This window comes from Staurois parvus, unplaced genomic scaffold, assembly GCF_062004578.1.
Source record: "Staurois parvus isolate SC_StPar_1 unplaced genomic scaffold, SC_StPar_1.0 ptg002174l, whole genome shotgun sequence".
Classification (NCBI taxonomy): Eukaryota; Metazoa; Chordata; class Amphibia; order Anura; family Ranidae; genus Staurois; species Staurois parvus.
This window is the reverse complement of record NW_028319970.1, coordinates 477646-621824: the sequence shown is the minus strand read 5'-3', so window position 1 is coordinate 621824 and position 144179 is coordinate 477646. Positions and strand designations below refer to the sequence as shown.

Sequence of the window (144179 nt, the reverse complement as noted above, 5' to 3'; positions counted from 1 at the left end):
GTAACAATTCTGTCTGTCCCTGAGTAACAATTCTCTGGCACTCAGTAACAATTCTGTCTGTCCCTGAGTATGAATTCTGTGGCCCTGAGTAACAATTCTGTCTCTGTGCGAGTAACAATTCTGTGTCTGTGCAAGTAACAATTTTGTGTCTGTGAGAGTAACAATTCTCTGGCACTCAGTAACAATTCTGTCTGTCCCTGAGTAACAATTCTATGGCACTCAGTAACAATTCTGTCTTCCCTGAGTAACAATTCTCTGGCACTCAGTAACAATTCTGTCTGTCCCTGAGTATGAATTCTGTGGCCCTGAGTAACAATTCTGTCTCTGTGCGAGTAACAATTCTGTGTCTGTGCAAGTAACAATTTTGTGTCTGTGAGAGTAACAATTCTCTGGCACTCAGTAACAATTCTGTCTGTCCCTGAGTAACAATTCTCTGGCACTCAGTAACAATTCTGTCTGTCCCTGAGTATGAATTCTGTGGCCCTGAGTAACAATTGTGTGTCTGTGCAAGTAACAATTCTGTGTCTGTGCAAGTAACAATTTTGTGTCTGTGAGAGTAACAATTCTCTGGCACTCAGTAACAATTCTGTCTGTCCCTGAGTAACAATTCTCTGGCACTCAGTAACAATTCTGTCTGTCCCTGAGTATGAATTCTGTGGCCCTGAGTAACAATTCTGTCTCTGTGCGAGTAACAATTCTGTGTCTGTGCAAGTAACAATTTTGTGTCTGTGAGAGTAACAATTCTCTGGCACTCAGTAACAATTCTGTCTGTCCCTGAGTAACAATTCTCTGGCACTCAGTAACAATTCTGTCTGTCCCTGAGTAACAATTCTCTGGCACTCAGTAACAATTCTGTCTGTCCCTGAGTATGAATTCTGTGGCCCTGAGTAACAATTGTGTGTCTGTGCAAGTAACAATTCTGTGTCTGTGCAAGTAACAATTTTGTGTCTGTGAGAGTAACAATTCTCTGGCACTCAGTAACAATTCTGTCTGTCCCTGAGTAACAATTCTCTGGCACTCAGTAACAATTCTGTCTGTCCCTGAGTATGAATTCTGTGGCCCTGAGTAACAATTCTGTCTCTGTGCGAGTAACAATTCTGTGTCTGTGCAAGTAACAATTTTGTGTCTGTGAGAGTAACAATTCTCTGGCACTCAGTAACAATTCTGTCTGTCCCTGAGTAACAATTCTCTGGCACTCAGTAACAATTCTGTCTGTCCCTGAGTAACAATTCTCTGGCACTCAGTAACAATTCTGTCTGTCCCTGAGTAACAATTCTCTGGCACTCAGTAACAATTGTGTGTCTGTGCAAGTAACAATTCTGTGTCTGTGCAAGTAACAATTTTGTGTCTGTGAGAGTAACAATTCTCTGGCACTCAGTAACAATTCTGTCTGTCCCTGAGTAACAATTCTCTGGCACTCAGTAACAATTCTGTCTGTCCCTGAGTATGAATTCTGTGGCCCTGAGTAACAATTCTGTCTCTGTGCGAGTAACAATTCTGTGTCTGTGCAAGTAACAATTTTGTGTCTGTGAGAGTAACAATTCTCTGGCACTCAGTAACAATTCTGTCTGTCCCTGAGTAACAATTCTATGGCACTCAGTAACAATTCTGTCTTCCCTGAGTAACAATTCTCTGGCACTCAGTAACAATTCTGTCTGTCCCTGAGTATGAATTCTGTGGCCCTGAGTAACAATTCTGTCTCTGTGCGAGTAACAATTCTGTGTCTGTGCAAGTAACAATTTTGTGTCTGTGAGAGTAACAATTCTCTGGCACTCAGTAACAATTCTGTCTGTCCCTGAGTAACAATTCTCTGGCACTCAGTAACAATTCTGTCTGTCCCTGAGTATGAATTCTGTGGCCCTGAGTAACAATTGTGTGTCTGTGCAAGTAACAATTCTGTGTCTGTGCAAGTAACAATTTTGTGTCTGTGAGAGTAACAATTCTCTGGCACTCAGTAACAATTCTGTCTGTCCCTGAGTAACAATTCTCTGGCACTCAGTAACAATTCTGTCTGTCCCTGAGTAACAATTCTGTCTGTCCCTGAGTATGAATTCTGTGGCCCTGAGTAACAATTGTGTGTCTGTGCAAGTAACAATTCTGTGTCTGTGCAAGTAACAATTTTGTGTCTGTGAGAGTAACAATTCTCTGGCACTCAGTAACAATTCTGTCTGTCCCTGAGTAACAATTCTCTGGCACTCAGTAACAATTCTGTCTGTCCCTGAGTATGAATTCTGTGGCCCTGAGTAACAATTCTGTCTCTGTGCGAGTAACAATTCTGTGTCTGTGCAAGTAACAATTTTGTGTCTGTGAGAGTAACAATTCTCTGGCACTCAGTAACAATTCTGTCTGTCCCTGAGTAAGAATTCTCTGGCACTCAGTAACAATTCTGTCTGTCCCTGAGTAACAATTCTCTGGCACTCAGTAACAATTCTGTCTGTCCCTGAGTAACAATTCTGTCTGTCCCTGAGTATGAATTCTGTGGCCCTGAGTAAGAATTCTCTGGCACTCAGTAACAATTCTGTCTGTCCCTGAGTATGAATTCTGTGGCCCTGAGTAACAATTGTGTGTCTGTGCAAGTAACAATTCTGTGTCTGTGCAAGTAACAATTTTGTGTCTGTGAGAGTAACAATTCTCTGGCACTCAGTAACAATTCTGTCTGTCCCTGAGTAACAATTCTCTGGCACTCAGTAACAATTCTGTCTGTCCCTGAGTAACAATTCTCTGGCACTCAGTAACAATTCTGTCTGTCCCTGAGTAACAATTCTGTCTGTCCCTGAGAATGAATTCTGTGGCCCTGAGTAAGAATTCTCTGGCACTCAGTAACAATTCTGTCTGTCCCTGAGTAACAATTCTCTGGCACTCAGTAACAATTCTGTCTGTCCCTGAGTAAAAATTCTGTGGCCCTAATAACGTTTCTGTGGCCCTAAGTAACAATTCTCTGGCACTGAGTAACAATTCTGTCTGTCCCTGAGTATGAATTCTGTGGCCCTAACTAGCGTTTCTTTGTCCCTAAATAACGATTCTGTGGCCCTCATTAACAAGTCTGTGTCCCTGAGTAATGGTTCTCTGTCCCTAAGTAACTTCTCTCTGTCCCCAATTCTCGTTTCTGTGGCCCTAACTCTGTCCCTGTCCCTAGTACAGAGCGGTCTGCCTCTGTTCAATGACTGCAGGCAAATGAAGATTTCCAAAATGGCCGCTATATATACCTCGACCATTACACAGTGCTGGCTGGCTGGCTGCTGATTGGCTGATGCGATCACATGTCGTTGAGGAATGCATTATGGGGCAGCGCGCCTTGTCTGCGCGCCTTCCCCGACATCCCCGCTCCGTCGCCGCACATGTCAGCCGCCATTTTCGGAAAAATTTCGATTCGCGCGTCCGAATTAGGCTGTTTTTCGGATTCGGCACGAATCGAAATTTTTCCGAAATTCGACTCGAATTCCACTTCGGATACTTCGATTCGCTCATCTCTACTACCAGCATGTCTTTGGAGTGTGGGAGGAAACCAGAGTATCCAGAGGAAACCCACACAGGGACAGGTAGAACATTTAAACTCCAGGCAGCTGGTGACATGGTTGGGATTTGAAACAATGACCATTTGTTGGGAGTAGGTAGTATATGGTAAGGCAGCCCTAGTAGTAGTAGTTAGTAGAGAGTGAGTGTGTGGTAGAGGATTCGTTGTAGTAGTTGTTAGCTAGCAGTTAGTAGAGAAGGAGTAGCAGTAGTATGCTGCTAGTTAGAAGAGAAAGAGAAATAGCAACAAGTAGGTAGTTGAGGAGGAGGAGAAAGAGTAGTAGTAGCTAGTTAGCAGATAGTTAGTGGATGATAGAGTAGAAGTAGTTAGCGAATAGGTAAGTGGAGAATTAGTTGCAGCCAGGGGCGAACTGACCATTTGGAAACTCGGGCACTGCCCGAGGGCCCGGGGTCAGTAGGGGGCTCCATGAGATGCCCCTGGAACCTTTTTCATAGGTTTATTGAGTTTGTGCAAGGACACAGGGGCCCCATGATCCCCTATTGCCCGGTGGCCCCATGAGTTGTCAATCCACCCCTGGTTGCAGCTCTATCCCACGTGGGACAAAAATATATCTTAAATATATATTAAAAATATTTTTCCCAAATATACTGACGTAGATATGAAATGCTACAATTTTGGCCGTATTCAATATATTAAAAAAAAAAAAAAAATATATATATATATATATATATATATACATATATAAAAATTATATATATATATATATATATATATATATATATATACTGTATGTTGAAATGTGCCTTTATATATATTAACATATATATGAAAAATATTTTTAACAATACCTTTTCAAATGTATGTCTTTGAAAATACATTTAATTTACATTTTTGGAATGCATTTCCAAATATATGTAAAAATATAGATTAAAATGACTTTTTTTATATGTTAAAAAAAATCTGAAGAATATATTTAGAAAAGATTTCACCATACTGTAATATTTCTGCAATTGTACAACTGACTGATCACATTAATACTGCATGGCTCTAGGGTAAGAACTACAAAAACTATTTAAAGTGATATTAAAGGCAGATTGTTTTTGTTTATAAACAACAAACATGTCTATACTTACCTGCTGTGCGCAGTGGTTTTGCACAGAGCAGCCCAGATCCTCCTCTTCTCGGGTCCCCCACTGGTGCTCTTGGCCCCTTGGCAAGCTTGCTATGTGGGCACTAGGCAGGAGGGAGGGGCAAGGAGCACCAGTGGTGAACCTGAGAATAATAGGTTTGGCCCTTCCCCCTCTCTCTCCTCATTGGCTCACTGGCTGTGATTGGCAGCAGTGGGAGTCAATGGCTACCACTGCCGTCTCAGCAAGGGCTGCTGTTAGAATCCATGAAGCCCCAAACAGCCATCCTGAGCACCCCCCCCCCCCCGAAAAAAAATACAGTTTACAATGCTTCAGTTTTGAATGAACACAGCGAGTGATATTCAGCTTTGAATGAACACAATGAGTGATGAGTACCAATCACTCATTGTGTTCATTCAGGAAAGAAAGGGGTCTGGTAAATGTGACATATTTACTGGACCCTTGCCCCACTCTCCATCCAGTAGGATCCTATTGTGTGCTTGCAGCTGCCAGTGGGAAGGACAGCCGGTAGCACTGTGGGGGTCACACAGGGGGACCTGAGCAGCAGGGGGAAATGTATGGAACACAGGGATGGTTATGGGTGTAGCAGGGGAGCAATTACTGGAACAGATCCCCTGTATGACTCTCTCTGCAGCAGCTGAAAGCCAGCCAGAGAGAGAGAAGAATAATCCAGCTTTTAGCTGCTCAGAGAGAGCCAAACAGGGGATCTGTTCCAGTAATTTTCCCCCTGCCGATCACCCTCCCTGCCCACACCTGATTCACCCAGCTGATACCCCCTTAACCATGGCCCTGGTCTCAGCCAATGAGGAGGGAGAGACCCAGGAGAGCTGAGGCTCTCGTGCACAATGTTGTATTGAGATGGGGGTTTAGGTAAGTATTGGGGGGGGGGGTACTGCACACAGAATGCATGAAGGTGAAAACTTTGAGCCTTTACAACCACTTCAAGAAAGAGCCAGTAAGGATAGATATGTCAGCATGTAGCCAGGGAAGTATGGAAGTTCTGAACTTTCTCGTGTCATGTGAGCAGAAAAAAAATCAGAATGATAGGATGTCTTGGAGCTTTTATGTATAAAAAAAAACTAAATCAGTAATGGTGTCTTTCATCTTTTTTATTTTTTAGGTGAACACATTTCAAGCTGTCCTGAGCACAGATGAGAACGCGACATTCATCATGTTTAATTATGTTGACATTCAGTGGCCGACAGGCAAAGATGATCCTCCTGCTTTGGTACACATTTTTTTCCATCATTCATTTTTTTTTTACTTAAATACTGTTGCCTGTATTAGCTGCAACCCCAATATCCCATGGGTACACCTATAGATAAAAAGGAACAAACAAAAAAAGAAATAAATGCCTAGTGCACATCACACAGAGAAAAATAAAAACTGTTGACAAATTGAAATAATGTGAAATAAAATAACCAGAGCAGAAAAACTGCTCCTGGAAACAAAGTATCTCTTCTTAGATACTGTACATAACAAATACAAATAAAGAAACAACACACAAATGACAGCTTGTAAAAGTATTCATCTGGAGGCTGGGAGCAACTTCTAATTAGTTCATACAAAATTGCAGTTCTAAATGGACATAACTTTTCAAATCGATAGAATTGGTAATAAATATACATATGAAGAGGAAATTTCTCAAAAAAGTCACAGGGAAGAGGATAATCAATCAGCCATCCTCAAGCACAAAGAATATTACCATACGATATATTGTGTATCCCCCAATTACCCTCCTATTTAGAAAAAAATGTCCTTGGTTTGTCGCTCAATACAATGCGAAACTTTGTGCGATCAAAAGATCTATTACAAGACGCTGGGGCATTTTGCTTAATGACCCCAAGTTACAGAATCATATCTTGATAACCCCCAACTTGGTCTTCAGGAAAGTTAGAAATGTGAAGAACTACATTGCTCCCAGCAGAGGATAATATGAAAGCTGCTCCACCTTAGCAATTATTTCCAGAGTGTAATCCCTGAAGGGTATGAATCACGGGCGGCACAGTGGCTTAGTGGTTAGCACTGCCATCTGGCAGTAGTGGGGTCATTGGTTCAAATCCCATCCACAACACCACCTGCCTGGAGTTTGCATGTTCTCCCTGTGCTTGCGTGGGTTTCCTCCAGGTACTCCGGTTTCCTATCAAAGACATGCTGGTAGGTTAATTGGCTCCTGTCTAAATTGTCCCTAGTATGAGTATGTATGAATGTGAGTTAGGGACCTTAGATTGTACACCCCTTGTGGGTTAGGGACTGATGTGAATGTACAATATATATGTAAAGTGCTGCGTAAATTGATGGCGAAATACCTGAAATAAATAAATTGCTACAAAAAGAATTGTCTTGTGCACATTTCCTGCATGGCCAGAAGACCTGTTCAGACTCTGGTGGGGCCTCCTTTCCCATTAATGAATCCCTGACTTGTTCCACTAATTCTGTGGTCTGATCAGGGACAGACTGACAGCTCATGGGGCCCCTGTGTCCTTGCCCAAACTCAAAAAAGCCTATGAAAAAGGTATCAGGGGCATCTCATGGGGTCCCCCACTGACCCTGGGCCCTTGGGCAGTGCCCAAGTTTCCAAATGGTCAGTCCTCCCCTGGGTCTAATCACTTGTCTCCGCTATGTAGAATGAACAATTGGGACACTTTGAACAAGATTTGGAGAGCACAGACACTTCTCCTCCTATCATAACAATGACCGCATTCTCATGCGAGTTACAGCTGTTCAGTCCATACCAGGCGTGGACTGACCATTTGGAAACTCGGGCACTGCCCGAGGGCCCGGGGTCAGTAGGGGGCCCCATGAGTTGCCCCTGGTACCTTTTTCATAGGCTTTTTTTTGAGTTTGGGCAAGGACACAGGGGCCCCATGATCCCCTATTACCCGGGGGCCATGAGTTGTCAGTCCGCCCCTGGTCCATACCTATCACTATCATCATTATTATCAATATTTTTTATCTATATTGTCATTACCACTATCATTGTTATATTTCACATTGGCCTACATAGTTACATTTGGGAGTTTTTTTGTGAAGGGTAAATGATACACCATACAAAGACATTGTAGACAATTGTGCTCTTCCATCCTTGTGGTCCCAGATTGGTGAAGGCCATTTTTTATTATTAAGCATGACTGTGCCCCTGTATACAAAGTCAGCTCCATAGAGACATGGTTTGATGAGTTTCTTGTTGAGAAATTTGGGTCGCTTGCACAAAGCCCTGAGCCCTACCCTATTGCATAGTTTTGGGATGAATTGGCACTCCGGCCAAGCCCAATCTTTTCCTCCAACTTCAGCACTTGAGGCCACAAATGCTCTTTTGGTTGAATGGGCACAAAATTCCCAGAGACACACTCCAAAATCTTATGTAGATGAAGGTAGACATAACAGAGGGCCCTGCTCATTAGAGCTTACAATTTCAAAATCGTATGTAAAGCCTTCCTAGAAAATGGTAGTGGGTTGGAAGTGTGTATGGGAACACATTTTTTGTTGTGGATTATAATAGATTTTGAGGTCCAAAAAGATTAGACTGATGGGATCCTTCACAGGGGTAAATTTACCTTCACACTGGTTGCCATTGCAATAATGAAAGAACTTTGAGATAGTATCAGTATTTCCATGCCAGATGATTATCCCATCATCTAGGTATCACCTGTAAAAAACAAGATGGGGCAAGAAAAGATCCTGTCAAGGTCCCACCTTTTCCCTGAGGTTATGTTACTCCATGTGCTGGCGTCCATCTTGGATTCTGCTGTGCATGGTGGGAATCCTTTTATGCCTTCAGGTCTCTGTGGTCCATCCCCCAGAGGGGTGTGGCTGATGACATATAAGCCTGTGGCCCGCACATGCTCTTTGCACTTGTGTCTTGTGTCTTTGTGTTGCTATTACTCTGTTCTGACTCTCGTGACTCTCCTGGTATCTGATTTGGCTTGTGACTCAACTATTCTTTGTATTCTCCTTTGATCTGACCCTCTGTTGCTGAACCCGGCTCGTGACCTGTGATTCTCGTCTGCTGTCCTGTACTGTTTTGTCCTGTTGTTGTTGACCCGGCTTGTCTGACTACTCTTTTGTCTCTTCCACCAACTACACACCATTGGCGGCGGCCATTACCGCAGCTGAGGTGTCTCGGGGGCCGCGACCTGGTTCCTGGCTGCGTCAAGTCCATCCCCACCATCAGGGGCCCTGGTGAAGGGCAGCCTGGGACTTAGACTCCGCGCCCTGAGGGACTTCGGTCTGTGGGTGGTGGTTGTCGTCAGCCAGTGCGTTACATTGTTAGGCCTGCCTGTCCGTTCCTCGGCCCCTGCCCTGACAGATCCTGGGTACAGATGTGGAACTCTTCCCAGTTCTACCTTCAAATCTTACGTAAAGCCTTCCTAGAAGAGTGGAGGCTGTTATAGCCACAAAGCAGGACCAACTCCATCATACCACCCATGGTTTAGGAATAGGATGTCCTACAAACTCATGTGAGCCATACAATGTATATGAACAGAAATTAATTAACAGAACTTAATTTTTCTCTAGGTCGGAGTTAACAGTGGATTTGGGTACGGATACTATGAAATCCCAGGATCTTTAACTGATGACATAATCAATATAAAGCACACATGTAATATCAACATTCCAGGATGCTGGCTGTTCAGAGTTGACCAGGTAGAGGTTGGATCACCAACTATGGACGTAGGTAGGCAACATCTTTCCTGTTGTTAAATATAAACCGTAGGTTTGTTTTGCTAAATAAAGATGTTTTTAAAGTATAACCAACTTCTTCTAAACTTTGTGCAACAACAGGAGAATTCCATCACGATTTAATGCCATCATTTTGCTGCTACAGAACACAGAGGAGCCTGCGTATAGTGTGTTGTATGTAAAGATAGCAAGAGATACTGGTGTACTTGTCCAACTTTTTAAATTCTTATTTAACAGGTATGAATAAAGCTTCAAATATCATTCAAAAATTTCAAAAAAGTTTTTGCTTTTGTTTCAGATTCAGCTACAAAGACATGTTTTGCTTCCGAGGAGGTGACTGATCTCCCCTCGACTAATTACACCACACACAATACAAACATGACAAGTCCCCGTGCAACAGCAATAACTGTGCAAAATACAATAGTTACGACCACCACAGCACATGGTAACTATCCATAATAGTTTGAAGATATTTTTGAATGTGTGGAAAAGAATGTATGTTTTCCAAATGCAATTTATATATTTATACTCTTAGTGATGTTTGGTCATTGACGTCACCAGGGATCCCCTGCACTGTATTTACATAACTGCAGTTCTGGAGATCCGTCATTTGCAATAGGAATGTGGCAGGGGAACATCGTTGGGTGGTGGCTTTATATTGAGGTGGGGAACATTGTCATCGTGCCGGGAGATGGCAGGTCATGATAACTGATGATGGATTTACATAACTGGCTGATGTGATTGGCAATGGATTTACACTGGGGGGGAGGGATTTTGTATCCTTCGTCCAAATATTATCTAATGGGTACGAACAAGGCTTCAAAATAATTAAAAAATAGCAAAAAGTTTTCCTTTTGTTCCAGATTCAACTGCAGTATTGGAGTCCTCTCATTTGCAATGGGAGTGTGGCAGGGAAACATTGTTGGGTGGTGGGTTGACATCAAGGCGGGCAACATTGTCACTGTGCCAGGGAACGTCAGGTCAGGATAATTGATGATGAATTTACATAATTTGATAACGTGATTGGCAATTACGGTAACAGGGATCCCCTGCACTGTGTTTACATAGTTGCAGTTCTGGAGATCCATCATTTGCAATGGGAATGTGGCAGGAAAACATCGTTGGGTGGTGGCTTTATATTGAGGTGGGGAACATTGTCATCATGCCGAGAGATGGCAGGTCATGATAACTGCTGATGGATTTACATAACTGGCTGATGTGATTGGCAATGGATTTACGCTGGGGGGAACTTTCTATCCTTTGTATCCTTCGTCCATATATTATCTAATGGGTACGAACAAGGCTTCAAAATAATAAAAAAAATTGTAAAAAGTTTTCCTTTTGTTCCAGATTCAACGACATCACCTACACCTACAAAGGCACATTTCATGTCTCAGAAGGTGACTGATCTCTCCTTGACTAATTACACCTCACACAATACAAAAGTGACCAGTCTGGGTTCAAGTTCTGGGGCAACAGCAATAACTGGACAAAATACAACAGTTAATACCACCAAAGTACATGGTAACTATCAATAATACAGTTTGAAGATATAAAACATTTTTGAATGTGTGGAGAAGAATGTATGTTTTCCAAATGCTAATTTATGTATTTATACTCTTAGTGATGTTTGGTCAATGATGTCACCAGGGATCCCCCGCACTGTATTTACATAACTGCAGTTCTGGAGATCTGTCATTTGCAATGGGAGTGTGGCAGGGAAACATCGTTGGGTGGTGGCTTTATATTGAGGTGGGGAACATTGTCATCGTGCCGGGAGATGGCAGGTCATGATAACTGATGATGGATTTACATAACTGGCTGACGTGACTGGCAATGGATTTACATGGGAGGGGCATTTTTTATCCTTTGTATAATGTTATCTAATGGGTACGAACAAAGCTTCCAAATCATTAAAAAATACCAAAAAGTTTTCCTTTTGTTCCAGATTCAAAGACATCACCTACACCTACAAAGGAACATTTCATGTCTCAGAAGGTGACTGATCTCCCCTTAACTATTGACCTCACATCTGAAACTAAAATGACAAGTCCCAGTCAGGGGTCAAGTAGCAGTGGAACAGCAACAACTGTGCAAAGTACAACAATTAATACCACCAAAGTACATGGTAAGTATCGATAATACAGTTTGAAGATATAAAACATTTTTAAATATGTATTAAAAAATGTAAGTTTTCCAAATGCTAATTTTATGTTTATACTCTTAACCATGTTTGGTCAATGACATCACCAGGGATCCCCTGCACTGTATTTACATAACTGGTGATCTGTCATTTGCAATGGGAGTGCGGCAGGGAAACATCGTTAAGTGGGAGGTTGACATCAAGGCGGGCAACATTGTCACTGTGCCAGGGTACAGCAGGTCATGGTAACTGATGATGGATTTACACAACTGGATGATGCGATTGGCAATGATGTCACCAGGGATCCCCAGCATTGTGTTTACATAACCGCAGTTCTGGGGATCTGTCATTTGTGATGGGAAGGCAGCAGGGAAACATCATTGGGTGGTGGGTTGACATCAAGGCGGGCAACATTTCACTGTGTCAGGGAACACAGCTCATGGTAATTGATGATGGATTTACATAACTGAATGACATGATATTCACTGATGTCACCAGGGATACCCTGCACTGTCTTTACATAACTGGTGAGCTGTCATTTGCAATAGGAGTGCAGCAGGGAAACATTGTTAAGTGGGAGGTTGACATCAAGGCAGGCAACATTGTCACTGTGTCAGGGAACACAGCTCATGGTAATTGATGATGGATTTACACAACTGGATGATGCAATTGGCAATGATGTCACCAGGGATCCCCAGCATTGTATTTACATAACCGCAGTTCTGGGGATCTGTCATTTGTGATGGTAAGGCAGCAGGGAAACATTGTTGGGTGGTGGGTTGACATCAAGGCGGGCAACATTTCACTGTGTCAGGAAACACAGCTCATGGTAATTGATGATGGATTTACATAACTGAATGACACGATTTTCACTGATGTCACCAGTGATCCTCTGCACTGTCTTTACATAACTGGAGATCTGTCATTTGCAATGGCAGGGAAACATCGTTGGGTGGTGGCTTTATATTCAGGTGGGGAACACTGTCATCCTGCCAGGAGATGGCAGGTCATGATAACTGATAATGGATTTACATAACTGGCTGATGTGATTGGCAATGGATTTACACTGGGGGGGAATTTTGTATCCAAATATTATCTAATGGGTACAAACAAGGCTTCAAGATAATTAAAAAAATACCAAAAAGTTTTCCTTTTGTTCCAGATTCAAAGACATCACCTATACCTACAAAGGAACATTTCATGTCTCAGAAGGTGACTGATCTCTCCTTGACTAATTACACCGCACACAATACAAAAGTGACCAGTCTGGGTTCAAGTTCTGGGGCAACAGAGATAACCGGACAAAATACAACAGTTAATACCACCAAAGTACATGGTAACTATAAATAATACAGTTTGAAGATTTAAAACATTTTTGAATGTGTGGATAAGAATGTATGTTTTCCAAATGCTAATTTAATATATTTATACTCTAAACAATGTTTGGTCAATGACATCACCAGGGATTCCCTGCACTGTATTTACATAGCTGCAGTTCTGGAGATCTGTCATTTGCAATAGGAGTGTGGCAGGGAAACATCGTTGGGTGGTGGCTTTATATTGAGGTGGGGAACATTGTCATCGTGCCGGGAGATGGCAGGTCATGATAACTGATGATGAATTTACATAACTGGCTTACGTCATTGGCAATGGATTTATGCTGGGGGGGCATTTTTCTGTCCTTTGTCCAAATATTATCTAATGGGTGAGAACAAGGCTTCAAAATAATTAAGAAACAGCAAAAAGTTTTCCTTTTGTTCCAGATTCAATGACATCACCTATACCTACAAAGGCACATTTCATGTCTCAGAAGGTGACTGATCTCTCCTTGACGAATTACACCGCACACAATACAAAAGTGACCAGTCTGGGTTCAAATTCTGGAGCAACAGAGATAACCAGACAAAATACAACAGTTAATACCACCAAAGTACATGGTAACTATAAATAATACAGTTTGAAGATTTAAAACATTTTTGAATGTGTGGAAAAGAATGTATGTTTTCCAAATGCTAATTTAATATATTTATACTCTAAACAATGTTTGGTCAATGACGTCACCAGGGATCCCCTGCACTGTATTTACATAGCTGCAGTACTGGAGCCCTGTCATTTGCAATGGGAGTGTGGCAGGGAAACATCGTTGGGTGGTGGCTTTATTTTGAGGTGGGGAACATTGTCATCGTGCCAGGAGATGGCAGGTCATGATAACTGATGATGGATTTACATAACTGGCTGACGTGACTGGCAATGGATTTGCATGGGAGGGGCATTTTTTATCCTTTGTATAATCTTATCTAATGGGTACGAACAAAGCTTCCAAATCATTAAAAAATACCAAAAAGTTTTCTTTTTGTTCCAGATTCAAAGACATCACCTACACCTACAAAGGAACATTTCATGTCTCAGAAGGTGACTGATCTCCCCTTAACTATTGACCTCACATCTGAAACTAAAATGACAAGTCCCAGTCAGGGGTCAAGTAGCAGTGGAACAGCAACAACTGTGCAAAGTACAACAATTAATACCACCAAAGTACATGGTAAGTATCGATAATACAGTTTGAAGATATAAAACATTTTTAAATATGTATAAAAGAATGTAAGTTTTCCAAATGCTAATTTTATGTTTATACTCTTAACCATGTTTGGTCAATGACATCACCAGGGATCCCCTGCACTGTAGTTACATAACTGGTGATCTGTCATTTGCAATGGGAGTGCAGCAGGGAAACATCGTTAAGTGGGAGGTTGACATCAAGGCGGGCAACATTGTCACTGTGCCAGGGTACAGCAGGTCATGGTAATTGATGATGGATTTACACAACTGGATGATGTGATTGGCAATGATGTCACCAGGGATCCCCAACGTTGTCTTTACATAACCGCAGTTCTGGGGATCTGTCATTTATGATGGGAGAGCAGCAGGGTAACATCGTTGGATGGTGGCTTGACATCAAGGATGGGCAACATTCCACTGTGTCAGGGAACACATCTCATGGTAATTGATGATGGATTTACACAACTGGATGATGCGATTGGCAATGATGTCACCAGGGATCCCCAGCATTGTGTTTACATAACCGCAGTTGTGGGGATCTGTTATTTGTGATGGGAAGGCAGCAGGGAAACATCATTGGGTGGTGGGTTGACATCAAGGCGGGCAACATTTCACTGTGTCAGGGAACACAGCTCATGGTAATTGATGATGGATTTACATAACTGAATGACATGATATTCACTGATGTCACCAGGGATCCCCTGCACTGTCTTTACATAACTGGAGATCTGTCATTTGCAATGGCAGGGAAACATCGTTGGGTGGTGGCTTTATATTGAGGTGGGGAACATTGTCATCCTGCCGGGAGATGGCAGGTCATGATAACTGATGATGGATTTACATAACTGGCTGACGTGATTGGCAATGGATTTACACTGGGGGGGGGGGGATTTTGTATCCTTCATCCAAATATTATCTAATGGGTACAAACAAGGCTTCAAGATAATTAAAAAATAGCAATACGTTTTCATTTTGTTCCAGATTCAATGACATCACCTATACCTACAAAGGCACATTTCATGTCTCAGAAGGTGACTGATCTCCCCTTGACTAATTACACCGCACACAATACAAAAGTGACCAGTCTGGGTTCAAGTTCTGGGGCAACAGTGATAACCGGACAAAATACAACAATTAATACCACCAAAGTACATGGTAACTATCAATTATACAGTTAGCAGATTTAAAATATTTTTTAATGTGTGGATAAGAATGTATGTTTTCCAAATGCTAATTTGTATATTTACTCTCTAAACCATGTGTGGTCAATGATGTCACCAGGGATTCCCTGCACTGTATTTACATAGCTACAGTTCTGGAGATCTGTCATTTGCAATGGGAGTGTGGCAGGGAAACACCGTTGGGTGGTGGGTTGACATCAAGGTGGGCAACATTGTCACTGTGCCAGGGAACACAGGCCATGGTAACTGATGATGGATTTACGCAACTGGATGATGTGATTGGCAATGATGTCACCAGGGATCCCCAGCATTGTGTTTACATAACTGCAGTTCTGGGGATCTGTCATTTGTGATGGGAGTGCAGCAGGGGAACATTGTTGGGTGGTGGATTGATATTGACGTGGGGAACATTGTCATCGTGCCAGGGGATGGCAGGTCATGGTAATTGATGATGGATTTACATTTCTGGATGGCGTGATGGGCAATGAATTTACATTGGAGGGTATTTTGTATCCTTTGCCTAAATATTATCTAATGGGTAAGAACAAAGCTTCAGAATAATTAAAAAGTAACAGAAAGGTTTTCCTCTTGCTCCATCACCTACATCTACAAAAAAAATTCTGCTTCTCAGCAGGGGTGGACTGACAACTTATGGGGCCCCCGGGCAGTTGGGGATCATAGGGCCCCTGTGTCCTTGCCCACACTCAAAGCACACCCAAAAAAGCCTATAAAAGGTACCAGGGGCATTTCATGGGGCCCCCTACTGACCCAGGGCCCTCGGGCAGTGCCCTAGTGCTCAAATGGTCAGTCCGCCCCTGCTTCTCAGAAGGCGACCGTCTTCCCCTCAACTAACTACACCGCACACAATACAAAAGTGACAAATCCCAGTGCAATAGCAATAACTGTGCAATCTCATCCACCTAGCTGTGCTCTCTGGCAGAGCTGTATAATTCTCAGGACTATATGGACAGAAATAAAAATCTTTTGCAGGTAGAGTGTCCATGTACAATATGCATTTGATCTATATAAGTAGCTGTTCGCCTGGATGCAGCTTTATGAATTCAGAGGTCAAATCTGTATTATTGTTATTTTTTATCTTTTTCCTAATAGGTCAACTGAAATTTTATCCTGTGGTTGTCTACGCCCCAATTGTAGGTTGCTCTTTGCTGGTAATGGCAGTCGTTCTTACACGGTTTAAGAGACATCGAGTGGTTGCTCCTTTCACAAATGTTTCAAGCACCACAACCAGGGGTGGATCCCGACAAATGTTTTAGTTGGTGCTGTGTGGGTGCTGAGAGTACAAGTTGGGGTGCTAATGTGGCATGACATGCCATGCATTTGTGGGTGTGATCAAAAGTGGGTGCGGTCTAGAGTGACTAAAACACGAGTTTCTTCATGGTCTATGCTTGCAGTGTGCAACCTTTCCCTCTTTCAATAGACAAAATAGGCCTTGAGGCACACTGAAGAGATTGTTAATAGGCCCAGTTGGAACCAGCAATGATAACCCTTAGCAAGTGTCAGGGCCAACAATAACCCCCAGCAAGTTTAACGGCTAGCAGTGCTAACCCCCAGCACGTCAGGGTTAGCAGTAACACCCAGGGGCGGACTGACCATTTGTAAACTTGGGCACTACCCGAGGGTCAGTAGGGGGCCCCATGAGATGCCCCTGGTACCTTTTTCATTGGTTTTTTGAGTTTGGGCAAGGACACAGGGGCCCCATGATCCCCTATTGCCCGGGGACCCCATGAGTTGTCAGTCCGCCCCTGATAACACCAAACAAATTAGACATTATTTAATCCCCAGCATTCCACAGTAATTAAGCCACAGTTTATACAATAATTAACCCCCAGCTCGGCACAATAATTAATCCTAGCTCAGCAAAATAACACCAAACATGGCACAATTAACCCCCAGAAACAGCACAGTAATTAACTCCCAGTAAGGTGCATTCATAAACCTCATTCACTGCAAAAATGTCACATTATTTAATCCCCAGCATGGCACAGTAATTAACCCACAGTTTAACACAATAATTAACCCCCAGCTCAGCACAATTATTAATCCTAGCTCCACAAAATAACACCAAACACGGCACAATTAACCCCCAGAACAGCACAGTAACTAACTCCCAGCAAGGTGTATTCATAAACCCCACTCACTGCACAATGATTAACCCCCATTAATGTACAATCATTAACCCCCATTAATGCACAATCATTAACCCCCATTAATGCACAATCATTAACCCCCATTAATGCACAATCATTAACCCCCATTATTGCACAATCATTAACCCCCAACACTGAGCAAATATTAACTTCTGTCACTGCGCAATAATTAACCTCCATCACTGTACAGTAATTAACCTCCATCACTGTACAGTAATTAACCTCCATCACTGCGCAATAATTATCACCATCATTGCACAATAATTAACCTCCATCACTGCTGTACTATCATTTCCTTCAATAAAAGGAGCTATATGAATAAAGGAGGAGGACCTCTCATTCATCAGCGTTTACAAATGGCGGTATATACTGGGATTTTTTTTAAATGTTTTGTTTTTACAACTAATGGCATTGATCAGCGACTTATAGCGGGACTGAGGCAGGCATTCTGACACTGGGAGGTACTGACTTGGTGTCCCGAGTGACACCAATACAGTGATCAGTGCTAAAAAAAAAGCACTGACACTGTACTAATGGCACTGGGAAGGAATGGGTTAACATGTGAGGTGTGTGTGTTTTACTAGGGGGCAGTGTCTGTGTGCTTCACTGCAAGCACACTGCTTTGGATGGCTCTGCTGTGCACATCCATCCAAAGCAGTGTGCACGAGCTGACAGGGAGTAAAACAAAACAGTTCTCCTCCCCGTCGGAGATGCTCGGCAATCACCGGACGCCAGCGACTAATCACAGGCTGGGACCCAGTGATTGACAGCTGCAGCCACGAATGGCAGCACAGGAAATGCAATATCACATATATATAAATACGTGACTTTGTACAGCCGTGACGCCCTGTAGCAGTATTTCTGCTATAGGGCAGTCAGGAAGTGGTTAATATTCCAGGTACTTATATAGCTCTTTACATATATATTGTACATTCACATCAGTCCCTGACCCTCAAGGGGCGTACAATCTAAGGTCCCTAACCCTCAAGGGGTGTACAGTCTAAGGTCCCTAACCCTCAAGGGGCGTACAATCTAAGGTCCCTAACCCTCAAGGGGCGTACAATCTAAGGTCCCTAACCCTCAAGGGGTGTACAGTCTAAGGTCCCTAACCCTCAAGGGGCATACAATCTAAGGTCCCTAACCCTCAAGGGGTGTACAGTCTAAGGTCCCTAACCCTCAAGGGGTGTACAATCTAAGGTCCCTAACCCTCAAGGGGTGTACAATCTAAGGTCCCCAACCCTCAAGGAGTGTACAATCTAAGGTCCCTAACCCTCAAGGGGCATACAATCCAAGGTCCCCAACTCTCAAGGGGGGTACAATCTAAGGTCCCTAACCCTCAAGGGGCGTACAATCTAAGGTCTCTAACCCTCAAGGGGTGTACAATCTAAGGTCCCTAACCCTCAAGGGGCGTACAATCTAAGGTCCCTAACTTACATTCATACATACACATACTAGGGACAATTTGGAAAGGAGCCAATTAGTTTACCAGCATGTCTTTGGCGCATTGGGAGGAAACTGGAGTTACAATGTACAGTCTGAGCAATTACTGGAGGAGAGGAGATTGAGGAAATGCTTCCATCTGCTTGCAGCAGACTGATGACCTAATCTCAGCCTAGGCAAAGTCACTGGAACACAAGTACAGCTTTTTAATGAAAACATTACTTTTGTTGGTTTGTATTGTTGCCGAGTGGAAGCAGCCTCAGCCAAGCTCTCTCCTGTGTTACGAAACGCGTCAGGGACCCTTTCTTCATTTCCTTCACAATATCTGAAATCATCTCTCGTACTTAAGTCCCGGGGGGGGGGGGGGAACCTCAACTTTGCCTTCATGCTCCTCCTTCTTCCTCCCCAACCTCCCCTTCTCCTTCCCCCTTTTTATCTCCCCCCCACATATGCAAATAGTTAGTCTAGCTGAAAAAAAGACAAAAGTCCATCCAGTTCAACCATTAAAAGAAAAAAAAAAGTTATAATCCTGTACCCACAGTTGATCCAGAGGAAGGCAAAAAACCGGGCAAACACCCCCCCCCCCTTTTTTTTTTCTCTCCTCTTATTTCTCTCCTGTATTCCCCCTTTCTTTTCTCAGACACGTTCAATCCGAGAACCCATTCCTATGAGTCATTCACTCCCTTTACTAGTCTACAACATCAGGAGTCATTTTCTCTAGCTTTTGTTCCATTATGTTCACCCTGTTTATCTTCGCATGTTATGTTACTGTAGCCCTATAAATAGCAGTCTCCAGTTTCCCCGCCATAGGCTCTCTTTTGTGTAGCTACATAACGAAACCCCAAACTAATTGCTTATTTTCCGCTTTGTTGCTGAGAGGCCTTGTTGTCACAACCTTCCACTTTTGTATCAGTCCTTTCACGAGTGTCTTCAACTTGCAAATGTTGTATTACTATGCATCCAGGGGCGGACTGACCATTTGGAAACTCGGGTACTGCCCGAGGGCCCGGGGTCAGTAGGGGGCCCCATGAGATGCCCCTGGTACCTTTTTCATAGGCTTTTTTGAGTTTGGGCAAGGACACAGGGGCCCCATGATCCCTATTGCCCGGGGGCCCCATGAGTTGTCAGTCCGCCCCTGTATGCATCCCACTTACCCAAGTCCCACTTCAAGTAGTTACATAGTTAGTCTGGTTGAAAAAAAGTCCATCTAGTTCAAACAACAAAAAGAAAAAAATATACACACAATGCTATAAACACAATCCAATACTCACAGTTGATCCAGAGGAAGTAAAGAAAAAACCCAATAAAGCATGAAACAATTTGCTCCAGCAAATTCCTTCCTGATCCTTCTCTGTACTTTCTCCAGTTCCCCAATATTTTTTTAATTGGTGCCCAAAACTGAACTGCATATTCCAGATGAGGTGTTACTAATGATTTGAACCGCTGGGGGGGGGGAATGATATCTCTCTCTCTGGAGTCTATACCTCTTTTAATATAAGAGTTTATTTTGCTCGCTTTAGAACCCGCAGCTTGTCATTGCTGCAATTATTAAGCTTGTGATCTACCAGAACCCCCAGATCCTTCTCAACCATTGACCCCCCAGATCCTTCTCAACCATTAATTCCCCCAGATCCTTCTCGACCATTGACCCCCCAGATCCTTCTCCACCATTGATTCCCCCAGATCCTTCTCCACCATTGACCCCCCCAGTTGTACCCCCCTAGTATGTATGATGCATGCACATTCTTAGCCCCCAAGTGCAGAACCTTACATGTATCACCATTAGCCCTCATTGGCCCCATAGTCCCCCAATTACACAGAGCATTGAGGTCGGCTTGTAAGTTGGAGACATCCTGTAAGGACGTTATTCCCCGGCACAGCTTGGTGTCATCTGCAAAGACTGAAATGGGATTTATAATCCCCGACCCCAAATTATTTATAACTATATTAAAAAGTAAGGGTCCCAACACTGAACCTTGGGGTACACCACTAATAACACTGAACCCTGGGGTACATTACTAATAACTCTAGACAATTCAGAGTAAGAGAAGAGAGAGAAAACTTGTTCTGTCCCTCCTCCTCCTACCCTCTCCTCCTGTGTCTGCCCCCACGAACCACACTCCCCAGCAGTCCTGTGTCTTTTTTCCCCCATTTCTTTTCCTTTCCTCTCTTTCTTTCCTTTCTTTCTTTCTTTCTTTCTTTCTTTCTTTCTTTCTTCCTTTCTTCCAGCCTACTCGACCCCGCCACATGACTACTGCTACAGCCTTTAAACCCTTCCCAGTTCTACAAGAAACCTAAAACCTACCAAACTCTGAAAGTATCTACTATCCCCAACAAAAACATTTTTTTGCCCCCCTCTGTAGCACAGGTCAGGTCCTAGGCACGATGACCCGGTATGGGCATTTCTGCAAACAGGACCCCCACTCAGGTTGATATCCAAACTTTATTTACAGTTTTAGAAAACCTTTTTGTCACAATTTTCACATAAATGGGAAGCGGACCTTTGAGTCCCTTTGCCACCCGAAGATTGGAATACGGTTTGAACCAATACAAAATCCTCAATGATAAATGCGATTATTCTGGAGCAGGGGCGGACTGACAACTCATGGGGCCCCCGGGCAATAGAGGATCATGGAGCCCCTGTGTCCTTGCCCAAACTCAAAAAAGCCTATGAAAAAGGTACCAGGGGCATCTCATGGGGCCCCCTACTGATCCCAGGCCCTCGGGCAGTGCCTGAGTTTCCAAATGGTCAGTCCGCCCCTGCTCTGCAGGCAAACTTTAAGGTCTTCACCAGGGGCGGACTGACAACTGATGGGGCCCCCCGGGCAATAGGGGATCATGGGGCCCCTGTGTCCTTGCCCAAACTCAAAAAAGCCTATGAAAAAGGTACCAGGGGCATCTCATGGGGCCCCCTACTGACCCCGGGCCCTTGGGCAGTGCCCAAGTTTGGTATCTCATTCCAGCCAGAGTGTTTAAATATGTTCCCTTCTACTCACCATTTTGTTTCTGCTGCTTCGTTGAAATAGGCACCCACTTTCAAGTTGTGGTCTTACCCAACAATAAGCCAATTTTGGACATTTTTCAGGTCTTTTCAACCTTGTTCCCGAAAACACTCACATCTGATCCACTTGTAGAATTGCTCAATCACCTGCCACCAGACATTAGGAAGTCTCAATTCAAACTACGACAGCAAATAACTACAACGACCAAACAAACCGTAGCAAAAGCACGGAACCTCCCCCCCCCCCGGCTTATTTTGGTCGAGACTAAGAACGGTCACTTATGCAATGATCCATGGTGAGCTTGAAGCTAGGATCACTAAATATACTAAGATCTGGAAGCCCTGGGTGGACCACTATCTTCCTCCACACTTTGACACCACATTGATGCTACTGAGCTGACTCCATTGTGCTTACTGGCACCATTTTCGACAGACCCTTGGGATCCCTAACTCCATCCCCAAGCACCTTCTCCCCTCAGCCCTTCTTACCCCTCCCCTCTTCTATTTCTCCTTTGATCTGAAGGCGGTACAGGTTACCACCCTATTCACTCATTGATTATTTACTTATGGCTAACGGCTCAGTACTCATACCACCTCACTCTTGGGCAGGTTTTGTTTGATCTGGTGTTACCATTAATATCTGATCCCTGTCTATGTCAGGCAAGAATGATCGTTTTTCTATTAGGCTGTGATCACGTAGGTTATTATTTGTTAGAAATCTAACTTTTCAGGTTAAACGGCTGTTTTATACCTTTGAAACGTATGTCTCCCAGCCTTTGTATTGTATCTAAATAACTCAATAAACACTTTGAACAAAAAAAAGGTATTAATCTTTATTATATGAAATGAATGCTCTTTGGACTCCACAGTGTTGTGTCTGTTTCTTATCAGTAAGGAATGTTTATTGTAAAAAGCACCACCATATACTGTATGTTTTTATTACATTACTTTACATATAATTCATCCCTTTACAACTATTTACATGAACCAGACATATTTATTTATTATATCGTATTTCCTTGAAGTTCAAAATTTTAGAGATGTCACAAGAGAGGAAGGTGAGCCTTTCAATGGGGGAAACTTTTCTGGTGACAATTGCCTAAGGCAGGTATTCCCGTCACTTTCCTCTCATTTCTTGTTGCACCTCCAGGATGGAAAATGTCAGCAATGGGACACAGATAGCAAACAATTATCTGAGATTGTAAGGATAGCCTACTGTATTTTTGTATTTCGAATATAAAAATGGCTATATATACACACTTTAAAACCCACATCAGATATTTTTGCATCTGTATCCCATAGTTTAGATTTGTTTTGACATCCTGGTCTGTAGACACAGGAAGTGAGAGGAAATCCCTCAAAGTGTGGGGAAATTACCCCTTGGAGCAAACTTTGTGAAATGACAGTCTCTCGTGTTTTGTAGGGTACTTCGGCTCCCTAGAAATAAAGAAGTCACGAGCATTGGTGAACATTGTGAAATTGGTGTAATAGTTCCTGGTCTAAAAACATATTTTATGGTCGGTTTAACAATTGACCCTTCCTTTCCATGTACTGTAGATGTTTGCTTAGTCATTTCTTGCGAGGAGTGTTATGTTTATTGCCATTTGAACAGCTAAAGGCTGTGATTGCAGGAGGAGTTAGGGGATGCTATGGACTATATAGCCTGAGGTCCCGGTCTTGCTGCAGCAGCACGGACTCTGAGACATCGCTGTATTCCAGAAAGCAAGATAAGATTTTTTTTTTCCATGCGACAATAAGGTACCAATTTACATTTTGCTTTTTTCCAAAGAGGGGAATAGGTAGGACTTAGATGGCGATGACTATAAAAAAATGAATCCATCTTGTACATTAGTGGCCAAAATTGTGGATACACCTTACATTTTTACAAACTTTTGCAGTTTAAAGTACTTTTTATTATTATTATTATTATTTCAGGTACTTCGATAGGGCCGTCAATTTACGCAGCACTTTACATATATATTGTGCATTCACATCAGTCCCTAACCCTCAAGGGGGTACAATCTGAGGTACCTAACCCTCAAGGGGGGTACAATCTAAGGTCCCTAATCCTCAAGGGGGGTACAATCTAAGGTCCCTAACAGGGGCGGACTGACAACTCATGGGGCCCCCGGGCAATAGGAAATCATGGGGCCCCTGTGTCCTTGCCTAAAATCAAAAAAGCCTATGAAAAAGGTACCAGGGGCATCTCATGGGGCCCCCTACTGACCCCAGGCCCTCGGGCAGTGCCCGAGTTTCCAAATGGTCAGTCCGCCCCTGGTCCCTAATCCTCCAGGGGTGTACAATCTAAGGTCCCTAATCCTCAAGGGGGGTACAATCTAAGGTCCCTAATCCTCAAGGGGCATACAATCTAAGGTCCCTAACCCTCAAGGGGCATACAATCTAAGGTCCCTAATCCTCAAGGGGGGTACAATCTAAGGTCCCTAATCCTCAAGGGGGGTACAATCTAAGGCCCCTAATCTCAAGGGGGTACAATCTAAGGTCCCTAACCCTCAAGGGGCGTACAATCTAAGGTCCCTAACCCTCAAGGGGCATCCAATCTAAGGTCCCTAACCCTCAAGGGGCGTACAATCTAAGGTATTTTTATATAAAAAGCTGTAAAAATGTCATAGCACAAGTAAAATTAAATATATTAAATTAATGCCTTCACAAAAAAAATCTTTAAATAAGTTCAATTTTGGCTGGAAATGTACCATGTGATGCCAGGAATTGATTATTACATGGTCTCGAGCAAGAATCCAAGCAACAAGTGAGGATTCATTGAGGCTAGCCTTGGATTCTTGCTCGAGACCATGCGTTTCAATCTTGACCACAGATTTTTGATGGGATTCAAGTCAGGGCTATTTCCAGGCCAGGGAAGCAGAGGAATTTTCTTGTCATGGAACCATTTAAGGCATTCATGAGCTGTATGGCATGGAGCTCCATACTGTAAATTCTGTGCCTTTGTCCGATAAGTCGCTTATTGATGGGTTCAACTTTGGGTTCCAGGACCTCTTTGATGTATCGCTTTGTATTAATAATGCCATCAATAACCTGCATTCATCCAACACCATACCGAGACATGCAGCTCCATATCATGACGCTTTGAGGGTGTTTCATTGTTGCTGTCATGCACTCGGGAAGGCATTCTTCACCTGACCTTCGTCGCACGTATCGAACACCATCGCTTCCGAAAATAGAAATTTGTGTTTCATCACTCCAGATAATTTTTTTCCAATCTTCTGTTGTCCAATTTTGATGCTTCTTGGCCCATTCGACTCTTTTCTTTGTTTGTTGGCAGTTCAAAAACAAGGGAGTAAGTAAAGATATCAACCAAAACTGACAAAATCAGAAGGTGTATCCGCAATTTTGGCCACTACTGTATATTAAATTGTAAAATAAAGTATATGTATAGCCAAAGTGTTTCTTCTAAATTTTGGATAGAGAAAGGTTTTTAACCCCTGTCAGTTTTTTGGTGTCTATGTCCTCTTTGGGGAGTTTTTCCTTCACTACGTGTCCTGGAGATGCAACAGAAAATCAGAAGAAAACTCTCCAACTCTCCAATTGCTCTCTTAGGCTAGGTTCACACCAGGGACGGATTGACAACTCATGGGGCCCCTGGGCAATAGAGGATCATGCGGCCCCTGTGTCCTTGCCCAAACTCAAAAAAGCCTATGAAAAAGGTACCAGGGGCATCTCATGGGGCCCCCTACTGACCCCGGGCCCTCGGGCAGTGCCCGAGTTTCCAAATGGTCAGTCCGCCCTTGGTTCTCACCCGTTCCTGCATCCACAACCCCCCGCACCGAAAACATCCTGCGGCTCAGAAGATGCATGGGGTACCATTAATCCCAATGCACTGGAAACCTCAGCATGCCGTCCTACATTGCTCTTGAGGTTTCCGTGCAGGTTGCGTTTTCAAAAAAAGGTGCAGGGGCCCTTATCCTGCTTCTTAAGGAGGTGCACAAACCAGTGTGAGCCTAGCCTTAGACCAGGGGTCCGCAGGCCAGATGTGGACCTTTGCTTGCCTTTATCTGGCCCTTGGGGCGCTGCACCGATACAAGGCACTATCCCCTTCACTGACACTATTCCTCCCACTGACACCATTGATGGGGCATTATTCCTCCCACTGACACCAACGATGGAGCACTATGCCTCCCACTGACACCAAAGATAGGGCACTATTCCCCCCACTGACAGCAATGATTGGGGCACTATACCTCCAACTGTCACCAATGATGGGACACTATTCCTCCCACTGACACCAATTATGGGGCACTATTCCTCCCACTGACACCAATTATGTGGCACTATTCCTCCCACTGACACCAATTATGGGGCATTATTCATTCCACTGACCCCAATTATGAGGCGCTATTTCTCCTACTGACACCAATGATCAGGCACTATTCCTTCCACTGACACCAATGATTGGGGCACTATTCCTCCCACATACACCAATGATGGGGCACTATTCCTCCCACTGACACCAATGATCGGGCACTATTCCACCCGCTGACACCAATTATGGGGTATTAATACTTCCCCTGACCCCAATTATGAGGTGCTATTTCTCCTACTGACACCAATGATTGGGGCACTATTCCTCCCACTGGCACCAATGATTGGGGCACTATTCCTCCCACTGGCACCAATGATGGGGCACTATTCCTCCCACTAACACCAATTATGAGGCACTAATCCTCCCGCTGACACAAATTGTGGGGTATTATTCCTCCCACTGACACCAGTTATGGGGCACTATAAGAAGTCAACTTTCAACTGCTGCAGAGAGAGTCATACAGGGGATCGGTTCCAGTGATTACTCCTCTCCCACCATACCGATCACCGTCCCTGCCCACATCGGTATGGTGGGAGGGGGTAATCACTGGAATTGATCCCCTGTATGACTCTCTCTGCAGCAGCTGAAAGCCATCTGGTGGGAGAGGAGAAGAAGTCAACTTTCAACTGCTGCAGAGAGAGTCATACAGGGGATCGGTTCCAGTGATCAGGGGCGGACTGACCATTTGGAAACTAGGGCACTGCCTGAGGGTCCGGGGTCAGAAGGGGGACCCATGAGATGCCACTGGTACCTTTTTCACAGAATTTTTTGAGTTTGGGCAAGGACACAGGGGCCCTTTGATCCCCTATTGCCTGGGGGCCCCATGAGTTGTCAGTCCGCCCCTGCCAGTGATTACCCCCTCCCACCATACCGATCACACTCCCTGCCCACATCCAATTCACTCAGCTGCCTGGGCCCCCCTACTGGCCTGGGCCCTGTACATGAGGACTGGTGGTACCCCCTTATCCACAGCCCTGCATCCAACCACCCCTTGCCATTACATACATTCAGAGCTGGAGGTGCCAGAAAAGCGTTCACCCAATTTGCTGCTGAAAAAAAAGCCCTGAATATAAATATGTAATCCCTTTAAAACACGAAAAGGTATTTGAAGAAAATCTCCAACCACCCATTCATTTTACCTCGTTTTCTACCCCCACGCTTTTTTTTTCTTTCTTTGATAAGTAGCTGATTTATAATATTTGAAAACAGTTTATTTGAAATGTGTCATTGGCAGGTGATAGATAATCTTTACAGGTCAGGAGAAAAAAGTCCTGAAATGAAACGGTTTATTGCTTTTATGACGCAGTTTGAGTCTAGTAATGTTTGTCCTCTAGGCATAAGGTGAAGATCTGTTGTAAACTAAAGTTGAAAGGTAAAATCACGCTCGCTGTCCTTCGTGGAATTTCCTGGTATTTGAATGTAATTCCGGCCTCATATGATTAATTATTATGTCCTCTAGCCTAGCATTGCAATGTAAAGCTGAACTCCCGGCATACAGCTACATACATGCATGACAAACACAAATTGGAGCTGATTCACATGCCAGAGGATTTGCATTTTTGTTCATTTAGTTCCAAGAATTACACAGACCTGCCAAATCACAGCAAGCCTGGTGACCTGTTTTTTTGCCGTACTGAAGTAGAAGAATGAGATTTGGTGTCTAGACCCAGATCTTAACCTGAAAGCCCTGCTGGGTCATCTGGCAACTTTTTTTTTGCTGAGCCACGAGATGCTGGACAGCTCCCTCTCCGATTCCTTAGACAACCTTGACTTGTGTCTTGTTTCTCCTGAACCCTTCAATGAATTGCTTATATAAGCCATGCCTTAGCACTTCCTATTTGCCAGATTATTTTGCTCTCTCCAACCAATATCTCACTCTTGTCTTGTCCTGCTGCCATCCATATCTTCACTACTGATCATTACTGACCTTTGGCTAGTTCCTCTACCACGCTTCTGCTTGATCCCAACCTGCAACCACTTGTTACCTACCTTTGGCTTGTTTACCAGCTTGCTTCTGCTTTATCCCTACCTGCTATATCTCCTACTAGACCTTGGCATGCTCACCTCCTGGTGGGGTGATCCTGAGGACCATGACCTGCTACTAAAGCACAAAAAAAAACCATCTCCACCATCAGGAGCTCTGGTGAATACTGATTAGCGCTTAGACCCTGCACTTCAGGTGACCCTACGTCATGCGCCAGGGGCTACCTGATTGTATATGTATTCTGCTGGTTGGTGGGAGCCTCTCCAGTGCTATAGCTACTAGTTTCCAAGCTTGAGCTCTGACTGTGACCTTGGAGTGCTCACCTCCTGGTGGGGCGATCCTGAGGACCATGACCTGGTACTAACGTGCAACAAAACCCATCTCCATCCCATCTGACTGTGACCTTGCCGTTCTCACCTCCTGGTGGGGCGATCCTGAGGACCGTGATCTGGTACTAACGTGCAACAAAACCCATCTCCACCATCAAGAGCTCTGGTGAATACTGATTAGTGCTTAGACCCTGCACTTCAGGTGGCCCTACGTCATGCACCAGGGACTACCTGATTATATACCTATCCTGCTGGTTGGTGGGAGCCTCCCCAACTAATATCTCATTCTTGTCTTGTCCTGCTGCCATCAATATCTTCGCTACTGATCATTATCGACCTTTGGCTAGTTCCTCGACCAAGCTTCTGCTTGATCCCAACCTGCAACCACTTGTTACCTACCTTTAGCTTGTTTACTAGCTATGCTTTTGCTTTATCCCTACCTGCTATATCTCCTACTAGACCTTGGCATGCTCACCTCCTGGTGGGGCGATTCTGAGGACCGTAACCTGGTACTAAAGCACAACAAAACCCATCACACCATCAGGAGCTCTGGTAAATACTGATTAGTGCTTAGATCCTGCACTTCAGGTGGCCCTACGTCATGCACCAGGGGTTACCTGATTGTGTACCTATCCTGCTGGTTGGTGGGAGCTTCTCCAGTGCTATAGCTACTGGTTTCCAAGCTTGATCTCTGACTGTGACCTTGGCATGCTCACCTCCTGGTGGGGCGATCCTGAGGACTGTTACCTGATACTAACATGCAACAAAACCCATCGCCACCATCAGGAGTTCTGGTGAATACTGAATAGTGCTTAGACCCTGTGCTTCAGGTGGCCCTACGTCATATACCAGGGGTTACCTGATTGTATACCTATCCTGCTGGTTGGTAGGAGCCTCTCCAGTGCTAAACCTACTGGTTTCCAAGCTTGACCTCTGACTGTGACCTTGGCGTGCTCACCTCCTGGTGGGGCGATCCTGAGGACCATGACCTGGTACTAACATGCAACAAAACCCATCACCATCATCAGGAGCTCTGGTGAATACTGATTAGTGCTTAGACCCTGTGCTTCAGGTGGCCCTACGTCATGCACCAGGGACTACCTGATTATGTACCTATCCTGCTGGTTGGTGGGAGCCTCTCCAGTGCTATAGCTACTGGTTTCCAAGCTTGACCTCTAACTATGACACTCTGTCCCCCAGCCTCTGAAGGAGTCACAACAGACCTATGAGATCATCTCCCTGTTTTATCTACTTGGGGTGTTGAGTAGGACTGGGTTCAAGTAACATTTTGAGTTTTTAATGCTTTCCAGGACCCATCATGCCCTTACCACACACATCAAGTCTTAGTTCATGTGTCGGTATTGCAGTGAGCTACACACCCTAGTAGGCTTATCTGGAGTAATCATTACATTGAAGGATCGCTTGAGTCAACGGTAGTGCAAGTGACTAATTTGATGTTACGTGTCTGTGGCAAAGGGTGCAGAAGATGGGAACTTTCCCCCAGAAGGGTCACTGACAGCAATAAGGACTAACCTTTAATTAAAATCCCATTCGCGCCACACAAAAATCCTGAGGGATATATTCTGGATGGAATTACCATTAATTTAAATTGTAAAGAAGCGTTTCTATTTTATCTAGCATTATAGTTGACGACAAAGTCATATTAAATATTTGATGAGGAATGAGTGTAATTTATTTTGTTCTTTCTTTTATAACTGAAACATTGCAGTGATTTGGTGGAATTCTAAGATTAACGATGGATCTGCATTTTTTACCTGCACTTCTTGTCATCCTCTTAGGTATGTAAATCTTTTTTTAAAAAAAAAGCCTTATTTGTTCAAAAAGCCTATTTACTAAGCTACATATAACTTTCTAGATATAAGTGTGAAATATAAAATACTTTTTAAAAAACAAAAACAAAAAAAGAACTAAAAAAAGAAACAGCTTTTTGTTCTGAACACAATCAAGAATATAATATATAATATATGTATTCCCTTAAAAAAAATAAAAATTGGAAGAAAATCTCTTCATACCTTGCTTTCTTCCCTGGAACCTGTTTCGGGGGTCAGAACCAGTCTTGGAGGAGGATTACTTTGATTGGACCATGTCACAGTGTCCCTTAACTCCATTAAAGGAGGACTTAGAGAAACCCTCCTTACCACCTGCTAGATATAAGTGTAAAATATAAAATACTTTCTGAAAAACAAAAATAAACAAAACAAAAAAATACAGCTTTTTGTTCTGAACACAATAAAGAATATAATATATATTTGTTCTCTTAACAAAATAATAAACACAAAAAAAAAAAAAATATATATATATATATATAAATTGTATTTAAAGAATATCTCATCATACCTTGCTTTCTACCCTGGAACCTGTTTTGGGGGTCAGAACCAATCTCGGAGGAGGATTACTTTAATTGGACCGTGTCCTTTAACTCCATTAAAGGATGACTCAGAGAAACCCTCCTTACCACCTGCTAGATATAAGTGTGAAATATAAAATACTTTCTAAAAAAAAAAAAACAGCTTTTTGTTCCCTTAAGAAAAAAAAAAAAGGTGAAAGCCAGGGTGGCTTCCACCTTTTTTTTTTTTTCTTAAGGGAATAAATATATTTTATATTCTTTATTGTGTTCAGAACAAAAAGCTGTTTTTTTTTTTTTAGGATAAAAGAGTCTTAGTCTGTTTTTTTGTAATTCTGTTTTAATTGCAGTATTTTAAAGCTGTGAAAGAAAATGAAATGAGTCAGCCAAAAAACAAATATTTTGTTTCATTTGCTACAAATAATAAAATGACTTCAACATTTCAGGGGCCAAACTTAAGAATACTCCATTTTACATTTTCTTTTTATTTCATGAAAATAATAGAAAATAAAACATAAATCCTGGTATGTGCAAATATTAAAAACCCTATCATGAATGTTGCATTATCTTTGCTTGAGGTCAGCCTATAGATTTACAATACCTTTCGGGACTGCTGAGCTTGATTTAAAAAAAAAAAAAAAAATATTTCAAGTCTACAGGATTCTCCTGCTGGCCTTTTTTTTTCTAAAAATGTAAAATGAATAAGTAAAAACAGAGAACCTAAAGTAATTAATTTATTCCAGTTGAAATGTAGAAAATGCTTGACACCAAACTGTTGCAAAATCAAAACTATAAACATAAATTTCAGTATCGAAAACTCTTTCATAAATTGCAAATTTGCCAAAAACTAGCATGTTAATATCCTTAGATTTTGGGTCTTTAAAAACAGCAGTTAAAGTAAAATAAAATTTTCCTTTTTTAAAAAAATTATTAAATGTTATTAAAGTAAATGTTTTCCGAATTGTTTTCACCTATTTTTTTTTGGCTCAAAAATATTTTAAAAAGGAAAAATTTACAACATGTTTGGAAAAATGTGACCGCAAATAATTTCTTCTCATTTTAAGTTCTAGGTGTCTCTTCTGGTCAAACAACATCCGCAGGTAAGATTTGATGAGAAACAAAAAACCAAATATTATTAAACAAAAAAAAAAAAAACGATGTTATAAAACTGCAAACACAACTCTAAAAATGCAGGCAAAAAAAATGTATGAATCTAAAATGTTTATTTAATAATGAATTTTAGTTTAAATAATTTTAAACAATGAAATAATCAATAATCAATAATAAAATGTTGTTTAAATTTATTTTATTTTTTTAATTAACTTTTACTTGATTTTTATGTCTTATTGTGAAAGATGAAATGTGCTGCTACAGTAAAAAAGTAAAAAAAATATTTTTTTTCCAATAAGATGACTATTTTAATGAGATTCTGGATATGGAAATAATTGATATTTTTCTTTGACATCAGATCTCCTCTACCCTTATGGATCCACAATTGATGCAATTAATCCAAAGTCAGATGATGGAAGATCACCCTTAATCTATACTTTCAGAAACATCCCACTTTTTGGGAGAAATTACTCCTCTCTATATGTAAGAGTGCTATTACAATTTTTTAAGTAAATATTAATGACTAAAATTAGGTTCTGCAGCCTTGTACACACGTGCATTTAATCTGGAAATAAATACTTATCCTTATTAGCACAGTTCACTTGAAAATCTACATGTAGACCCGATCAATAAAAAGTCATTTAAGCCTTAGGTCTACATGTAGACCCGATCAATAAAATGTCATATAAGCCCTAGCATGGTCTACATGTAATCTACATGTAGACTTGAAGGTCTACATGTAGACCCGATCAATAAAAAGTCATTTAAGCCTTAGGTCTACATGTAGACCCGATCAATAAAAAGTCATATAAGCCTTAGCATGGTCTACATGTAGTCTACATGTAGACCTGAAGGTCTACATGTAGACCCGATCAATAAAATGTCATATAAGCCTTAGCTCTACATGTAGAACCGATCAATAAAAATGTCATATAAGCCTTACCTTGGTCCCGTAATTTCCAAATATATTTTGCAACCTGTATAAAGGTGCAGCATTCATTAAAATCTGGTGATCCTGCCATGAAGGTCCTTGCTCTGCCATGTCCTGTTATTATGTGACAACACTGTCTCGCATTGTGCTTCTTCATTGACAACCTGTCACATGGGCTTTTGATGGAGTCTGCAAATGGTTGTGTTCACACACGCTGCAAAAGCATGGTCCATTGTTGCCCCATTAGTAAAGCCACTCTGAGGAATTACTGCAGCCATCAATGGAGTGCATGTATGATGGAAGTGGTTTCAAAGAGGAGGAACACAACACAACATGCACAGTTCTCCAGAGAACTAAATGAACTACGTAAGTGTTATGGTCATGGGTCAGGCTTGTAGACCAGTAGCTATAGCTGTAGACAGACCAGCAGGAAAAGTCCACTGGTAGGACACCCTGGTGGATGACACGGGCTCACGCAACGTGTGGGGTCTAAGCACTAAGCGGTATTCACCAGAGCTCTTGATGGTGGAGATGGGTTTTGCTGGGTGTTAGTACCAGGTCATGGTCCTCAAGAGCTATGTAAGCCTGGCTCCAGTATACGGTTGCCACCTTATACCTTTAAACCCGAACACATATAAATTACATGGGTTCTGAGGCTAAGTTAATGCAGTTAAGGCACTAAATGAGTTTCATTACCACCACCTTAATCAGCCACAGAACCTGTGTAATTAATATGTGTTCGGATTTAAAAGGATGAGGCGGCAACCCTAATCCAGTATCAGATATAGCAGGTATGGATCAAGCAGAAGCATAGTCAGTAAACAAGTCAGGGTTGGTAACAAATGGTTGCAGGTTGAGATCAAGATAAAGCAGGGGTGTCCAAACTTAACCCTCCAGGTGTTGAGGAACTGCAAGTCCCATGAGGCCTTGCAAGACTCTGACATCCACAGGCAAGACACCCAGAGTCATGATGGAAGTTGTAGTACTTCAACAGCTGGAGGGCCATAGTTTGGACACCCCTGCTGTATCTTGATCTCAACCTGCAACCATTTGTTACCAACCCTGACTTGTTTACTGACTATGCTTCTGCTTGATCCATACCTGCTATATCTGATACTGGACTAGGGTTGCCACCTCATCCCTTTAAACCAGTCGCTATAGCAGTAGACAGACCAGCAGGAAAAGTCCACCAGCAGGACACCCTGGTGGATGACAAGGGCTCACCCAACGTGTGGTTTCTAAGCACTAAGCGGTATTCACCAGAGCTCTTGATCTGATACTGGACTAGGGTAGCCACCTAGGTAAAGCGTAGTTGAGGAACAAGCCAAAGGTCAGTAACGAGTGGTAACAAAGTTATGAACAGCAGCAGGAGTCGCAAGAAGGAGATATCAGCAGGAGAGAGCACACTGATCTGGCAAATCAGGAAATGCAAAAGGCTTAAATAGGAAGTTCATGGGAACAGCAAGGAGTTCAAGGTTCAACCAGAAACAAGGCAGAAAGTAAGTTTGTCCAAGTAATCAAGCAAGGCCCTGTCCAGCATCTCAGGTGGCTCAGCAAGAAGGTCTACTACCAGATGCAAGGTTCTGGTCTTGATACTAAGTGAGATTTAGTTATGGATTACATTTACTTTAAGCATGTCACAACGTTTTTTTTCCAAAATTGTATTTTATATTTGCAGTCATGTCCCTATGTTAGACACTCAGCTACCAAAATAATTACTAACACCCCTAATGTTCTTCTTCACAGGTCAATAATAATGGCTTGTTATCATTCCACTCACCAATCGATGAATATTCACCGCAAGCTCTTCCTGTTGCTTCTGGAAACCCATTCCTGGCGGTCTTCTGGTCAGACGTAGATAACAGATTGGAAGGGGATATTTATTACCGTGAGAGCGCCGATCCCGCTCTTCTGTCCCGGGCCACCTCCGATATCAGGACTTACTTCCATGTCGTGGATTTCACAGCTCAGTGGGTATTTGTAGCCACGTGGCACCGAGTTCCATATGTAGGATCGAAGACAAACAGGGTAAGCAGAATCTCTGTTTTATTACATTTAAATACTGTGTACTTGTTTCCTTAAAAACTGAATTTTTTTTAAAAAGTCCTGGATTCTTTCTTAGATACACAGAATATAACTGGATACTAACATTTATAAGTTGATCCAGGGAAGATCCGATTGCCTCTCGGGGGGATCAGGAAGGAACACCGATCGCTGTATGGGACCTCTGTGTGAGGTCCTGATCATATGGGCAACACAGTGCCTAAATGGTTAGCACTTCTGCTTAGCAGTACTCGGGTCACAGGCTCAAATCCCAACCATGGCACCACCTGCTTGGAGTTTGCATGTTGTGTCTGTGTGGGTTTCCTCCAGGTACTCTGGTTTCCTCCCACACTCCAAAAGACATGCTGGTAGGTGAATTGGCTCCTGTCTAAATTGGCCCTAGTATGCGTATGCATGACTGTGAGTTAGGGACCTTAGATTGTACGCCCCTTGAGGGTTAGGGACTGATGTGAATGTACAATATATATGTAAAAGTGCTGTGTAAATTGACGGCGCTATATAAGTACCTGAAATAAATAATGTGATCACTGATTGTACAATAGTAGTAAGCAAGATGTCACTTCTGACTTCATTGCTTACTACATGTGAAATCTGTGAATGATCACATGGTACAGGGCCATTCACAACTGCCTTGTACCATGTGACAAGCTGTGACCAATCACAGCTCTCACAGTATTTCTCAATGTCTGCAAGAATGCAGAGAGAGGGAGAAATTATTGCTTTTACAGCCTTTATGGGTGTAAAAGCAATCAGTGTAAAATAAAAAAATCTTCATCACCCCCCACAAGTAGTACAGTGTCACTATGCTGACACTTTACTGCTAGGGTGACAGTATGTTAAAACAAACATAAATAAAAGTATAAAAAAAAAAATAAAATGTAAAAACTTTTTTTAAAAATTGTAATTTTTGGTTATAAACTAAATTGGGTTAATTTTTTTTTTTTTTTACTTAAAAGATAACTGAATAAATGTTGGCCAAGATTTATGAAGAAAGATTATTTATTGCAAAATTTTATAAGAAAAACACTTTTTTTCAAAATTTTTGTACTTTTTCATTTATATAGCAAAAAAAAAAATCCCAGTGGTGAATAAATACCACCAAAATAAAGTTTTATCTGTCTCAAAAAAAAATGCTGAAAAATTCATATGGGTACAGTGTTGCATGACCGGGCAATTGTCGTTCAAAGCGCTGAAAGATGAAAATTGGCCTGGACAGGGAGGGGGTGAAAGTGTCCGGACTTGACGGGGTTAAATATATGGTCCTAATTTTGATTTCTGTATTTACAGGTGAACACATTTCAGGTTGTCCTAAGCACTGATGGCCATCAGACTTTCCTTCTGTACATTTATGAAGATATTCAGTGGCCAACTTTACAGATCAGCTGCAACTGCAATCAATATGGACCTTTGGCCTTAGTAAGAACATTTTCAAGATTACAGTTTTCCCCAGGGGCGGACTGACCATTTGGGAACTAGGGGGTCGGTAGGGGGCCCCATTAGATGCCCCTGGTACCTTTCATAGGCTTTTTTGAATGTGGTTTGAGTGTGGGCAAGGGCACAGGGGCCCCATGATCCCCTATTGCCCAGGGGGCCCTTATGAGTTGTCAGTCCACCCCTAGTTTTAACAAGAATTATTTATCTTTGAAAAAGTGAAAGCGAAAGAAAATCCCAAATTTTGGGTTGACATCAGAACACTAATAGAAGGGAAATCTTCCAACAGGGACACTAGTTTTGATGACCCTTCCTCCTCACTTTGGAGGAAATTTTCTCTCGTTTCCTATTTTGGATATGGGACAGGAAGTGAAAGGGGAATTATGGCCAACTTTTTTTGACCCTACTTCTTCTATGGATCACAGGAGTACAGTTTGTTCGGCACTGAGAGTTGCTGGTTCTCTGCCCACTGAAGACTGAGAACAGCTAAACAGCGGTCTTTGATCTCTCTGTTCTCAGTCTTAGAAGGTGACAGATGCAGCACCCACCTAGGAAATCTCCCCAGTGGGGGTTCTAACTCTCCCTTACTCTATCCAAAATGAAAAAAAAGTTACTCTTTAACTGAGCGTGCTTAATATGTACCCATTTAGGGTCTATTACACCAGTAAGTGTATTTGCCACTCCCCCCTTCTGAGTCACTTCTTGCCTCCACCCCCCATACCCATCTCCGAGCACCTTCACTTGGTTCCACCCCCTACCAACCTCCAAGCACCTTCACTTGGTTCCACCCCCTACCAACGTCCGAGCACCTTCACTTGGTTCCACCCCCTACCCATCTCCGAGCATCTTCACTTGGTTCCACCCCCTACCAACCTCCAAGCACCTTCACTTGGTTCACCCCCTACCAACGTCCGAGCACCTTCACTTGGTTCCACCCCCTACCAACCTCCGAGCACCTTCACTTGGTTCCACCCCCTACCCACCTCCGAGCACCTTCACTTGGTTCCACCCCCTACCAACCTCCTAGTACCATTCCTTTTAGAAAATAAAGAGCCAAGTATCATTTTGTGGTACTAAAAAATTTGTAATAATAACAAGAAAAGCAGAAAAATAGATCCCCTGCAGCCAGCAGCATTAGACCCCCCCCCGAAACAATAGATTCCTCCAGAAACAATGGACCCTCAAAACAAAATACCACCCCAGCAACAATAGACCCCTGAAGCTACAACAGATCTCCCAGCAGCCAGCATCCATAGACTCTCCAGAAGCCAGTATCAATAGACAACAGACCCCTCTCTGAACTGTATATTCCTTCCAGCAACAATTGACCCCCATCAACAATAGATCCCCCACGAGCAACAATAGACTCCCCAGCAATGATAGACCACCACGCAAAAATAGAGCCCCCCCTCAGTGACAATAGATTCCCTAGCAACCAGCAACAATAGATTGTCCAGCACAACCCAGCACCCTTTACATACTTTCAGTGCTGGAGGTGCCAGAACCACCCATATGGAAGAAAAATTGATTTTAAATATATTTTAAAACTATTCTTGCCAAATATATTGCCATACATTTGAAATGCTACAATTTTGGCCGTATTCAATATATTTCAAAATATATTTCAATAAATAAATATATATATATACATATACATATACACACACACATACACACACACTGCATGTTGAAATGCATTTTTATTACAAAATATATGAAAATTATTTTTAAAAATGCATGTCAAATATACTGTATATCTTTAAAAATACAAATCTACATTTTTAGAATATAAAATATAAAGTGCAGCGCTATAAATGTGACATAAATTATAAAAAAGGGGAAATGAATAAAATAAAAAATGAATAATGAATCAAAATATATATAAAAGAAAAATAAGTCCCAATGTAAAAAGTCCCAGTAAAGGTGACTTCAGGCGGCCGTGCACACTGACCAGAGGTGCATGCAATGTGGCAGAGATGGAGTTCAGGATGTAGTCATCATATAAAAAAGGGGGGTAGATGCAATCCCTGGGTCAGTGAAGATCCCCAGACCAAAGCAGCACAGGTTCCACTAGACAGCAAGGAAGAAATCACAGCTCCACCAGAGAAAACCACCACTCCTCCACTCCACATCAACGGTATCTAGGAGGAGATACTCCCCACAAGGAATCAAGAGAAATGCCTTTTCCCTAATCAATATATAGCTGTCACAGCTCTTTCCAAGCCTGTCTGCAGGGAAACAATCAGTAGGAGCTTCTATTCCTCTGCTGCTGGTCACATGTTCAAAATAAAAAAACAGCCTGGGTGAGTCTGGGAGCTCATGTCAGGCCAAGAGGATTCTTCAAGAAACTACCAGATCCAAGAGCCAGAAAATTTGCTAAGCACAAGGACATGAAAGAACCACTTTGTGGCAAAGGAAATCCAATATCGCCAACATGAAGCCACCGAGATGGACTTCCAAATGTACAGACCTCAGCCACGCACTTATCAGCTGTACGGCTCCCCCCGGCCTTCCCGACGTATCTACCCCCCTTTTTTCCATGATGACTACATCCTGAACTCCATCTCTGCCACATTGCATGCACCTCTGGTCAGTGTGCACGGCCGCCTGAAGTCACCTTTACTGGGACTTTTTACATTGGGACTTATTTTTCTTTTATATATATTTTGATTCATTATTCATTTTTTATTTTATTCATTTCCCCTTTTTTATAATTTATGTCACATTTATAGCGCTGCACTTTATATTTTATATTCATGTGAGGAATTTTTTGGTTGTCCTATGTGTTTCAGCTGCTTGTCCTTTTTTAAAAGCGCTCACTTCTTTCTCTGATTCATACATTTTTAGAATGTATTTACAAGTATATGTAAAAATATGTTAAAATTGCTTTTTTTATATCTTAAAAAAAATCTGAAGAATATGTTTAAAAAAATACATATTTATATATGTATATATATATATATATATATATATTTATATATAAAATATAGCTAGATCAAGAACCATAATGTTTCAAGGACATATATACCATTTGTTGTTGTTTTCCCAAAGTCCAGGCTAAACAAATATTGTCTACATCCAAGACCTATATGAATTTTACTTTAGTCTTGGTTTTGTTTTTTGTATTTTTTCCAAATCTTTGCAAGAGCTTCCTATAATAAAGACCAGTCACTGCTGCTTTCCCTCCTTGTACAAGGTGCCTGGTCTTGTCTCCGCCCCCTCCCGTAGTTTTATGCAATAGGATGCAATGCTTGCACTTTACACGTTACACGTGTTAGTACATGTTCTATCTATGATCTTGAATTGCCTAGGCTGGACTGAACAGTGGCCACAGTACAGGATACTACACGCTCCCAGGATCCTTCTCTTCCGATATCATTGATCTGTTATTCAGAGGCAATGTCAATATGCACGGACTTTGGGCTTTCCGAGTGGACAAACCCCATCCAGAAGACATCCATGGTGATATAGGTGAAGTTCGAACATTTTTAATTCTTTGTGATTTTTATTTTTTTTAATATAATTTATAATTTTCATAAAAAGATTGTAATGTATTGATCCTTTAGGACCCCATATGGCAGAGAAATATATTTCCAATATATTTAGTAAAAAAAATTATACATGCGACATATATTTACAATATATTGACCTAAATGAATATATTTTAACATGTATTGCAGAAATGCAAATTAAAATATATTTTCCAAAGGCATATATTTAAAAATATATTTTTTAAAATATATTTTCCAAATATTTTTGAACATCTCAAAAAATGCATTTAAACATAGATTTTTAAATATACTTGTAAATGCATTCCAAATTACACTTTGAAATATATTTCAGCATGTGTTCTGAATATATTTTTAATAATATATTCACAAATATATTGAAATATATTTTTGAAATATATTGAATACGGCCAAACTTTTAGTATTTGAAATATATGTCAATATAATTGGGAAGAATATGTTAAGAATGTATTTTTAAAATATATTTTTCTTCCATGTGGGTCTATAGGACATATGGAAAGGTAAATTACAATATCAAAATTATTATAGTTATGTTAACAATTAGGGACATTTTCAATACCACAAAGAAGTGTAAATTACAAACATCACATATTGTAGGGTCATCACACATCCTAGAGTCATCACACATCTTAGGGTCATCACACATCCTAGGGTCATCACACATTGTAGGGTCATCACACATCCTAGAGTCATCACACATCGTAGGGTCATTACAGGTTGTAGTGTCATTACAGGTTCTAGGGTCATCACACATCGTAGGGTCATCACACATCGTAGGGTCATCACACATCGTAGGGTCATTACAGGTTGTAGTGTCATTACAGGTTGTAGGGTCATCACACATCGTAGGGTCATCACACATCGTAGGGTCATCACACATTGTAGGGTCATCACACACTGTAGGGTCAACACACCTTGTAGGGTCAGCACACCCTGTAGGGTCATCACATCTTGTAGGGTCATCACACATTGTAGGGTCATCACACCTTGTAGGGTCATCACACATCCTAGGGTCATCACACATCATAGGGTCATCACACATTGTAGGGTCATCACACATCCTAGGGTCATCACACATCCTAGGGTCATCACACAATATAGGATCATTACACATTGTAGGGTCATCACACATTGTAGGGTCATCACACACTGTAGGGTCATCACACATTGTAGGGTCATCACACATTGTAGGGTCATCACACCTTGTAGGGTCAGCACACCTTGTAGGGTCATTACACATCATAGGGTCATCACACATTGTAGGGTCATCACACATTGTAGGGTCATCACATGTTGTAGGGTCATCACACATCATAGGGTCATCACACATCGTAGGGTCATCACACATTGTAGGGTCATCACACCTTGTAGGGTCATCACATCTTGTAGGGTCATCACACGTTGTAGGGTCATCATACCTTGTAGGGTCATTACACATCATAGGGTCATCACACATTGTAGGGTCATCACACATTGTAGGGTCATCACATGTTGTAGGGTCATCACACATCATAGGGTCATCACACATCGTAGGGTCATCACACATTGTAGGGTCATCACACCTTGTAGGGTCATCACACATTGTAGGATCATCACACATCGTAGGGTCATCACACATCATAGGGTCATCACATATCGTAGAGTCATCACACATTGTAGGATCATCACACATCATAGGGTCATCACATATCTTAGAGTCATCACACCTTGTAGGGTCATCACACATCGTAGGGTCATCACACATCATAGGGTCATCACATATCGTAGAGTCATCACACCTTTTAGGGTCATCACAAATCATATGGTCATCACACATTGTAGGGTCATCACACATTGTAGGGTCATCGCACCTTGTAGGGTCCTCACAAATTTTGGGGTCATCACACCTTGTAGGGTCATCACACATTGTAGAGTCTCATTTTCCACATTCCTAAAGCGAAGATGATGGAAGAAGGAATTTAAAAATATTGTCAGCACATAGTCTTTATCATATGTTTTCTTCCTAGATGAGTCCACTTTGGAAACAACTACGGGGCCACACTATCCCCAAACCATGATTGCTACTTCTCCTGTCATATTTTCTTCAGGTAAATACAAATCACAAGCAGATATTTCATTGAATAACTCTTTATTCGTGTATTTCAGGAAAAAATTGCAGGTGTATGGTAAATAATGCCAGCAAATACAATGTGGTCGATAGGCAATACATAGATTGTAAAACTGTTAAGGGAAATTCCGACACTTTAAGAGTGCAAGTAGTACATCTATTAGAGGGCCTCCTCAGAACCTGGGGAAGAAATAATATCAAGAAAGAAACAAATGCTACAAAATAGGTAAGATAAGAGGGAAAAGGGAAATATGAGGATAATCCAGGCATGGTCCTATCAGGATAACGGGAACCTCAAAAGTTACAAGGTACATGAATTCCACAGGTGCTGAATACTCATTAGAGGTCAGATGAGTTTAACAGATGATTGTGCAATAAGGGATTGAAAAGCCGTGGTATCACCTGAAGGCCTGCCAATGTGGTGTAGACTTTTTCAAGGTCTACCCTATCCTCCAGCATCTCCTCCTACCTCCTATCACCAGCTAAATACACTAAAATCACATAGTATAACATTCCTGTATCAAACCATTTCACATACATTTTGTCCCGAGTGCTTTGTCCGGCGCCCTGCCTGCATTTTTACCGTTCCTTCTGCCTGGAAACTGAGAAACGTCCATGGCGTCCAAAAAGCGTCCCTTTAGGTCAAAAGCGGTTTTAGACCGGCTAGAGAACAGCGATAGTAAATCAGAACCACTTGCAGAATTGAGTGATAATGATTCGTGGGGGAAATTCCTCATCAGACACTGAAAACGATTTTGCGACTTTACTCAGCGATGTGCGAACTTGGCGCTCTATTTCAAATTTCAGTGTTTTTGGTTCGATTATATTATTTAATTACATTTATTATTATTATATTATTATTATTTTTTATGATTATTTATTAAATTATATTTTATGATTTCGTGTTTCAAATTTTTTCCTTGTGATTTGTATTGCAAGCAGGTTATGTATCCATTGGAGGGTAGGAGACTTATATATTTTATACTGCAATTAAAGTGATTGTAATGGATCATTTTTTTTTTTTTAATAACAAACATGGCATACTTACATGCTCTAAAAGTAGGGATCATACTCACGATGGACATATAAAACACAGGCACATCACAGTGAACAAAGGTGTTCAATCCATACAGAGTCCACAACAATGGAACCCTGGATGACCAACCGGCTGACGCGCTTCAAGGACTCAGCCTCTTCCTCAGAGCCACAAAGGAGCCTTTACAGTAAAGCGGAGTTCCATTCACCACTTAAAAAATAAAAGTCAGCAGCTACAAAAACTGTAGCTGCTCACTTTTAAAAAACAGCCACTTACCTGTCCCTCGGTCCCGTGGTGTCCCCCCCGCAGGCCGTTTCACCATCCATCCTGTATTACAGGAGGCCGGCATCTTCAGTGTAGGCACCGGCTCTGATAGCTTGCGGCTTCACTGCCGGGTACCCAATGCGCATGCGCAAGTAGAACTGCTCTTCATGAATGGTCCTGTAGTCTTCTGGGACCTGTCACGTGTCCCAAAAGAATACAGGAAGGTATACCAAGTGTCCCAAAAGAATACAGGAAGGTATACCAAGTGTCCCAAAAGAATACAGGAATACAGGAAGGAATACACCTTCTGTTTCCGATTGCCTAGGTGATCAGACCAGAAATGGGAGCGGGTACCTGTCAAATTCGGGTACCCGCTCCCCCCCACCCCCCAAAGGTGCCAATCCTTAATGGGGAGCAGGGGAGCAGTCCCCTTTTGGGTGGAGCTCCGCTTTAATGCGCGGTGGTTTTCCATTTTAATATGGTTTTGATGGTGGATGGATGTAAGGGATTTTATTTTCTTTACCTCAGCTCTTCTCTACCCATATGGACCCGTTATTGACATTATCAACCCAAAAACAGACGATGGAGGATCTCCAATAATATATCTTACCAGGAACATCCCACTTTTTGGAAGACATTACTCTTATCTCTATGTGAGTATATTGCTGGAACAAAACCTCTATCTTCATCATTTTTCTAACTCCTAACCTTTTTGTTTTTTAAATACGTATTTTAAATTTTTGAAACATTCTTAATAAATTTACAAAGAACAATACTCTTACTATAATAAAAGGAGGCTTGATTCTTATCAGTATATTACACAGTCATGCCTATGGATTAGGTAACTAGCTACCATTCCTATACCGTATATTGCTGTGGGTGCAAAAAAAAAAAAATCTCCAGTAATACATCTTTTCAGAAACATTCCACTTTTTGGAAGATATTACTCTTATCTCTGAAGGAAGACCGAGGGCTGGGCCCACAGATTCAGAGGGTACACGATTCCACTGTGAGTTGTAAATCCTCTTCCAGGCCCCACACAGATTCTCCAGATGTCCTCAGCATCCAACAGCCAGACCCAGACTCCACTTCCTCCTCAGCACAGGAACTCCTCCCCTTACCATAGAGTTTGTGATGCAGTAAGTCATTTCTTAATTGCAGCCTCAAACCTGCATTTACAGTTCACTATGACCCTTCTGAGGGTCCTACTCGGCCCCTAAATTAGTATTCATTAAACTTTATAGGGTAAAGAAGCATTTATCTTGTCTTAGCAAAAGTCAGTACAAAATCAATTCTTGTACTTTGCTGCCATCTACTGACCAAAGAGCATATTGCAGTTTAACATTACACACCAGTATTAATCCATGCGTCACACCCTTACAATCTCTATGTGAGTATATTGCTGGACCAAAATCTCTTTTGTTTTCTAATTCTATTTTTTTTTTTAAATACGTATTTTCAAAATGAGGCTTCACCAATAGAATTTATGTTTATGGGTCATACACTCACCTCTCTCTGTTAACAAATTAGGTTCCATTCCCAACAAACACTACATTGCAAAAATATTATTTCTTTTTTCTCCATTTTCTCCTCCACAGGTGAATAATAACGGTCTGCTATCATTTGACTCGCCAATCGGTCAATTTACACCACAAGGTCTTCCTGTTGCTTTTGGAAACCCGTTCCTGGCCGTCTTCTGGGCTGATGTTGATAATAGAATAATGGGTGATGTATATTACCGTGAGATCTTCGATGTCAGTGTTCTGTCCCGGGCCACCTCCGATGTCAGGACTTATTTCCACGCCGTGAATTTCACAGCTCAGTGGGCGTTTGTAGCCACGTGGCACCGGGTCGCGTATTATAGATCCTCAACATATAAGGTAGATCTTGGATTCTTGATTCTTGGATTTATGATAATTTGATATATTTTATTGACACTATAAAGGTTTATTTTTTAAAAATTTTGGACTTTCAAGGGTGAAAGTGGGACTTTGAAGTGTCTATATAGAGGGTGATTATTTATTGGTATTATTATTATTATTATTTTTATTTGATTATAAAATATATTATATTTTATTTTATTTTATATCAAAATTTATTATAAAAAAAAATTTCTTTGGACACCGATTTTTATCTCACAGATCTATAACCATGATGCTTTTTTTCAGCTGCAACAATGAATATTTTCTAACCTTTAAAATGTCTTTCCAAAGTTTAATTTCTAATACTGATTTTTTTTGTATTTACAGGTGAACACATTTCAGGCCGTCCTGAGCACCGATGGCGATCAGACCTTCCTTCTGTACAATTATGAAGATCTTCAGTGGCCAACTATGAGTTGGGATGGTTACTCCCAGGATGGACCTTTGGCATTGGTGAGCAGATCTCTTTATTCCTGAACTACAAACTTTTTAATCCACTCAGAAATTTGAAACAAGTGTCATTTCATGAGCTAAGAGCTAGAAAGAAACACAGTTGCAAACTTTGATCACATGGGTTTGTTTATCTACTGAAATATTGTCCACTGTACAATACTGTTCTGTACAATTCTGAAGATATTCAGTGGCTGCATATTAATGGACCTTTGGCATTGGTGAGCAGATCTCTTTATTCTGGGATTAAAAGTTTTTTAATTCACTCAGGAATTTGAAAGAAGTGTCATTTCATGAGCTAAGAGCTATAAAGAAACACAGTTGCAAACTTTGATCACATGGGTTTGTTTATTTTGTTTTCCCTAAACTACAAGTTTTTTTTAATTCACTGGAAAATTTCAAAGAAGTATAATCTCAGGAGCTAAGCACTGTAAAGAAACACAGTTATAAACTGTGATCACATGGCTTTGTTTATCTACTGAACTATTATTCACTGTACAATCCTGTTTGTAAAATTTTTAAGACAGTTAATAGCCGCATATTAATGCAGATGGTTCTACCAATATGGATATTTGCATTGGCGATTTTTTTTTCCTAAACTATACATTTTTTTTTAATTCACTGGAAAATGTCAAAGAAGTATAATCTCATGAGCTAAGCACTGTAAAGAAACACAGTTGCAAGCTGTGATCACATGGCTTTGTTTATCTACTGGATTATTGTTCACTGTACAATACTGTTCTGTACAATTTTGAAGACAGTAGCCGCCAATTAATGCAGATGGTTCCTACCAATATGGACCTTTGCATTGATGATCTTTTTTTCCTAAACTACAAGTTTTTTTTTAATTCACTGGAAAATGTCAAAGAAGTATAATCTCATGAGCTAAGCACTGTAAAGAAACACAGTTATAAACTGTGATCACATGGCTTTGTTTATCTCTGGACCAACTCTTAACCATGTTAACAACTACTTGGTTTTCAATTGCTTAAAGCCATGTAAACAGTCAATTGCTTTGTTTATCAACAGTAGTACACATGAGAATATCGGATGAATGATCTTCTGGTTTTTGTTTTCTTTTTTCACACTAGTCTCCATATTGAAAATTAACCCCTTGCCCTCCAAAGGATTCCCCCCCCTTCCTGACCAGGCCATTTTTAATGATACGGTGCTGCATTACTTTAACTGACAATTGCGCGGTCATGCAACGCCGCACCCAAATGAAATTTACATCCTTAGTTTCCCACGAATAGAGCTTTCTTTTGGTGGTATTTGATCGCCTCTACGTTTTTATTTTTTGCGCTATAAAAAATAATGCCGACAATTTTGAGAAAAAACAATAAAGTCACCACCCCACACTCACTGACGAGCATTTAACGCTCTTCCCTGAGACGCTCATGGTCTTTTCTTGGAACCCCTTGGTGGAGAGATATAAGCATGTCCCCTTTCTATCTTCCCCTATAAACTCTCCATTGACCTCTTCCCTGCCAAAACTGCTCTACCCATCTCCATCGCACACCCCCTCTCCCCCCCCCCTCTTTTTTTTCTCTTTCTTCTCTCCTTCTTTCTCTTCTCCACTGTCTTCTCTATTACATTCCATTACATTCTCCTCAGCTATTATTATTATTATTATACAGGATTTATGGCGCCAACAGTTTGCTCAGCGCTTTACAATATAACGGGAGACAATACAGCAACAATACAGTTCAATACAAGAGGGTTAGGAGGGCCCTGATCCTGGGAGCTTACAATCTAAGAGGGAGGGGCTAGTGGTACAGAAGGTAATAACTGTGGGGGATGAACATATAGAAGGAGTACAAGATTCCATTACAGGGGCGGACTGACCATTTGGAAACTCGGGCACTGCCCGAGGGCCTAGGAGTCAGTAGGGGGCCCCATGAGATGCCCCTGGTACCTTTTTCATAGGCTTTTTTGGGTGTGGGCAAGGACACAGGGGCCCCATGATCCCCTATTGCCCGGGGGCCCCATGAGTTGTCAGTCCTCCCCTAGACAGGAGTAGTACAGGGGCCAGTGGCCGTTTATAATGTCCTCCGCGATCCCTGCTTGTGCGCACTACCTGGGAGAGCGCAGCACTCCGGACACAGTGGAACACCTACCGTTGTACGGGACCTCTGTGCGAGGTCCCGATCATGTGATCACTGATTGGCCAATCAGTGATTCACATGCAGAGTAGTACGCAAGATGTCACTTGCTGACATCATTGCTTACTACGTATGAAATCTGTGACTGATCACAGAGATCACATGGTACAAGGCTATTCACAACAGCCTTGTACCATGTGACAAGCTGTGACCAATCACAGCTCACACAGTATTTCTCAATGGCTGCAGGAATGCAGCCAGAGAGAAGAGGAAATGATTGCTTTTACAGACTTTATGGGTGTAAAAGCAATCAGTGTAAAAAAAAAAAATCTTCATCACCCCCCACAAGTAGTACAGTGTCACCATGGTGACACTGTACTGCTAGGGTGACGTTATGTAAAAAAAACAAAACAAAAAAAAAACCCATAAATAATAATATAAAAAATAAAAATGTAAAATAAAAGTTTTGAAAAATTATAATTTTTAGTTATAAACTAATTCAGGTTATTTTTTTTTACTAAAAAGATAACTGAATACATTTTGGCCAAGATTTATGAAGAAAGATTATTTATTTGCAAACTTTTATAAGAAAAACACTTTTTTTCAAACTTTTTTGGACTTTTTCATTTATATAGCAAAAAAAATTAAAATCCCAGTGGTGAAGAAATACCACCAAAATAAAGTTTTTTCTGTCTCGAAAAAAATAAAAAATTCATACACGTACAGTGTTGCATGACAGCGCAATTGTCATTCAAAGTGTGATAGCGCTGAAAGCTGAAAATTGGCCTGGGCAGGAAGGGGCTGAAAGTGTCCGGACTGGAAGGGGGGGAAAGTGTCCGGACTGGAAGGGGGGGAAAGTGTCCGGACTGGAAGGGGGGGAAAGTGTCCGGACTGGAAGGGGGTGAAAGTGTCCGGACTGGAAGGGGGGGAAAGTGTCCGGACTGGAAGGGGGGGAAAGTGTCCGGACTGGAAGGGGGGAAAGTGTCCGGACTGGAAGGGGGAAAAGTGTCCGGACTGGAAGGGGGGGAAAGTGTCTGGATTGGAAGGGGGGGGAAAGTGTCCGGACTGGAAGGGGGGGAAAGTGTCCGGACTGGAAGGGGGGTGAAAGTGTCCGGACAGGAAGGGGGTGAAAGTGTCCGGACTGGAAGGGGGGTGAAAGTGTCCGGACTGGAAGGGGGAGAAAGTGTCCAGACTGGAAGGGGGGGAAAGTGTTCGGACTGGAAGGGGGTGAAAGTGTCCGGATTGGAAGGGGGGGAAAGTGTCCGGACTGGAAGGGGGTGAAAGTGTCCGGACAGGAAGGGGGTGAAAGTGTCCGGACTGGAAGGGGGAGAAAGTGTCCGGACTGGAAGGGGGTGAAAGTGTCCGGACTGGAAGGGGGGGAAAGTGTCCAGACTGGAAGGGAAGGAAAGTGTCCGGACTGGAAGGGGGGGAAAGTGTCCGGACTGGAAGGGGGGAAAGTGTCCGGACTGGAAGGGGGGGAAAGTGTCCAGACTGGAAGGGAAGGAAAGTGTCCGGACTGGAAGGGGGGGAAAGTGTCCGGACTGGAAGGGGGGAAAGTGTCCGGACTGGAAGGGGGGGAAAGTGTTCGGACTGGAAGGGGGTGAAAGTGTCCGGACTTGAAGTGGTCAAAACATGGACTTTTCATCCTTCTTAGAGTTCAGTGATGATTTCAGAGTAATTTGCATAAACAATTCTTTAAAAAAAATTTTGAACCCCATAGGCTGGGCTGAACAGTGGCTATGAGACAGGATACTACACACTCCCAGGATCCCTCACAATCTCAGTTGCCTTTTTATCATCTACAAGCAACGTCAATGTAACCGGACGTTGGGCGTTCAAAGTGAACCAACTACATCCAGAAGACGTCAATGGAGATATAGGTGAGGTTCCATTGCGTTCAGCGCTGTGGTATTAATATATATATATTTTATCTGACCAATTCTGAAATAATTTGAAGGGAAAGTTTTGTGAACATATATTTAATTAATATTTTTTTTTTACTAATATTTTATTAATTTTCAAATTTCAACATATTTCGTACATTAATGATCCACTATCATGTCATTACATCAAAGTATAAAAATACAAATACTAAATCCCAAATTTTTACCTTCTCTCACTCAAAACCACCCCCCCCCACACACCTTTTTTTTTTAAATTAATATTTTAATAATTTTCAAATTTCAACATATTTCGTACATTAATGATCCACTATCATATCATTACATCAAAGAATAAAAATACAAATCCCAGATTTTTACCTTCTCCCACTCAAAACCACCCCCCACCTTTTTTTTTTAATTAATATTTTAATAATTTTCAAATTTCAACATATTTCATACATTAATGATCCACTATCATGTCATTACATCAAAGTATAAAAATACAAACTCCAGATTTTTACCTTCCCCCACTCAAAACCACCCCCCCAACTTTTTTTTTAATTAATATTTTAATAATTTTCAAATTTCAACATATTTCATACATTAATGATCCACTATCATGTCATTACATAAAAGTATAAAAATACAAATACTAAATCCCAGATTTTTACCTTCCCCCACTCAAAACCACCCCCACCTTTTTTTTTTAATTAATATTTTAATAATTTTCAAATTTCAACATATTTCCTACAATAATGATCCACTATCATATCATTACATCAAAGTATAAAAATACAAATCCCAGATTTTTACCTTCCCCCACTCAAAACCACCCCCACCTTTTTTTTTAAATTAATATTTTAATAATTTTTTAAATTTCAACATATTTCGTACATTAATGATCCACTATCATATCATTACATCAAAGTATAAAAATACAAATCCCAGATTTTTACCTTCCCTCATTCAAAACCACCCCCCACCTTTTTTTTTTAATTAATATTTTAATAATTTTCGAATTTCAACATATTTCATACATTAATGATCCACTATCATGTGATTACATAAAAGTATAAAAATACAAATACTAAATCCCAGATTTTTACCTTCCCCCACTCAAAACCACCCCCACCTTTTTTTTTTTAATTAATATTTTAATAATTTTCAAATTTCAACATATTTCCTACAATAATGATCCACTATCATATCATTACATCAAAGTATAAAAATACAAATCCCAGATTTTTACCTTCCCCCACTCAAAACCACCCCCACCTTTTTTTTTTAATTAATATTTTATTAATTTTCAAATTTCAACATATTTTGTACATTAATGATCCACTATCATGTCATTACATCAAAGTATAAAAATACAAATACTAAATCCCAAATTTTTACCTTCTCTCACTCAAAACCACCCCCCCACACACCTTTTTTTTAAATTAATATTTTAATAATTTTCAAATTTCAACATGTTTCGTACATTAATGATCCACTATCATATCATTACATCAAAGTATAAAAATACAAATACAAATCCCAAATGTTTACCTTCCCCCACTCAAACCCCCCCCCCCCCCCCACACCTTTTTCTCTTAGCTCCACGTTCTTCTCCGCTCATAGGATTTAGCGTTCTTAACACGCATTAATAGGATTTTTATCAACAAGTGGATTTACTTTACAAAAGAATAAAACTTATGATTTCTTGTTCAAACATTTTATTAAAAACTTATATTTTCATCAAGAATAGAAAATAAGAAGCAAAGCCAACATTAGCCGAGCAATCAAAGTGATTGTAGTCACGTTAATAACACGTTCAAAGAAAATTCAGCCAATCAATAAAAAGACTCTCTTTACAATATGCTCAGAGGACATGTTGTGTGTCTTTCTTGGTCTTTCCAGTTTTACCAAAACCAGAATGGGGTAGGTGGGTTCGGAGGCCACAATGTGTGTACAAATGTTGAGGTATGTTTTTTCTTCCTAGATAATTCTACAGAAATTGAAACTTCTACAGTCCCTTCATTGACGACGGCACCTGGACCCTTCACCACACGCTCCACCACTATCACCTCTCCTTTCATACTGTCTTCAGGTAACAGAAAGTCACGAGCAACTATTCAAAGTAGGCATGAGGGATCCTGAGATCTTCTTACTAAAGAACCAGCAAACCCAAAGCTCCTGCGCTTGGGGATGGACTTGATGCAGGCTACAACCACATTAGGAATGTCCTGGAACATGCACACCTTGCTGCCCTCAATAGACCGGGGCAGTGGCGGACTGACAACTCATGGGGCCCCCGGACAATAGGGGATCATGGGGCCCCTGTGTCCTTGCCCAAACTCAAAAAAGCCTATGAAAAAGGTACCAGGGGCATCTCATGGGGCTCTCTACTGACCCCAGGCCCTCGGGCGGTGCCCGAGTTTCCAAATGGTCAGTCCGCCCCTGGACCGGGGAAATCCAAATATACTGAATGAGGAAAGAACAAACAGAGGGCTCATGGGACTAGTGCATTACCATAAAAAATGTTTAATAAGAAATAAAGTGGGTGTTGTACTCACAAACGACAATACAGTCAAAGGCACATCTTAAAAGAACAGATTGGTCAAAACCGTGCTGAGTAACAGTCCGCAATAGGGAGTGTAGACATCCAATAGGCTGACAAGTTTCGAGGACTTGCCTCTTCCTCAGAGCCACTCTGGCAGCCCTGATCCTCCTCTTCCCAAGTCCCCTACCAGCACTCTTGGCTCCTCCTTACCGAGTGCCCCCATAACAAGCCACTTGCTCTGGGGCACTTGTGTGGGCTTACTCCTGAGCCATGCTCTGTGTATCCATTGACACACAAAGCGCGGCTGGGCTCCTCCCCTTCTCCCTCCTCAGTGACTGTGATTGAGAGAGGGAGAGAGCCTCTGTTCTTGTGCACAGCGCTGGATCGTGATCATGCTCAGGAAAGATTTAGGGGGAGCTGGTTGCAATGGTTTTTCACAGAGCAGCCCTGATCCTCCTCTTCCCAAGTCCCCTACCAGCACTCTTGGCTCCTGCCCCTTGCCGAGTGCCCCCATAGCAAGCTATTTGCTGTGGGGGTATTCATGTAGGCTCACTCCTGAGCCATGTTCTACGTGTCCATTGACACACAAAGCACGGCTCGGCCCTGTCCCCTCTCCCTCCTCACTGACTCTGATTGAGAGAGGGAGAGAGGAGAGCGCCCTTGCTCTTGTGTACAGCGCTGGATACTGATCATGCTCAGGAAAGATTTATGGGAAGCTGGGGGGAGAGAGCTGCTTGCAATGGTTTTTCACAAAGCAGCCCTGATCCTCCTCTTCCAAAGTCCCCTACCAGCACTCTTGGCTCCTCCCCCTTGCTGAGTGTCCCCATAGCAATCCACTTGCTCTGGGGCACTCGTGTGGGCTCACTCCTGAGCCATTCTCTGTGTTTCCATTCACACACAAAGTGCGGATCGGCCCCTACCCCTCTCCCTCCTACACTGACTGTGATTGAGAGAGGGAGAGAGCCTCTGCTCTTGTGCACAGCACTGGATCGTGATCATGCTCAGGAAAGATTTAGGGAGAGCTACTTGCAATCGTTTTTCACAGAGCAGCCCTGATCCTCCTCTTCCTAAGTCCCCTACCAGCATTCTTAGCTCCTTCCCCTTACCGAGTGCCCCCATAGTAAGCCACTTGTTGATGGGGCAATCATGTGGGCTCACTCCTGAGCCATGTTCTATGTGACCATTGACACACAAAGCACGGCTCGGCCCTGTCCCCTCTCCCTCCTCACTGACTCTGATTGAGAGAGGGAGAGAGGAGAGCGCCCTTGCTCTTGTGTACAGCGCTGGATACTGATCATGCTCAGGAAAGATTTAGGGGGAGCTGAGGGGTGAGAGCTACTTGCAATCGTTTTTCACAGAGCAGCCCTGATTCTCCTCTTCCTAAGTCCCCTACCAGCATTCTTAGCTCCTTCCCCTTACCGAGTGCCCCCATAGTAAGCCACTTGTTGATGGGGCACTCATGTGGGCTCACTCCTGAGCCATGTTCTATGTGACCATTGACACACAAAGCACGGCTCGGCCCTGTCCCCTCTCCCTCCTCACTGACTCTGATTGAGAGAGGAGAGCGCCCTTGCTCTTGTGTACAGCGCTGGATACTGATCATGCTCAGGAAAGATTTATGGGAAGCTGGGGGGAGGGAGCTACTTGCAATGGTTTTTCACAGAGCAGCCCTGATCCTCCTCTTCCCAAGTCCCCTACCAGCACTCTTGGCTCCTCCCCCTTGCTGAGTGTCCCCATAGCAATCCACTTGCTCTGGGGCACTCGTGTGGGCTCACTCCTGAGCCATTCTCTGTGTTTCCATTCACACACAAAGTGCGGATTGGCCCCTTCCCCTCTCCCTCCTACACTGACTGTGATTGAGAGAAGGAGAGAGCCTCTGCTCTTGTGCTGTCCCCTCTCCCTCCTCACTGACTCTGATTGAGAGAGGGAGAGAGGAGAGCACCCTTGCTCTTGTGTACAGCGCTGGATACTGATCATGCTCAGGAAAGATTTATGGGGGAGCTGAGGGGTGAGAGCTACTTGCAATCGTTTTTCACAGAGCAGCCCTGATCCTCCTCTTCCTAAGTCCCCTACCAGCACTCTTAGCTCCTTCCCCTTACTGAGTGCCCCCATAGTAAGCCACTTGTTGTGGGGGCACTCATGTGGGCTCACTCCTGAGCCATGCTCTGTGTGTCTATTGACATACAAAGTGCAGTTTGACCCCCCCCTCCTCACTGATTGTGATTGACAGAGGGAGAGAGAGGAGAACTTCTTCTCCTGTGCACAGCGCTGGATCTTGATCATGCTCAGGAAAGATTTAGGGGGAGCTGGGAGGAAGGGAGCTGCTTGCAATGGTTTTACACAGAGCATCCTGATCCTCCTCTTCCCAAGTCCCCTACCAGCACTCTTGGCTCCTCCCCCTTGCCGATTGCCCCATAGCAAACCACTTGCTCTGGGGCAATTGTGTGGGCTCACTCCTGAGCCATGCTCTGTGTGTCCATTGACACACAAAGTGCGGTTTGACCCCCCCTTTCCCTCCTCACTGACTGTGAATGACAGAGGGAGAGAGGAGAGCGCCTCTGCTCTTGTGCACAGAGCTGGATACTGATCATGCTCAGGAAAGATTTAGGGGGAGCTGAGGGGTGAGAGCTGCTTGCAATCATTTTCCACAGACCAGCCCTGATCCCCTTCTTCCCAAGTCCCCTACCAGCACTCTTGGCTCCTCCCTTTTGCCAAGTGCCTCATAGCAAGCCACTTGCTCTGGGGCACTCGTGTGGGCTCACTCCTGAGCCATGCAGAAGGTTTTTTTTCTTGCAGAGAATGCATTAAGGTAAAAAACCTTCAGCCTTTAGAACCACTGAAAGTAATACAACCAGAGCATGTCCCTCCTGCATTGAAGCACAGCTGCTTAGACCATTGGGCTGCTTCTCTCTCCACCTTCCTGAGCTCTGTTGTACCGAGATTGCAATAGGCTGATACCAATTCAAAACCAGGTTGCTCTCCCCGCCGGCATTACAAAAATAAATAAATGTTACGATTTGCGGCCAGTTTACTAAATCTATCTATCCATTCAGTTGTATCCGACCCTTGGTGATTGCATGGACCGTCACTCGTAAGCACCTTTTTCCCTGAATTCTCTTAGCAATTACTTTACAGGGTAGGTTGCCAGGTCTTTCCCCAACCCCCACCATGCAGGAGATCCCACATGGCCAGGGATGAAACTAGGACAATTTAGACAGGAGCCAATTAACCTACCAGCATGTCTTTGGAGTGTGGGAGGAAACCCATGCAAGCACAGGGAGAACATGCAAACTCCATGCAGGAGGTCATGGTTGGGAATCAAACCCATGACCCATTTACTAGAAGGCAGACGTGCTAACCACTAAGCCACTGCGCCACCCTACTAACATCTCAACTTACTGTCGTGCACCGACTAGCAGGATCTCTAGTGACCCACAGAACGAGATTCCCCAGGACGCGGAGTCTAAGTCCCAGCCTGCCTTTTCACCAGAGCCCCTGATGGTGGGGATGGGCTTGGTGCAAGACTGAAACCAGGTCGCGGTCCCCGAGTGCACCCAACTGTGGTAGAGGGGTCCCGCTGAGGGTATGTGCCAGGAGTGAGCCTGATGTGAAGGGGCTGACAGGTCCAGGTCCCGAGCGGGATGGATGGATGACAGTCAGGAGTAAGTGTGGTCAGACTAGCCAGGTTGGTAACGGTGGAGGCAGATTGGTACAGGAGCAGTAGGCTAAGAGTAACCGGTTACGAGCCAAGGTTCAACAACAGGAGGTCCAATAACAAGGAGCAGGCAGAGGAATAGTCAGGGACGAGCCAGGGATCAGAGCAGGAGAAGGTCAACAGGAATCAGGAAAGGCAGGGTCGGCAACTAGGAACGCACTTCAGAAACAGGTAACAGGAACTAGACCTTGTGGCAATCTGATCACCGCCTGACTAGTTTAAATAGTGCGCCCTGCACCGTCATTGGTGCAGGGCGCATGCGTGGCCACAGTTGCCGCCGCGGGCGCCCAGGTCCTAATGCCCGCACATTGGTGCGCCTGGGCAATCTGCGCATGCGCAGACCCGTGCGCCGTGGCGAGACCCACGGTCCCTGACACTTACCATAAAGTATTCGCTCGCGTCCTTTACATGAATGCGCAGTGGTTTTCCATCTCTAATATGGCTTTGATTGTGGATGGATGTAAGGGATTTTATTTTCTTTACTTCAGCTCTTCTCTACCCATATGGACCCGTAATTGACATTATCAACCCAAAAATAGACGATGGAGGATCTCCAATAATATATCTTACCAGGAACATCCCACTGTTTGGAAGACGTTACTCTTATCTCTATGTGAGTATATTGCTGGAACAAAATCTCCATCTTCATCATTTTTTTTAATTCTAGCATTTCTTTTTAAAAATGTAATTTCAAAATGAGGCTTTACCAATACAATGTATGTTTACGGGTCATACACTCACCTCCCTCTATTAACAAATTAAGTACCATTCCTGACAAACACTGTGTGAGTCACTTTGGGTGGGGGGCCCGTGGAGCTCAGCTCACTTCGGAGAGGTGGGGGGACCCCTGTCTCAGCTCCCCATTTCCCTATTATGTGTAAGTCACCCTGTGCCTGTTGGGGGTACAGGGTGATCTGTCCTAATATTGAGGTGAAGGGTTGTTGATTGTTTGATGCCATGTGGCTGCATCCCATTGTTCTATTGAGTGTCTTGCTTGGGAGCAAACTATTATGGGAGTATATTGCTGGAACAAAACCTCTATCTTCATCATTTTTTTTAATTCTACCATTCCTGACAAACGCTGTGTGAGTCACTTTGGGTGGGGGGCCCATGGAACTCAGCTCACTTTGAAGAGGTGGGGAGACCTCTGTCTCAGCTCCCCATTTCCCTATTATGTGTAAATCACCCTGTGCCTGTTAGGGGTACAGGGTGATCTGTCCTAATATTGGGGTGGGGGGTTGTTGATTGTTTGATGCCATGTGGCTGCATCCCATTGTTCTATTGTGTGTCTTGCTTGTGAGCAAACTATTATGGGAGTATATAGCTGGAACAAAATCTCTATCTTCATCATTTTTCTAACTCGTACCATTTTTTTTTTAAATACGTATTTTAAATTTCTGAAACATTCTTATAACATTTTCAAACAATACTCTTACTATAATAAAAGAAGGCTTGATTCTTATCAATATATTACACAGTCATGCCTATGTATTAGGTAATTAGCTACCATTCCTGTACTGTATATTGCTGTGGGTGCAGAAAAAAAAAAAAATCTCCAATAATACATCTTTTTAGAAACATTCCACTTATTGGAAGACATTACTCTTATCTCTATGTGAGTATATTGCTGGAACAAAATCTCTTTTTGTTCTAACTCTAACATTTTTTTAAAAATACCTATTTTTGAAACATTCTTGTACAAAGAACAATACTCTTACCATTACGAAAGGAGGCTTGATTCTTATCAATACTGGACAGTGGATGAACAGTCATGCCTATGTATTAGGCAATTAGCTACCATTCCTGTACCTGTGATATTTTTTTTTCCCTCATTTGTTTTGAATTTAATTTCTGAAACATTCTTATAAAATTTACAAAGAACAATTCTCTTACTATAATAAAAGAAGGCTTGATTCTTATCAATATATTACACAGTCATGCCTATGGATTAGGTAATTAGCTACCTGTACTGTATATTGCTGTGGGTGCAAAAAAAAAAAATCTCCAATAATACATATTTTCAGAAATAACACACTTTTTGGAAGACATTACTCTTATCTCTATGTGAGTATATTACTGGAACAAAATCTCTTTTGTTTTCTAATTCTATTTTTTTTTTTAAATACGTATTTTCAAAATGAGGCTTCACCAATAGAATTTATGTTTATGGGTCATACACTCACCTCCCTCTGTTAACAAATTAGGTTCCATTCCCGACAAACACTACATTGCAAAAATATTATTTCTTTTTTCTCCATTTTCTCCTCCACAGGTGAATAATAACGGTCTGCTATCATTTGACTCGCCAATCAGTCAATATTCACCACAATCTCTTCCTGTTGCTTTTGGAAACCCGTTCCTGGCCGTCTTCTGGGCTGATGTTGATAATAGAATAACGGGTGATGTATATTACCGTGAGATCTTCGATGTCGCTGTTCTGTCCCGGGCCACCTCCGATGTCAGGACTTACTTCCACGCCGTGAATTTCACAGCTCAGTGGGCGTTTGTAGCCACGTGGCACCGGGTTGCGTATTATGGATCCTCAACACATAAGGTAGATCTTGGATTTTTGATTCTTGGATTTATAATTTAATATATTTTATTGACATTATAAAGGTTTATTTTTTAAAATTTTTGGACTTTCAAGGGTGAAAGTGGGACTTTGAAGTGTCTATATAGAGGGCGATTATTTATTAGTATTAATATTATTTTTTTAATTTTTTTTTTATTTGATTATAAAATATATTTTATTTTATTTTATATCACAATTTATTATAAAAACATTTTTTGGGGATACCGATTTTTATCTCACAGATCTATAACCACGATGCTTTTTTTCAGCTGCAACAATGGATGTTTTCTAACTTTTAAAATGTCTTTCAAAAGTTTGGTCTCTAATACTTATTTTTTGTATTTACAGGTGAACACATTTCAGGCCGTCCTGAGCACCGATGGCGATCAGACCTTCCTTCTGTACAATTATGAAGATCTTCAGTGGCCACGTATGAGCTGGGATGGTTCCTCCCAGGATGGACCTTTGGCATTGGTGAGCAGATCTCTTTATTCCTGAACTACAAGTATTTTGAATCCACTCAAAAATTTGAAATGTTTCATTTCATGAGCTAAGAGCTATAAAGAAACACCGTTGCAAACTTTGATCACATGGCTTTGTTTATCTACTGAACTATTGTCCACTGTACAATACTGTTCTGTACAATTCTGAAGATATTCAGTGGCTGCATATTAATGGACCTTTGGCATTGGTGAGCAGATCTCTTTATTCTGGGATTAAAAGTTTTTCAATTCACTCAGAAATTTGAAATAAGTGTCATTTCATGAGCTAAGAGCTATAAAGAAACAGAGTTGCAAACTTTGATCACATGGCTTTGTTTATCTACTGAACTATTGTCCACTGTACAATACTGTTCTGTAAAATTATGAAGATAGTTAGTGGCCGCGTATTAATGCAGATGGTTCCTCCCAATATGGACCTTTGCATTGGTGAGCCTATCTCTTTATTCCTAAAAGACAAGTATTTTTAATTCACTGGAAAATTTCATGAGCTAAGCACTGTAAGGAAACACATTTAGAAGCTGTGGTCACATAGCTTTGTTTATTACTAAAGCAACTGTTAACCATGTTAGCAATGACATTATTTTCAACTGCTTTGTCGCTAAACAAAGCCATGCCAACAGTTAATTGCTTTGTTTATCAACAAAGAGTTAAAGGATAAGTTCACCTTTTAGACAAAAATGATAACTGCTAATTTTTTTGCTGGTAAAAAAAAATGTGAATTTATTATTTTTGTCTACAGGAGCCTGGAAAGCATTGCACCAGCGATCATTAGATGTCTGATGCCATGCAGGTCTCCTGCAGACCTGTCAGAATGTCTGCTTGCTGTACGGGATGTATGGTGTGTATGGGATGTATGAGAATGTACAAGATGTATGGGGTGTACAAGATATATGGGGTGTACATGATGTAGGAGGATGTACAGGGTGTACAGAATGTAGGAGGATGTACGGGATGTACAGGTTGTACCGAGTGTACGGGATGTATGGGGTGTTCTGGATGTATGGGATGTACGGAGTGTATGGGATGTACGGGGTGTAAGGGATGTATGGGGTGTATGAGGTATACGGGGTGTACGGAATGTACAGGGTGTAAGGGATGTATGGGGTGTATGAGGTATACGGGGTGTACGGAATGTACAGGGTGTAAGGGATGTATGGGGTGTATGAGGTATACGGGGTGTACGGAATGTACAGGGTGTAAGGGATGTATGGGGTGTATGAGGTATACGGGGTGTACGGAATGTACAGGGTGTAAGGGATGTATGGGATGTACGAGGTGTATGGGATGTACGGGGTGTACAGAATGTACAGGGTGTAAGGGATGTAAGGGATGTACGAGGTGTATGGGATGTACGGGGTGTATGAGGTGTACGGGGTGTACGGGATGTATAGGATGAACAGGGTGTATGGGATGTGTAGGATGTACAGGGTGTATGAGGTGTACGGGGTGTACGGGATGTGTAGGATGTACAGGGTGTACGGGATGTGCAGGGTGTATGGGGTGCATGGGATGTACAGGGTGTATGAGGTATACGGGATGTACAGAATGTATGGGGTGTACTGGATATGCGGGGTGTATGAGGTACACGGGATGTATGGGGTGTACGGGGTGTATGAGGTCTACGGGGTGTATGGGGTGTACGGGATGTACAGGGTGTATGAGGTGTACGGGATGTACAGGGTGTATGGGGTGTACGGGGTGTATGAGGTGTACGGGATGTATGGGGATGTACGGGGGTGTATGGGATGTACAGGTTGTACGGGATGTGCAGGGTGTACAGGGTATATGGGATGAACAGGGTGTATGGGGTGTATGGGATGTACAGGGTGTATGGGGTGTATGGGATGTACAGGGTGTATGGGGTGTATGGGATGTACGGGATATACGGGGTGTACAGAACTGTCATGGAGCTCACAGCCACTAAGGCTGTCAGGACTTGCACTTCATACAGTCACAGAAATCCGTGAATAAATGACGTAGTTGTGTGGGGTGGAGACCCGCATGACCATGCTGTTTTCAGATAGTACGGAGAAGCTTCTCCCCTGTAATAGGGGAAGGGGGTGGCGGCTGTGGCTATGGGAACATGTTACATGTTCCACCCTAAAAATGTAACATGTTCCCAAGATGAACTTATCCTTTAAGCCCTAAACACACAATGAGAATATCGGATGAATGATCATCCAGGTTAAAGGTTACTAAAGTTCCGACAATTCTTGTACAAAAGAAAGAAAATTCGGAAGTAATGTATTGTATTACATGTTCTCCCTGTGCCTGCATGGGTTTCCTCTGGGTACTCCGGTTTCCCCTCACACTCCAAAGACATGCTGGTAGGTTAATTGGCTCCTCTCTAAATTGTCCCTACTATGTGTATGTATGAATGTGAGTTAGGGACCGTAGATTGTACGCCCCTTGAGGGTTAGGGACTGATGTGAATGTACTATATACGTAAAGCACTACGTAAATTGAAGGGGGTATGTAAGTACCTGTGATAAAAGGTCACTTTGCTCACTCAAACATGAACGTTTTCCCCTAATTATCAATAAATAAAGTTTATACAGCTATGTTTTCAGTGTAATTTGCAGAAACAATTCTTTAAAAATGTTTTTGAACCCCATAGGCTGGGCTGAACAGCGGCTACTATATAGGATACTACACACTCCCAGGATCCCTCACACCCTTCGTAGCCAATTTATCATCTACAAGCAACGTCAATGTCACCGGCCGTTGGGCATTTAAAGTGGACCAACAACATCCAGAAGATGCCAATGGAAATATAGGTGAGGTTCCACTGTGTTCAGCACTGTGGTAGTAATATATATATATTTTATCTGACCAATTCTGAACTAATTTAAAGGGAAAGTATTGTGAACATATATTTAGAGGTTTTTTTTTTTTATTAATATTTTATTAAATTTCAACATGTTTCGTACATTAATGATCCACTATCATATCATTACAACAAAGTACAAATACTAAATCCCAAATTTTTACCTTCCCCCACTCAAAACCACCCCCCCCCCGTCCAATCCTCCCCCCCACCTTCTTCTCCCAGCTCCACGTTCTTCTCAGCTCAGGAATCCTCAGGCTTTCCACCTCCCCTTTTTATCCAATTTATACTTTTTGATTATCCACCTCCTTCAATTCAACATATATGTTTGATCTCCTAAACTCTTCCCATTTTTCACACCTTTTACAGAACCTCTCCATTTTATCTTCATCCATATGATGAAGTTCCTCCATTCTATACATATAATCCACCCTTCCTATCCAATCTTCTATTTTCGGTACCTCTTGTTCCCTCCAGAACTTGGGTATCAGTCCCTTTGCTGCATTTATAAGATCGAATAACCCCGAGTGGAAAAGTGGAAAAATATTTAGAGTCCTTAACACAAATTAACGGGATCCGTATCAACAAGCCGATTTACTTTACAAAAGAATTTTCTGTATATTTTTATCAAGAGTAAAAATAAGACACATAGTCATCATTAGCTGAACCATCATAGTGATTACAATCACGTCAACAACACATTCTAAGAAAATTGAGCTATCAATGAAAAGACTACCTTCAATATATTCTCAGAGGACGTGTTGTGTCTTTCTTGGTCCTTTCCTATTATACCAAAACCAGAATGGGTTAGTAGAGTTAGGAGGCCTCTGTGTGTACAAATGTTGAGGTATGTGTCTTTCTTGGTCCTTTCCTTTTTTGCCAAAACCAGAATGGGTTAGTAGAATTAGGAGGTTTCTGTGTGTACAAATGTTGAGGTATGTGTCTTTCTTCGTTCTTCCCTGTTATACCAAAACCAGAATGGGTTAGTAGAGATAGGAGGCCTCTGTGTGTACAAATGTTGAGGTATGTGTCTTTCTTGGTCCTTTCCTATTTTACCAAAACCAGAATGGGTTAGTAGAGTTAGGAGGCCTCTGTGTGTACAAATGTTGAGGTATTTGTCTTTCTTGGTCCTTTCCTATTTTACCAAAACCAGAATGGGTTAGTAGAGTTAGGAGGCCTCTCTGTGTACAAATGTTGAGGTATGTGTCTTTCTTGGTCCTTTCCTATCTTACCAAAACCAGAATGGGTTAGTAGAGTTAGGAGGCCTCTGTGTGTACAAATGTTGAGGTATGTGTCTTTCTTGGTCGTTTCCTATTATACCAAAACCAGAATGGGTTAGTAGAGTTAAGAGGCCTCTGTGTGTACAAATGTTGAGGTATGTGTCTTTCTTGGTCCTTTCCTATTTTACCAAAACCAGAATGGGTTAGTAGAGTTAGGAGGCCTCTGTGTGTACAAATGTTGAGGTATGTGTCTTTCTTGGTCCTTTCCTATTTTACCAAAACCAGAATGGGTTAGTAGAGTTAGGAGGCCTCTGTGTGTAGAAATGTTGAGGTATGTGTCTTTCTTGGTCCTTTCCTAGTATACCAAAACCAGAATGGGTTAGTAGAGTTAGGAGGCCTCTGTGTGTACAAATGTTGAGGTATGTGTCTTTCTTGGTCCTTTCCTAGTATACCAAAACCAGAATGGGTTAGTAGAGTTAGGAGGCCTCTGTGTGTACAAATGTTGAGGTATGTGTCTTTCTTGGTCCTTTCCTATTTTACCAAAACCAGAATGGGTTAGTAGAGTTAGGAGGCCTCTGTGTGTACAAATGTTGAGGTATGTGTCTTTCTTGGTCCTTTCCTAGTATACCAAAACCAGAATGGGTTAGTAGAGTTAAGAGGCCTCTGTGTGTACAAATGTTGAGGTATATGTCTTTCTTGGTCCTTTCCCATTTTACCAAAACCAGAATGGGTTAGTAGAGTTAGGAGGCCTCTGTGTGTACAAATGTTGAGGTATGTGTCTTTTTCTTAGATGATTCTCCAGAAAATGAAACTTCTACGGACTCTCCATTGACAACAACACCTGGACCCTTCACCACACGCTCCACAACCAATACCTCTTCTTTCATACTGTCTTCAGGTAATGGAAAGACGAGAAGAAATATTCAAAGTAGTATAAACTAGGCATGAGGGATCCTTAGATCTTCTTTTTAAAACATGATCTATGATCCTGGATTCTTTCTTGGATACACAGAATACAACTGGATACTAACATTTACAGGTAAAGGTGATCCAGGGAATATCCGATTGCCTCTCGGGGGATCAGGAAAGAATTTTTTCCCCTGCAGGAGCAAATTGGATTGTGATTTGCTGGGTTTTTTTGCCTTCCTCTGGATCAACTGTGGATGTAGGATTATAACTTTTTTTTTTAATGTTTGAACTGGATGGACTTTTGTCTTTTTTCAGCCAGACTAACTATGCAACTGTATACAGTATATGATGAATCCTACCGTACCGCTGCTCCAACAGATTCAGTGCAAGAGTCTCCACCTATGATGAAAATTCGGCAATGGTTATTAATGTTTGGTTTGGCAGTAGTATCAGATACTGGGAGGACAATTTGGATAACAATTCTGCAGATTTGGGTTGCAAGGATGATGGAGCAGAGTTTTCCATTTTACTCTCCTCCGGTACAAATTTACATATGGTGTACAGGTTATGAAACGTTTTTGATGATTTTCTGAATTTTTTTTTGTGTATGTAAAATGTTTTCCCATGAAACATCCCAATGAATTCTGCAGTATTTCCATAATTACTATAAAATAAACAACAATTAGAAATCCAACAATAAAACAACAAATTGATACAAAATTGCCACTTTTAGGGGCTTTCAAGGAGTTTGCTTTGGTTTTTATGAGATTATTGTAGGATTTGGGGGGCAGTTCATTTTTATTAATATGAAAAAGAGAGGAAGGCGCCTCTAAGTGCAGTATTGACAATTTTTATTTAGTAAACAATAGATAAATTGCACTTACAAGATACATAGTTAAAAAGACTCATCATGTGGTGTGATTAGATCCAGGTGGGACATCCAGCCGTCCAGCAGCAAACTCTGTCTATAGGATCAGGAAGTAGAGTCCAGGATCATTTTTATTAATACAATTAATATGTAATGGAACATTATGAAAGGGACGTTTGGAATTTCTTTAGTTTGTCGTGGTGGGCAGGCTTGTCATATTTTGGTTAAAAATGTCAAAACTGGAGAAATAATCTATTGTCTCTGGGAAGTTTAATTTTTGACCATGGGATTCAACTAAAAGACTCCTAGATTTGAAATCCCAAGGTTTTCGATATTCACCATATCCAAAATGTATTTTTGGTAGATCATTTAACTGATATTGGATTGGGTGTTTTGTGTTGTTGCACTTTTTTATATCATCGTTGCTCTTTATTTTAATCTTTTAAATAGGTCACATTTGTACACGGTCTAAACATGTACATTAACTGGGTCTTTTTAAGTTGTATTTAACCACTTCCCGTTCGGCCGCTGTATATAAACTACCGGATGGTGCAGTGCAGGGGCAGGTTGCCGTTCATAAATGGCGCCCGCCTTTTTGGATTGTGCGCACTCCCTGGGAGCGCGCAGCACTGCGATCCAGTGCCCACTGTGTCCAGAGGAGCAGTACAGGGGTGGGTGGCTGTTTATAAACGTCCTTCCGCTTCCCTGCTTGTCTGGAGGACACAGTGGAACACCAATCGCTGTATGGGACCACTGTGTGAGGTCCCAATCATGTGATCACTGATTGGCCAATCAGTGATCACATGAAGAGTAGTAAGCAAGATGTCACTTCTTACATCATTGCTTACTACGTGTGAAATCTGTGAATGATCACAGAGGACACATGGTACAGGGCCATTCACAACAGCCTTGTACCATGTGACAAGCTGTGACCAATCTCAGCTCACACAGTATTTCTCACAGGCTGCAGGAATGCAGCCATAGAGAAGGAGAAATGATTGCTTTTACAGCCTTTATGGGTATAAAAGCAATCAATGTAAAAAAAAAAAAATCTTCATCACCCCCCACAAGTAGTGTAGTGTCACTATAGTGACACTGTACTGGTAGGGTGACAGTATGTTAAAAAAAAAAAAATAAATAATAATATTACAAAAAAAAATGTAAAAAAATTTTTTTTTTTAAATTATAATTTTTGGTTATAAACTAATTTGGGTTATTTTTTTTTTTACTAAAAAGATAACTGAATAAACTTTGGCCAAGATTTATGAAGAAAGATTATTTACTTGCAAAATGTTATAAGAAAAACATGTTTTTCCTAAATTTTTGGACTTTTTCATTTTTATAGCAAAAAAAAAAAATCCCAGTGGTGAATAAATACCACCAAAATAAAGTTTTATCTGTTTCAAAAAAATGCTAAAAAAGTTCATATGGATACAGTGTTGCATGACCGCGCAATTATCATTCAAAGTGTGACAGCGCTGAAAGCTGAAAATTGGCCTGGACAGGAAGGGGGTGAAAGTGTCCGGACTGGAAGGGGGTGAAAGTGTCCGGACTGGAAGAGGGGGAAAGTGTCTGGACTGGAAGGGGGGGAAAGTGTCCGGACTGGAAGGAGGGGAAAGTGTCCGGACTGGAAGGGGGTGAAAGTGTCCGGACTGGAAGGGGGTGAAAGTGTCCGGACTGGAAGGGGGTGAAAGTGTCCGGACTGGAAGAGGGGGAAAGTGTCTGGACTGGAAGGGGGGGAAAGTGTCCGGACTGGAAGGAGGGGAAAGTGTCCAGACTGGAAGGGGGTGAAAGTGTCCGGACTGGAAGGGGGGGAAAGTGTCCGGACTGGAAGGGGGGGAAAGTGTCTGGACTGGAAGGGGGGGAAAGTGTCCGGACTGGAAGGGGGTGAAAGTGTCCGGACAGGAAGGGGGTGAAAGTGTCCGGACTGGAAGGGGGGGAAAGTGTCCGGACTGGAAGGGGGGGAAAGTGTCCGGACTGGAAGGGGGTGAAAGTGTCCGGACTGGAAGGGGGGGAAAGTGTCCGGACTAGAAGGGGGGGAAAGTGTCCGGACTGGAAGGGGGTGAAAGTGTCCGGACTGGAAGGGGGTGAAAGTGTCCGGACTGGAAGGGGGGGAAAGTGTCCGGACTGGAAGGGGGTGAAAGTGTCTGGACTGGAAGGGGGTGAAAGTGTCCGGACTGGAAGGGGGGGAAAGTGTCCGGACTGGAAGGGGGGAAAGTGTCCGGACTGGAAGGGGGTGAAAGTGTCCGGACTGGAAGGGGGGGGAAGTGTCCGGACAGGAAGGGGGTGAAAGTGTCCGGACTGGAAGGGGGTGAAAGTGTCCGGACTGGAAGGGGGTGAAAGTGTCCGGACTGGAAGTGGTTAAAGCTGATATAATCTACACCAATTAAGGCAGACCCATGTTTATTAAACATCCTAATTTGTTCTTTTTTCTTTTTTTTTGCATAACATGAACTTTCATCTTTGCTTTAGATCTCCTCTACCCATATGGATCCGCCATTGACAATATCAATCCAAAGGAACTTGATGGAGGATCTCCAATAATATTTTCCTCCAGACAAATCCCACTTTTTGGAAGAAGTTACTATTATCTTTTTGTAAGCATCACGCTTGATATTTCTTTTCCTCATTTATTTTGGATTTAACTTCTGAAACATTCTTATAAAATTCTCTTACTATCATGAAAGGAGGCTTGATTCTTATCAGTATATTACACAGTCATGCCTATGTATTAGGTAATTAGCTACTATTCTTGGACTGTATATTGCTGTGGGTGCAAAAAAAAAAAAATCTCCAATAATACATCTTTTCAGAAACATCCCACTTTTTGGAAGAGATTACTTTTATCTCTATGTGAGTATATTGCTGGAACAATCTCTTCTGTTTATTAATTCTATTTTTTTTTTTTTTCATACGTATTTTCAAAATTAGGCTTCACCAATAGAATTTATGTTTACGGGTCACACACTCACCTCCCTCTATTAACCAATTAGGTACCATTCCCGACAAACACTACATTGCAAAAATATTTTTTTTTCTCTATTTTCTCCTTCACAGGTGAACAATAATGGCCTGTTGTCATTCAACTCACCAATCAGTCAATATACACCACAAGCTCTTCCTGTGTCATTTGGAAACCCGTTCCTGGCCGTCTTCTGGACAGATGTTGATAATAGATTGACGGGTGATATATTTTACCGTGAGAGCACCGATCCCGCTCTTCTGTCCCGAGCCACCTCCGATATCAGAACGTACTTCCATGTCGTGAATTTCACGGCTCAGTGGGTGTTTGTAGCCACGTGGCACCAAGTTACTTATTTTGGATCTTCAACAAACAGGGTAAAAATATTACTACGATGGCATTTTTTTTTTTTTATTGCAACAATGGTTGGTTTTTTTAACCTTTAAAATGTCTTTCACTGTTCCAACCAGGAGGGTATATTATGGTATCTAGACTTTTATATCTGGCTAGGAAGTCGATAGCAAGGTACCGGTTATCATCGGCTTCTCCGACTAGAAAGCAATGGATAGATTATGTTCAGGGGCGGACTGACCATTTGGAAACTTGAGCACTGCCCGAGGGCCGGGGTCAGTAGGGGGCCCCATGAGATGCCCCTGGTACCTTTTTCATAGACTTTTTTGAGTTTGGGCAAGGACACAGGGGCCCCATGATCCCCTATTGCCCGGGGGCCCCATGAGTTGTCAGTCCGCCCCTGATTATGTTACTTCTTTACTCTTGCGGGAGAAACTCACGTACCAACATCGCAATGCTTATCGCACGTTCCGGCAGGTATGGCAGGGTTGGCTGGATACTGTATATAAAGAGACAAAAAGAGGGCGCACGGGCCTAGTGCATTCCTTTAAAGATGAGATTTATTGATAAAAAGTAAAATACTCACAAGAGAAATAAAATCAAATGGAAAGCACGTCACAAGGGATGCAATGTGGTCCAAAATCCCCTGAAGGTAGTCTGGTGGGCGACTGTAGACCTCTGGATAGCTGGTGGCTGACGCTTTTTTCGAGGTTGTACCTCTTCCTCAGAGCCAGTGTCTACACAGCCTGTGTCCTCTCTTAAATGGGCTAGGGACCATGTGGTGTGTGGTGGTAGGTCCCGGAGACATAGGGGGGAAAAAAGGGGGAGGGGGGGTTTATTTGGTACATTAAGCAATATTGGATGCAATCTGGTCCAAAAGCCCTGAAGGTAGTCTGGTGGGGGACTGTAGACCTCTGGATAGCTGGTGGCTGATGCGTTTCCGAGGTTCTAGGTCTTCCTCAGAGCCAGTGTCTACACAGCCTGTGTCCTCTTTTAAATGGGCTAGGGACCATGTGGTGTGTGTTGGCCCATTGGGCAGAGACATAGAGGGGAAAAAAGGGGAGGAGGGGTTTATTTGGTACATCAAGCAATATCGGAGGCCTGTGCGCCCTCTTTTTGTCTTTTTATATACAGTTCTCCTTGGATTTTCCTGTCCGTTGAGGGCAGCAGGGCTTGCCCTCAACGGAGTCCAGTGGAGTCCAGTGGAGTCCAATGGAGTCCATTGTCCAGCGCAGGAGCTCAGGCATTCGGTTGCTTTTTTCTTCACAGTAGATTGGCTGGATACACCTGGGCTTGCCCCTCCTCAATTGATAGTGGACCGACTTTTGCAGGTGTGATATTTTATTTCAGGTGCGTGGCTCCACTCCTCCCCCTGGGGGAGTTCATGTGCATCATCTCCCATTCTTTTTGGTGGGACGTCTTGGGTGAACCAAGGGTTGTTGTTGACGTGTTTTTTTTTTTGTTTGGAGGCATATTTTGGGCTTTGTTCTTTTCCCCCATTTCTGTTTGCATCTGGTCGGGAAGGAAAAAGCAAGATGTTATCAAAAAAGTTTTGGATCCTTGTGGTCTTCGTTTTGTTTGATTACCATTTCTGTTATGCTGTTTATTATGGGATCTGCGTATCCACGGTGTTCTATTTATGTGCTGTTGCAGTGATGTGGTTGTGGATTCTGTAAGTATTGTTCCATTTTCTCTATTATTCTTGACAATAAAAGTTGTTCGGATAAAAAAAAAAAATGTCTTTCACAGGTTTAATAGTGAACATTTATTTGTTGTATTTACAGGTGAACACATTTCAGGCCGTCCTGAGCACCGATGGCGATCAGACCTTCCTTCTGTACAATTATGATGATATCCAGTGGCCAGGTATTTATGGCTCTGGTTTCTACCCTTATGGACCTTTGGCCTTGGTAAGCAGATCACTTTATTCCTACTGCTACAAGTTTTTGAATTGAAGGGATATCAAAAAAGTATCTTTTAATGAGATAAGAACTGTGAAAAAACTCATTTACGAGATGTAATCACATGGCTGTGTTTATCATTGAAGCAACCGGTAACCATGCTAGCCAAGACAAGGTGATCAATGGCTTTGTTGAAAAACAAAGCCATGTAAACAGTTCATTGCTTTTTTAACCACTTCCCGACCGTCCGTTCTATATAAACGGCCGGACGGTGGCAGTGCAGGGGTGTGTGGCCGTTTATAAACGGCCTCCCCGCACCCTGCTTGTGTGCGCTCCCTGGGAGAGCGCAGCACCGCGATCCGGTGCCCGCTGTGTCCTCCGGACACAATGAAACATCAATCGTCGGATGGGACCTCTGTACGAGGTCCCGATCATGTGATCACTGATTGGCCAATCAGTGATCACATGCAAAGTAGTAAGCAAGATGTCACTTGTGACATCATTGCTTACTACATGTGAAATCTGTGAATGATCACAGGGGTCACATGGTACAAGGCTATTCACAAAAGCCTGTACCATATGACAAGCTGTGACCAATCACAGCTTACTCAGTACTTCTCCAATGACTGCAAGAATGCAGACAGAGAAAAAGAGAAATGATTGCTTTTACATCTTATATGGGTGTAAAAGCAATCAGTGTAAAAAAAAAAAAAAAAACCTTCATCACCCCCCACAAGTAGTACAGTGTCACCATGGTGACACTGTAATGCTAGGGTGACAGTATGTAAAAAAATAAATAAAAAAAAATATTAATATAAAAAAATTAAATAAAAATGTAAAAAAAAATGTTTAAAAATTATAATTTTTGGTTATAAACTAATTTGGATTTTTTATTTTACTAAAAAGATAACAGAATAAATTTTGGCCAAGATTTATGATGAAATATTATTTATTTTCAAAATTTTATTAAAAAAACACTTTTTTTCAAAATTTTTGGACTTTTTCATTTACATAGCAAAAAAAATAAAAATCCCAGCGGTGAATAAATACCACCAAAATAAAGCTTTATCTGTCTCAAAAAATGGTAAAAAATTCATTTGGGTACAGTGTTGCATGACCGTGCAATTGTTATTCAAAGTGTGATAGCGCTGAAAGCTGAAAATTGCCCTGGACAGGAAGGGGGGGAAAGTGTCCGGACTGGAAGTGGTTAATATTCAAAAAAATCAGGGTTGCATGGAAATCTGAAGTGTAGGTCCAGGCTGCCTACTGTTCCACCAAATCTTATTAGTGCAAACAGATGTTTATAGTAGAGGGGTACATGGGGCTAACCAGGCAATAGGGGATCATGGGGCCCCTGTGTCCTTGCCCAAACTCAAAAAAGCCTATGAAAAAGTTACCAGGGGCATCTCACGGGGCCCCCTACTGACCCCGGACCCTCAAGCAGTGCCCGTGTTTCCAAATGGTCAGTCCACCTCTGGACAGGTATCCCATGGTATACCCATGTTAGCACCCGCACAGAAGAGAAATATATTTCCAATATATTTAGAAAAAAAATTATATATACGACATATATTTACAATATATTGGCCTACTCAAATGTATTTTCACATGTATTCCAAAAATGTAAATTCAAATATATTTTCAAAAGGCATATATTTAAAAATATATTTTTTTAAATATATTTTCCAGATATTTTTGAACATCTAAAAATGTTTTAGATTTTTAAATATGTGGTGCGGTTGCAAAATCACACACACACACACATATATGTATGTGTGTGTGTGTGTGATTTTGTGCACCCGTGCCGCCCTGTAGCAGATATTTTTGAACATCTAAAAATGTTTTAGATTTTTAAATATATGGTGTGGTTGCAAAATCACACACACACACACACATACACACACACACATATATGTATGTGTGTGTGATTTTGCGCACCCGTGCGGCCCTGTAGCAGTATTTCTGCTATAGGGCAGTGCGGAAGCAGTTAATGGAAGTCGCCTACAAGTCGGACCGTCATCTATATTCATGTGATTTGGATCCGACATTACAGGAAGATTACCCAGCATTCCCTGAAAGTTGCTTCAAAGTCGCTTCAAAGTCGCACTCAGGTCGCCCGGCAAATTCGCACTGTGAGCCGCGCGACTTTCAGGTATCAGTAGTGTGAACCGAGACTAAAGCTGCCCGTACATGGATCAGTTTTTGGGTTTAACTGGATTGGTAACCAAAGGAGTTGGAGGATGGTTAGACAACATTAAATTAATATCTGCACCATAGACACATCTTACAATGTGTTGTATTTATGATGAATTTTTTTTAATTTAAATAGTTAACCATTTAAGGAACACATATCACATAAACCATAAATGTAGCTTACAATGTGTTCTACTTAAGATGTATTTTGTTTACGTACAGTCCCTTTTATGTCTGAAAAAAAAATAACTTTTTGCCTTTCTTGGCTATTAATAAAAAAAAAATTATACAGTGATAATTACATTGTAATTTGCATAGAAAATAAAAAAAAATATTCTTGAATTATGTAGGCTGGGTTGAACAGTACCTGCGATAAAAGGTCACTTTGCTCACTCAAACATGAACGTTTTTACCTAATTATCAATAAATAAAGTTTATACAGCGATGTTTTCAGTGTAATTTGCGGAAACAATTCTTTTAAAATGTTCTTGAACCCCATAGGCTGGGCTGAACAGCGGATATGATACAGGGTACTACACACTCCCAGGATCCCTCACACTCTCAGTCGTCAATTTATCATCTACAAGCAACGTCAATGTCACCGGCCGTTGGGCGTTCAAAGTGGACCAACTACATCCAGAAGATGTCAATGGAGATATAGGTGAGGATCCACTACATTTACCCCTGTGATAATAAAAAAAAATATTATCTGACCAGACCTGATATAACTATTTTCAACAGAAAGTTGTTTATTATTATTATTTTTTTTTTTTCTGTGAACATACAGAGTTTACTTTAAGTTACTTTTGGTATGGGTTTTACATTTGAATGATCTTTCCCACATGGAAGAATATCTGAAATATATTTTAAAAATATTCTTCCCAAATATATTGACATATATTTGAAATACTACAATTTTGGCCATATTCAATATATTTAAAAAATATATAATATATATTTAATATATATATTACTGTATGTTGAAATACGTTTTTTATATATTAAAAAATATGAAAAATATCTCTAAAGATACACTTTCAAATATATATTTCAAAATATATTTCTTTTACAAAGAGCTTTATTGAATAGTAAGCAAAAAATAGACAGACATTCAGAGCATAAATTCAAGGACCAACAATTATGGATCATATTAAATGACGAAGAACTTATTCAAGGCATGCATCAATAGAGACATAAGCTGAAGAATTAACTTAGAAGCCTTGTAGGAATAGGTGAGGGAAGGGGTTATAAGGGAATGATTAACAAACCTTTGTGGGTCCCTGGTAATGTAAACTCCAGAGTGAATTTTAGCTACATCAACATTATATAAAACATGGGAGGCCCAAGAAGAGGCCTCTCCAAAAAATTATTCATATTCATAACCTAGAGAAAGTATTGCGGATGTAGCGCCAAAAACAACAAGCACAATCTGTGAAATGCATTTAAGGACAAATTGAACAGCAGGAAAGGAAAAGACATGCAATAGAGAGACACGGACATCACAAACAACAACGACACCACTAAAAAAAAAAAAAAAAAAGGGGGAGAAGTTGGGGCTCCAAGGGGATCACGGCAAAATCCATCCTCATATCGACAGGAGAGATTGGTCGAATCTCGAGGGTTGAGCCACATCCAACCAGGGACGCCATATTTGCAAAAATTTTGTATGGGTATCTAACAATATGGCTGTCAATTTTTCATTAACCATGATAAAATTCATCCGGTTTTTGACAGCCTCAAAACTAAGGACAGGAGTCTTCCAAGCCCTTACAATTGTCATTTTAGTTGCCATAAATAAGTGTGATGCCAGCTGCCGTTCAGAACGGAGAAGACCCTCCAATGGTTTAAATAAAAGTGCTTCATACGGATTACGCTTGATGTCTGTGTGAAGGATAGTGCGGAGAAGGGCATACACCCTAATCCATAATCTGCTTACTTTAGGGCAAGTCCACCATATGTGGGCCATGGTGCCCATTTGCTGGCAACCCCGAAAACAGACTGGGGAATATGTAGGGATAAAACTAGCTAGGCGAGCAGGCGTATAATACCATCGGTATAAAATTTTGTAGGCATTCTCAAGGATAATGACATTCCTAGAACATTTAGAGATTGCTTGGGTCATGTTCTGCCAGTCCTGTTGATCCAGGGTCCCCCCTAATTCAGACTGCCAACGCTGATGGTAAGAACGAACCGGAGGGGTTCTATAAGATATAATGGAAGAATAAATCAAAGAGATCAAACCCGGGGCATGAGGTCTATGTCTGCACTGGCTTTCAAAGGGGGACAGACGATAAGGTCCCGAATGTGTACGTATCAGTGTTTTTAGGAAATGATAAAGTTGAAGGTAACCAAAATGTTCTCGAAGAGGGATATTATAAGAAGAGCGCAGAGCGTCAAAGGTAATTATTCTAGTGGGAGATAGAAGTGAATGAACGTCATAAAAGCCATGCGCCTGCCACCATGCAAACTGTCTAGGATTATCCCTACCCGGAGGGAATAATGGATTATGTAATAGACGTAACAGCGGCAGGTGAGGAGAGATAAGGCCAGCGGAGTATTTGATAGAATCCCAAAGACGTAGCGATAACGTCAGCGTTGGACTAAGGGTAGACGGACGTTTAGAAGGAGGAAGCCAGGGCAAAGAGGAGAGCGGTATTGGATGAGAGTCCATCATATCTACAACAGCCCACAGAGGGAAGTGATGAGATGCATGAACATGAGCCAAGGGGGCAATATTAGCCGCCAAATAATAGGACTGGAGATTCGGAACCGACAACCCGCCCGCACTCCGTCGCGCGAATAAGATATGTTTGCTGATTCTGGGTCGAGAGGAGCTCCAGATAAAAGACAAAAGTTTTCGCTGATGGATGCGCAATATATGCGAAGGTACTGGAACTGGCAAAACACGAAATAGGTAAAGTAGTTTTGGGAGATAGGTCATACGGATTGCATTAATTCTGCCGAACCATGAAAGCGGAAAATGAGACCAAGAGGACAATAACTCAGTCAGCTCATGAAAAACAGTAGGAAAATTAGCCTGATACAGTCCATCATAAGACGGGGTAAGCTTAATTCCTAAATACGGTAATGCCGAAAGCCATTGAAAGGGGAACGTTTGCTTCAGAGTAACCAAAAGTGATGGTGAGAGGGTAACTGACATAGCTCTTGATTTTGCTGGGTTGGCATGTAAACCTGTAGTATTGCGCTCACAACCTTCCAATCTATATGTCTAGACAAATAAAAAATGTGTATATGATATACATAAATGACTGCATTTGTGAATCTATAAAAATCCACTCACATAAGTAAAATTAAAAAACAGTGAACAGTTAATAAAAAAGAAATGATATAGTAATATAGTATAGTGATAATGTCCCACAGAGAAATAAGTGACTTTGTGCTGAAAAAATCTTCAGTATCTTTAAATAGGTGACTGCTTGTGCCTCCTCCCTCAAGTGAAGATGTGCGCTCACCTCATAGATAGCCTGCAATTAGGCTATTAAAGCTTGCGGTTTACCTCCTTGGAACCTACTTGTTTAGGAACTGCTGTTGATAAGATAACCATGAAATGCGACATGTGCTGTAGAAAAATATCCTCTCACTGGGTGCCACTCCACTGTCTTCTTATTTCCATGCGGTTCTCCATATATAAGAAAAATCCTGACATGGTGCTTTATCGTTTTTAAAAGCTTTAATGTGAAGCTGACAGGTGGCACTCACATAAATCGTATAGTGGTAGTACAGCTGTCTCAGACCTCCGCTGACTGTCGGAGCTATGCGCTCGTGGTCCGATGGCCGGACTGACTCCCTCCGAGTGACGTGAACAGTCCCACCCCTACGCGTTACGCCACCAATCACGTGGCTTCATCAGGGGGATTTGAATCAAATCCCCCTGATGACAGCTGTACTACCACTATACGATTTATGTGAGTGCCACCTGTCAGCTTCACATTAAAGCTTTTAAAAACGATAAAGCACCATGTCAGGATTTTTCTTATATATGGAGAACCGCATGGAAATAAGAAGACAGTGGAGTGGCACCCAGTGAGAGGATATTTTTCTACAGCACATGTCGCATTTCATGGTTATCTTATCAACAGCAGTTCCTAAACAAGTAGGTTCCAAGGAGGTGAACCGCAAGCTTTAATAGCCTAATTGCAGGCTATCTATGAGGTGAGCGCACATCTTCACTTGAGGGAGGAGGCACAAGCAGTCACCTATTTAAAGATACTGAAGATTTTTTCAGCACAAAGTCACTTATTTCTCTGTGGGACATTATCACTATACTATATTACTATATCATTTCTTTTTTATTAACTGTTCACTGTTTTTTAATTTTACTTATGTGAGTGGATTTTTATAGATTCACAAATGCAGTCATTTATGTATATCATATACACATTTTTTATTTGTCTAGACATATAGATTGGAAGGTTGTGAGCGCAATACTACATTTTTATTTCACGCTTTTTTCACATTGGTAGTTATGTGCTAGAAGTTTGCGATCCAACAATAGGAATTTTTTATTACTTGGCTCGCAAGATTTCTTTCAAATAATTGGCATGTAAACCTGAAAGGGCTGCAAAGGAATCGAGGACTGCGAGCAAATTAGGCAGAGTAATCCCCGGGTTCGAGATTGACAATAATATATCATCTGCAAACAAAGACAATTTATGTTGGGAGGCGGCCACTTCAATCCCCTTAATATCAGGATGTAAACGGATGGCTTCGGCCAACGGTTCCAAGGCTAAGATAAAAAGTAAAGGGGAAAGCGGGCAGCCTTGTCTAGTGCCTCTGGCAACCGAGAACGTAGAAGACTCGAATCCGTAGTATCTAAGCTTCGCTTGAGGAGATGTGTATAGTGAAGAGATCCAGCGTAGAAAGGAAGGGCCGAAGCCAAAACGATGAAGGACCGATAAAAGATACGGCCAGGATAAAGTATCGAAGGCCTTATTGATGTCTAAAGATAAGAGCATCATCTCAAGTTTACGAGTATGAGCCAAATGTTGTAATTGTAAAATACGTCTGATAGCATCTCCAGCCTGCCTGTGGGGAACAAATCCCACCTGGTCCTTTTTGATCAAACGAGAAAGAAAGGAATTCAATCGATTAGCCAAAATCTTAGTAAGAATCTTCATGTCGATATTGATAAGAGAAATAGGCCTATAATTCGCCCAAGAGGAGTGATCTCGATCCGGTTTAGGGATCATAACCACATTAGCAGTTAAGGAGTCCGAGGAAAAATACGAACCTCCCTTCACCGCGTTAAACATAGCGGCAAGGTGGGGAGCGAGCACGTCAGCTAATTTCTTATAGTAAAGCGCCGTATAGCCGTCAGGACCTGGACGTTTGCCCGTTTTCAGGTCTGCTATGCATTGCAAAACCTCAGATATTTGGATATTACGGTCCATTAAATCCTTGTGGGCCGGCGTTAAAGTAGGCAAGGGTAGACGTGCTAAAAAGTCAGAAATGGACTGAGGGTCAGCCTGAGTGGGATCAGAGTAGAGTTTAGCTAGTCGGTGCCGGAACTCCTCCAAGACCGCTACAGGATTGCTCGTAAGGGTATTGTGGCGAGTGCGTAGAGATATCGGTTTGGGATGTTGCGCGAAAGAACGTAATCTACGGGCCAACATAGAGTCTGGTTTGTTTGCTTTGCTGTACCATTTCTGGCGAGTCCAACGTAAAGAGCGCTCAGCCTCATCTGTTAAGCACAGATCCAATTCTAAACGAGCCTGATCCAACAGTCTACGATTCGACGGGGAAGGTGACTGTTTAAATTGGGCCGAAGCAGAAGCTAACTTTGATTCCAACTGAAGTTGTTTAAACTGTCTTTCCTTTTTTCGCCTCGAAGCTATGTGGATAATATGACCCCTAAGAACCGCTTTGTATGCTTCCCATAATGTTACCGAAGAAGAGACAGAACCCGAATTTAATTGAAAATATTCCTGAGACTTGCGATGTAGCTCCGCCTGAATCTCCTTCAACGAAAGCAAGGAATCATTCATTATCCACGATGAGGAGGCCGGCCGGCATAGGAGAGATCGGCAGACTACCAAAATAGGCTCATGATCTGACCATGGAACCGTTAAAATTGAAATAGAGCGAACCAAAGGGAGATGTTTACGGGAAACGAATGCATGGTCAATTCTGGAATGAGAATGATGAGGATATGAATAATGAGTGTAATCTTTCCCCCGAGGATGAAATTCACGCCACAAATCTACCAAATCATGGGTATTTAACAGGCGTACAAAGGACTTCGCTGATGCGGAAGGGTCAGAGCTCTCTGCTGGATATTTATCTAATGCAGGGTTTAGTACTAGATTTGAATCCCCTGCCATCAAAAGCGTGCCCCTTTGGTGTGTAGCCAGAAGAGAACATAAGTGTGACAGAAAAGGCCCAGGGTTAACGTTAGGAGCGTAGTAGGATAGTATAGTAACATCTATTCCATGAATCGTGCCCTGGAGCAGAAGGTACCTGCCATTGGGATCAGCAATACGCCTCACACAGACAAATGGAGTTTTGCTATGAAAGGCGACCAATACACCTCTCTGTTTAGTAGGGCCATTAGCTTGAAATATCTGAGGGTAACGTGCATCAAAATATTTTGGGGCAGAATTAGTGGAAAAGTGAGTTTCCTGCAAACAAGCAATGTCAACTTGGCGAGCCCGGAGAAACTTAAATATCTTTACCCGTTTCTGTGGAGAGTTCATCCCCTGGACATTCAGTGATAACCAGTTCAACGACATGGTGATTTAAAAAAAGGAAGAGTAAATCCACCACGATCCCCAGGAGCCCTGGAAAAAAATATACAAAAACACAAAACACACATGACAAAGGACAAAGAGAAAGAGACGGAAAAGAAAAGAAAAGACATGAAGACATCTGATATACACGTAAGATACCTGTGTAACATGGAGATTGATTCAAACAATATAATTATCCAGTGTGGGTAAAACACCCACAGAAAGGCTAGGTAGCGGGCGGGACAAAAGACCATACCGCTAACCAGCTCGGTGGGGGACACAACCTTCCACCGGAACAACTCGGCTTAAATATAAAATACAAAAACATTATATAAACAACTGAGGCTAATACACCCATAACTAAACAACTCGAAACCTGCAAGACTATAGAGATCTCAACCAGTCAGGGCAGTGAAAAGAAACCTCTACCCTAGAATAGAGGAGGTAAAATACACAAAGATACAGAATCCCTGAGCATATCCAAAATCAAGTCCAGAAGGTGGCAGAAAAAAAATCCACATAGGACTAAGCTGTATATTAACAACCAGTCTCTAAACATCAAGTTGCGGAAACTTCCTGAAAACGTTGGGCCCGTAGAGATTGGAGTGCCTGTGGGCCAGTTTGACTGGGAGATTTACACGAAAGCTGGGAATTTTGAAGATTCGTAGGGAGAGGAATCTCCTCACCCTGGGATTGTGGCAGTTCCAGTTTAAGCTCCCTGAAATGACGCCGAAGATCCGCTGGTGAAGAGGCCTGGAATTGGCGACCTTGGAAGGAGAATAAGAGCTTGAAAGGGAAACCCCATCTGTACTTTATAGCAGCCGATTGAAGAATTTTAAGATAGGGTTTTAAGGTATGACGTTTGGCAATCGTGACTGGGGATAAATCCGCAAACAGTTGAACAGAGTGACCCTGAAATTCCAGAACCGAACGATTCCGAGCCGCCTGCAGTAGACATTCTTTAGTGCGGTAATAGTGGAATTTAATAATAATGTCTCTGGGAGGCCCCTCCATGGGCTTGGGTGCTAAAGCTCTATGAATACGGTCGAACTCCAGGCGCTCCATGGGAATCTCAGGAGCCAATTCCTGGAAAAGAGCAGTGGCAGTACCCTGTAAATCGGTGACTGCCTCCAGGATTCCACGGATGCGGACGTTATCCCTGCGTGCTCTATTCTCGGCATCCTCCAGCTTATCTTTTAAAGAATCCAGTTCAGCATGCAGGTCTTCAACTTCCTGTTCATGACCTTCCAAGACTGTAGTCGCCAGATCCATACGTTGCTCCAATTGATGGGCACGGAGGCCCAACTCCTTTAGGCCTTTTGCCAAATCAGAAGACAATTTACGCGAGGCCGTTGTAATCTCCTCTCGCACTATAGCACGGAATTTGTGTAGCAGGGCTTCGGGATTGTGTTCCAAAGAATCTGCCATCCCTGATGGAAATTGCCGCTGACTATCACCATCTGACTCAGGGTCACCTGGAAGCTGGGTATTGTCATCTGGCTCAGGCGGGCTAGGTATCAGCTTAGCGACGTGGCCCCGTGAAGGGGAGTGCTGTTGGGCCCGATGTTTGGGTTTAGTGCGGGGAGTGCGATGCATTGCTGGGAATAGTCCACAGGACTCCAAAACGTTGTCAGATTATTGAAGTGATACGTCAAGGTGCAGAAGCCTAATGACCGAGGAAATTGTCACGGTGGCACGGCACAGGGAGGTGACTCTGGCATTTTCCCCCTAGCACGTGTGCGCGTCCCCCACCGGGGAGGTGTTCACAGAAGATTCACATGATGCTGTAGCCAGTGAAATGTAGATGGTTATAATCACTGGGCCGGGTGTGTAAACTGTATAGAGGCTGCCAAAAGGTACTCCCTATACCCCTGCTTTATCTACTTGTGGTGAGGGTTATGGACAAATCCATCCAGTGCAGCTGCTGCATCAGTTCAGATCCCTGGGGTACACTAGGGTCCTGCAGGGATATGTTACAGTCCACAGGGCCACCAGGAGGCCCAGGGGGGTCCCCCCCACCTATCCCAAGGACTGACCTTAATGCCAGGGATGGATATACAGGCCAGGGATCCGGCTGTGCGGCGGTCCGTCCACGGCGGTGATCCGCTCGGCCACGGATTTAGGAAACACCGCGGCTTCACACGCCGCGGTAGGCCTCAAATCGTCCTGCGCCCCAGATGCTCGGAAAGAGGGCAGAACACCAGCACACCCCTCCTCGGGTGTCAGATGAGGTCCAGGCAAGTAGGGAGCAGCTGTAAATGGCCACTGCACCCTGGATGGCAGCGGATAGAAGGTCAGGGTGCCGGAGCTCAGGGAGAAGCGTCCGCACCCGGCTCCATCTTGGACACGCCCCCTCAAAATATATTTCAATACATATATACAGTATATATATATAGATATATATATCTATATATATATAGATATATATATATATATCTATATATATACTGCATGTTGAAATGCGTTTTTATATATTACAAAATATATGAAAAATATATTCTTCAGATTTTTTTTTAACATATAAAAAAGTAATTTTAACATATATTTGTAAATGCATTCGAAAAATGTAGATTCAGTGTATTTTTAAAGACATACAGTGTATTTAAAAATATTTATTTTCTCAATATACTCTTCAGATTTTTTTTTAACATATAAAAAAAGTAATTTTAACACATATTTGTAAATGCACTCCAAAAATGTAGCTTTGTATTTTTAAAGACATACAGTATATTTTTCATATATTTTGTAATAAAAATGCATTTCAACATTCAGTGTATATATATATATATATATATATATATATATATAAATGTATATATATATCTTTCATATATTTTGTAATATATAAAAACGCATTTCAACATGCAGTGTATGTATATGTATATATATATATATATATATATATTGAATATGATCAAAATTGTAGCATTTAAAATATATGTCAATATATTTGGGAAGAATATTTTTGAAATATATTTCAAATATATTTTTCTTCCATGTGGGTTTTTCAGTTAAAATGAGACAAATGGCCATTGTTTGCTTCACCACCAAAGTGATTATAGTCATGATGATATCTAAAGAAAATTCAATTAGCATCCAAAAGTCTATCTGCAAAATATTCTCAGAGGACATGTTGTGTGTCTTTCTTGATCCTTGCCCATTTTACCAAACGCAGAAAGGAATAGGTGGGTCAGAAGATGCACAAATGTTGAGGCATGTTTTTCTTCCTAGATAATTCTACAGTAAATGAAAATTCCACCGACATTCCAAGGACAACGACAAATGGACCCTTCACTACGCACACCACAACTATCACCTCTCCTTTCGTATTGTCTTCAGGTAACACAAATTTGCAAATTACTTTTAAAGTAGCGTAAACTAGGCACGGCGGGATCCTGAGATCTTCTCAGGGACTCACGATCTGCAATGAATCCCACTCTTCAGCTGTTCCAATAGATTCTGGGCAACGGTCTCCACCTAGGTGGGAGGTTGAGGCTAAACTATTATGTTGGCGCATTTATTCTTCTGGATATAATTTATATACAGTATATTTTTGGATGGAAGTTATGATTCTTCTTTTGGTCAGATCTTCTCCACCCATATGGACCTGTGATTGATATTATCGGTCCAAAGGTAGATGATGGAGGTGTTCCAATAATAGTTTCTTTCAGAGACAGTCACCTCCTTTACAGGAGGCTAGAGTATTATTTTAGCACATTTATGCATCTAAGTTCATGAATATAGTGTAGATATCTTCATGGATGGAGAAGTAAGTTATGATTCTGCTTTCAATCAGATCTTCTCCACCCATACGATCTCTGATTGATATTATCGGTCCAAACATAAATGATGGAGGTGTTCCAATAATATTTCCTTCCAGAGAGTCTGCTCCTTTATGGGAGGCTAGAGTATTATTTTAGCTCATTTATACTTCTAAGTTCATAAATATAGTGTAGATATCTTCTTGGATGGAGAAGTAAGTTATGATCAGGGGCAGACTGAAAACTCATGGGGCCCCCGGGCAATAGGGGATCATGGGGCCCCTGTGTCCTTGCCCAAACTCAAAAAAGCCTATGAAAAAGGTACCAGGGGCATCTCATGGGGCCCCCTACTGACCCTAGGCCCTCGGGCATTGCCCGAGTTTCTAAATGGTCAGTCCGCTCCTGGTTATGATTCTTCTTCCGGTCAGATCTTCTCTACCCATACGGATCTGCGATTGATAATATTGGTCCAAAGATAAATGATGGAGGTGCTCCAATAATATTTCCTTCCAGAAACAGTCTCCTTCTTTACGGGAGGATAGAGTATTATTTTAGCTCATTTATGCTTCTAAATTCATGAATATAGTGTAGATATCTTCTTGGACGGAGAAGTAAGTTATGATTCTTCTTTTGGTCAGATCTTCTCTACCCATACGGATCCGCGATTGATATTATCGGTCCAAAGATAGATGATGGAGGATCTCCAACAATATATTCTTCCAGAGACATCCCACTATTTGGGAGACATTACTCCTACTTCTATGTGAGTATACTTATAGTATCTAAACAAAATCTCTTTCTACAAACTTTTTCAATTTTCAAACAACCGCCATTTCAAAATGAGATTTATCCCTTACAAATTCTCTTCGTAGATCTTACATCCAGTTCCCATTTTTTGATAATTAGGTATTATTCCTCAACAAAATCTGGCTAAAACCATTTTCTTCTCAACTTTCTACTTCACAGGTGAACAATAACGGTCTGTTATCATTTGTCTCACCAATCAATCAATACGTACCTCAAGCTCTTCCTGTTGCACTTGGAAACCCGTTCCTGGCCATCTTCTGGTCTGATATAGATAATACATTGGCGGGGGATATATATTACCGTGAGAGCACCGATCCCGCACTTCTCTCCCGGGCCACCTCCGATATCAGGACTTACTTCCATGCCGTGGATTTCACAGCTCAGTGGGTGTTTGTAGCCACGTGGCACCGGGTTGCCTATTTTAGATCTTCAACACACAAGGTGAAGATACTACAATGATGCATTTTTTTTATAAAATGCAAAGCAACGGCTCATTTCAAATCTTAAATATATTTTATTTGGATGATTAATCTTAAAAAATCAATTTCTGTAAATACAGGTGAACACATTTCAGGCCGTCCTGAGCACTGATGGTAATCAAACCTTCCTTCTGTACAATTATGAAGATCTTCAGTGGCCGAGTATTTCTGTGAATGGTTCCTACAGGAATGTGCCTTTGGCATTGGTGAGTTTGTTGCTTTATTCTTGAACAACAAGTTTAACAATTCACTGAGGGCTTCCAAAGGAGTATCATTTCATGAGCTAAGCACTGTAAAGAAACACATTTAAAAACTGTGATCACATGGCTTTGTTTATCATTGGAGCAGCTGTTGACCATGTTAGCCATGACATGGGGATCAACTGTTTTGTTGATAAACAAAGCCATGTAATTGATCCATTGCTTTGTTTATAAAGCTTTTATGCATAAATTAGATGGGTATCAAGAAAAAAGGCCTTGACATGTTTAACACACAAATTGCTTAGACCTTATGACTGAGCACATTGGGTGTGTGAAACGCATCAAGCCTACCCACATGGAAGAAAAATATATTTAAATATATTTTTAAAATATTCTTCCCAAATATTAATGACATATATTTGAAATACTACAATTTTGGCTGTATTCAATATATTTAAAAAATAAAATAAAAAATAAATATATATGTATAATATATATATATTAATATTACTGTACGTTGAAATATTAATGACATATATTTGAAATACTACAATTTTGTCCGTATTCAATATATTTAAAAAAATAAATAAAAAATAAATATATATGTATATAATATATATACATATATATATATATATATATATATGTATGTATATATATATATATATATATATATATATTAATATTACTGTACGTTGAAATATTAATGACATATATTTGAAATACTACAATTTTGTCCGTATGCAATATATCTAAAAAAATAAATAAATATATATATATATATATATATATATATATGTATGTATGTATATATATATATGTGTATATATATATATATATATTAATATTACTGTACGTTGAATTACATTTTTTGCATATTGAAAAAATATGAAAAATATTTCTAAATATTCAAATGTATGTCTTTGAAAATACATTTAATCTACAATTTTGGAATGTAATGTTAAAATGACTTTTTTTTACTGTTAAAAAAAATATGAACAACATATTGAAAAAAATATATTTTTAAATATATGACTTTAGAAAATATATTGAAATTTACATTTTTTAGAATACAAGTTAAAATATATTAGCGTAGGCCAATATATTGTAAATATATGTCACATACATAAAAAAAAATTTCTAAATATATTGTAAATATATTTCTCTTCCATGTGGGTAATAGCCTTTATACCCATCTACTTTTCACTCGCTTTCATCAATAAACTTTAGACCAGCAGTCTAAAATGCATACAGCAGTCTGTATGCATTTCAACATACAGTGTATATACGTATATATATTTTTTTATATATAAATTTAAAAAAAAAAAAAATAAAAAAAAAAAAAATATATATATATATATATATATATTGAATATGGCCAAAATTATAGCATTTCAAATATAGGTCAATATATTTGGGAAGAAGATTTTTAAAATATATTTCAAATATGGGTTGTTAGGCCATTTTGGGTACGAGAACAGTTGAAATGAATAGTTACATTTTGAAGAGCACAAATTGTTCCTCCTATTGGTGATGCAAACCAAAAGTATGGCTGTGCCTTGACATTATTTGAATATTGGTACCATGAAGGCATCTTGCAACGTGTTCTTTTTAATCTTTATTTTATTTTCATACTTGGGTGACCATAGCCAACTCTTTAAAAATGTTCTTGAACCTCATAGGCTGGGCTGAACAGTGGCTACAATACAGGCTACTACACACTCCCAGGATCCCTCACAATCTCCGTCACCGATTTATCATCTACAAGCAACGTCAATGTAACCGGCCGTTGGGCATTTAAAGTGGACCAACTACATCCAGAAGACGTCAATGGAGATATAGGTGAGGATTCACTGCGTTTAATCCTTTGGCATTAAAATAAATATTAACTAATCAAATTTCTTCATAAATTTAGGCCAAAATGTATTCTGCTACATATTTTTGGTAAAAAAAAAATCCCAATAAGTGTATATTGATTAGTTTGCACAAAAGTTATAGCGTCTGCAAACTATGGGACATAGACTGGAATTTTTTAATTTTTTTGTATACTGGTAAAGGCGGCGATAAGCGACTTATATCAGATTTTTACACTAACTGACACTTTGTGGGAACCAGTGACACTAATTCGGTGATCAGTGCTAAAAATATACACTGATCACTGTACTAATGACACCGGGTTAACATCTAGGGTGATCAAAGGGTTAACTGTGTCCCTAGCTATGCGCTTGGTGTGCACTAGATGGTGCCGTGCAAGAGGAAGTGATGGATCATGTTCCCAGCTCTGCAGGGACACACAATGGATCACTTTCTTCTGTCACAACACAGCTGTGTCTGTGGAAACTTCGGCACAACTGTGTTCTTCCTCCCTGACCAATGATCTCTGTGGGTACCAGCGAAGATCTGTTCACCTGAACTCGCAGATCGGCTTCTGCTGTGACATTTAGGTCAGCCATCAAAGCAATTACAGTGTGCTAGCAAAATATTTCCATATATATATTGATTTGAACTTTGATCATTTTACCAAAACCAGAATATGAAAGGAGGGTTAGGACTCTTAGGAGGCCGCCATATATTTTAGCTTTTCTTTTTTCTTCCTAGACAATTCTACCGAAAATGAAAATTCAACGAACATGCCATCCACCACTACACCTGGACCCTTCACCACACGCTCCACAAATATCACCTCTCCTTTCATACTGTCTTCAGGTAACAAAAATTCACAAATAACTTTTTTATAGTATTGTAAACTAGGCATGAGGAACTCTGAGATGCTCCTAAGTGATCTATGATGAATGTTACTGTCAGGATCCAGGTCTGAACCTACAACCTCTGTCCTGTCTGGGGATGTCTCTACTTGCTGAGCCACCTGAGATGCTAGACATCTGCCTGTCTGATTGTTTAGATTTTCTGCCTTGTCTTTTGTTTTTTGGTGAACCTTGAACTCTTTGCTCCTCCAATGAACTTTCTGACTCAAGTCATGTCTCAACAAGTCTTGTTTGCCCAATTATTGTGCTCTCTCCAGTCATGTCTCGGAACGTCTTGTTTGCCCAATTATTGTGCTCTCTCCAGTCATGTCTTGGCACATTTTGTTTCGCCAATTATTGTGTTCTCTCCAGCCAACATCTGTACTTGTCACTCTTGCTGCCATCCTCTGCTACCACTCGTTACCGACCTTCGGCTTGTTACTTGACTATGCTTCTGCTTGATCCCAACCTGTGACCACGTGTAACTAACCTTTGGCTTGTTTATTGACTACGCTCCTACTTGATCCCTACTTGTTATATCTGCTTGCTCACCTCCTGGTGGGGCTATCTTGAGGACCAAAACCTGATACTAACACACAGCAAAACCCATCTCCACCATCAGGAGCTCTGGTCAACACCGGTTAGTGCTTAGACTCCTCACCTTGGGTGAGCCTACGTCATCCACCAGGGTGGCCTGCTGCTGCACTTATCCAGCTGGTTGGTAGGAACTGACCTACTGCTGTAGCTACTGACCCCTTGATCATCACATGCCTGATGAAGGGGTCCTGTGAGACTCTGAAACGTTGTCTTGCTGTAACTATGTGATCGTTCATTAAAACTTTTGGACCCATATTGGTGATCCTCGGTGTGCTGGTGACATTCTCTCTTGCTGACCTCTGACCATGGCACTTACCCTTCAGCCGCTTCAACAGATTCTATGAATCTTCCCAGTCCTGAGATTCCATAAATTTCAGGACTGGATGGACAAATTTTAAAATCTTTCAAAAAAAAAAAGCTCCTCTTTATGCATTTTATTTGAGTATTTAGCCATTTGTCTGGAGATGACCTTTAAGCCAGAGTATGAAAGTGAGACAATGACGTTTCTGACTCAATAGTTATCACTTTAGCACATTTTTTTGGTATTCCATAAAGTGACGTTTTATCTTTTCTTTAGATCTTCTCTACCCATATGGATCCGCTATCGACACTGTCAATCCAAAGATAGATGATGGGGGATCTTCAATGACATATTCGTTTAGAGAAATCCCACTTTTCGGAAGAAACTACTCCTATTTTTATGTGAGCATCTTGCTTGAATTTTTATGCATACATTCTCAAGCTAATTTCTAGAACGTGCTTCTAAATATAAAAAAAAAATACTCGTACCGTGTTGAAAGGAGGCTTCGTTCTTATTATATCCTGTTTTATTATGTACTGTATATTGCTGTGGGTGCAAAAAAAAAAAATCTCAATTTTCTCCTTCACAGGTGAATAATAATGGCCTGTTATCATTCCGCTCATCAATCAATCAATATATACCACAAGCTCTTCCTGTTGCTTTAGGAAACCCGTTCCTGGCTATCTTCTGGTCTGATATAGATAATAGATTGGCGGGTGATATATATTACCGTGAGAGCACCGATCCCTCTCTTCTGTCCCGGGCCACCTCCGATATCAGGACTTACTTCCGTGGTGTAAATTTCACAGCTCAATGGGTGTTAGTAGCCACATGGCACCGAGTTGCGTATTTTGGATCCTCAACAAACAAGGTGAAGGAGCAAACATAAAAAAAATTTTCTTAAATAGCTCCAACAACTTTTTTTTTTGTGACTACTGATAATGTCTGCTGTCTATGTAGTTAGACCCTAAATGATAATTTTCTGCATTTACAGGTGGACACATTCCAGGCTGTTTTGACCACCGATGGCACTCAGACCTTCCTTCTGTACAACTATGCAGATATTCAATGGCCGAGTATGCAAGGAAATGGTTCCTACCAGGGTGGACCTGTAGCCCTGGTGAGTTTTTAATTTTTAATGATTAAACAAAAAATTCTTCAATGAGAATATTGAGAAAAGATACAATAAAATGCTTGAATGCAGTTGAGTAAATTTCCTTCGGCGGCACAAACAAGTACCACGTTCTTACTAGGATGGACATTTGGCATTGGTGAGAAAATAATTAGTCTGTGAATTATACATTTTTTAATTTTTAATGATTTTCTTACTGAGAGCATTAAGGAAAGACACGATAAAATGTGTATAGGGTATAGGAGGAGCTAAATACCCTCCCAACATCCAGCATCAGTTGGAAACTAATTATTAGGATCTGCTGGCTGCTGGGAGACACTCACTGGTGGACACCGGAACTACAACATCTTCACAGTGAGAGCTGTGAAAATGTGGAATAGACTCCCTCAAGAGTTGTTTCTGGCCAGCTCAGTGGATTGCTGTATTAAAGTCCTGGATTCTTTCTTAGATACTCAGAATATAACTGGATACTAGCATTTATAGGCAAAGTGCTTAAACACAGTTGAGTAAATTTCCTGTGAATTATACATTTTTTAATTTTTAATGATTAAAAAAATATTTCCTTACTGAGCACATTAAGGAAAGACACAATCAAATGTGCATAGGGTATAGAAGGAGCTAAATACCCTCCCAACATCCAGCATCAGGTAAAAGTTAATTACTGGGATCTGCCGGCTGCTGGGAGAAACTCACTGGTGGACACCGGAACTACAACATCTTCACAGTGAGAGCTGTGAAAATGTGGAATAGACTCCCTCAAGAGTTGTTTCTGGCCAGCTCAGTGGATTGCTGTATTAAAGTCCTGGATTCTTTCTTAGATACTCAGAATATAACTGGATACTAGCATTTATAGGCAAAGTGCTTAAACACAGTTGAGTAAATTTCCTGTGAATTATACATTTTTTAATTTTTAATGATTAAAAAAATATTTCCTTACTGAGCACATTAAGGAAAGACACAATCAAATGTGCATAGGGTATAGAAGGAGCTAAATACCCTCCCAACATCCAGCATCAGGTAAAAGTTAATTACTGGGATCTGCCGGCTGCTGGGAGAAACTCACTGGTGGACACCGGAACTACAACATCTTCACAGTGAGAGCTGTGAATATGTGGAATAGACTCCCTCAAGAGTTGGTTCTGGCCAGCTCAGTGGATTGCTTTTAAAAAGTCCTGGATTCTTTCTTAGATACATAGAACATAACTGGATACTAACATTTATAGGTAAAGTGCTTAAACACAGTTGAGTAAACTTCCTGTAAATTAAGGAAAGACACAAAAAAATGTGTATAGGAGGAGCTAAATACCCTCCCAACATCCAGCATCAGGTGGAAACTAATTACTGGGATCTGCTGGCTTAAACACTTAAACACAGTTGAGTAAATTTCCTGTGAATTATACATTTTTTAATTTTTAATGATTAAAAAAAGATTTCCTTACTGAGAACATTAAGAAAAGACACAATAAAATGTGTATAGGGTATACGAGGAGCTAAATACCCTCCCAACATTCAGCATCAGGTGGAAGTTAATTACTGGGATCTGCTGGCTGCTGGGAGACACTCACTGGTGGACCAAAACATCTTCACAGTGAGAGCTGTGAAAATGTGGAATAGACTCCCTCAAGAGCTGGTTCTGGCCAGCTCAGTAGATTGCTTTAAAAAAAAAGTCCTGGATTCTTTCCTAGATACACAGAATATAACTGGATGCTAACATTTATAGGTAAAGTGCTTAAAAACAGTTGAGTAAACTTCCTGTAAATTAAGGAAAGACACAAAAAAATGTGTATAGGAGGAGCTAAATACCCTCCCAACATCCAGCATCAGGTGGAAACTAATTACTGGGATCTGCTGGCTGCTGGGAGACACTCACTGGTAGACTCCGGATCTAATTGAGTAAATTTCCTTCAGCAGCACAAACTGGTACCAAAAAAAAATTTTGGTAAAAAAAATTAAAAAGTTACTTACAGGCTCAGGCTTAAAAAGAAGCTTCAGTTTTTTTTTTTGCTGGTTAGAACATGGATTTTTTTGCCCAAGTAAATAAAGTTAATATAGAGATGAATTCAGTGTAATAGACAATTCTTTAAAACATTTATTTGAACCCCACAGGCTGGACTAAACAGCGGGTACTATACCGGATACTACACACTCCCAGGATCCCTCACAATCTCCGTCGCCAATTTGTCTTCTACAAGCAACGTCAATGTAACCGGCCGTTGGGCATTTAAAGTGGACCAACTACATCCAGAAGACGTCAATGGAAATATAGGTGAGGATTCACTGCATAAAATAATTGTTATCTGACCAGATCTGAACTATTTTCCACAGAAGTATTTTTTTTTTTTTTAGTGAACATATATTTAGATTTAAATATATACAAAGTGCAGCGCTAAAATAAGTGAATGTCAGTAGAGTGAAAATAAAGTGCAAAATCAATCTGATATACTGTAAAGCAAAAAAAAAAAAAATAAATAAAAAATTGATCAGCGGGACAGTCAAGTGTAGCATATAAAAATCAAATATAAAAAATGTTCAATAAATCATTCAATAAATGTGAAACAGTAAAGTGCAGCATAAAAGTGAGAATATATAAAGTCCATAAAATATCAGTGAAGTAAGAGCTGTAAATTGTCCATGTGGGTATAAGTACGGCCAGTGGCATTCCGAGGCAGGTGTGAGGGGTGCCCGCCGCACCGGGTGACACCTACTGCATGGGGTGACACTGGGCCCGCTCCACAAAAAGGTAAGTTGTAAAGCAAGCCGACGATCGGATCCATCCTGCGGGGATCATCTGCTTTCTTTACAACTTACCTTTTCGTGGAGCGGGTCCAGTGTCACCCCCAGGGGCGGACTGACAACTCATGGGGCCCCGGGGCAATAGGGGATCATGGGGCCCCTGTGTCCTTGCCCAAACTCAAAAAAGCCTATGAAAAAGGTACCAGGGGCATCTCATGGGGCCCCCTACTGACCCCGGGCCCTTGGGCAGTGCCTGAGTTTCCAAATGGTCAGTCCGCCCCTGGTCACCCCGTATAGGTTGCATGGCGATGATGTTCTTTAGGTAAAAGTAGAAAAAATAATCTCATAGGACATGTCTTGGATCTTTCTTGATCCTTTATCATTTTACAAAAGCTAGGATGTGGTAGGTGGGTTAGGAGGCTGTGTGTACACATTTTTAGTTTTCTTTTTTCTTCCTAGATAATTCTACAGAAAATGAAAATTCTACGGACACTCCATTGAGAACTACGCCTGGACCCTTCACCACACGCACCACTACTATCACCTCTCCTTTTGTACTGTCTTCAGGTAACAAAAATTCACAAACAACTTGTTAAAAGTAGTATAAACTAGGCATAAGATGTTCCTAATTGATCTATGATGAACATTACTGTCAGGACCCAGATCTGAACCAGCGACCTCTGCCATGTCTGGAGATGTCTCTTCTTGCTGAGCCACCTGAGATGCTGGAGAGCTGCCTGTCTGATTGTTTGGATTTTCTTGCCTTGTCTCTTGTTTTTTGGTGAACCTTGAACTCTTTGCTCCTCCAATGAACTTCCTGACTCAAGTCATGTCTCGGCACGTCTTATTTGCCCAATTATAGTGCTCTCTCAAGCAGGGGTGGACTGACAATTCATGGGCCCCCCCTAGCAATTGGGGATCATGGGGCCCCTGTGTCCTTGCTCAAATCAAAGCACACCCAAAAAAGCCTATAAAAAAGGTACTAGGTGCATTTCATGGGGCCCCCTACTGACCCCGGGCCCTCGGGCAGTGCCAGAGTGCTCGAATGGTCAGTCCGCCCATGCTCTCAAGTCATGTCTTGGCACGTCTTGTTTGCCCAATTATTGTGCTCTCTCCAGCGAACATCTGTTCTTGTCACTCTTGCTGCCGTCCTCATCTCTGCTACCACTTGTTACCGACCTTTGACTTGTTACTTGACTATGCCTCTGCTTGATCCCAACCTGCGACCACTTGTTACTGACCTTTGGCTTGTTACTTGACTATGCTTCTGCTTGATCCCAACCTGCGACCACTTGTTACTGACCTTTGGCTTGTTACTTGACTATGCTTCTGCTTGATCCCAACCTGCGACCACTTGTTACTGACCTTTGACTTGTTACTTGACTATGCTTCTGCTTGATCCCAACCTGCGACCACTTGTTACCAACCTTTGACTTGTTACTTGACTATGCTTCTGCTTGATCCCAACCTGCAACCACTTGTTACCGACCTTTGACTTGTTACTTGACTATGCTTCTGCTTGATCCCAACCTGCGACCACGTGTTACTGACCTTTGGCTTCTTTACTGACTACGTTCCTACTTGATCCCTATCTGTTATATCTGCTTGCTCACTTCCTGGTGGACCTGAGGACCAAAACCCGGTACTTACACACAGCAAAACCCACCTCCACCATCAGGAGCTCTGGTCAACACCGGTTAGTGCTTAGACTCCTCACCTCAGGTGAGCCTGCGTCATCCACCAGGGTGGTCTGCTGCTGCACTTATCCAGCTGGTTGGTGGGAACTGATCTACTGCTATAGCTACTGGTTTCCGAGCTGGACCACTGACCATGACACTTACCCTTCAGCTGCTTCAATAGATTCTATGAATCTTCCCAGTCCTGAGATTCTATAAATCTCTGGACTGGATGAACCAGGGGCGGACTGACAACTCATGGGGCCCCCGGGCAATAGGGGATCATGGGGCCCCTGTGTCCTTGCCCAAACTCAAAATAACCAATGAAAAAGGTACCAGGGGCATCTCCTGGGGCCCCCTACTGACCCCGGGCCCTCGGGCAGTGCCCGAGTTTCCAAATGGTCAGTCCACCCCTGGGATGGACATATTTTAAAACCCTTCAAAATCAGCTCCCCTTTATGCATTTTATCTGTGTATTTAGCCATTTGTCTGGAGATCCTTTGTTAAATGAAAGTATAAAATGAGACAATGATGTTTCTGACTCAATATTTTGATCTTGGCTTTAGATCTTCTTTACCCCTATGGATCCGCTATTGACACTGTCAATCCAAAGACGGATGATGGAGGATCTCCAATGATGATATCTTCTAGAGAAATCCCACTTTTTGGAAGGGCTTTCTCTTATCTTTATGTAAGCATCATGCTTGATTTTTTTTTTATACATACAGAATATTTTGAACTTAATTTCTAAAGCACGCCTATAAAAAAAAAAAAAAGTGCTCTCAACATTTTGAATGGAGGCTGTTATATTATATACTATATATTGCTGTGGTTGAAAAACATTTTTTTTTCTCATTTCTCTCACGTGCAGGTGAACAATAATGGCCTGTTATCATTTGCATCACCGATCAGTCAATTTACACCACAAGCTCTTCCTGTTGAATTTGGGAACCCGTTCCTGGCTGTGTTCTGGTCTGATATAGATAACACATTGGCGGGGGATATATATTACCGTGAGAGCACCGATCCCGCACTTCTGTCCCGGGCCACCTCCAATATCAGGACTTACTTTGATGCCATGAATTTCACAGCTCAGTGGGTGTTTGTAGCCACATGGCACCGAGTTGCATATTTTGGTGAAGAAATACTAAACAAGGTGAAGAAGAAGACCTACAATCACTGGCCACTTTATTAGGTCCACCTTGCTAATGCCAAGAAAATCTCCCACACGCCATTACACCACCACCAGCATGAAGCGTTGATACAAGGCAGGATGGATCCATGCTTTCATGTTGATTATGCCAAATTCCGACCCTACCATCTCAATGTCACAACAACCAGTCTGCCCATTCTCCTCTGACCTCTGACATCAACAAGGCTTTTTCCTCCACACAACTGCCGCTCACTGGATATTTTCTCTTTTTCAGACCAATCTCTGGAAACCCTAGAGATGGTTGTGCGTGAATATCTCAGTAGATCAGCAGTTTTTTAAATACTCAGACCTGTCTGGCACCAACAACCATGCCACCTTAAATCCCTTTTCTTCTCCATTCTGATGCTCAGTTTGAACTTCAGCAAGTTGTCTTTAGCACGTCTAGATGCCTAAATGCATTGAGTTGCTGCCATGTGATTGGCTGATTAGCAATTTGTATTACCAAGCAATTGAAAAGGTGGACCTAATAAAGTTACTTTTTTTTTAAATAGCTACAACAGCTGATTTGTTTCACCCTTGTTGATGTTCATCTGAACCTCGTTGTGCTGTTTAGATTTTCAGAACCTAAATGATCATTTTCTGTATCTGCAGGTGAACACATTTCAGGCTGTCCTAATCACCGATGGCTTTCAGACCTTCCTTCTGTACAATTATGATGACATTCAGTGGCCAAGTACACAAGGAAATGGTTCCTACCAGGAGGGACGTGCAGCACTGGTGAGTTTTTAATTCTTAATAATTAATTAATAAAAAAATTCTTCAACATTTAGAAAAGACACAATAAAATGCTTGAACACAGTTGAGTAATTTTCCTTTGGCAGCAGAAACTAGTACCAGGTTCTCACTATGATGGACATTTGGCATTGGTGAGAACATCATCAGTCTGTGAATTATACATTTTTAAATTTGTAATGATTAAAAAAAAGATTTCCTTACTGAGAGCATTAAGGAAAGACAAAATAAAATGTGTATAGGGTATAGGAGGAGCTAAATACCCTACCAACATCCAGCATCAGGTGGAAACTAATTACTGGGATCTGCTGGCTGCTGGGAGACACCCACTGGTGAACACCGGAACTACAACATCTTCCCAGTGAGAGCTGTGAAAATGTGGAATAGACTCCCTCAAGAGCTGGTTCTGGCCAGCTCAGTGGATTTCTGTAGGAAAGTCTTGGATTCTTTCTTGGATACTCAGAATATAACTGGATATAACATTTATAGGTAAAGTTGATGCAGGGAATATCCAATCGCTTCTCAAGGGATCAGGAAGGAATTTTTCTTCCTTGCAAGAGCAAATTGGATCATGCTTTGCTGGGGGGGGGGGGGTGCCTTCCTCTGGATCAACTGTGGGTATAGGATAACTTTTTTTTAAATGGTTGATCTGAATGGACTTTTGTCTTTTTTAACCCGACTAACTATGTAACAATATACAACCTTCCACCCTGGTGCTACCAGCAGGTGATCCAGGTCCTAACAATTTAAGGTGACACTGAGGGCTGTACTAGATTTCTGGCAGGATCAACTGATTTTTTTTACACTTATCGAACAGATAAAACAAAGCACTTTTAATGAGTAATTTAACGGACCGAAAAGGAGCAAATAACAAATGTCCATTGTTAGAGCATTCAGGCACTTTAAACAGATACGTGAATGACTGAGAGGAGTGACTTCTTCCTTAATGGATAGCATCCTCTGACTCAATCAGACAAATCAAGCCAAAAGGCAGGCAGTGTGCTGTCTCATTAGTTGGCCCACGGTGCTCTGGGATGTGTCTCATATAGTCCTAGTGCCTTGTGTGCCGGTAAAGCAAAGTTAAAATTACTTTTTTTGAAGCTCACTAAATATTTTACCTTTGATAGTGTGAGGAGGGTGGACAATGTGAACTGCTGATGGTTGGATGGTTGTCAGCTGTACAGGTTCTCAGCTATTAAACTGTATGTATAAAAAATCTTTTCTTTTTAGGTTTTTCATATAGTAGGGAGGACTTAGAACATGAAATAGTTTTTGCTGTAAATGTCCTGCTGGGGAGATCCTGGAGATGCAATAGAGATCTCTCCAACACGAGGGATATACTCATCTTAGAAAGTTGCGACCGCACCAGGGGCGGACTGACAACTCATGGGGCCCCCGGGCAGTAGGGGGTCATGGGGCCCCTGTGTCCTTGCCCAAACTCAAAAATGCCTATGAAAAAGGTACCAGGGGCATCTCATGGGGCCCCCTACAGACCCCGGGCCCTTGGGCAGTGCCCGAGTTTCCAAATGGTCAGTCCGCTCCTGGACCGGACCATGTGTCCCCATTGAAAGATTTTCCACACACTGCTTGTTATAATATAATGTGTCCTTTTGTTTCACAGGCTGGACTGAACAGTGGATATGACACAGGATACTACACACTGCCAGGGTCCCTTTCATTAGGCATTGCCAATTTAGCCAACACAAGTAACGTCAACTTTACTGGACGCTGGGCATTTAAGGTGGACCAACTACATCCCGAAGATGCCAGTGGAAATATTGGTAGGGATAAATTCTGTTTGGAATTGTCTGATAGACTATGTTATAATAATTTGTTATCATCAATGATATAGAAGGTTCACCACCACCATTGTTTGAGACTAGAGATGAGCGAATTTCTCAAAAATTCGATTCGGCTGATTCGGCGAATTCCAGTATGAAATTCGATTCGATGCGAATTAATTCGCTACGAAGTTAACTTATTAAAAGGGTTTCTAGGCTTCAGAGAGCCTTTAAATTAGTGCAGAACACTGTACCTTTAATTTAAATGCCCTTGGAGATGAGGAAGGAGAAGGAGAAGGATGAGAAGAAGGAGAAGGAGAAGGATGAGAAGAAGGAGAAGGAGAAGGATGAGAAGAAGGAGAAGGAGAAGGATGAGAAGAAGGAGAAGGAGAAGGATGAGAAGAAGGAGAAGGAGAAGGATGAGAAGATGGAGAAGGAGAAGGATGAGAAGAAGGAGAAGGATGAGAAGAAGGAGAAGGAGAAGGATGAGAAGAAGGAGAAGGAGAAGGATGAGAAGAAGGAGAAGGATGAGAAGAAGGAGAAGGAGAAGGATGAGAAGAAGGAGAAGGATGAGAAGAAGGAGAAGGATGAGAAGAAGGATGAGAAGAAGGAGAAGGATGAGAAGAAGGAGAAGGATGAGAAGAAGAAGGATGAGAAGAAGGAGAAGGAGAAGGAGAAGGATGAGAAGAAGGAGAAGGAGAAGGATGAGAAGAAGGAGAAGGAGAAGGATGAGAAGAAGGAGAAGGATGAGAAGAAGGAGAAGGATGAGAAGAAGGAGAAGGATGAGAAGAAAGAGAAGGAGAAGGAGAAGGATGAGAAGAAGGAGAAGGATGAGAAGATGGAGAAGGATAAGGATGAGAAGAAGGAGAAGGATGAGAAGAAGGAGAAGGATGAGAAGAAGGATGAGAAGAAGGATGAGAAGAAGGAGAAGGATGAGAAGAAGGACAGTTCTGTGACAGTTTCTGTCTATTTCTGACAGTTCTGGGACATTCACTCCATACAGCGGTTTCAACCGCTGTATGGAGGGAATGTCATAGAACTGTCAGAAATAGACTATTTCTGACAGTTCTGGGACATTCACTCCATACAGCGGTTGAAACATTGTATCTATTTGTTTCCATAAATGACATTCTGCAGATACACTTAGAGGAGCGCTGCAGATACACTTTTTGCCGGCTTGGAATTATTCTTATTTTCATCCTACTTCTTCTTCTTCTTCATCCTCATCCTCTTCTTCTTCTTCTGAGGATGAGGATGAGGATGAAGAAGAAGAAGAAGAAGTAGGATGAAAATAAGATTAATTCCAAGCCGGCAAAAAGTGTATGTGCAGAGCTCCTCTACGTGTATCTGCAGAATAGAGGAACTCTGCACATACACTTTTTGCCGGCTTGGAATTATTCTTATTTTCATCCTACTTCTTCTTCATCCTCATCCTCAGAAGAAGAGGATGAGGATGAAGAAGAAGAAGAAGAAGAAGTAGGATGAAAATAAGAATAATTCCAAGCCGGCAAAAAGTGTATGTGCAGAGCTCCTTTATTTCTGACAGTTCTCTGACAGCTTCTTCACATGTACAGCGGTTGAAACATCTGTATCCTAAATGGAAACTAATAGATACAATGTTTCAACCGCTAAACATGTGTTCCTTCTGTCAGAGAACTGTCAGAAATAGCGGAGCTCACTGCAGGGACACTTTTGCCGGCTGATCGGGAAATATTCGATTCGCGCACCCGAAGTAGGCAAAATTTCCGATTCGACGCGAATCGAATATTTCCTGAAATTCGACTCGAATTCCGGTTCGCCTGGTTCGATTCGCTCATCTCTATTTGAGACCATTACCCTTCCTTGACTCAGTTGTTTAATTTTCATCAAGTAGTGAACCCAAACTGGTCAAACTTCTATGCCTAGCTTTCATAATCTTTGCAACAAATATTACAAATATATATTGAAAATATATTTTTATTCCATATGGGACACTAAGAGGTAATTTATTAAGGAGTGGAGAATGTTCATCTTTAACATGAATGCTCTCCAAGCTTGGTTAATAAGGTAACACTATCTTCATATTGCATATATCAACCACGTGCAAGGGGAATTATATATCATTTAATAACTCCATAGACTCTTAATCCTGGGAGTTATTAACTTTATAATCTCTGGGTCAACAGTGAGCTGAGGGCTCTGTAGAGTTTTCCATTTTTATTATTTGTCTTTTGGTTGAACCTGATGGGTGTATATCTTTTTTTCAACTCATTATACTATGTTACTTTGTATAAGTGAACTGTGTCTACCTCTGAGATTGGACCATTTGGAATCCTTTGGGTGAGTCTAATGAATGGCTGGACTCATGTGGGTCTGGGTGATTTTCCAATGCCGCTTTTGCCCATGATCACCAATGATACATCAACAAACTATAATCCTAACAAATATCCATTATTTTAGGAAAGACTGTAGAGGCATCTCTTTGATCTTTGCATTCCCAAGAACCTTTTTTAATAGGAAAGGGGTTGGCTTATGTCAGTCTTTCTCAACCTTTTTCGAGACAGAGGAACCCCTAAGATAACTTTCAAGTCTGAGGGAACCCCTGCTAAAAATGACTATATCTACAACTCATGATATATTAGTCTGATGGTCAGTGGGAAGAATGCTCCTTACACTTGTGGTCATTGGGAAGAGACAATATTGTCAGTGGGAACTTATTTGAGAGGCAGAAATTACTTATTGCTCAAGGAACCCCTACTAACCTCTTGAGGAACCCCTAGCAACCTCTGGAGGAACCCCTAGAAACCTCTGGAGGAACCGCTAGCAAACTCTTGAGGAACCCCTAGCAACCTCTTGAGGAACCCCTAGCAAACTCTTGAGGAACCCCTAGAAACCTCTGGAGGAACCCCTGGCAAACTCTTGAGGAACCCCTAGCAAACTCTTGAGGAACCCATAGCAACCTCTGGAGGAACTCTGTTGTTCCACGGAATCCTGGTGGAAAAACCCTGGCTTATGTAGTTTCCTTATTTTTTCAGATGACTCAAATGATTCGGCAACAAACTGGACCACGGCTTCACCAAACAACACAGCTGGACCTCCAATCACTTCTTCAGGTGCTAATAAAATGCTAAAATTCGCCGATGCAAACTGCAATAGTAAAAAGCCAAAAGATATGGAGGGAGTTGAAAATACACCAAAAATTGTGAGCTTGCCAAATAAATATACAGATTGCAGAAGACATCAAATATCTACTAGAATCCCTAGAACACGGTTGGGTAGAGTTCAGATCGATTGATAGTTCCTATTGATAGTTCTGCACCTGTCTACACAAATGAAAACCAGGCTTAATGCTAATAGAATATGTTGAATTATGTGGACTCAGTAAGCGCCATGACATCAAGGAGAGACGGCAAAAAGCCGAACCAATTATTAGCAACAGTAATCCAACATATTACCGGAAAAAGAAGAGGAAAGAAAAAAGGTTAGAAGAAAGGAAAAAGAAAATTAAAAAAAGAAAAGGAATCAGAAAGAAAACATGGAGAAAAGGGAAACTAGAAGAATCACGGATCCAGGGCTAGCACAGGCAGAGACTATAAGAGGCCATAACTAGTAGGAGGCAGGGATGGCAAGGAATAACGTATCCAAGGTTCACAAACCTTAAGGAATCTCGGATGAGAATCATGAAGAATGCTAGACATCTGTTCATTGATCAACATAGCATTCATCCGGGTCCGCATCCCCTGGAAGACAACCGAAGGGGTTCTCAAAATACACTTTTCATTAACAAAAAAAATGGTTTATGTATTACTATGGCCTAGTGCAGAGGTCGCCAAACTTTCTAAACAAACAGCCAGTTTATTGTCCTTCAGAGTTTAGGGGGGCCGGACTGTGGCCAGCAGGAGTGGAAATTTTCCTGGCATCAGTGGGAGTAAACACTTCGCCACATTAGGTATTAGGGGGGAAATAACGCCCCATTGTTGTTGGCGAAATAGTGTCTCATATCATTGGGAGGAATAGTGCCCCAGCAGCATGCACCTGGTGATCTTCGTGATCGATGTGTCCTATGGACACAGCAGATCACGTGATGTGGTAAAAGACCAATCACAGTGGTCTTTTACCACATGATCAGCTGTGTCCAATGACACAGCAGATCACCGGGTAAATACAGTTGCCAGTTATCGGCTGCACTTTCCTCACACTGTGACAGCGTGAGGAAAGTACTGCTGATAACCGGCAATTGTCAGAGAACAGATCCACACTGATGATCAGTGCCCTGATGATCAGTGCCGCCCACCTGTGCCACCCACCAATGCCCAGCAGTGCCATCCACCTGTTCCATCAGTGCCCAGCAGTGCCCAGCAGTGCCCAACAATGCCACCTACCTGTGTCCAGCAGTGCCCCTCTATCAGTGCCACCCATCAGCGCTGCCCAGCAGTGCCTCCGATCAGTGCCACCCAGCATTGCTGCCCAGCAGTGCCACCAGTCAGAGCCGCCCATCTGTGCTGCCCATCAGTGCCACCTATCAGTGCCCATCAGTGCTGCATCATCAGTGCCGCCTATCAGTGCCCATCAGTGCTGCCTATCCGTGCCACCTCATCACTGTCCATCAGTGCTGCCTATCAGTGCCCATAAGTGCCTATCAGTGCTGCCTATCAGTGCAGCCTCATCAACGCACATCAGTGAAGGAGAAAAATTACCTATTTGCAAAACTTTATAATAGAAACAAAGAAAAACTTTTTTTTTGCTCTTTTTTTGATTATAGTGCAATAAATAAAACACCCAGCGGCTATTAAATACCACCAAATGAAAGCTCTATTTGTGTGAAAAAAATGCTAAAAATGTTATATGGGTGCAATGTGGCATGACCGCGCAATTGTCATTCAAAGTGCTACAACGCTGAAAATTGGCCTGGGCAGGAAGGGGGTATAAGTGCCCGGTAGGCAAGGGGTTAAATAAGGCACAACTTTTGAATTAAAATATTATTTGCGCAATAGATGAAAATCTTTTTTACATAAATAAAACAAATTATTAAAAAAAAAGGAAAGCTGACTTGTTAACGCTACCATATATCGGCATACAATCTATACGATGGTCACATAATAATCCATGCATAAATTCCATTTTTCTAAGTATTTGACAAAACATAATAATGGGTACATCCTTTGGCTCGATGCTTTTCGTGACAATAATCTCATCTGCTCCTGAAGAAGCGAGAGTATTGTCACGAAACGCATCGAGCCATTATTATGTTTTGTCAAATACTTGAAAAAATGGAATGTATACATGTATTATTATGTCAAGTAAAAGATGTAAAAGTGCAGTGCTAAAATGGATTTGACAAATATCTGTATAATCTCCAGAATAAATAAAGTGCTAAATAATACCTGAATAAAGTGTTTATTATCCAGAGAAAAATGCTAAATAACTTAATACCATAATAAGTAATAATAATAAATAATCCAAATAATGAATAAATGGTTATTGTCCAGATAATGGAATTATAAGAGTCCCAATAAATATCAGTAATCCGGATAAAAATCAATCTTGTAATCCCAGTGGCATACAACCAAATATTCCGGTGACGTGCGGGATATAGTAAAAATGCACACTCACCAGATGCACATCTTAAATGCGCACTGTATTAATATGTTGTAATCAGCCAGAGGTCCCTTCTATGGTGGGATGGAATCAGGAGCGGACTGACCATTTGGCCCCATGAGATGCCCCTGGTAACTTTCATATATATATCAACCATGTGCAAGGGAAATTATATATCATTTAATGACTCCATAGACTCTTAATCCAGGGAGTTATTAACCTTATAATCTCTGGGTCAACGGTGAGCTGAGGGCTCTGTAGAGTTTTCCATTTTTTTATTTGTGTTTTGGTTGAACCTGATGGGTGTATATCTTTTTTTCAACTCAATATACTATGTTACTTGGTATAAGTGAACTGTGTCTACCTCTGAGATTGGGCCATTTGGAATCCTTTGGGTGAGTCTAATGAATGGCTGGACTCATGTGGGTCTGGGTGATTTTCCGATGCCGCTTTTGCCCATGATCACCAATGATACATCAACAAACTATAATCCTAACAAATATCCATTATTTTAGGAAAGACTGTAGAGGCATCTCTTTGATCTTTGCATTCCCAAGAACCTTTTTTAATAGGAAAGGGGTTGGCTTATGTCAGTCTTTCTCAACCTTTTTCAAGACAGAGGAACCCCTAAGATTACTTTCAAGTCTGAGGGAACCCCTGCTAAAATGACTATATCTATAACTCATGATATATTAGTGTGATGGTCAGTGGGAAGAATGCTCCTTACACTTGTGGTCATTGGGAAGAGACAATATTGTCAGTGGGAACTTATTTGAGAAGCAGAAATTACTTATTGCTCAAGGAACCCCTACTAACCTCTTGAGGAACCCCTAGCAAACTCTTGAGGAACTCCTAGAAACCTCTGGAGGAACCCCTAGCAAACTCTCGAGGAACCCCTAGCAACCTCTGGAGGAACCCCTAGCAACTTCTGGAGGAACCCCTAGTAAACTCTTGAGGAACCCCTAGAACTCTCTGGAGGAACCCCTGGCAAACTCTTGAGGAACCCCTAGCAAACTCTTGAGGAACCCCTAGCAACCTCTGGAGGAACTCCGTTGTTCCACGGAATCCTGGTGGAAAAACCCTGGCTTATGTAGTTTCCTTATTTTTTCAGATGACTCAAATGATACGGCAACAAACTGGACCACGGCTTCACCAAACAACACAGCTGGACCTCCAATCACTTCTTCAGGTGCTAATAAAATGCTAAAATTCGCCGATGCAAACTGCAATAGTAAAAAGCCAAAAGATATGGAGGGAGTTGAAAATACACCAAAAATTGTGAGCTTGCCAAATAAATATACAGATTGCAGAAGACATCAAATATCTACTAGAATCCCTAGAACACGGTTGGGTAGAGTTCAGATCGATTGATAGTTCCTATTGATAATTCTGCACCTGTCTACACAAATGAAAACCAGGCTTAATGCTAATAGAATATGTTGAATTATGTGGACTCAGTAAGCGCCATGACATCAAGGAGAGACGGCAAAAAGCCGAACCAATTATTAGCAACAGTAATCCAACATATTACCGGAAAAAGAAGAGGAAAGAAAAAAGGTTAGAAGAAAGGAAAAAGAAAATTAAAAAAAGAAAAGGAATCAGAAAGAAAACATGGAGAAAAGGGAAACTAGAAGAATCACGGATCCAGGGCTAGCACAGGCAGAGACTATAAGAGGCCATAACTAGTAGGAGGCAGGGATGGCAAGGAATAACGTATCCAAGGTTCACAAACCTTAAGGAATCTCGGATGAGAATCATGAAGAATGCTAGACATCTGTTCATTGATCAACATAGCATTCATCCGGGTCCGCATCCCCTGGAAGACAACCGAAGGGGTTCTCAAAATACACTTTTCATTAACAAACAAAATGGTTTATGTATTACTATGGCCTAGTGCAGAGGTCGCCAAACTTTCTAAACAAACAGCCAGTTTATTGTCCTTCAGAGTTTAGGGGGGCCGGACTGTGGCCAGCAGGAGTGGAAATTTTCCTGGCATCGGTGGGAGTAAACACTTCGCCACATTAGGTATTAGGGGGGAAATAGCGCCCCATTGTTGTTGGCAAAATAGTGTCTCATATCATTGGGAGGAATAGTGCCCCAGCAGCATGCACCTGGTGATCTTCGTGATCGATGTGTCCTATGGACACAGCAGATCACGTGATGTGGTAAAAGACCAATCACAGTGGTCTTTTACCACATGATCAGCTGTGTCCAATGACACAGCAGATCACCGGGTAAATACAGTTGCCAGTTATCGGCTGCACTTTCCTCACACTGTGACAGCGTGAGGAAAGTACTGCTGATAACCGGCAATTGTCAGAGAACAGATCCACACTGATGATCAGTGCCCTGATGATCAGTGCCGCCCACCTGTGCCACCCACCAATGCCCAGCAGTGCCATCCACCTGTTCCATCAGTGCCCAGCAGTGCCCAGCAGTGCCCAACAATGCCACCTACCTGTGTCCAGCAGTGCCCCTCTATCAGTGCCACCCATCAGCGCTGCCCAGCAGTGCCTCCGATCAGTGCCACCCAGCATTGCTGCCCAGCAGTGCCACCAGTCAGAGTCGCCCATCTGTGCTGCCCATCAGTGCCACCTATCAGTGCTGCATCATCTGTGCTGCCCATCAGTGCCACCTATCAGTGCCCATCAGTGCTGCATCATCAGTGCCGCCTATCAGTGCCCATCAGTGCTGCCTATCCGTGCCACCTCATCACTGTCCATCAGTGCTGCCTATCAGTGCCCATAAGTGCCCATCAGTGCTGCCTATCAGTGCAGCCTCATCAACGCACATCAGTGAAGGAGAAAAATTACCTATTTGCAAAACTTTATAATAGAAACAAAGAAAAACTTTTTCTTTGCTCTTTTTTTGATTATAGTGCAAAAAATAAAACACCCAGCGGCGATTAAATACCACCAAATGAAAGCTCTATTTGTGTGAAAAAAATGCTAAAAATGTTATATGGGTGCAATGTGGCATGAGCGCGCAATTGTCATTCAAAGTGCTACAACGCTGAAAATTGGCCTGGGCAGGAAGGGGGTATAAGTGCCCGGTAGGCAAGGGGTTAAATAAGGCACAACTTTTGAATTAAAATATTATTTGCGCAATAGATGAAAATCTTTTTTACATAAATAAAACAAATTATTAAAAAAAAAGGAAAGCTGACTTGTGAACGCTACCATATATCGGCATACAATCTATACGATGGTCACATAATAATCCATGCATAAATTCCATTTTTCTAAGTATTTGACAAAACATAATAATGGGTACATCCTTTGGCTCGATGCTTTTCGTGACAATAATCTCATCTGCTCCTGAAGAAGCGAGAGTATTGTCACGAAACGCATCGAGCCATTATTATGTTTTGTCAAATACTTGAAAAAATGGAATGTATACATGTATTATTATGTCAAGTAAAAGATGTAAAAGTGCAGTGCTAAAATGGATTTGACAAATATCTGTATAATCTCCAGAATAAATAAAGTGTTAAATAATACCTGAATAAAGTGCTTATTATCCAGAGAAAAATGCTAAATAACTTAATACCATAATAAGTAATAATAATAAATAATCCAAATAATGAATAAATGGTTATTGTCCAGATAATGGAATTATAAGAGTCCCAATAAATATCAGTAATCCGGATGTAAATCAATCTTGTAATCCCAGTGTCATACAACCAAATATTCCGGTGACGTGCGGGATATAGTAAAAATGCACACTCACCAGATGCACATCTTAAATGCGCAGTGTATTAATATGTTGTAATCAGCCAGAGGTCCCTTCTATGGTGGGATGGAATCATGGGCGGACTGACCATTTGGCCCCATAAAATGCCCCCTGGTACCTTTCATAGGCTTTTTTGGGTGTGATTTGAGTGTGGGTGAGGACACAGGGGCCCCATGATCCCCTATTGCCCGGGGAGCCCCATGAGTTGTCAGTCCGCCCCTGGATGGACTACAGCCTGGAATGGATAACCCTCCTCTGGAGTCTGGGGTAGTAAGACGTCAGCCAGAGGTCCCTTTTAAGGTGGGATAGAATACAGCCTGATGCGGGTCTCCCTACTCTGGACACTGGGATAGTCACCTGGGTTCCCGAGGATTTAAATGCTCAGTGCAGAGCAAAAAAGAAGGGTGCCCATAGTGTAGTCATTTGGTATTTTAAATAGGTTTATTTGTGCAGAGATTAAATGAAAATCCAAAGCATCCGTATGTTTAGGAGCAAATGCAGCATATTGCTGCCTAATACACTGATCAGCTGGTAAGCAAAAATGGCCACCGGATCTCCGTGATCCGGCGGCGTGACGTCACATTGTGCGGCTCCTGCCTTTTCTTTATAAATTGCTTTATTTATGTAAAAAAAGATTTCCATCTATTGTGCAATACATTTTTTTTTATGCAAATGTTGTACCTCAATTAAAGTCCCATCAGATATGTTCCTGCTCTTTGCTCTGTGCAAGTGCAGAAAAATACGAGTTGATCCTAACGGTAATCTTATGTCCTCTCAAATCTCAAACAATGTTAACAGATTTCCCAGATATTTTTTTTTTACGGTGTAGATGCGCTTTAATTTATTAAACTCTAAAATATTTTCTATTTTTGCCACAGTGCCGCATTCTACCACTAGAGTGAGCACAAGTCCTCCCAACACAAGTCCTCCCAACACAAGTCCTCCCAACACAAGTCCACACAAGTCCTCCCAACACAAGTCCTCCCAACACAAGTCCTCCCAGCACAAGTCCTCCCAACACAAGTCCACACAAGTCCTCCCAACACAAGTCCTCCCAACACAAGATCCTCCCAGCACAAGTCCTCCCAACACAAGTCCTCCCAACACAAGTCCTCCCAACACAAGTCCTCCCAACACAAGTCCACACAAGTCCTCCCAGCACAAGTCCTCCCAACACAAGTCCTTCCAACACAAGTCCTTCCAACACAAGTCCTCCCAACACAAGTCCTCCCAGCACAAGTCCTCCCAGCACAAGTCCTCCCAACACAAGTCCTTCCAACACAAGTCCTCCCAACACAAGTCCTCCCAACACAAGTCCTCCCAACACAAGTTCTCCCAACACAAGTCCTCCCAGCACAAGTCCACACAAGTCCTCCCAGCACAAGTCCTCCCAACACAAGTCCTTCCAACACAAGTCCTTCCAACACAAGTCCTCCCAACACAAGTCCTCCCAGCACAAGTCCTCCCAGCACAAGTCCTCCCAACACAAGTCCTTCCAACACAAGTCCTCCCAACACAAGTCCTCCCAACACAAGTCCTCCCAACACAAGTTCTCCCAACACAAGTCCTCCCAGCACAAGTCCTCCCAGCACAAGTCCTCCCAGCACAAGTCCTCCCAACACAAGTCCTCCCAACACAAGTCCTCCCAACACAAGTCCTCCCAACACAAGTTCTCCCAACACAAGTCCTCCCAGCACAAGTCCTCCCAGCACAAGTCCTCCCAACACAAGTCCTCCCAACACAAGTTCTCCCAGCACAAGTCCTCCCAGCACAAGTCCTCCCAGCACAAGTCCTCCCAACACAAGTCCTCCAACAGAGAACTTAACGTTTGCCGTGACGGATGTGACTTCTCCGCCTACAACTCCTTCTCAAAATATACTTTTCATTAACAGAAGCATGGTTTATGTATTACTATGGCTTAGGAGTGCTTGTTGCTCCATGTGTTACAGTTGGAGCATCTAGTGACCGGTGTCTATAGACCCGAACGGTGAACTCCTCTTTTTGCTCCTTTTCAATCTGTTAAATTTAGCATTGGAAGCATTTTGTTATCTGTCATCTGTGTGCAAGGAGATACCTGTTGGTCTTGCCAAAAATGTCCTTTCTCTTCTGCATTTCTTCTCTTTATTTCTTCATAGAGCCCACTACATTTCTCAGTGGATCCCACTCCAATTCTCAGTGGATCCCACTTCATATCTCACTGGAGCCCACTCCATTTCTCAGTGGATCCCACTCCAATTTTTCTGTGGATCCCACTTCATATCTCTGTGGAGCCCACTCCATTTCTCAGTAGATCCCACTCCATTTCTCAGTGGATCCCACTCCATATCTCAGTAGAGCCCATGCAATATCTCAGTAGATCCCACTCCATTTCTCAGCAGAGCCAACTCCATACCTCAGTGGAGCCCACTCTATTACTCAGTGGAGCCCACTCCATTTCTCTGTGGAGCCCACTCCATATCACAGTGGATTCCACTCCATTTCCCAGGGGATCCCACTCCATTTCTCAGTACAGCCAACTCCATACCTCAGTGGAGCCCACTCTATTTCTCAGTGGAGCCTACTCTATTACTCAGTGGAGCCCACTCCATATCACAGTGGATCCCACTCCATTTCTCAGGGGATCCCCCTCTATTTCTCAGTGGATCCCCCTCCATATTTCAGTGGATCCCCCTCCATATCTCAGTGGATCCCCCTCCATATATCAGTGGAGCCCACTCCATATCTCAGTGGAGCCCACTCCATGTCTCAGTGGAGCCCACTCCATTTCTCAGTGGAGCCCACTCCATTTTTTCAGTGGAGCCCACTCCATATCTCAGTGGAGCCCACTCCATATCTCAGTGGAGCCCACTCCATTTCTCAGTGGATCCCACTCCATTTTTCAGTAGAGCCCCCTCCATTTCTCAGTGGATCCCCCTCCATTTCTCAGTGGATCCCACTCCATATCTCAATTGGACTAAAGTTCATACTCCTTTGTTTTAAAATGCATTTAGCTGTACACTCTTCTATGAAATGTGACCAAGAGCTGTTCAACGTTTGAGTTGCATAATCCCAGAGATGTATGGAAGTATCTACACTATTCATACTACATGCACAGTACACAGAGCTAATTGTTATAATAAAAGGACTTTTTTTCTTTTAGGTCTGTCCTCCGCAACAACAGAGTTCACCATGGCTCCTGGTACGACCAGTGTCGGAAGGGACGGGTCGTCCACCGTCCCCGGCGATGAGACTTCAAGGACAACGTCTACAGCGTCCAAGCTTTCCACAGCTGGATTCTTTTTTATTTGTTTTGCTGCTTTTGTTGTATTGTTCTAAGTTGGATGTAATCAGATCATCAATTTTACGAAAATCTTTCTATTTTCTAAATCACAGTGCGAAACTTATACTTTTACCAACTGACTCCACCTTTCTTACATTTCTTCTTTATACTTGCCTTAGTCGGATGACCTTGAGAAGGAATCTTCACAACTTCTGGCCAAAACTGTTTTTTCCCGCTCTGCGTCTAGTCGCTTAAGCCTGGTACACACGATGAGTAAATCGGACAAAAAACACTGCTTTCGGAGCAATCAGCCGATAATTTGATCGTTGGTGCCAGGGGCGGACTGACCATTTGGAAACTCAGGCACTGCCCGAGGGTCCGGGGTCAGTAGGGGGCCCCATGAGATGCCCCTGGTACCTTTTTCATAGGCTTTTTTGAGTTTGGGCAAGGACACAGGGGCCCCATGATCCCCTAATGCCCGGGGGCCCCATGAGTTGTCAGTCCGCCCCTGGTTGGTGTACAGCTTTCGAGAGCTGGTCAGGACAATTCATGCAAATTATCTGAAGGGACAAACACAACATTTCTTTCTAGTACAATAACAGAACAAACGATTATTGTTTGAAAATTTAAAATACAACTGTGTCGCGCTCCAAATATATAAAAAAACGATAATTAAATAATCTTACAAGTTTAAAATTAATATTTAATAATTGTAATAAAATTAATCCCCTTATTAATGTGCTTAATTACAAATTAAGCACTTGTAGGATTATTTAATTATAATTTTTTTTTTATATATATTTGGAGCGCGACACAGTTGTATTTTACATTTTGGATTGATTAACACATCAATAGGAGTATGTGTCTGAGTGTCAGTGAACCATAATAGTACACATAATTAATTATCACAATTTATCAATTTAAATTATATGAGTATTCTAGTGGCTCACACGCACTTTATATAAAAGAAGGATTATTGTTTAATCAGGACAGTATTTGTCCGTAAAAAAATCGAGCGACCAAGACCACGCATGCTCGGAATTGAAAGAATACATTACAATACAATACAATTACATTAGGTCATTGCAGAATGTCGTATTCTGTTTTAAGAGAATTTTTGTAACTTTAGTAATCTATTCCTTTGCAACATGAGACTAGTATGCAAAAAAAAAAAGGATGATCATTCGTCTGATATTCTCATCGCGTGTAAAAGGCTCAAGACTTTAAAAGAGAAGTTCAGGAATTAAAAAAAAAACAAGCACACAATCTTCCCTAGGTGGATGCTGGATCTATCCTTCACTGGCTCTAAGACCAAGAACTGAGTGATCAAAGACCACTGATTGCTCAGTTCTCAGACTTCACTGAGCAGAGAGCCTAGGACAATGAGCTGCTGGCTCACTGCTCTGCCCCTCCAGCGCTCACTGGAGCATCGGGCTGTGGAGGGGGCGGGAGCTGCTGGCTCAGGCTCTCAGCAGCTCGCTGAGAGGCTGAGTTAGCTACCAGTCAGGCATTTGGGTAGATCCTGACATTAAAGTCAGGATCTCTCTAGAGCCCAATCCAGCTCAGTGACCTCAGCTGACAGCAGGATTTAGCGCATTGTCCGCTAAATATGGGTTACAGGAGTGCAGAATGAAGTGCACTCCTGCAACTCACAGGAGAAGTCAGGTCTGGAGGTCTACCTAAACAACATTAAGGAGATCAAAGATCACCCGGGTGCAGCAAATGGTGTTTGGGGTGATAACATAGCAAAGAGCCCTATTAAAATGTAAGGAAGGTTTGAAGAGTTTAGAGGTCAGTAGAAATGCAGAGTTCAAGGGTCAATAGTAAGTAACACAGAGTTCAGAGGTCATTAGTATGTAGTAAGTAAAGCAGAGAGGAGAGGTGAAGGGTATTGCAGAGATTGGTAGTATGTAACATGGGGTCAGACATACATGACATGGAGTGCAGAGGTCACTAGTATGTAACACACAGTGAAGGGGTCAGGAGTATGTAACATAGAGTGCAGAGGTCATTAGTATGCAACACACATTGCAGGGATCAGGAGTATGTAAAATAGAGTGCAGAGGTCAGTAGTATGTAATGCAGAGTTTGGAGGTCAGTAGTAAGTAAAGCAGAGAGCAGAGGTCAAGGGTATTGCAGAAGTCGGTAGTAAGTAACAGGGGGTCAGAAGTACATGACACGGAGTGCAGAGGTCAATAGTATGTAATACACAGTGAAGGGGTCAGGAGTATGTAACACAAAGTGCAGCGGTCAATAGTATGTAAAACATAGTGCAGGAATCAGGAGTATGTAACATAGAGTGCAGAGGTCAATAGTATGCAACACATAGAGCAGGGGTCAGGAGTATGTAACATAGAGTGCAGAGGTCATTAGTATGTAATGCAGAGTATAGCTGTCAGAAGTAAGATGGTTGTTCAGAGGTTAGAAGTATGTAATACAGAGTGCACAGGTCAGGAGTAACACAAGTGCAAAGGTCAGTGATATGTAATGCACAGTGCAAGGGTCATGGATAAGTAACGCAGAGGTCAGTAGTATGTAAAGCCGAGTGTAGGGGTCAGGAGTGAGTAAGGCAGAGTACTGAGGTCAGGGGAATGTAACAAAGGCTTCAGAAGTCTGGAGTTCAGAGGTTAGTAGTATGTACTGCAGAGGTCAAAGAGCAGTTGTATGTAATGCAGTGTGTAGTATTCTGGTGTATGTAACAAACAGTGCAAAGGTCTGGAGCAACTAAATTGTCTTAAAGTGTAGCTAAGCCAAAAGAACAAAACAAAGAACAAAAATGCAACATGTTACAGCTTACTAGTCCTTATATGTGGTGGTGGCATTTGGTTTCTTTTTTTTTAGTTTTTTTCTTCTTTATTTTAACCAGAAAAAAAAACAGTGGCAGCACAGTGGCTAAGTGGTTAGCACCTCCATCTGCAGCACTAGGGTCATATGTTGGAATTTCAACCACAGCACTACCTGCACAGAGTTTGCATGTTCTCCCTGTGCCTGTGTGGGTTTCCTCCGGGTACTCCGGTACTCCAAAGACATGCTGGTAGGTTAATTGGCTCCTGTTTAGATTGGCCCTAGTATAAATTGGACACATAACTTGAATCCATCTGTGGGCATTATTGACGACCCTTGTGATTGTTCTCTGGTATTTGTGGATTCGGTGAGTTCCGTCTTGAGCCATTGAGGCGGCACTTCATATGTCATGTCAGCTGGTACAACTAAGACTGTTTGTGGTGGCAACAACATATACTGTTCACCAGGGGCGGACTGACCATTTGGAAACTCAGGCACTGCCCAAGGGCCCGGGGTCAGTAGGGGGCCCCATGAGATGCCCCTGGTACCTTTTTCATAGGCTTTTTTGAGTTTGGGCAAGGACACAGGGGCCCCATGATCCCCTATTGCCCGGGGGCCCCATGAGTTGTCAGTCCGCCCCTGCTGTGCACATGTACTCCTGAAGAAGACAAGTGTTCAAAAGTCTTTTCATGTGGACTTCATCTCTTTTTTTTTTTAATTTAAATATTTATTAGTTTTCAACATATTAGGAAATTTAAAATTCACAATACAAATTCTTTACATTCATATATATCAATAAGAAAAATAAACAAAAACCAAATTATTCACTCATTTCTCATATTTTCCTTTTTTTCTCCCATCCCTCCCCATAGCAAATCTAAGATTCCCCCCACCCGTCCCCTCGTCTTTCTCTTATAAACACTGGAAAAAGAAGCCTTAAAAATGTTCTTATTACTGATGGGTAGGAATTAAGAGATATCTTTTTTTTCATCTATTCACTTTTGATCTAAACTCTTCCCATTTTTTTCCATTTCGCATAATACAGTGGGGCAAAAAAGTATTTAGTCACCACCAATTGTGCAAGTTCTCCCACTTACAAAGATGAGAGAGGCCTGTAATTGGCATCATAGGGAGACCTCAACTATGAGAGACAAAATGAGAAAACAAATCCAGACAATCACATTGGCTGATCTGGAAAGAATTTATTTGCAAATTATGGTGGAAAATAAGTATTTGGTCACCTACAAACAAGCAAGATTTCTGGCTCACAGACCTGTACCTTCTTCTTTAACCTCCCTGGCTGTATGATTATTTTAGATTTTTGGTGCTGAAAGCGGTACCATTTTTTTGCATGGAAATATGTTTTTTTTTTATTGTAGGGCTGTAATTTTTAGGAATAACTCACTGAAATCTGTCCGAACAAGAGTCTAGTAAACATCCCGGGGATGACAAAATTTGAAACACGAAATCATAAATTATAATTTAATAAATAATCATAAAAATAATAATATAATAATAATAAATTTAATTTAATAATATAATCAAACCAAAAACACTGAAATGTGAAATAGAGCGCCAAGTTCGCACATCGCTGAGCAAAGTCGCAGAATCGTTTTCAGTGTCTGATGACGAATTTCCCCCACAAATCATTATCACTCAATTCTGCAAGTGGTTCTGATTTACTATCGCTGTTCTCTAGCCGGTCTAAAACCGCTTTTGACCTAAAGGGACGCTTTTTGGACACCATGGACATTTCTCAGTTTCCAGGCAGAAAGAACAGTAAAATTGCAGGCAGGGCGCCGGACAAAGCACTCGGGACAAAATGTATGTGAAATGGTTTGATACAGGAATGGAATACTATGTTATGTTAGTGATTTTAGTGAATGTCACTTTTTGTCATTTTTGAATTTCCCGAAGTACCCTACACCTGATTCTTTATATTGATTTACTGATGATTCTGTATTATGTAAAAGGCAGGTTCCAGGATCCAAATTAATATCAGTTTTTGTAATCTTTCTAATTTGATGAACCACTCTTCTCCAGAATATTTGTATCTTTGGGCATTTCCACCATAAGTGATAAATTGTGCCTATCTCTCCACACTCTCGCCAGCACAAAGGTGATTTCTCCCCTCGGACTTCATCTCTTAACAAGAACTACTTCCAAGCTATATGAGAACATTACTAATATATTACATGGATGTCTATGTATACACCAGTCATAATGTATGTTTTTGTATCATTTTTTTTTTTTTATTTAATTTTTAACTGTACTACTTTCTTGCAACTACATTTTTTGTGAATGTGCCTTGAAAATTGCCTGCTAGACATATGCTTGTTGAGGTCATTGATTGTTCGGAATGTTGACACTTGAATTCCTAGATTACACATCTAGGCCTAATATTCCTGCTTGTTACCTCTGATTTTCGCAAAACTGTAAAATAATTTTAATAAAGAAGTGTGAAATGTAGAAAGGTTGTACCTCATCACTGGTCCTTGCTGCGGTGGAAAATGAACGTCCATTTTACCTTGGAGGACTGACAACTTATGGGGCCCCCGGTCAATAGGGGATCATGGGGCCCTGGTGTCCTCACCCACACCCAAAAAAGCCTATGAAAAAGCCAATGAAAGGTACCAAGGGCATCTCATGGGGCCCCCTACTGACCCCGGGCTCGAATGGTCAGTCCTCCCTTGCTCGGAAATTGAACAATCGTTCCTGAAAGGATAGTTTTTGAAGTAACTTTTTCTGGTGCATGGCTGGCTTTATTTTACAGATTTTTCCAGGTCTGACACTAACCTGCCGCTCTGTTGTAAAAACGAGACAACAGAAAGGGATCATCTCAAAAAGCTGAATTCACTAAAAACTTTGTTCTGGTGACAGTGAGGAGGATAACTGTGGAATGTACACGGCTCAAAAAAAATGAAAGGAAGACATTGTAATCAGAGTCTAGCATCAAGTCAATGAAGCTCCTGGGATATGGATCTGGTCAGGTAAGTAGCAGAGGGGGGTTGTTCATCAGTTTCAGCTGCTTTGGTGTTAATGAAATTAACAACAGGTGCACTAGATGGGCAACAATGAGATGACCTCCAAAACAGGAATGGTTTTACAGGTGAACGTCACTGACATTTTTTTTCCCTACTCATCTTTTCTGACTGTTTTTCACTAGTTTTGCATTTGGCTAGGGTCAGTGTCACTACTGGTAGCATGAGGCCATACCTGGACCCTACAGAGGTTGCACAGGCAGTCCAACTCCTCCTGGATGGCACATCAATACATGGCATTGCCAGAAGGTTTGCTGTGTCAGCACAGTCTCAAGAGCATGGAGGAATTTCCAGGAGACAGGCAGTTCTTCTAGGAGAGCTGGACAGGGCCGTAGAAGGTCCTTAACCCATCAGCAGGACCGGTATCTGCTCCTTTGTGCAAGGAGGAACAGGATGAGCCCTGCCAGAGCCCTACAAAATGACCTCCAGCAGGCCACTGGTGTGAATGTCTCTGACCAAACAATCAGAAATAGACTTCATGAGGGTGGCCTGAGGGCCCGACGTCCTCTAGTGGGCCCTGTGCTCACTGCCCGGCACCATAGAGCTGGATAGGCATTTACCATTGAACACCAGAATTGGCAGATCCACCACTGGCACCCTGTGCTTTTCACAGATGAGAGCAGGTTCCCCCTGAGCACATGTGACAGACGTGAAAGGGTCTGGAGAAGCCGTGGAGAACGTTCTGCTGCCTGTAACATGGTTCAGCATGACCGTTTTGGTGGTGGGTCAGTGATGGTCTGGGGAGGCATATCCATGGAGGGACGCACAGACCTCTACAGGCTAGACAATGGCACCCTGACTGCCATTAGGTATCGGGATGAAATCCTTGGACCCATTGTCAGATCCTACGCTGGTGCAGTGGGTCCTGGGTTCCTCCTGGTGCAGTGGGTCCTGGGTCCCTCCTGGTGCGGTGGGTCCTGAGTTCCTCCTGGTGCAGGGGGTCCTGAGTTCCTCCTGGTGCAGGGGGTCCTGGGTTCCTCCTGGTGCAGGGGGTCCTGGGTTCCTCCTGGTGCAGTGGGTCCTGGGTTCCTCCTGGTGCAGTGGGTCCTGGGTTCCTCCTGGTGCAGGGGGTCCTGGGTTCCTCCTGGTGCAGTGGGTCCTGGGTTCCTCCTGGTGCAGGGGGTCCTGGGTTCCTCCTGGTGCAGGGGGTCCTGGGTTCCTCCTGGTGCAGCGGGTCCTGGGTTCCTCCTGGTGCAGTGGGCCCTGGGTTCCTCCTGGTGCACGACAATGCCTGCCCTCATGTGGGGAGAGTATGCAGGCAGTTCCTGGAGGATGAAGGAATTGATTCCATTGAATGGCCCCACACTCACCTGACCTAAATCCAATAGAACTCCTCTGGGATGTCATGTTTTGGTCCATCTGATGCCGTCAGGTTGCACCTCAGACTGTCCAGGAGCTCAGTGATGACCTGGTCCAGATCTGGGAGGAAATCCCCCAGGACACCATCCGTGGTCTCATTAGGACCCTCCCCCGACGTTGTCAGGCATGCATACAAGCACCTGGGGACCACACAGACTACTGAGGACCATTCTGAGTCGCTGCAATGACATTTCAGCCAAATGGACTCGCCTGCTGCATCATTTTTTCACTTTGATTTTTGGCGTGTCTTTGAATTCAGTCCTCTGTAGGTCGATCATTTTCATTTCCATCCAACGATGGGGCGTCCTTACCTTCCTCACCCATCCCCCGTCCATGTCAGTATAGAGATCCAGCAGGAGATTTTTCCCCATTGAGATCTGATGGGTTTTCAAAGTGTTCCTTTCATTTTTTTGAGCCGTGTATTTATGTATTTACAAAATGTCGATCTGAAACACCAGAGAGTAACAATGGCGCATATTCTGCACCTGATACATATAAATGTAATAGGTAACCAATGGATTGTTACATATAGGATGCATTTTGGCTTTAAATACCATGAAAGAGAGCTAGTCAGGAACTAGTGTTTGTTAGTGTCAACTGTGGGTGTAGGATTATAACTTTTTTTTTTTAATGGTTGAACTGGATGGACTTTTGTCTTTTTTCAGCCAGACTAACTATGTAACTAGATGTTAGATACAAAGTTTCCACTCTAAATTTGTTGTTATAGGGCAGCCTTAGCGCTGTCACGGGAAGGTGGTGGCTCACAATGGCTGGATTTACCTTTATCTACTTTGACATACCTTTATAAGCCTTTGGAATAATTACTGGTGACTTTTTTTATACTGTTTATACTGATATTGTTACCGAAACTAAACTTTGCTCTTACTTCCTTTTATGTTTAACCACTTCGACATTAGAGCATTTTTTTCATTTTTTTACACTCATAAACATATCTGAAATTTTTGGCTTTAAAATATCTTAAAACCCGGAGAACATGATATATTTTCTGAAAGCAGAGACCCTGGAGAATCAAAAGACAGTTGTTACAATTTTGTAGGTCTCACCATATTTGCATAGCTGTTTATTAAGTTCAGGAAAAAATATAATGTATAGCAGGGGCGGACTGACCATTTGGAAACTCGAGCACCACCTGAGGGCCTGGGTTCAGTAAGGGGCCCCATGAGATGCCCCTGGTACCTTTTTCATAGGCTTCTTTGAGTTTGGGTACGGACACAGGGGCCCCATGATCCCCTATTGCCCGGGGGCCCCATGAGTTGTCAGTCCACCCCTGATGTATAGTACAAACAGACAATATAATACCAATTTTTGGTAAAATGTACCACGTGGGGTTGTGTCAAATGAATAAAGACCAAATTTAAAATCGTGTGCGCTCATGACATCACGAAAAATGACTTCACCCAAAAAAATCTCCATAGGTGATGTTTTAAAAATGTTTAGTGATCATCAGCGGGGGGTTACGGGGGGGAGGTCATCACAGAGGACAAGGGGGCGCTTTTTACGTCTGGAGGAAAAGAAATGTAATCTCCAAACATGGAAAGGTTTCTTCACAGTAAGAGCTGTGAGAATGTGGAATAGACTCCCTCAAGAGTTGGTTGTGGCCAGCTCAGTGGATTGCTGTAGGAAAGTCCTGGATTCTTCCTTGGATACACAGAATATAACTGGATATAACATTGATAAGTAAAGTTGATCCAGGGCAGGGGCGGACTGACCATTTGGAAACTTGAGCACTGCCCTAGGACCCGGGGTCAGTAGGGGGCCCCATGAGATGCCCCTGGTACCTTTTTCATAGACTTTTTTGAGTTTGGGCAAGGACACAGGGGCCCCATGATCCCCTATTGCCGGGGGGCCCCATGAGTTGTCAGTCCACCCCTGATCCAGGGAATATCCGATTGCCTCTCGGGGGATCAGGAAGGAATTTTTTCCCCTGCAGGAGCAAATTGGATCATGCTTTGCTGGTTTTTTTGCCTTCCTCTGGATCAACTGTGGGTGTAGGATTATAACTTATTTTTTTTTTAATGGTTGAACTGGATGGACTTTTTTCAGCCAGACCAACTATGATGTGCCTTCTAACCGGCTTCACCGGGAATGCCACAATAACCACCAAGTGAGAAGGACTTTCCACAAGGTCACTTTCTCCGTGCCTGTGTGCTTGTGTACGTTCACGCATGGATAGAGAGAGTGTTTCTGTTCCATGCCATTGTTTACAGGATAGGCAGAGAGAAGGTTGGAGATATTTTGAAGGGGAATTCCAGCTCATTTTAAACTAATAACAAAGAATGTTTTTGATAAAACTAAAGTAGTATACGGGTAAAATCCTATACCAGGAAATCATATTTGTTTTTGTTAACTGAAGCTTTGGAACTGATCTTGGTTAAAACTGCCCAGCTTTGGTCAATGCCATGGCCAAATTGTGGGAAACAAAGCTAATAAAGAGTTTGTTCAAGTCTGATAGATTGGGGTAGAGAGTTCCAGAGGATGGGGGAGGCTCTGGAGAAGTCCTGGAGATGAGCCAGTGGAGGGATCGGCAGAGAGGGGTGGAGGACACTGAGTGGAGGCCAGTGGAGGGATCGGCAGAGAGGGGTGGAGGAGAGGGGGGAAATTGATGTAAGGGGGCACACTGATGGGGATAGTTGATGTAAGGGGGAACTCTGAGGGGGACAATTGCTGTAAGGGGGCACTCTGATGGGGATAGTTGATGTAAGGGGGCACTCTGAGGGGGGCAATTGCTGTAAGGGGGCACTCTGAAGGGGATAGTTGATGTAAGGGGGCAGTGGTGTATTTAGGTTTTGTGTTGCCCTAGGCAACATAAAAATTGTCTGCCCTCACGGACACCAACACAACTCCCCCTTACCCCCCCACCCAGGAGAGCCTTCAACTACCACCCCCTTGGTGATAGAGAGACACTCATCTTCACAGCTCTGGACATCCCCAGGAATGAGAGCCAGGCTCTACATACACCATCAAGCAGCCTGCAGCCTCTCTCGGATCCCACCTGGTTCCAATGGTGCACATTTCCCTTCTTTCAATCCTTCTCCTGATGGGAGGTGCTGCCCTCCTGAAAAATGCCACCCGAGGCAAGTGCCTTGTTTGCCTTGTGGTAAATACACCCCTGTAAGGGGGCACTCTGAGGGGGATAATTGCTGTAAGGGGGAACTCTGATGGGGATAGTTGATGTAAGGGGGAACTCTGAAGAGGAAAGTTGATGTAAAGGGGGCATTCTGAGGGGGGGAAATTGATGTAAAGGGGCACTCTGAAAAGGCAATTGATGTAAGGGGCACTCTGATGTGGACATTTTATGTAAGGGGCACTCTGGTGAAGACACCTGATGAAAGACAAGACTCTTATAGGAGCCTGGATGTGAGGAGGGACTCTGAGAAGAAATCCTGATATAAAGATGGACTCTGTTAGGGATACCTGACATAAGGGGCCACAGGTTCTGTTTAACCACCCTAAACTAATGAAAGCATTCCCAGTTCACTCCTGCACCACCTCTGCACTACCTGTTAGACGATACTTCTGTGTTATGACTCCATGGTACAGTAGTGTGCCGAGTGAACAGGAAATATTGGTTGCATCCCTGTCACACTACTGACATTATGCCCCCTGACTTCTTTTTTTTACTGCACCCCCAGATCAGATAGGCTAGATCTGGCCCTCTCCCACATATGTACCAAGATTCATTTAGGTGGGAGCCAATTAAGCATGTCTTTGGACTGTGGGAGGAAATCCACTCAAGCCCTAATGAAATGGATCTCCTATAGCCCATCATACATGAAGGCTTGGTAATGGACTTCTTACGAAGCTTCTGACGTGGACATTACCAGTCATCTGATGTTCCCTTTGTGCTATATCCTATATTTTTAATAAAGTGGCAGAAAAGAGTATTAGACCTCAAATGCTAGATTTTAAATAACTTTTTAAGACATCTTCCAGATGTATGCATGTAGCCAATGTTTTACTCTCTTCTGTTGCTTGCGCTCTTCACCATGTTCTCTTCTCAGATGTCAACTCTCATCTGCTCCATTGGATGGGATCTTCCCCATTAGCGGGGCCTCTATAAACATGAAACCTTGAAGTATATCATTTGGATGAGAGACATGTGATTGTTGCTTTCTTATGTACATATTTTACATTACTTCCTTTGCTTCTGTTTAAACTGAGATGACCCGTGTCATTACCAGATATTTATCACAGCGGATCGGCAAGGTCTATACAACTTGCAGGAACTTCCATAACATACAGTAAGTCTGAATATTTGCAAAATTTGGAATTCACAGAGATTGAGTTCCCAGGCCCGTACAACCTCTGTGCCCATTATGAAGGTTTCCCACCATCCTACTGAATTTACATTTATATTTTGGAGGATGTAACAGGAGAAAGTGGAAAACATGAAAGATGAGTAGAATAGAGCTGGAATTTATGGCAGGGAGATCTCACTCGGCATTGGGGAACTGGCCTATAAGCGGACAATAGAGACTGCACCTTGAGGTATCAAGAGAGGAAGGCTTCATATGTTCGTTCTTGGCCCTTAAAGCTACATGTTGCTAGACTGGACTTCTACATCCTGCCTGCGATTCTGCAATCTCCTATCTCTCAGGCAGCTACAACCTCAAACTCCCCAATGATGGCTTCATTTTACTTAATTTCCATGCAGATCCAATTCTTGTATCATTTAATGGACAGGCCACACCATTAAAGAAGAAGCTTCATTTCTTTTCTGTGCCCCCAGAGTACAAGGTACATGTGTTGCTTTGCCACATCTTCCCAAGTGTTGTGGAAGGCTAGCTACATGGTCATACAGGTTGCCCCCTTACCCCATGGCTGTCCGACAACACAGCTAGCAAGGAGATAGTTGGATTGATAGTCAACACTTGTCTCCGGCTCCAAACGCTTTCCTGAGACAAGTACCAGGAAGAGAAACGCATGAGGGCATGTCAACCACCATCCCTCTGCATTGCTGGTGTTTGTCTCAGAAAAGGACTTGGAACCTGAGATAATTGTACACTATCAATGCTACTATCTCCTTTCTAGCTGTGTTGTAGGACTTCCATGTAGCTAGCCTTCCACAGTATGTAGGAAAATGGAGAAAACGGCCAAATGTACTTTGTGATTTGGACAGAACACTGCAGTAAAAATAAAACTTCTTCTTTAAGAGTCTCCATCACCAGTCTTTGATGGGTATAAGTTCCTATTCTTCAAGGAAACCTCTTTGACTGCCCATCTATTAGGTAAAAGGGACCTGTTACCTCTTTGAATCTATGTTTTTCCTGTGCTATATCTTCATGTTATTTTTATCATCGCTTTTACCAATAAGCAGTGGCAGAACTACCAGGGTTGCAAAGGTCGCACTTGCAAATGGGTCCCGGAGTTCCGCTACCATGAGGGGGCTCCAAAATGGCAGGAAGAGGCTAGCTGCAGAACATGTGAAAGGGTCCCGCTGCAGGATTGTATGCCTTGGCTCACATTGCTGCGACCCCAAAGTGGTGCAACTTGCTTGCAATTGCCTTGCAGCTTCCTTGCAACTTACTTGAGACTTTTGTGCTTTCAAGGGTCTTTCAAGGATTTAAAAAGTAAAGTGCCCCAGGATCAGTGGGAAGGGCCCCAGACTCAGCAGGAGACTGGGCATGGAGGGAAGGGACAATAGAAATGGCTCCAGAACCAATGGAAGGGTACAGGGCTTGGAGGAAAGGGCCTCAGGCTTGGATTGAAGGGTCCTGGGACCAGAGGAAATGGCCCCGGGCCCAATGGAAATGACCGATGGAAGGGCCCTGGGACTGATGGAAAGGGCTCCGGCAGTCAGGAAGGGGGGTTTCTTGCACTGGGGCCCTGAAGGCTCTAGTTATGCCTCTGCCAATAAAATGTTTAGGTCTCCCATCTGTTGATCTTCTACACTTCATAGAGTGCCAGCAGCACTATTGCTTTCAAAGATACCTACTGAGCTTAGTTTGTGAGCCAGAAGAATAGTATATGTAGGCAATGAGACAATATAGCTGCAATAAACACATCATATGAACCTGTATATATAAATTCTGCCTTTAAAACATTTAAGGTTGATCATCTTGGCATGAATGCACTTCCTGTTATAGGGTGACAACACTCTGTCCCTGTCTCCCAGGTGTGCTCCTGCGTTGTCACCCTGTCATATACTCAGTGGTGTATTTAGGTTTTATGCTGCCCTAGGCAACACAAAAATCATCTGCCCCAACAGAAACTGACCAACACCCCACCCCCTTCCCCCTCCCACGGAGAGAGCCTGACATTGACCAACAACATCCCTGCCCCAGCAGGCTCTACATACACCAACAAGCAGCCCGCAGCCTCTCTTGGATTCCACCTGGTGTCCCTTCTTTCATGCCTTCTTCTTAGGGGAGGTACTGCCCCCCTGAAAAATGTCGCCCTAGGCAAGTGCCTTGTTTGCCTTGTAGTAAATACACCCCTGCACATACTCACCCAATGGAGACTACAAGCAGCCATGCTGATGCACATAGCACAGCTATGGTCGCCGTCAGGAAATCCACCTTGAGAAATGCCATGACGCCATTGCTGGAGTGCAGGAAGACATAAAGTCCTTTGTTTATTCTGGCATAACCAGCCTTTTGTAAACTATTTCAAGCAGAAAACCACAGATCTGTCTGCTTATCTTAGTTTATTTAAAGTAGAATTCCAAGATAAACCTGACTAATCTTAAAAATGCTGCCTCATGCCTCCTGCTGACTAACCTGCGTAAGAAAGATCGGTATAGTTGCCTATTTTCAGGCTGCTGCAGTGCGACTTTGGAGTACGACTTTGATGTAACTGTGAGTGCGACTTTGATCTGACTTTACGCTCTAGGGATCAACGTAGCACCAAACGTCGCACCAAAGTAGCGCAGGCACCTTTCCAAATCGCTGAGAATTTAAGTCACACCGATATGAACCAGTACCATTCAGGGGCGGACTGACAACTCATGGGGCCCCCGGGCAATAGGGGATCATGGGGCCCCTGTGTCCTCGCCCACACTCAAACCACTCCCAAAAAAGCCTATGAAAGGTACCAGAGGCATCTCACGGGGCCGCCTACTGACTCGGGGCCCTCAGGCAGTGCCCGAGTGTCCGAATGGTCAGTCCACCCCTGGTACCATTGAAAACATGAAAATATTGGGCTGCAACTTGTCATGTCCAAAGTCGCATGGCAAGTTGCACAAGTGTGAATGGAGCCTTAAGCACAGTCAAAATTTCACGGCCCTGCTGAAGGGGGAGGGTGGCCCCCCAATATGGATTGCCTTTTGATCTGCTATGAATCAATGTCATCATTAAAAACTATTGATGTGCACGACGAAAAAAATAATTTTTTGCTTTTGATTCATTTGTTGAGTCAATCACTTTGTTTCTTTATATTCGTGATGTTAAAATATTAAGAGACGTTTTGTACACGGCTCAGAAAAATTAAAGAAAGACTTTGAAAACCCATCAGATCTCAATGGGGAAGAATCTCCTGCTGGATCTCAATACTGACATGGACGGGGTGATGTGTGAGGAATGTAAGGACGCCCCATCGTTGGATGGAAATGAAAATGATCGACCTACAGAGGACTGAATTCAAAGACACCCCAAAAATCAAAGTGAAAAAATGATGCAGCAGGCGAGTCCATTTTGGTGAAATGTCATTGCAGCAACTCAGAATGGTCCTCAGTAGTCTGTGTGGCCCCCATGTGCTTGTATGCGTGCCTGACAACCTCGGGGGAGGCTCCTAATGAGACCACGGATGGTGTCCTGGGGGGATTTCCTCCCAGATCTGGACCAGGGCATCACTGAGCTCCTGGACAGTCTGAGGTGCAATCTGGCGGCGTCGGATGGACCAAAACATGACATCCCAGAGGTGTTCTATTGGATTTAGGTCAGGGGAGCGTGGGGCCCATTCAATGGTATCAATTCCTTCATCCTCCAGGAACTGCCTGCATACTCTCCTCACATGAGGCCGGGCATTGTCATGCACCAGGAGGAACCCAGGACCCACTGCACCAGGAGGAACCCAGGACCCACCGCACCAGGAGGAACCCAGGAACCACTGCACCAGGAGGAACCCAGGACCCACTGCACCAGCGTAGGGTCTGACAATGGGTCCAAGGATTTCATCCCGATACCTAATGGCAGTCAGGGTGCCATTATCTAGCCTGTAGAGGTATGTGTGTCCCTCCATGGAGATGCCTCCCCAGACCATCACTGACCCATCACCAAAACGGTCATGCTGAACCATGTTACAGGCAGCAGAACGTTCTCCACGGCTTCTCCAGACCCTTTCACGTCTGTCACGTGTGCTCAGGGTGAACCTTCTCTCATCTGTGAAAAGCACAGGGCGCCAGTGGTGGACCTCCCAATTCTGGTGTTCAATGACAAATGCCAATCCAGCTCTATGGTGAGCACAGGGCCCACTAGAGGACGTCGGGCCCTCAGGCCACCCTCATGAAGTCTGTTTCTGATTGTTTGCTCAGAGACATTCACACCAGTGGCCTGCTGGAGGTCATTTTGATGGGTTAAGGACTTTCTACTCACTGTCCAGCTCTCCTAGAGTAACTGCCTGTCTCCTGGAATCTCCTCCAAGCTCTTGAGACTGTGCAGGGAGACACAGCAAACCTTCTGGCAATGGCACGTATTGATGAGCCATCCTGGAGGAGTTGGACTGCCTGTACAACCTCTGTAGGGTCCAGGTATAGCCTCATGCTACCAGTAGTGACACTGACCCTAGCCAAATACAAAATTAATGAAAAACTGTCAGAAAAGATGAGTAGTGAAAAAATGTCAGTGGCCTCCACCTGTAAAACCATTCCTGTTTTGGGGGTCGTCTCATTGTTGCCCATCTAGTGCACCTGTTGTTAATTTCATTGCCACCAAAGCAGCTGAAACTGATTAACAACCCCCTCTGCTACTTCACTGATCAGGAGTTTCATTGACTTGATGCTAGACTCTGATTAAAAAGTCTTCCTTTCATTTTTTTGCGCAGTGTATAAAATAAAAGTATAAAAAAATCAAGCTGCAGAATTCTCTAATAAAAAAGCAACATTCTGATTCTTTTGGACCATCTCAGATTCCACCACTTTCCCATGAACAAGAGAAAGCAGAAATACCCACAGAAAACATAAACTTGGCTTTGTTGCTTTAGCATCTCGTTTGTCCGATGGAACAGGTAAAGCGACATTCAAGCGCAGACGGGATAAATTGTTATTGATGTTATCACACCTAAAATCTAACACAGCCTTTTTTTTTCTGGTCAAAGTATAACTGTACAAAAGTTCGATAAAACCTGAGCCAGGAGATGAAAGCAGGCAGAAAGCAGCGTCTGCTTGAACCAACCTTCCAGTTCCTCAACGTGTCAGGGGCCCCTCAGCTCTGGAGGCAGATCTTTACCTCATCTTTCCAATGCAAGTAATTTGGTATCAAGCCGTTCGCTGCCAGGGCTGTTTTTTGCATTTAATTTGCACATTTGTAAAAATGCACATTTTTAGGCCTGAAGATTAGTTAAAACCCCCAAAACATATTATAACGGCTTGCTGACCACCTCCCGTAGGAGTACGGCAGCAGAGTGGCTCTCCTATGCCAGATCACATATCTAGTGGTCTGACACTTTCAGGTAGGGGGGCGCACACGGCACATATATATATACAGTTGTGTTCAAAATACTAGCAGTCAGACATCACTAACCGGATCAATCACTGTTTTTGGTAGAAATGATATTTCTACATGGCAAATAATTTCCTAGCAGGTGTAGTAGAGTCATAGAAATCCAACAGACCCAACAGTCATGACATGCGTGCTGCTGATTCTGTGTCATTGAATCACTCATTGAAAGGGGCGTGTTCAAAATAATAGCAGTGTGGAGTTCTATTAGTGAGGTCATTCATTCTTTGAAAAACAGGTGGCAATTATTGCCCTTATTTAAGGAAGGAAGGCAGCAAATGTTGGACATGCTGGTTACAGTGCATTTCTCTCTGAAATTCTGAGGAAAATGGGTCGTTCCAGACATTGTTCAGAAGAACAGCGTACCTTGATTAAAAAGTTGATTGGAGAGGGGAAAACATATAAAGAAGTGCAGAAAATGATCTGCTGCTCAGCTAAAATGATGGCAAATGCTTTAAAATGGCAACCAAAACCTGAAAGACGCGGAAGAAAGCGAAAAACTACCATTGGAATGGATAGAAGAATAGCCAAAATGGCGCGGACTCAGCCAACAATCAGCTCCAGGAAGATGAAAGAAGGTGTGACGTTCCCTGTGAGGACTCAGCCAACAATCAGCTCCAGGAAGATGAAAGAAGGTGTGACGTTCCCTGTGAGGACTGTTACAATTAGAAGACGCCGATGTGAAGCCAAGCTATCTACAAGAAGTCCCCGCAAAGTCCCACTGTTGGAGAAAAGACGTGCTGAAGAGGTTACAATCTGCCAAAGAGCACATTGACCGGCCTAAAGAGAAATGGTGCAACATTTTGTGGACTGATGAAAGTAAGATTGTTCTTTTTGGGTCTAGTGGGCGGAGACAGTTTGTCAGACGACCCCCAAACACTGAATTCAAGCCACAGTACACTGTGAAGACAGTGAAGCATGGTGGTGCAAGCATCATGATATGGGGGTGTTTCTCATACTACGGTGTTGGGCCTATTTATCGCATACCAGGGATCATGGATCAGTTTGAATCCATCAGAATACTTGAAGAGGTCATGATGCCTTATGCTGAAGAGGAAATGCCCTTGAAATGGGTGTTCCAACAAGACAACGACCCCAAACACACCAGTAAACGTGCAACATCTTGGTTCCAGACCAACAAGATGAACGTTATGGAGTGGCCAGCCCAATCCCCGGATCTTCATCCAATAGAAAACTTGTGGGGTGACATCAAAAATGCAGTTTCTGAGGCAAAACCAAGAAATAGAGAAGAACTGTGGAATGTGGTTCAATCATCCTGGGCTGGAATACCTGATCACAGGGGCCAGAAGTTGGGTGACTCCATGCAACACAGATGTACAGCAGTTCTCAGAAACAGTGCGACTACAACCAAATATTCATGAAGTCATTCAAAGGAAAGCAAAATCTTCAAACATTTCTCAGTTTATATAGTGAATGTTTGAGTTTGTAAAGAAGAATACAAACACTGCTATGTTTTTGAACCGTCTAATATTCACTTTTCTTCCATTTTTTTAGAGGAACAACACAAATTTGATGTATTTTTCTTCATGATTTGATTTGGAATAGAATGTGTCGTGTTCCCAATGCATTTGTGTGGATGGAAATAAAAGCTGTTAGAAGGATTTTCAGCTTTATTCACTTTTTTCAACACACTGCTATTATTTTGAACACAACTGTATATATACAGTCAGGTCCATAAATATTGGGACATGGACACAATTCTAACATTTTTGGCTCTATACACCACCACAATAGATTTGAAATGAAACGAACAAGACGTGCCTTAACTGCAGACTGTCAGCTTTAATTTGAGGGTATTTACATCCAAATCAGGTGAACGGTGTAGGAATTACAACAGTTTGCATATGTGCCTCCCACTTGTTAAGGGACCAAAAGTAATGGGACAGAATAATAATCATAAATCAAACTTTCACTTTTTAATACTTGGTTGCAAATCCTTTGCAGTCAATTACAGCCTGAAGTCTGGAACACATAGACATCACCAGACGCTGGGTGTCATCCCTGGTGATGCTCTGCCAGGCCTCTACTGCAACTGTCTTCAGCTCCTGCTTGTTCTTGGGTCATTTTCCCTTCAGTTTTGTCTTCAGCAAGTGAAATGCTCAATCGGATTCAGGTCAGGTGATTGACTTGGCCATTGCAGAACATTCCACTTCTTTCCCTTAAAAAACTCTTTGGTTGCTTTTGCAGTCTGCTTTGGGTCATTGTCCATCTGCACTGTGAAGCATCCAATGAGTTCTGAAGCATTTGGCTGAATATGAGCCGATAATATTCCCGAAACACTTCACAATTCATCCGGCTGCTTTTGTCAGCAGTCACATCATCAATAAATACAAGAGAAGCAGTTCCATTGGCAGCCATACATGCCCACGCCATGACACTACCACCACCATGCTTCACTGATGAGGTGGTATGCTTAGGATCATGAGCAGTTCCTTCTCCATCCTCTTCTCTTCCCATCACTCTGGTACAAGTTGATGTCGGTCTCATCTGTCCATAGGATGTTGTTCCAGAACTGTGAAGGCTTTTTTAGATGTCGTTTGGCAAACTCTAATCTGGCCTTCCTGTTTTTGAGGCTCACCAATGGTTTACATCTTGTGGTGAACCCTCTGTATTCACTCTGGTGAAGTCTTCTCTTGATTGGTGACTTTGACACACATACACCTACCTCCTGGAGAGTGTTCTCGATCTGGCCAACTGTTGTGAAGGGTGTTTTCTTCACCAGGGAAAGAATTCTTCGGTCATCCACCACAGTTGTTTTCCGTGGTCTTCCGGGTCTTTTGGTGTTGCTGAGCTCACCGGTGCGTTCCTTCTTTTTAAGAATGTTCCAAACAGTTGTTTTGGCCACGCCTAATGTTTTTGCTATCTCTCTGATGGGTGTGTTTTGTTTATTCAGCCTAATGATGGCTTCACTGATAGTGAGAGCTCTTTGGATCTCATCTTGAGAGTTGACAGCAACAGATTCCAAATGCAAATAACACACTTGAAATGAACTCTGGATCTTTTATCTGCTCATTGTAATTGGGATAATGAGGGAACAACACACACCTGGCCATGGAACAGCTGAGAAGCCAATTGTCCCATTACTTTTGGTCCCTTAACAAGTGGGAGGCACATATGCAAACTGTTGTAATTCCTACACCGTTCACCTGATTTGGATGTAAATACCCTCAAATTAAAGCTGACAGTCTGCAGTTAAAGCACATCTTGTTCGTTTCATTTCAAATCCATTGTGGTGGTGTATAGAGCCAAAAATGTTAGAATTGTGTCCATGTCCCAATATTTATGGACCTGACTGTATATATATTGAAATATATTTTGAAATATATTGAATACGGCCAAAATTGTACCATTTCAAACATATGTCAATATATTTGGGGAGAATATTTTTGAAATATATTTCAAATATATTTTTCTTCCGTGTGGGACACTTTGACCAGACACCGTGACCCCTGGGCTAGTCTAAGTACTGAAAATGTTGTTCGGCCATGACATTCACATTACAAGAGTCATGTGATCCAAAGCTTTGGGATTTTATAGTGTGTCCCCTTGCAGAAAGGTATTTGAGATAGGTATCTCAAAAACACAATCCTTCCAAGCAATACTCACCAGGCAGGAAATACATCTTTTGTGTGCACATAAAAGCCGCCTTTTGTTTCCTAAAACTCAGACTTTTTCAGCAGCTGGCGAGTGAACCTCCACCAGGACATGAAACAGAGGTGAGTGGATGGAAGTATGAATGGCTAGAATTTAATTGAAAAATAATTGATTTAATTAATTGGTTTAATTAAAATTTTGAAGAAAGTTTTCATTTAATCCAGGGGTCTCAGCTCCTCGTATATTTCAGGAACTAGAAGTAAAAGAAAATGGTATATTATATGGCCAGTGGAAATTTGTTGGGTGGGGGCAGAAAGATGGAGGGAGGGGAAGGGACTAGGTAAATTTATGTGAAAATGTGTTTAGAAATGTTTGATTTAATGTTGATTTTGTAATAAAAAATTAATAAAAGATTAAAAAAAACAGGGGTTTCTAAACTTTCTAAGCAAAGAAAGGAGTGTTTTGCCCTTCAGGCTCTAGGGGGGCTGAACTGTGGCCAGCGGGAGTGGAAATTTTGTTGGTGTCAGTGGGAGAAATGATGCCCCATTACTGGTGTCAATTGCCAGAATAGTGTCTCGTATCAGTGGGAGAAATGGTGACCCATTGTTGGTGTCAATGGGAGAAATGATGCCCCATTGCTGGTGTCAGTTGCCAGAATAGTGTCTCGTATCAGTGGGAGAAATGGTGAACCATTGTTGGTGTCAATGGGAGAAATGATGCCCCATTGTTGGGGGTCAGTTGCCAGAATAGTGTCTCGTATCAGTGGGAGAAATGGTGACCCATTGTTGGTGTCAATGGGAGAAATGATGCCCCATTGTTGGGGTCAGTTGCCAAAATAGTGTCTCGTATCAGTGGGAGAAATGGTGCCCCATTGTTGGTGTCAATGGGAGAAATGATGCCCCATTGTTGGGGTCAGTTGCCAGAATAGTGTCTCGTATCAGTGGGAGAAATGGTGACCCATTGTTGGTGTCAATGGGAGAAATGATGCCCCATTGCTGGTGTCAGTTGCCAGAATAGTGTCTTGTATCAGTGGGAGAAATGGTGCCCCATTGTTGGTGTCAATGGGAGAAATGATGCCCCATTGCTGGTGTCAGTTGCCAGAATAGTGTCTCGTATCAGTGGGAGAAATGGTGAACCATTGTTGGTGTCAATGGGAGAAATGATGCCCCATTGTTGGGGGTCAGTTGCCAGAATAGTGTCTCGTATCAGTGGGAGAAATGGTGACCCATTGTTGGTGTCAATGGGAGAAATGATGCCCCATTGTTGGGGTCAGTTGCCAAAATAGTGTCTCGTATCAGTGGGAGAAATGGTGCCCCATTGTTGGTGTCAATGGGAGAAATGATGCCCCATTGTTGGGGTCAGTTGCCAGAATAGTGTCTCGTATCAGTGGGAGAAATGGTGCCCATTGTTGGTGTCAGTTGCCAGAATAGTGTCTCGTATCAGTGGGAGAAATGGTGCCCCATTGTTGGTGTCAATGGGAGAAATGATGCCCCATTGCTGGTGTCAGTTGCCAGAATAGTGTCTCGTATCAGTGGGAGAAATGGTGACCCATTGTTGGTGTCAATGGGAGAAATGATGCCCCATTGTTGGGGGTCAGTTGCCAGAATAGTGTCTCGTATCAGTGGGAGAAATGGTGACCCATTGTTGGTGTCAATGGGAGAAATAATGCCCCATTGTTGGGGTCAGTTGCCAGAATAGTGTCTCGTATCAGTGGGAGAAATGGTGCCCCATTGTTGGTGTCAATGGGAGAAATGATGCCCCATTGCTGGTGTCAGTTGCCAGAATAGTGTCTCGTATCAGTGGGAGAAATGGTGACCCATTGTTGGTGTCAATGGGAGAAATGATGCCCCATTGCTGGTGTCAGTTGCCAGAATAGTGTCTCGTATCAGTGGGAGAAATGGTGCCCCATTGTTGGTGTCAATGGGAGAAATGATGCCCCATTGTTGGTATCAGTTGCCAGAAAGTGTCTCGTATCAGTGGGAGAAATGGTGCCCCATTGTTGGTGTCAGTGAGAGAAATGATGCCCCATTGTTGGTGTCAATGAGAGAAATGATGCCCCATTGTTGGTGTCAATGAGAGAAATGGTGCCCCATTGTTGTTGTCAATGGGAGAAATGGTGCCCCATTGTTGGTGTCAATGGGAGAAATGATGCCCCATTGTTGGTATCAGTTGCCAGAAAGTGTCTCGTATCAGTGGGAGAAATGGTGCCCCATTGTTGGTGTCAGTGAGAGAAATGGTGCCCCATTGTTAGTGTCAATGAGAGAAATGGTGCCCCATTGTTGGTGTCAATGGGAGAAATGGTGCCCCAAGGGCCAAATAAAGGCAAGCACAGGGCCACATCTGGCCCCAGGGCTACAGTTTGAAGACCACTTATTTACAGCACACTTATAGAGGACATTTATAATAATTGTTTAAAGAAACGACAAGCCTGCAGATCTCGTAACCTGCAGTCATTTGTTCTTTCTCTGTGAGCTGAAGGAATGTAGTGGCTTTGAGTAAACAACATCCAGCCTTAAAATGCCTTTGACTTTTCCTGTCGCCCTCGTATAATTTGGTGGGTGGTAAAAAAAAAAGGTTGAAGGCTTTCTGGGGTTGATTTACAAAAGGCAAATAGGTTGTTCACTTTGCAAGGGAAGTTGCACTTTATAAGGGAATTTTCCTCAACGAATCATGAGCAAGCAAAAATTCAATTTATTCTTTGCAAAGTGAATTTTTACCTTTTTCATAAAGCTCTGGGGAAAATCCCCGTACAATGTGAACAAGGTATTTTGTCTTTAGTAAATCACCCCCTAGAATTGTTCAGTGCTAAATGTAGCCATGGGAACGGCACACGTCTTTATTGTTGATCCATGGATATCTTTTTTTTATTACCGCTTAAAGTGTTACTAAACCCCGGACCCCGCATTCACTATATCTGATCTCCCTGGACCCCGCATTCACTATATCTGATCTCCCCGGACCCCGCATTCACTATATCTGATCTCCCCGGACCCCGCATTCACTATATCTGGTCTCCCCAGACCCTGCATTCACTATATCTGGTCTCCCCGGACCCTGCATTCACTATATCTGGTCTCCCCAGACCCTGCATTCACTATATCTGGTCTCCCCGGACCCTGCATTCACTATATCCGCTCTCCCCGGACCCCGCAATCACTATATCCGCTCTCCCTGAACCCCGCATTCACTATATCCAGTCTCCCTGGACCCTGCATTCACTATATCTGGTCTCCCAGGACCCTGCATTCACTATATCTGGTCTCCCTGGACCCCGCATTCACTATATCCGCTCTCCCCGGACCCTGCATTCACTATATCCGCTCTCCCCGGACCCTGCATTCACTATATCCACTCTCCCCGGACCCTGCATTCACTATAACCGCTCTCCCCGGACCCCGCATTCACTATATCTGGTCTCCCCGGACCCTGCATTCACTATATCCGCTCTCCCCGGACCCCGCATTCACTATATCCGGCCTCCCCGGACCCTGCATTCACTATATCCGCTCTCCCCGGACCCCGCATTCACTATATCCGGTCTCCCCGGACCCTGCATTCACTATATCCGCTCTCCCTGGACCCCGCATTCACTATATCTGCTCTCCCCGGACCCCGCATTCACTATATCCGGTCTCCCCGGACCCCGCATTCACTATATCTGGTCTCCCCAGACCCTGCATTCACTATATCTGGTCTCCCCGGACCCCGCATTCACTATATCCAGTCTCCCTGGACCCTGCATTCACTATATCTGGTCTCCCAGGACCCTGCATTCACTATATCTGGTCTCCCTGGACCCCGCATTCACTATATCCGCTCTCCCCGGACCCTGCATTCACTATATCCGCTCTCCCCGGACCCTGCATTCACTATATCCACTCTCCCCGGACCCTGCATTCACTATAACCGCTCTCCCCGGACCCCGCATTCACTATATCTGGTCTCCCCGGACCCTGCATTCACTATATCCGCTCTCCCCGGACCCCGCATTCACTATATCCGGCCTCCCCGGACCCTGCATTCACTATATCCGCTCTCCCCGGACCCCGCATTCACTATATCCGGTCTCCCCGGACCCTGCATTCACTATATCCGCTCTCCCTGGACCCCGCATTCACTATATCTGCTCTCCCCGGACCCCGCATTCACTATATCCGGTCTCCCCGGACCCCGCATTCACTATATCTGGTCTCCCCAGACCCTGCATTCACTATATCTGGTCTCCCCGGACCCTGCATTCACTATATCCGCTCTCCCCGGACCCCGCAATCACTATATCCGCTCTCCCTGAACCCCGCATTCACTATATCCAGTCTCCCTGGACCCTGCATTCACTATATCTGGTCTCCCAGGACCCTGCATTCACTATATCTGGTCTCCCTGGACCCCGCATTCACTATATCCGCTCTCCCCGGACCCTGCATTCACTATATCCGCTCTCCCCGGACCCTGCATTCACTATATCCACTCTCCCCGGACCCTGCATTCACTATAACCGCTCTCCCCGGACCCCGCATTCACTATATCTGGTCTCCCCGGACCCTGCATTCACTATATCCGCTCTCCCCGGACCCCGCATTCACTATATCCGCTCTCCCCGGACCCTGCATTCACTATATCCGGCCTCCCCGGACCCTGCATTCACTATATCCGCTCTCCCCGGACCCCGCATTCACTATATCCGGTCTCCCCGGACCCTGCATTCACTATATCCGCTCTCCCTGGACCCCGCATTCACTATATCTGCTCTCCCCGGACCCCGCATTCACTATATCCGGTCTCCCCGGACCCCGCATTCACTATATCTGGTCTCCCCGGACCCCGCATTCACTATATCCGGTCTCCCCGGACCCTGCATTCACTATATCTGGTCTCCCCGGACCCTGCATTCACTATATCCGCTCTCCCCGGACCCCGCATTCACTATATCTGCTCTCCCCGGATCCCGCATTCACTATATCCGGTCTCCCCGGACCCCACATTCACTATATCTGCTCTCCCCGGACCCTGCATTCACTATATCTGCTCTCCCACAGTACACACAACATAGAAATGCAATTATTTTAGTAAATATAAATTGCTAATTCCCTTTTCTCATCAGCAGTAAATAGCAGTCTTGTGACTTCTATCAGTGTCCAGCAGAGCACTGGTTAAAGCTTGTAGGAGGAGTTTTCTTTCTGCTCTAGGAGGATGCAGAACTCCTGACCTCTGTCTGGACACAGCTGATTGGCCCTGTGCTGATCACATGCACCCTCCCAAGAAAAAAAAAAATCCTTTCTAGCAATACACACTAAACCGAGCATTTGCACAGTGTCTCCACACAATATGTCTTATCAGGAGATAAGAGGGGGACACTGGAAGAAAGGGAGGATCAGAGAAGACAGGATCAATCAGCCTTTTTACACAATGCGGAGGATTAACCCCTTAGGTCCCACAGTGAGTATAAGAAGCATGCTTTGCGGCATCTACAGACTGATTGTACTGTTGGGGGTTCAGGAACACTTTAATATTCCTACAATGACATCGGGATAGAAGGATATCTGGTCGTGAGGAGAAAGTGGAAAGATTTAGACAAAACCGATTTTGCAGCATAACGACCAAAATTACACAGGACTGAGGTGCTGGGAACTGTCTAAAAAATTCTACACTTTTAAATTTATTTAGAGTTTTTTTTAGGGATGTATTCCCAGGTCTGTACAAACGCTGTGCCCATTATGAGGGGTTCCCACCATCCCTGTGCTGAGTTCCCGGGTCTGTACACCCACTGTGCCCATTATGAGGGGTTCCCACCATCCCTGTGCTGAGTTCCCGTTTCTGTACACCTGCTGTGCCCATTATGAGGGGTTCCCACCATCCCTGTGCTGAGTTCCCGGGTCTGTACACCCACTGTGCCCATTATGAGGGGTTCCCACCATCCCTGTGCTGAGTTCCCGTTTCTGTACACCTGCTGTGCCCATTATGAGGGGTTCCCACCATCCCTGTGCTGAGTTCCCGGGTCTGTACACCCGCTGTGCCCATTATGAGGGGTTCCCACCATCCCTGTGCTGAGTTCCCGTTTCTGTACACCTGCTGTGCCCATTATGAGGGGTTCCCACCATCCCTGTGCTGAGTTCCCAGGTCTGTACACCCGCTGTGCCCATTATGAGGGGTTCCCACCATCCTTGTGCTGAGTTCCTGTTTCTGTACACCCGCTGTGCCCATTATGAGGGGTTCCCACCATCCCTGTGCTGAGTTCCCGGGTCTGTATACCCGCTGTGCCCATTATGAGGGGTTCCCACCATCCCTGTGCTGAGTTCCCAGGTCTGTACACTCGCTGTGCCCATTATGAGGGGTTCCCACCATCCCTGTGCTGAACCCCAGGGTCTGTACACCCGCTGTGCCCATTATGAGGGGTTCCCACCATCCCTGTGCTGAACCCCATGGTCTGTACACCCGCTGTGCCCATTATGAGGGGTTCCCACCATCCCTCTGCTGAACCCCAGGGTCTGTACACCCGCTGTGCCCATTACAGGGGTCTCCCACCATCCCTGTGCTGAGTTCCCGGGTCTGTATACCCGCTGTGCCCATTATGAGGGGTTCCCAGCATCCCTGTGCTGAACCCCAGGGTCTGTACACCCGCTGTGCCCATTATGAGGGGTTCCCACCATCCCTCTGCTGAACCCCAGGGTCTGTACACCCGCTGTGCCCATTACAAGGGTCTCCCACCATCCCTACACTTGGTTCCATACCTCTGTCTAGGTACTGAACACGTATGTTGTGATTTGTATTCTAGAGATCCGCATACAAGCATCCAATGATGAGAGTCTATGGGATTCTTCTGCTTCTTTCTTTAGGTAAGTAAAAGAGAGTGGAAGCGTCCGCGGGTAGAGCGCGAGAGCGCCCCTTTGTGCTGTGTGTTGTTCAGGGGCGGACTGACAACTCATGGGGCCTGGGCAATAGGGGATCATGGGGCCCCTGTGTCTTTGCCCAAACTCAAAAAAGCCTATAAAAAAGGTACAAGGGGCATCTCATGGGGCCCCCTACTGACCCAGGGCCCTCGGGCGGTGCCCGAGTTTCCAAATGGTCAGTCCGCCCCTGATGCTGTTTTACTTTGGGCTGTGTCAGTGTGCTTCACTGTAAGCACACTGATTTGGATGGCTGTGCTATGCACAGCCATGCAAAGCAGTGTGCACAAGCTAACAGGGAGGAGAACTGTTTTGTTTACAAACAGTTCTTCCTCCCCATCAGAGATTCTCAGCAATCATCGGGCGCTGATAAGTAATCACCGGCCGGGACCCTGTGATTGACAGCCGCGAATGGCGGCGCAGGTAGAGCGCGCGTCGCCCCCTATGTGCTGTGTGCTGTTTTACTTCGGGCTCTGTCTGTGTGATTCACTGTAAGCACACTGATTTGGATGGCTGTGCTGTGCAGAAATCTTCCAATGGGGCCACCGGTTGAAGGGACAACTATCTATGGAAGAGAGGGCTCCCCTCTCACATAAAATGTGCTCTGAACGTCATCTAAGTCACAACAATAGAAGAACACAGTCTGCTGAACATAATACTACACAAACATTAGATGTTGCCATGGTTTAATTGCACAAAACATGTAAACATTCACAGTGCAGGGAGGAAAAAGTATGTGAGGCCCTAGCTTAATGACTTCTCCCAGAGCTAATTGGAGCCAGGAGTGAGCCAACCTTGACTCCAATCAGTGTGATGATATTGGATGTGTTGCTGACACCTGTTTTGGGTTTACTGGTTTCAAGAAGCACTGTCTGATGTGAACCATGCCTCGCAGAAAAGAGCTCTCAGAAGACCTACGATCAAGAATTGTTGACTTGCATGAAGCTGGAAAGGGTTACAAAAGTATCTCCAAAAGCCTTGATGTTCATGTGTCCATGGTAAGACAGACTGTCTACAAATGGAGAAAGTTTAGCACTGTTGCTACTCTCCCTAGGCCTGGTCGTCCTGTAAAAATGACTGCAAGAGCACAGCGCAGAATGCTGCATGAGGTAAAGAAGAATCCCAGAGTGTCAGCTAAAGACCTACAGAAATCTCTGGCACATGCTAACATTTTTGTTGACACATCTACAATAAGGAAAACATTAAACAAGAATGGAGTACATAGGAGGACACCACGGAGGAAGCCATTGCTGTCCAAAAAGAATATTGCAGCACGTTTGAAGTTTGCAAAAGAGCACCTGGATGTTCCACAGCACTACTGGCAAAATATACTGTGGACAGATGACACCAAGATTGAGTTGTTTGGGAAGAACACACAACACTATGTGTGGAGAAAAAAAGGCACAACACACCAACATCAAAACCTCATCCCCACTGTGAAACATGGCGGAGGGAGCATCATGGTTTGGGGCTGCTTTGCTGCCTCAGGGCCTGGACGGATTGTTGTCATTGATGGGAAAATGAATTCCAGAGTTTATCAAGACATTTTGCAAGAAAACGTACGACCATCTGTCCGCCAACTGAAGCTCCGCAGAGGATGGGTGATGCAACAGGACAATGACCCAAAGCATACAAGTCATTCAACAAAACAATGGCTGCAACAGCACAGAATACGACTTCTGGAGTGGCCCAGTCAGAGCCCTGACCTCAACCCGATTGAAATGCTGTGGCATGACCTTAAGAGAGCGATTCACACCAGACATCCCAAAAATATTGCTACACTGAACCAGTTTTGTGAAGAGGAGTGGTCCAAAATGACTCCAGATCGTTGTGCAGGTCTGATCTGCAACTACAGGAAACGTTTGATTGAGGTTATTGCTGACAAAGGAGGGTCAACCAGTTATTAAGTCCAAAGGTTCACATACTTTTTCCTCCCTGCACTGTGAATGTTTACATGTTATGTGCAATTAAACCATGGCAACATCTAATGTTTGTGTAGTATTATGTTCAGCAGACTGTGTTCTTCTATTGTTGTGACTTAGATGACGTTCAGAGCACATTTTATGCCCAATTCATGCAAAACTCCACGTAATCCCAAGGGGTTCACATACTATTTCTTGCAACTGTATGTATATATGGTTTTGCCTTTATTTCTATTTAAACTGAATGGTTTTTTTTTAACAGGCGAGGGTTCAAATATACTTTGAGGTTTTTTTTTTCTTTTCTTTTTAGTTGACATCACTCAAGAAGGTGGCATAACGACAGCATCAGCAGTGACTGCTTACACCCTGGGGTCAGGTAACCAGTTCACCCGACCATTTCATGACAGTAATATTCATTCAGGAATACACTGGGGTTGATTTACTAAAACTGGAGGGTGCAAAATCTGGTGCAGCTGTGCCTGGGAGCCAATCAGCTTGTTCAGTTAAGTTTTGACATTAAAAAAAAAAAAAAAACCTGAAAGCTGATTGGTAGAGATGTGCATGATGGAAAAAAATTAATTTCCTTTTCGGATTAATTCATGAAGTTAATCATTTCGTTTTGTCATATTCGTTATATTAGAATGATTGGTTTTCAGAATTTGTTTCGTACATTCGGATTCATTTCATATGTTCGGTATTTTCAAATCGATTTGAAATGATCCAAAAATAAATTTGAAATTGAAAATGATTTTGAATTAAAAAAGAAAACATAATGCAATATATACAGTAAGGTACAAAAGTGAAATAAGATGATGATTCCTTCCTAGGCTGCTTTATAGAATTGAATAGAAAAGAAAAGAACATTAAAGAAAAGAAAATAATAAAATAGATACAATTAAAACAGAATATAATAAAATTAAATAAAATAGAAAATAAAATAAAGGGATGGAATAGAATAGAATAGAATAGAATAGAATAGAATAAAACAGCTATTTTCAAATCGATTTGAAATGATCCAAAAATAAATTTGAAATTGAAAATGAAATTGAATTAAAAAAGAAAACATATTGCAATATATACAGTAAGGTACAAAAGTGAAATTAGAACGTGATTCCTTCCTAGGCTGCTTTATAGAATTGAATAGAAAAGAAAAGAACATTAAAGAAAAGAAAATAAAATAGATACGATTAAAACAGAATATAATAAAATTCAATAGAATAGAAAAGAAAGGGATGGAATAGAATAGAATAGAATAGAATAAAACAGCTATTTTCAAATCGATTTGAAATGATCCAAAAATAAATTTGAAATTGAAAATGATTTTGAATTAAAACAGAAAACATATTGCAATATATACAGTAAGGTACAAAAGTGAAATAAGATGATGATTCCTTCCTAGGCTGCTTTATAGAATTGAATAGAAAAGAAAAGAACATTAAAGAAAAGAAAATAATAAAATAGATACGATTAAAACAGAATATAATAAAATTAAATAGAAAATAAAATAAAATAAAGGGATGGAATAGAATAGAATAGAATAGAACAGCTATTTTCAAATCGATTTGAAATGATCCAAAAATAAATTTGAAATTGAAAATGATTTTGAATTAAAACAGAAAACATATTGCAATATATACAGTAAGGTACAAAAGTGAAATAAGATGATAATTCCTTCCTAGGCTGCTTTATAGAATTGAATAGAAAAGAGAAGAAAATTAAAGAAAAGAATATAATAAAATAGATACAATTAAAACAGAATAGAATAGAATAAAATTGAATAGAATAGAAAATAAAATAAAGGGATGGAATAGAATAGGATAAAACTGAATAGAAAAGAATAGAATAAAAACAAAATAGTATAGAATAAAAAATAAAGGAATAGAATAGAACATAATAGAAAATAAAAGAATACAAGAAAAAATGGAAAGAATAGAGTAGAACAAAACAGAATAGAATACAATAAAAAAGAATAGAATGAAACAAGCATGAAAGTAAGACACAAGGGAGCTAGAGAGCAGGAGGTCTTGAGAGGAGCAAGGAGGACAGTGTGGGTGATATTTGGAGACAAGAATGTTGATATAGCTGGAGGCAGAGGTGTGGAAGGCTTTATAGGTTATCTTTAGTATTTTGAATTTAATTTGTTGGGCAATCTGAAGCCAGTGGAGGGATTGGCAGAGAGGGGTGGAGGACACTGAGTGGAGGCCAGTGGAGGGATTGGCAGAGAGGGGTGGAGGACACTGAGTGGAGGCCAGTGGAGGGATTGGCAGAGAGGGGTGGAGGACACTGAGTGGAGGCCAGTGGAGGGATTGGCAGAGAGGGATGGAGGACACTGAGTGGAGGCCAGTGGAGGGATTGGCAGAGAGGGGTGGAGGACACTGAGTGGAGGCCAGTGGAGGGATTGGCAGAGAGGGGTGGAGGACACTGAGTGGAGGCCAGTGGAGGGATTGGCAGAGAGGGATGGAGGACACTGAGTGGAGGTCAGTGGAGGGATTGGCAGAGAGGGGTGGGGGACACTGAGTGGAGGCCAGTGGAGGGATTGGCAGAGAGGTGTGGAGGACACTGAGTGGAGGCCAGTGGAGGGATTGGCAGAGAGGGGTGGAGGGCACTGAGCGGAGGCCAGTGGAGGGATTGGCAGAGAGGGGTGGAGGACACTGAGTGGAGGCCAGTGGAGGGATTGGCAGAGAGGGGTGGGGGACACTGAGTGGAGGCCAGTGGAGGGATTGGCAGAGAGGTGTGGAGGACACTGAGTGGAGGCCAGTGGAGGGATTGGCAGAGAGGTGTGGAGGACACTGAGTGGAGGCCAGTGGAGGGATTGGCAGAGAGGGGTAGAGGACACTGAGCAGTTGGTAAGATAGATGACTCTGCCAGTCATGAAGGACTGAAGGGGGGGATATGCCTGTGTAGAGGTTGGCCTATGAGAAAGGAGTAGCAGTAGTCAAGGCGAGAGATAACAAGGGAGTCATGGTGGGACAGAATGGATTTGTTGAGGCAAGGTTGGAAGTGGAACATTTTCTAAAATTGGATCCTTCACTTGAAACATCTGAAGTCAATAATCTGGGGGGGGTATTCACACACTTTGGACCATAGAGTGGTAGGTATGATGGTCAAGTGTCCAAAAACGTTTGTCCATCTAGTGTATTTCACCACTGGAGCTCCATGCAAACGATAAGGAGCCATCTTGTGACCTTGCCATAAAGCTGGGTGTTTAACATAGAAACATTTTCTTTTTGTCCTCTATTAAAATTGAATACACTTTTTTTTTAATATTTTTGCACCTATTAAACACATAATTTTTTTCCACAAATCAACTTTTCAGAACTTCTCTATCCCTATGGATCGGGGATTGACAGTCTCAGTCCACAGGATGATGATGGAGGGCCATCAAACCTAACCTTGACTATGAAGGTTCCAGTCTTTGGAGAGGCGTACTCTTTGTTCTATGTGAGTGACGTGGAAGGCGGTAACGGTTTGGGCATCTTAGCACACACTGAGAGCTGTAGAAACGTGTCAAAAACGTTATTTTTCCTCTTTGAACAGATGAACAACAATGGATTTCTGTCATTCAAAGTGAAGACCGTCGATTTCAGGCCTCCAAACGCGAGCGTGATCTATCCGCACCCATTCTTGGCTCCTTTTTGGTCTGACGTGGACAACAGCCAAGAGGGTTCAATCTACTACCGCCAGACCAACGAAAGCAACCTTCTTGCCTGGGCGACGTTGCAGCTTAAAACGTATTTCCGGCTTTACAAGTTTACCGCCACGTGGATTTTCGTGGCGACGTGGGACAAGGTTATTTTTCATGGAGCTAAGACTTCTCAGGTACTTCCTCTAGTCTAGCAAAAGGTGCATGTGTTCCCCTGAGCAGGGGCGGACAGACAACTCATGGGGCCCCCAGGCAATAGGGGATCATGGGGCCCCGTGTCCTCACCCACATTCAAACCACACCCAAAAAAGCCTATGAAAGGTACCAGGGGCATCTCATGGGGCCCCCTACTGACCCGAGCCCTCAGGCAGTACCCAAGTTCCCAAATGGTCAGTCCGCCTCTGCCCCTGCCTGAGGAAGACCAGGCTTGGTGGAATAGAGATCAGGGTCAGGGTGGAGAAATGATGCCCTATAGCAAAAAAAAACTGGACACATGATGCGTATCTCCAGTGGAACCCCCAAAACATCGGCTGAGGGCAACGTGAAAAAATGCCTTACATACTTGTAGTCAGTAGGAAAAATGGAACTCTTACAGTGGTGGTCAGAAAGCCACCCTTGATGATAGCTAAGAGATCGTTGGTGTCATGCTGCTGGCTTTGCCAAGTAGTGTTGGCCCTAGAACTACCAAATGGGAGGTCAATCAACCACAGCTTAAGAAGCCCCTAACAACCTCTGAAGGAACCCTGGTTGGCTGACATAGAACCCCTGTCCGTTTTTACTGCTCACCATTCTTGGTGACAACCAGGACATTTTTCTCAGAGAATAGGCACAGGCCAGGGCCATGGATAAAGGGGTACCATCAGTCCTCCTGTATGGGACCTAGGCTAACAAGGAGGCCCAGGCAACTGGATGAATTGGATGTGAGCAGGGAGGGTAATCGGTACGGTGGGGGGCAATTACTGGAATGGATGCCCTGGATGGCTTCTATGCAGCACCTGAAAGTTGGATTCTTCTCCTCTCCCTCCGGCTGGAGAAAGTGATACAGGAGATTGGCCACCATGCCGATCACCCTCCCTGAGCACATCTAATCCACCCAGCTGCCTGGGCCCCCACAGTGCCGGCTTCCCTCCTCTCCTTCCCACTGGCAGCTGCAAGCACACAATAGGATCCGGTAAATATGGGGAAAGGGTCCGATAAATATGTCACACCAGCCCCTTCTTTTCCAGGATGAGTGATCAGCACTGATTATTTTTTTCTTTTACCGTAATTTACCACCAAAGAACAACCCAAAATAAATTCTCCCGCTCCTGAAAAAACTTAAATAAAGTGGTTGCATAAGTGTGCACACCCTTTTATATATATATATATATATATATATATACTGCATATATATTTTATTTTTTTTCATAAATATATATATACTGTATATTATTGTAGTTTACTGAGTTTACTGTATTTTTTTTTCTATTACTATAATTTACCACCAAAGAACAGCCCAAAATAAATTTTCCCGCTCCTGAAAAAACTTAAAAAATGTGGTTGCATAAGTGTGCACACCCTCACATATATATATATACAC

General features: G+C 42.6%; 3 protein-coding genes and 1 pseudogene across 4 annotated transcripts in view; all 4 read left to right on the top strand.

Annotated features, from left to right (window-relative positions):
- Window positions 1-30203: 30203 nt before the first annotated feature.
- Window positions 30204-46022, top strand: LOC149432293 (nidogen-1-like). Its single transcript, XM_089665294.1, has 9 exons — window positions 30204-30246; window positions 32281-32405; window positions 34600-34881; window positions 36205-36333; window positions 39660-39819; window positions 41885-41965; window positions 43814-43938; window positions 44884-45165; window positions 45535-46022. The coding sequence occupies exons 1-9, from the start codon at window positions 30204-30206 to the stop codon at window positions 45682-45684; spliced, it is 1377 nt and encodes a 458-aa protein (XP_089521420.1). The 3' UTR covers window positions 45685-46022.
- Window positions 46023-49391: 3369 nt separating this feature from the next.
- On the top strand, window positions 49392-68318 carry LOC149432292 (uncharacterized). The gene is made up of 11 exons (XM_089665293.1): window positions 49392-49433; window positions 49480-49639; window positions 51627-51734; window positions 56391-56515; window positions 58175-58456; window positions 58823-58948; window positions 61595-61754; window positions 63815-63922; window positions 67274-67398; window positions 67859-68140; window positions 68274-68318. Exons 1-11 carry the CDS (start codon window positions 49392-49394, stop codon window positions 68316-68318), a joined length of 1563 nt encoding a protein of 520 aa, XP_089521419.1.
- Window positions 68319-68568: 250 nt separating this feature from the next.
- On the top strand, window positions 68569-114935 carry LOC149432291 (uncharacterized). Its single transcript, XM_089665292.1, has 22 exons — window positions 68569-68591; window positions 69768-69786; window positions 69899-70024; window positions 72710-72869; window positions 82186-82293; window positions 83354-83478; window positions 83682-83963; window positions 84082-84207; window positions 85884-86043; window positions 86800-86907; window positions 88120-88244; window positions 88433-88714; window positions 88838-88963; window positions 91082-91241; window positions 92168-92275; window positions 93951-94075; window positions 94256-94540; window positions 95189-95314; window positions 96951-97110; window positions 100125-100202; window positions 103799-103876; window positions 109559-114935. The coding sequence occupies exons 1-22, from the start codon at window positions 68569-68571 to the stop codon at window positions 109732-109734; spliced, it is 3066 nt and encodes a 1021-aa protein (XP_089521418.1). The 3' UTR covers window positions 109735-114935.
- A 15305-nt stretch (window positions 114936-130240) lies between these two features.
- LOC149432290 (sushi, nidogen and EGF-like domain-containing protein 1) overlaps window positions 130241-144179 on the top strand; it is a 21193-nt pseudogene continuing 7254 nt past the window's right edge. The window contains exons 1-5 of the transcript XR_016309162.1: window positions 130241-130273; window positions 136924-136984; window positions 139268-139333; window positions 142274-142398; window positions 142495-142776. The product of XR_016309162.1 is annotated as a sushi, nidogen and EGF-like domain-containing protein 1 (transcript). The remainder of the gene's footprint in view (window positions 130274-136923; window positions 136985-139267; window positions 139334-142273; window positions 142399-142494; window positions 142777-144179) is intronic.

What these genes read in the sequence shown, in the direction of transcription:
- LOC149432293 (XM_089665294.1), top strand. Translation starts at nt 30,204, where the DNA reads ATGGATCTGCATTTTTTACCTGCACTTCTTGTCATCCTCTTAG. An exon ending in AATATGGACCTTTGGCCTTA is followed by an intron (nt 36,334 to 39,659) that starts GTAAGAACATTT and finishes TGAATTGCCTAG; the next exon opens with GCTGGACTGAACAGTGGCCA. An exon ending in AGACATCCATGGTGATATAG is followed by an intron (nt 39,820 to 41,884) that starts GTGAAGTTCGAA and finishes TTTTCTTCCTAG; the next exon opens with ATGAGTCCACTTTGGAAACA.
- LOC149432291 (XM_089665292.1), top strand. Translation starts at nt 68,569, where the DNA reads ATGCTTATCGCACGTTCCGGCAG. An exon ending in GGAATGTGCCTTTGGCATTG is followed by an intron (nt 84,208 to 85,883) that starts GTGAGTTTGTTG and finishes TGAACCTCATAG; the next exon opens with GCTGGGCTGAACAGTGGCTA. An exon ending in TCCTTTCATACTGTCTTCAG is followed by an intron (nt 86,908 to 88,119) that starts GTAACAAAAATT and finishes TCTTTTCTTTAG; the next exon opens with ATCTTCTCTACCCATATGGA.
- LOC149432292 (XM_089665293.1), top strand. Translation starts at nt 49,392, where the DNA reads ATGGACTTTTCATCCTTCTTAGAGTTCAGTGATGATTTCAGA. An exon ending in AGTTCAGTGATGATTTCAGA is followed by an intron (nt 49,434 to 49,479) that starts GTAATTTGCATA and finishes TGAACCCCATAG; the next exon opens with GCTGGGCTGAACAGTGGCTA. An exon ending in AGACGTCAATGGAGATATAG is followed by an intron (nt 49,640 to 51,626) that starts GTGAGGTTCCAT and finishes TTTTCTTCCTAG; the next exon opens with ATAATTCTACAGAAATTGAA.